General features: G+C 43.4%; 1 protein-coding gene and 1 long non-coding RNA gene across 2 annotated transcripts; one reads left to right on the top strand and one right to left on the bottom strand.

Annotated features, from left to right (window-relative positions):
• Positions 1-29,514: 29,514 nt before the first annotated feature.
• Positions 29,515-134,755, top strand: LOC130297609 (uncharacterized). Its single transcript, XR_008849616.1, has 6 exons — positions 29,515-29,812; positions 32,464-32,525; positions 114,719-114,858; positions 121,573-121,750; positions 129,726-130,309; positions 131,560-134,755. It is a non-coding gene; the product is annotated as an uncharacterized LOC130297609 (long non-coding RNA).
• Positions 69,076-82,810, bottom strand: TRIM16 (tripartite motif containing 16). Its single transcript, XM_056550248.1, has 6 exons — positions 82,022-82,810; positions 78,432-78,527; positions 77,311-77,544; positions 76,762-76,933; positions 75,553-75,648; positions 69,076-71,464 (listed from the first exon to the last, which is right to left on the bottom strand). The coding sequence occupies exons 1-6, from the start codon at positions 82,523-82,525 to the stop codon at positions 70,692-70,694; spliced, it is 1,875 nt and encodes a 624-aa protein (XP_056406223.1). The 5' UTR covers positions 82,526-82,810; the 3' UTR covers positions 69,076-70,691.
• Positions 134,756-144,179: the final 9,424 nt, after the last annotated feature.

Genomic DNA, 144,179 nt, shown 5'->3' with positions numbered 1-144,179 from the left:
GTGGCATCCTGAACAGCTGTAGGACACGAGTAGGGTCCTCCTACTTGCCTCCTGGTGTCCGATCACCGAATGACTGCTCAGTGCCAGAGATCCAGGCATGAGCAGTCAAGTGGCAGAATCATCGATCAATAGTTTCCTATGAGAAACCAGTGATCAATGTAAAAGATCAGTGTGTGCAGTGTTTTAGCCCCTATGGGAGCTATAACGCTGCAAAAAGAAAGGGGAAAAAAAAAGTTAATAAAGATCTTTTAACCCCTTTAGTTAAAATCACCCCCCTTTTCCCATTTAAAAAAAAACTGTGTAAATAAAAATAAAATTAAACATATGTGGTATCGCTGCATGCGGAAATGTCCGAGTGATAAAAATATATAATTAATGTAACTGCACGGTCAATGGCGTACGCGCAAAAAAAATCCAAATTCCAAAATAGCGTATTTTTGGTCACTTTTTATTTCATGAAAAAATGAATAAAAAGCGATCAATAAGTCCGATCAATACAAAAAGGGTACCGCTAAAAACTTTAGATCACGGCGCAAAAAATTAGCCCTCATACCGCCCCATACACAGAAAAATAAAAAAGATATAGAGGTCAGAATATGACAATTTTAAACGTATACATTTTTACCAAAAAATGTACTGTGTAGAAACGGAAGCCCCCAAAAGTTAAAAAATTTCATTTTTTCTTTGACACACAATGATTTTTTTTTTTTTCGTTTCGCCGTATATTTTGGGGTAAAATGACTGATATCATTACAAAGTAGAATTGGTGTCGCAAAAAATAAGCCATCATATGGATTTTTAGGTGCAAAATTGAAAGAGTTAGGTTTTTTTAAAGGTAAGGTGGAAAAAACGAAAGTGCAAAAACGGAAAAACCCTGGATGCTTAAAAACTGATATGAATATCGTCAACATTTTTATTTAAAAATATGTTTGGCATTCTAACTCAATGTATATTCAAGTCAAAACCAATCTGAACATGGACTTCCCCTACAATTTTAAGATATGAAGACCCCCACGTCAAACATGTAACGCAGTGCAACCTAATTGGAAACCAAAGACGTAAAACACAGATGTCAAGGCGCCAATAAAATCCTAGAGATGGCCACTGGCCAGGTACGTTGTTGACCTTCAAGCCACCTTAAGTCTGAAAAGTCATCATAAACCCCATAGTATCATTGTGAGCCTGCGGAACGCTACATATATGTCAAAACTCAGGGACTCTAATTAAGAAATCTGGGTTTTCGCTTTACGGTGCATAGGGGGTACAGAACAAAAAGGAACAGCAGGCGCCCCTTCTTGTTCAAAACCAACTCTCATAAAGCTGTCAAGATGTGGAGAAGAAGAGGGGTTGCCGAGGTGGTGTGAAAAGATCATTCCTTTAAGAAAAGGTCGGCTATGAAAACAAAAAATTCCCTGCTTAGATTTTTTGCAATTCAACAAAGCTCCATCTGTGGATCAGATAGGTATCAAATTTAGTAGCAAATTATCAGGGTTTCCAAAATCCAGACCCTTCTGAGGAGGGGGGAGAGGGAGTTTATCAAAACAGGAACATAATGGTCACATCGGAGACGGAGGTGTGAAATGAAATTTTTAGGAAGAAACAGCAGTTATGTTCTGGTTCCTCTGTGTTAGGCTGGAGTGTTTCGGTGCCCCCCGACACCACAACGGTCCCATGTCTAATTGGCTATTGTATTTCCCAGAGGCCTTTGAGGAATGTGCCGTATAACCCAGGTCTGTTTTCCAGATGTAACTTCCAGCAGATGTGAATGAGTAAATCTCCGCACATACATTTACAGACTCCCCTGAGCCCCCAGTTCTATAAAATGGATACTTCTCTTCATAAAATAAATAGCGTGCTCCTTGTTTTAGTTTTTTTCCCCCCTGAAAATTTCAGCCTTTTTTTTTTAAGAATTAAGATCGTTTATTCCCCCCCCCCCCCCCCCCCCAAAAAAAATGTGTCTCCCATCTTGGTTAACCCCTTAATTATCCCAAAGTGTTAAGAGACATAAGCTGTAGATTGCTCTTGGTTACATTATCTTTAACCCCTTGAGGCCTTTCCACAAAATACTTAGAAACATTCGTGAATGTAGATGCTCATGTTGAGATGCAGTCAAGAAATGTTGTGGCCTCTTGGCTTTAAAAATAAATAAATTAATAAGTCATATCCTTAAAGTGTCTTTTTACATGTGGGAAAGACAGATAGTTATGTTACTTGTAATTGTAAATCAGTGATAGCATTGAGGTAACATTTTGCCTCGAAACTCAAGTTTTTTTGGGGCAATTATAAAACCTTTCATTAATGCCTGACTGACCATTGGCTCCATCTGACTAGTGGAGTTTCTAGATTCATGACTCCTTTGCACATGTTTCTTCTGGCTCCTTTCACTTCTTACCAACCTACAAATGTCAAGTCTCTGAAAGAACTAGGTACTGGGGCCCACTTGTTCCGTTAAGTCTCAGGTTTGGTAGAAAGCCATGTATATCCCTTTAACAGTCTCAGGTTTGGTAGAAAAATTTTATAAACTGGATCACAAAAGTGGTGGGCTCTTTCTTTATAAGCGGTTGGTTTTGGGGTATTCTCAGACATTTTCGGGATAGGGCTTAAATGTCGCAATTTTAACAAATTTAATGTCTTGTCAAAGATCAAGTTGGGCCTGGTGATGTCAAGTTTTGGCACTTAGGACAGAAGGACCCAGTATCTGCTTCTTCTTTGACCTATTTGGACCAATTTCTTACTCCCTTGATGTGCACAAGTTTTCCTCACCTAAAAGCGGGGTATATGACTAACTAGGACTGGATCCCGTCCGATAGGACAGCTGCATGATCTGCCCCATTGGGGCCACACATTACTCTCTTCAATAAACCTTATTTAGAATGTTCAGCACTGTTTGATTCGCTGGCCGCCATCCTTCAGCCAGACATTGTTGGCCAGCTCTTAGCTCCATTCCCATAACCCTCTTCCCCATCCAGTTAACAAGGTGATGAGTGTCAGGCGACGCACGGTAAATTCTCACTAATTGGCCCCTGTTGCGGTTTAGTTAAAATCCGACTTCTAGAAGATTCCTCCGGAGAATCAGCCCAATATTTCTGTGGTTAGAATCTGATCTCTGTATAATGTTTTATAAAACCACAAGTGGAAATGTCCCTGCTCCATCCTGCCCGAGACAGCCGTGAATCGCTGGGAAATCCTGCATCCAACTTCTACGATGCGTGTCTGAAATACAAGGACAAGATGTTATTGTCGGATTGTTAGCTCTGCAGAACAGGTTCTTGTGACACTAAGATCACCATATAGTGCTTTGTTTATGTGTTGGTTGTAAGGAGCCACTGAAGGTCTGAGTGTTTTGCGTAGCAATATAAATGTGCTTATAAACGCAGTGTGAGTGCAGCCTAAGACTCCAGACTGTTTTTTTTAAAGGACGCAGTAGAGCTAGAGCTAGTTCAGTGTAATAAATGGAATAGGAATGCCCTAAAAGATAATCATAATTCGGAACGCTAAATACATTAAAATCCCAGACACCAAAATAAATTCAGACCCCCAACCCCTAAATTAGGTAAAAACCCAACCGGACCCAATATACTGAATTAGTTCAAAACCCCAACGAGACCCCAAATAACTTTGAAGTTATGTTTGGGTCTGGTTTGAGATTCAGACACTAGATGCAAAGTCTTGAACTAGTTCAGGCTCCAGATTAGACCCCACAAATCAATTGATACAAGACAATAGTTTCTTCCAGTATAAATAGTTGCCCCCCTAGAAGGTATATAGCTGTCGTCCAGTGTATAAAGGTGTCCCCTAGGTGGTAGATAGTTGCATCTCCTTAGAGGTACATAGTCGTCCGTCCCCCCCATCCCCCCCCATGTCAATAGATGCCCCCATGAGCAAAAAAAAAATGTAATACTTACCTCACCTCTGCTCTCTCACCAGCAGGGCCTGCTCTACCCCTGCTCTGGACTGAAGGTGTATGCGCAATAAGTAACTTTATCGTGCATGTACTTGAGCTGGAGGAATGGTGCAGACATCTTGTGCTGCTCCCACTCCACTGTAGACTGCAAGACCAAGGCAGCCTTTGGTCTAAAGGTTTAGCCACTTCTTAAGGACGCACTTGCATTTGACAGCAGCCCTCACTAGCCAAGGATTCAGGGTATTTGCCTTAGGTTTCCAGTGATAGTGATCACCGGTAATTGCAGCCCGCCAGGCAGGGTAGGCATTTGCATCCTAGATGGGTGCCCACCTTGAGTACATCATGTCAAGACCCTGGAAATTGTACTCTAACAAGGTAGTGGCCTAGTAGTCGCCAGAATCCTCTGAGGTACCCAGGCTTCATCATAAAAGTGGCCAGCGAAGCCCTAACTCCTAGGCAGGGCATACTGTGGTAGGGAGTAGCTTCCCTTAGACCTACAGTGGTCAGCCAAGAGCTTTCAGCCCTCTTGGATGCAACTTGACTTCTGAAGAATCTGTAGTGTACTGCACTGTCCCCAGCAGGGAAACTGCCCATATTCCTGCAACTATTCTGAAACAGTCAAGCGTCCTATACTTCTTAAAGTAACAGTAACCACTAAGCTTGTTGTGCCTCTGGGTGAGCATAAGAAATATTCTTCTGCACCAAAAAGTGACATTACAGGAGGTGTAGCCCCCCACACACCCCTCTTATAACTTCTACACACAAAACAATGGCATGAGATCTTATGGAAAATCTCATGGTTTTCTGTGACATGTTACTTATATATAGCATGAGATTAGGCATGCGTCTAGACGTGTACCTCACTGCCAGCGGCGCACACAGGGCCCACGTTGTGCAGTCAGCGATTATCCTCCTGTCCTTATCTTTGTGTGACAACATTATATAACCGGGGGATGGAGAGCTTTCTTACATGTGGTAGTGTGGGCACCTTAACCCTCACTTGCTGGGGGAAAGCTCCTTGTGTCTGCATCCATGCATTACTAACATGATAGATGACATTGACTGTAGATGAGGAAGTGGAGTATCACACAGGAAGGGCTTGGATACGAAAGCTTAGTAGACATAATAGGCTTACTGTAGATACTGCAGTTTGGCAGACAGTATGACAAATGACAGGCTTGGATACACAAGCTGAAAAGACAATATTACAAATAATATAGTATGCTTAGATACACAGGCCTAATGGATGTATTATACATAATAAGCTTAGATACATTGGCTAAGCAGAATTAGATACATCAGCTCTTCAGACTGTATCACACAAATAGGTTGAGATATACAGCTAGGCAAGCAGTGTCACACATGACAGAAATAGTTACTGCAGCAGAGCAGACAGTATTACACATGATAGGCTGAGATACACTGGCTCGGCAGATGGAATCACACATGATAAGCTGAAATACACTGGCTCAATATATACACTGCTCAAAAAAATAAAGGGAACACTAAGATAACACATCCTAGATCTGAATCAACCCAAGGAGGTCTGGATATGGAGTCACACTCAAAATCAAAGTGGAAAACCGCACTACAGGCTGATCCAACTTTATGTAATGTCCTTAATACAAGTCCCAATGAGGCTCAGTAGTGTGTGTGGCCTCCATGTGCCCGTATGACCTCTCTACAATGCCTGGGCATGATCCTGATGAGGTGGAGGATGGTTGTCACGGTTCGGCAGGCAGGAGGTGGATCCTCTGTGTCAGAGAGGGATTGGCGTGGACCGTGTCGGTGGACCGGTTCTAAGTTGCTACTGGTTTTCACCAGAGCCCGCCGCAAAGCGGGATGGTCTTGCAGCGGCGGTAGCAACCAGGTCGTATCCACCGGCAACGGCTCAACCTCTCTGACTGCTGAGATAGGCATGGTACAAGGGATAAGGCAAGAGCAAGGTCGGACGTAGCAGAAGGTCAGGGCAGGCAGCAAGGATCGTAGTCAGGGGCAACGGCAGGAGGTCTGGAACACAGGCTAGGAACACACAAGGGAACGCTTTCACTGGCACAATGGCAACAAGATCCGGCAAGGGAGTGCAGGGGAAGTGAGGTATAAGTAGGGAGTGCACAGGTGGAAACTAATCAAGGTGATTGGACCAGGCACCATCATTGGTGCACTGGCCCTTTAAATTGCAGAGACCCGGCGCGCGCGCGCCCTAAGGAGCGGGGCCACGCGCACAGGGACAACACAGACGGGGAACGGGTCAGGTACGGGGGCCGAGATGCGCATCGCGAGCGGGCGCGTCCCGCATCGCGAATCGCATCCCGGCTGGGAGCAATATCGCAGCGCACCCGGTCAGCAGGTCTGACCGGAGCGCTGCGAATAAAAGAACGCTGCGAGCGCTTCGGGGAGGAGCGGAGACCCGGAGCGCTCAGCGTAACAGTACCCCCCCCCCCCCCCCCCCCTTGGGTCTCCCCCTCTTCTTGGAGCCTGAGAACCTGAGGATAAGACTTTTGTCCAGGATGTTGTCCTCAGGTTCCCAAGATCTCTCCTCTGAGCACTCAACTACAAAGGGTCCAAGATAACGTGGTCCCAGATTAAAACTGGGGACACGGAAGCGGATATACTTGGTGGAGAGCCACACAAAAACAGGAGGAGTTCTTCTTTTTTCTTCGGCAAGCTTCTTCACCCGGGATGAGGCTAGTATGAGGGATTTTAGAGTCTTTTTCCAGATGGTGGCGAAGCCCCGGGAAACCACATCAACAGCGGGCACACAAGAAGGCGTGGGGGTGGGGAGGGAGGGAAGAGGGTCAAGCTTGGCACGGGGCAGAGTGTTAACAGGACGGGGGCTGTGAGGAGGAGACACAGCATAGTCCAGATAGGCCTTGGGGAGACCAGGTAAAGGGGGAGGCACAGAGGTTTGACTGACGGGACTGGGAGCAGACGTGAGGCATTTTCTGTGGCAAGAAGCACCCCAGCTCATGATCTCCCCGGTGGTCCAGACAAGGGTAGAGGAGTGGCGTTGGAGCCATGGCAGACCGAGGAGGACTTCAGAGGAGCATTTGGGCAAAACAAAAAGTTCCATGCTCAAGAGCAGGGGTTCTGTGCGGTAACGCACAGTGCAGTATAGAAGTAAATCTTCTTTCTTTCTGCGGCGAGTCCTCTCTTCAGGGGTCAGACGAGACCGATCCACTTGCATAGCCTCCTCGGCGGGAGGCACAGGGGTGGATTGCAAAGGATACTGTGAGAGAGGTGCTCCGAGCGGTGTGGCACATGGCAGGGCCTTCCCAGGCAGGAGACCACGGCAGAGTCTAGAGTCCCCATCAAATTTGTCCGGCAGGGACAAGCAGGGGTTAGGAGCGGCCGGTCGCTGCGGAGGAGTTGCAGGAGCCGGCGGAGGAGATGGTTGTTGCTGTTGCAGCTGCTGTGTCTGTGACTGAAGTTGCTGTATCTGCGGCAGCAGCTGCTGTATCTGTGACTGAAGTTGCTGTGTCACGGTGGTCAAGTATGCCAGCTGGTGATTTCGTTGGGTGATCATTAGGGATTGCTGGGCAATCACCGTGGAAATGTCGGCAAGACTTGACAGCGGCACCTCAGCGGAATCCATGGCCGGATCTACTGTCACGGTTCGGCAGGCAGGAGGTGGATCCTCTGTGTCAGAGAGGGATTGGCGTGGACCGTGTCGGTGGACCGGTTCTAAGTTGCTACTGGTTTTCACCAGAGCCCGCCGCAAAGCGGGATGGTCTTGCAGCGGCGGTAGCAACCCGGTCGTATCCACCGGCAACGGCTCAACCTCTCTGACTGCTGAGATAGGCATGGTACAAGGGATAAGGCAAGAGCAAGGTCGGACGTAGCAGAAGGTCAGGGCAGGCAGCAAGGATCGTAGTCAGGGGCAACGGCAGGAGGTCTGGAACACAGGCTAGGAACACACAAGGGAACGCTTTCACTGGCACAATGGCAACAAGATCCGGCAAGGGAGTGCAGGGGAAGTGAGGTATAAGTAGGGAGTGCACAGGTGGAAACTAATCAAGGTGATTGGACCAGGCACCATCATTGGTGCACTGGCCCTTTAAATTGCAGAGACCCGGCGCGCGCGCGCCCTAAGGAGCGGGGCCACGCGCACAGGGACAACACAGACGGGGAACGGGTCAGGTACGGGGGCCGAGATGCGCATCGCGAGCGGGCGCGTCCCGCATCGCGAATCGCATCCCGGCTGGGAGCAATATCGCAGCGCACCCGGTCAGCAGGTCTGACCGGAGCGCTGCGAATAAAAGAACGCTGCGAGCGCTTCGGGGAGGAGCGGAGACCCGGAGCGCTCAGCGTAACAATGGTCTCCTGAGGGATGTCCTCCCAGACCTGAACTAAAGCATCCGCCAACTCCTGGACAGTCTATGGTGGATGAAGCGAGACATCCCAGATGTGCTCAATCGGATTCATGTCTGGGGAACAGGCGACCAGTCCATAGCATCAATGCCTTCCTCTTGTAGGAACTGCTGACACACTCCAGCCACATGAGGTCTAGCATTGTCTTGCATTAGGAGGAACCCAGGGCCAACCGTACCAGCATATGGCAGAGGTAGCGACCCTGCTGCTGGGTTGTTACCCTCCTACGGCCTCCTCCATGTCTCCTGATGTACTGGCCTATCTCCTGGTAGCACCTCCATGCTGTGGACACTACGCTGACAGACACAGCAAACCTTCTTGTCACAGCTCGCATTGATGTACCATCCTGGATGAGCTGCACTGCCTGAGCCACTTGTGTGGGTTGTAGACTCCATCTCATGCTACCACTAGAGTGAAAGCACTGCCAGCATTCAAAAGTGACCAAAACATCAGCCAGGAAGCATAGGAACTGAGAAGTGGTCTGTAGTCACCACCTGCAGAACCACTCCTGTATTGGGGGTGTCTTGCTAATTGCCTATAATTTCCACCTGTTGTCTGTTACATGTGAAATTGATTTTCAATCAGTGTTCTTCCTGAGTGGACAGTGGGATTTCACACAAGTGTCAGTGACTTGGAGTTACATTGTGTTGTTTAAGAGTTTCCTTTATGTTTTTTGAGCAGTGTAGTATACGTGTATTATATATGATAGGCTGAGATACACTGTCTCAGTATATAGTATATGTGTATTATATTTGAAAGGTTTATAATAACAATTAAAGGATCTAGAAGTTCCTGGAGACATAACCTTGGAGTATGTGCAAAAAATCATTATGAAGAAAAAGAGACTGAAGCCAGAAATGAAATATTAAACTAGATAAAGAAAATAAAACCTAACTCTGAACAATGGTGGAGACTGTGAGAATAATGTATGATATTTGGCATCGGCACCTAGTAGTGACTGTGCTCAATCCCTGACATATTATATGATTTATAATACAGATATAAAAGCAGGAAGGAGGTACATTATATCCTAATACTAATCTGTAGAGAGAGGCTCCTGTACTGATCCTGAATTATATCCTGTATTATACTCCAGAGCTGTACTCACTATTCTGCTGGTGGGGTCACTGTGTACATACATTACATTACTTATCCTGTACTGATCCTAAGTTATATCCTGTATTATACCCCAGAGCTGTACTCACTATTCTGCTGGTGAGGTCACTGTGTACATACATTACATTACTTATCCTGTACTGATCCTGAGTTATATCCTGTATTATACTCCAGAGTTGTACTCACTATTCTGCTGGTGAGGTCACTGTGTACATACATTACATTACTTATCCTGTACTGATCCTGAGTTATATCCTGTATTATACTCCAGAGCTGTACTCACTATTCTGCTGGTGAGGTCACGGTGTACATACATTACATTACTTATCCTGTACTGATCCTAAGTTATATCCTGTAGATCTTTTATTAAAATTTCAAACATAACAATAAAAAAAATTACAAAACATAAACATATCATATCCGACAGAACATATCAATATAACGATCATAAAACCAACACCATAGCATAAAATACAACACCGGTCCACCCCACACTCATTCCTGCACACAAACAAATATATACAATATTTACAAAAGACATATTCCTATAATACCCATACCATACTAATAAACTATATACACTAATACTAAATGTGAATTTCCTGGCCCAGTTGCAATACCAAAAACCCAATACCAGTATTATACCAAAAAGAATAACAACAACAACAATAATAATATATACAAAATAATAAAAACCAACACAAACAAAATAACACCACTTTTTTTTTTTTTTTTTTTTTTTTTTGGCCCTGAGCTGGTCTCGCATCCCATGCCCCCAGTACATGTTACCAGACGTCCATGAACCAGTCCAGGATTTTCTGTATATATAAAAGTCCCATACAAACCCCCTCCCCCCTTTTTAACCCACCACCCAACCTAAACTAAACCCAAACCCCAGGTGGCATCACACAATATATACAATATATACATTACATAAAATATACACAGACTAACAATATATACAATACATAAGTATACAAATAGACTACAACAATAAATACAATAACAAATACATATAACACTATAAGCCAAACAACAAACCCCTAAAGCTCAAGTTCAGCGCCTGCAAGCCCTATATTACCATAAACCAACTGCTCAAAACAAAAAGACTAATGTGCCAGCATCAGCCCACCACCAGGGGGAGACAATAGGCTAAGGCACTTTAAAGGCAGAGCCCCTCCATAGACGAGAGGCCCTGACAGCACCCAGCCTCTCGTACTCCAGAGAACGCACCTTCACCAGGTCACCGAGAATGTTCCTAACCACCACATCCACAGGGAGGATTTTACGCTGCGTCGACACTAAACACCGTGCGTTCCACGTGTAGTACCTAACCACTGAGCTGACTAGGAATAAAGTGCACCGGTCCCAGCCTCCAAGGTTTCTGAATGCCCCATAGGCCCATTCCGCATAGGAGAGACTGGCCAGCCAAGGCCAACATTACATTACTTGTACTGATCCTGAGTTATATCCTGTATTATACTCCAGAGCTGTACTCACTATTCTGCTGGTGAGGTCACTGTGTACATACATTACATTACTTATCCTGTACTGATCCTGAGTTATATCCTGTATTATACTCCAGAGCTGCACTCACTATTCTGCTGGTGAGTTCACTGTGTACATACATTACATTACTTATCCTGTACTGATCCTGAGTTATGTCCGGTATTATACTCCAGAGCTGTACTCACTATTCTGCTGGTGGGGTCACTGTGTACATACATTACATTACTTATCCTGTACTGATTCTGAGTTATATCCTGTATTATACTCCAGAGCTGTACTCACTATTCTGCTGGTGAGGTCACTGTGTACATACATTACATTACTTATCCTGTGCTGATCCTGAGTTATGTCCGGTATTATACTCCAGAGCTGTACTCACTATTCTGCTGGTGAGGTCACTGTGTACATACATTACATTACTTATCCTGTACTGATCCTGAGTTATATCCTGTATTATACTCCAGAGCTGTACTCACTATTCTGCTGGTGAGGTCACTGTGTACATACATTACATTACTTATCCTGTGCTGATCCTGAGTTATATCCTGTATTATACTCCAGAGCTGCACTCACTATTCTGCTGGTGAGTTCACTGTGTACATACATTACATTACTTATCCTGTACTGATCCTGAGTTATGTCCGGTATTATACTCCAGAGCTGTACTCACTATTCTGCTGGTGGGGTCACTGTGTACATACATTACATTACTTATCCTGTACTGATTCTGAGTTATATCCTGTATTATACTCCAGAGCTGTACTCACTATTCTGCTGGTGAGGTCACTGTGTACATACATTACATTACTTATCCTGTGCTGATCCTGAGTTATGTCCGGTATTATACTCCAGAGCTGTACTCACTATTCTGCTGGTGAGGTCACTGTGTACATACATTACATTACTTATCCTGTACTGATCCTGAGTTATATCCTGTATTATACTCCAGAGCTGTACTCACTATTCTGCTGGTGAGGTCACTGTGTACATACATTACATTACTTATCCTGTGCTGATCCTGAGTTATGTCCGGTATTATACTCCAGAGCTGTACTCACTATTCTGCTGGTGAGGTCACTGTGTACATACATTACATTACTTATCCTGTGCTGATCCTGAGTTATGTCCGGTATTATACTCCAGAGCTGCACTCACAGCTCTTATACCCCGGTGTTCCCTTCTTAGGAGCTTACAGCATTTAGTTGGTGCAGATGTTACCACAGACTCTCAGAAGTAACAGATTAGCCATCCCAGGGACTCAGTTAAGTCTGTCAGTAGATTCTTCATTAGCAGAATTATGAAAGCAGCTGTGGAGTATAATATAGGCTATTTTCCTGAATCTTAACATTATATATGGTAACTACTATAGAATTATGTGGCAGAGAGAGGCATTTGGAGGCCCTGATGGGGCTGAACAGTTTAAAAAAAATAGAGCTGCATTCTTACAAATACAGCGCCACGCATATCCACAGGTTGTGTGGGGTACTGCAGGTCAGCCCCATTTACTTCAGTGGTTATATATTTTATTATTCCTCTTTTACAGTAACTAGTTTATGGGGCAGGTTCCCTTTAAGTAGAAGCAGGCTGCACACGTAAAAAGATGATAATAAAATACATAAGGAGATGTAACGGCAAATATCACCTTGGACATTGTAAATTGGCGCATGAAACAGTGAACTGGAAACTCACAACCTGCACCGAGGGGATATAAAAAAGAGAACTATCCTATCGCGCCTTCCCCCCTGCTACATCTGATATTGTGTTAACCCTTCTGTCACTGTCAGGTTCAGAAAGCAGATACCGCCGGAGGTGTGTGATTAAAGAGTCACATGATCGCGCTGGTTTATTGCCTCCTTTATAAGACAGGAACGCATTCTCCTAAGAGGGTCTTTTACTTTTATTTTACCTTTCATTACTCCAATCACTTTAAAGTCTGTTCCACCAGCTCCATCCTCTGAGAGGGTCTGTGTTACCTCTACAGGTCTGATTACCTTAAAGGTGTGAAAGGATACTTAACCCTGTGCTAGCCAGATTGCTGGCCGTAACCCATGCTAGATAGCAGGACTGGACACAGACAGGGATGAATGATATTATCCTTAGTGGTCTGGTGTTACTAATAACTTATCCGATCATTTATGACTAAGAGATTAATAACATCCCTGGTGTGCTAGAGCAGTAAATGTGTTATTGAGAACATGGATGTAGTTTAAGGGCAGTAAGGGGGTAAATAATATCCCTGGTGGTCATGGGCGGTGAAAAGATAATTAATATCCCTGGTGGTCTAGAGCAGCGAAGAGGTAAATAATATCCCTGATGGTCAAGGATAGCGAGCAGGTAAATAATATCCCTGGTGGTCTAAGGTCAACAGTTAAAGGAGTTCTGTGGTGACGTACAACATATCCCCTCTCGAAGGGATAGGGGATAAGTGTCTGATCGCGGAGGGTCGGAGTGCTGGGACCCTTGCGATCTCATGCATTACTTGACTTTCCCCAAGAATGGAGCTCTCCGGCTCTCCCATAGAGATACATGGAAGGGGTGTGTTGACCTTTGCTTCGTGTGGGGGTCAACATGCTATGTTCCTGGGGTAGAGCCAGGGTGCCATACACCCCAGGGATATTGGGAGACATTTATCAAAGCATTTAGTAGGTTTTTTTTGCTTAAAATTGTCGCAACAAAGTCGCGCGGGGGACTACACTCTTTTTTCTGCGACTTTTTGCATGTTCAGTGTCCTAAGCAAAAAATAAAAATCTTACTTACCAAAGCAAAAAGTGATTTTTGACTTGCAGTGGTCAGAGATAAGTGCGAAAGTCGCAAAAAAGTCGCATCACATGAAAAAACCTCCTAAATTTACTCCAGCTCAGACATGGAGCAGAAAAAGCTACTACCAAAGCAAAAAAAGAAAAATTGCTTAAGTGAAAGAAATTTATGAACAGACTGAAAGCAGTTGATAAATAAGTCGCACATAAGCAAAAAAATTGTAAGAAAAAAATAACTAAAAAAAGGAATACATAAGCAAACATTGATAAATGTCCCCCATTATCTCCAAAGGATAGGGGATGTGTCTGATCAAGGGGTTTAACCGTTGGGACACCCCATCCCCCCCGTGATCAGACACCTATACCCTATCCTTTGGATAATACTCCACCACAGTTTTCCTTTAATATCCCGGGGGTGTAGGGTAATGAAAAATTAATATTATTGGTGGTCTAGAGTAGTGAACAGGTAACTTATATTCCTGGTGGTCTAGGGCAATGAAGAGGTAAATAATATCCCTGGTGGTCAAGTGAAGAAGTTAATAATATTGCTGGTGGTATAGGACAGCAGATAATTGAATCATATCTTGGGGGTCCAGGGCAGTGTCCCCATGCCATTTGTGGCATTCATGGAGGTTGTCATCTGCAATGGGAAATCACCTAGGAACCCCATTAGGCTGCCTCTATGGGGCCTACAGATTAAATTTACATATGATGTGTCCGGGTAAGGTAGTGGTGGGAGGGTGTATGTTCCTTTAAGAGTAGAAAAGGGACAAAAAAGAAAAAACAGGCAATGTTTAGTTAACTTAAGACCTGATTCCTTTCTGAAATAATATACGACTTAGAGAAATATGTTTTTATGATCTCTGAAATAGAGCTGGCCTGAATAAATAAATTAGGTATCTGATATCAACCACCGAGGCTTCGCTGCGTCTTAAAGGCTTTTGTTTGGCCATGTTGGTGGAAAATGGGCCCCGTCAAAAAAAGTAGATGAGAATGGTGTGGCGGTCCCTCTCCTCACCGGGCCGGTTATTAATATCCCAGGAGGTCATGAATGATAAAATTATGGAAATTGCTTTGCCATAGACTTGACCTTAAGCATTTTTCTTTTCGTACTTTAAGCTGAATTCCTCGTACACGTGTTTAATATTCCTGACGCATTTTGTGTCTCTTAAGGAATCAACACTTAACCCCTGCACTGCCAAGTGACTGCAATGATATTCTAATCCCACCTGCATAATATGCTATAAAAACAATAAAGAAAATACAGTATAATAAAATAATACGAGGAACATAGTATTCTCAGATACTTTCAAGGACCCATCTAAAAGGACCATAACCTCATTTAAGTTTCTGAGAACTGGAACCACATGATAAGTAAAAGTGCCAGGTTGTGTTGCGCTGCTGGTGCCCTGTAGTGCCAGTCAAGGTTTGTGGTTGCGGCAGGGGTGGCATTTATATTCTTAAAAACCAGATCCTCTCTACCTCTTGACGTTGGCTGGTGGCTGCTGGAAGAACTATGAGGAGAAGATGTTTGGCAACCAGACAGCTCTGGCACCAGCTTATCCCTCCCAGAACAAAAGGGTCGGGCATTGGGAATCCAACACAACCAGACCCTTCTCTCCTCTGTTGGTGGACAGTCAAGAGGCCACCATACACTTTACATAGTTGGCCAAGTTCACCAGAGGTGGCAGTTGGTTTGGCCGACTTTAGTCCATGGTTGGCTGGTGGCTACTACAGTAACTTTGAGAAGAAGCTGTTCGATAGCCAGACAGCCCAGGCGCCAGCTTATCCCTCCCAGAACAAAAGGGTCGGGCGGTGGAAATCCAACACACCCGACCCATCTCCCCCGTCGGTGGATAGGCAAACTGGAGGTGGCAGCTGGTTTGGCCGACTTTAGAGGTGTATAGGGATACTCCCCACGCGCACTACTTCTTCCTAGTTGTGCTGTGATTTTAACAATTGGTTTGCAACTGTGAAGAACCCTCTTGATTCCACCATTGGGTCATCATCGCTTGAAAAGGAGCTATGCCTGGAGAGAACCTAGTGGTGGACTGAAACCTTCTACATTTGCGGACCTGTATATTTTGGTCCAGTATCATCAGGACTGCGTGATTCATCCGGTTCCCCTGAGTAGTTAGGGGTGATAGTGCTGGAATATAGAGTTCAAGAGAACTTTATATCATGGAATTCATAGTTTCCATTCATGGACTTGTTGGGGAAGTCTGTAATGCTTTCTTTCCCCTTTTGGTTGCGCTGCACCATTATCGAACACTTCCCGTGAAGTCCCTCCATTGATCACAGTTGGACGTTCATAGTCTCAGAAGCAGGACTTCTTTATATCAGTGGCCTCCAAATGTGGACCTCCAGATGTTCAGATGTTGCCAAACTACAACTCCTTGTAGGACTCCTTTAGATCAGTGGTCTCCAAATTGTTGACCTTCAGATGTTACCAAGCTAGAACTCTTAGCATGCCCAGACAGCTGTTGGCTGTCCAGGCATGCTAAGAATTGTAGTTTGGCAACATATGGAGATCCGCAGGTTGAAGACCACTGAATTAAAACTCCTCCTGCTTTAGATCAGAATAATTGAGCACTTCTTATGATGTCCCTCCATTGATCATAGCTGGACCTTCATAGTCTTAGAAGCATGACTCCTTTAGATCAGCGATCTCCAAACTGTGGACCTCCAGTTGTTGCCAAACTACAGCTCTCATCAGCTAGATCCACAGTTTGAAGAACACTGCATTGAGACTCCTCCAGCTTTAGATCATCCTATTTATTAAGTGACAACAAGGAATTGAGCAAGGTGGACAACCCCTTTTAAGGTTAAAATAACATTTAGGGATAGAGTCTGAGACATATATTTGTCTTATGTATATAACAAGCAACAAACTGCTACAATGTAGAAACCGTACTGTAACAGCAGATGCAAAAAGAGCACAAAGCCCATACAGTCTCCAGTTTGGGGACCCATAGAAACACCATGACAGGACAATTATTTTCGTTTAGACTAAAATCCCTTTAAGGAACAGGCGCTTGGTCCTCAAAATGATAAAGGGGTCGCTGTTCAGGAGAGGCGAGTGTGAAGAAGTCCATGGAAGGCCGCCCGGTGAATGGGTGATACACCATCAGGTAGAATTTATAGGGTGTCTAGTGAAAAGCTTCCCTGAGATCTTTGGGATTGGGGAACGGGAGAGCTCCTGGCAGGAGGTGATGGAAAACAGTCATTCACCTCAACAAGGACCGAGGCGTACGCTTCCCGGACCCCAGGAGACAAATAACTCAGCGCCAAGGTGAGAAACCAGACAGCAATAAAGTCACACCAGGGCTAAATCCCCTCAGACAGGGCATTTCCTTGCAATTTAATACCTTGCCTGGGTAAATCTCTTCTGCAGACGGGCATCATCTTCTGCAAAAAAATACTTTTAAACGCCACTTATAGGCGTCTTTCATCTGAAGGGTCCTATGGGGGTCTCTGCGTATGTGATATATGAACACACCGGCCCTGAGTGTTCTTCTGTACACCGGCTCAGGTTCCATACACAGGAACTATGGATTGTGAGGAAATGTGGACAGCAAAGCCAAAAATGCAGAGTCTTAAAGTGAAGGTGCTCATGTTATTGTTCTGTATTATAGTAGTTATATTGTTGTATATAGGAGTAATACTATAGTAGTTATATTGTTGTATAAAGGAGCAGTATTATAGTAGTTATGTTCTTGTATATAGGAGCAGTATTATAGTAGTTATATTCTTGTATATAGGAGCAGTATTATAGTAGTTATATTCTTGTGTATAGGAGCAGTATTATAGTAGTTATAAATAACTCAGCAAGAGTGGGTAGTCGGCACCTCTACCCCGAATAGCGCTCCTCCCTTAGTGCTTCAGCAGCAAGCTGTGAGTACCCTGGTTCCTGAGTCTGTCCGCTACAGTTCCATGAAGTGCTGGCAGGCACTGTAAACTGTGTGGTTCCAAGTCCCTTAAAGATGCAGCAATCACAAAAGTATGCACAAAGGAGAAAGAGAGGGACGTCACTCACCAGAATGCGGTGCAATTTTCTTTATTTCTTATAAACGGTGCAGAGACATGGAGCACGGACGCCAGAAGGTAGGACTAGCTCATCAGTGGAAAGCTGGGTGACAGCTGTTGCGCGTGCGTATCACGCTTCTTCAGACCCTACCTGTTCCGTGATGCGTCACCCTTAAGAGCACACCTCCCCGGGTGACGCACCCGGAACAGGTGCGTGCTAACTATTACATTAAAAACAAAAAATAACAACTCGTAATGAAAAAGGATTTGTTACAGGTATAAAAGGTTTCTATCTCAATAGTATAAATGTAGAAAAGTACAAAAATTACAAAAATTACTACAACAATTATTCTCTCTATAAAAATGTATCCATAAAGAGGAAAAATAAGAAAGAAAAAAGGAGGAAAAAGGGAAAAAGGAGGGGGTTGTACATTAACCTGAAACACAGGATTAAAAATTACAAAAAGACACTGTAGTCCACTCTTTCATTGAGTCCTAGGTTACCGGCAGCATTAAGTTTTATTATCCATTTGGCCTCTGTTTGTAACAGAAGTTTTCTTTTATCTGAATTTTCTTTGCTGCGGATAACTTCGAGTCCCTGAAAGAGTAAGTTATCACAGATGCCTTTATGCTCACTGTTCATGTGTTCGATAAAACGGGGTGCACCTTTTTTGGTTTTAACTGAATAAACATGTTCCCTGAATCTAGTATTCAGGGTACGTTTTGTGCTACCAATGTAAAACCTTCCACATGAACAGGTCATTGCATACACAACCCACTGGGTTCTACAGGTGATCAAGGTGTTAACATGTATAATTTCTCCCCCAATAAGGGTGCTTTTTCCTATTTTCATATTGGGGCACCAAATACATGTACCACACTTGTGGTTCCCTGTGGGGCCGGATTTAGTGAGCCAGTCAGAGGTTTTTGGATTCGAACAGAAGTTACTACTAGTGACTGCATCCCTCAGGTTTTTACACCGCTTGAATGTGATTAGAGGTCTATCATGTACAAGTTTTCCAAGGTTGGTGTCACTTTTAATCAAGGACCAACTATTATGTACTGCTCTTCTTATAACTTTTTCGAGTGGGCTAAATTTGAAGGAAAAGGAGAACCTAGGTGCTGGATTGTCAGAGGATTTTACTTTAATATCTTTTTTAGCTTTTTTGTTTTTATTAATTGAAAGTAAATTGTTTCTGTCCTGTACTAGGGCTTTTTTTAATGCTGTATTAATGATAAATACAGGATAGCCACGAGCCAATAACCTCTGCTTCAGTTCTTCGGCTTGAGAAATGAATTTTTCATCGGTGTCATTAATGCGTCTCAAGCGCAAAAATTGTCCGTAAGGTAAAGCGGTTTTTGTGTGTTGAGGATGGTAGCTCGAGAACTGAAGCAGAGAATTAGAGGCTGTGGGCTTCCTGTAACCTGATGTACGAAGTTCCCCTCCTTCAATTTCGATAAGAACATCTAAGAATTCCATTCTTTTCGAATCAACTTTATAAGTGAATCTAAGATTCATATCGTTTTTTTCATTAAGGTATTCTACAAATTCCCTGAAGTTCGCCGCGGTGCCATCCCAGGCGATGAACACGTCATCGACAAATCTGAGATAGCACCGGACGAACTTCAGGAAAGGATTGGAGGTGGTGAACACATGTTTTTCCTCGAATGAGGCGACATACAGATTTGCAAATGTACAGGCCACGGGGGTGCCCATGGCCACACCCCCGATCTGTCTGTACCACACTTCATCAAACAGAAATGCATTATTTTTTAATATGAATGCCAAGGACTCACAAATAAATTGGGTCACTTTATCAGACTTTCCGGAGTGCGATAAGATCTCCCTAATGCATTCCACCCCTTTATCTTGTGGAATGCTAGTATAGAGACTCTCTATATCTATAGAGGCTAGCAGCATATTGTCTGACCATACTAAGTCCTGTAAAAACAAAAGAAATTGGTTGGTGTCCTTTACCAGCGATGGCACTTCCTGCAGAAGGGGTCGCAGTAACCACTCCAGATATTTGGACAATGGTTCTGTGACTGAGCCCCTTCCTGAGACAATAGGTCTCCCGGGAGGGGCTTCCAAGGTCTTATGTACCTTCGGCAGGAAGTACCATCGCGGGCTGGAAGGAAACAAAGGAATCAATTTTTCAGCACGTTTTTTAGAAATAATATTGTTTTCTACTGCCTTTCTAATAGGCCCTGTAGATTCTCTCTAATTTTGGGGACAGGATTCGTATGTAATTTGGTGTAGGTGAGAGAATTGCCCAACTGCCTCAGAGCTTCGTTTTTATAATATTCTGTGGTCATAACGACCACATTACCGCCTTTATCGGCTTTTTTTATAACGATATCATTTCTTTTCTTGAGACAGTCTAGTGCTCTTCTCTCACCCACACTCAAATTGCTAGGGTCCTTTTTATAGATAAGGGACTTAACTTCACGAAGTACATTATTATGGAAGAGATCAATATTGCTCCCCGGTGTCACCTGAGGACAAAAGGAGGATTTAACCCCACCCTTAAAGTCCTCAAATGACAACTCCCCAGTGACTATAGGGTCCTCGGCTGTATCCTGCAAATCAATTAGATGGTCGAGACATTCGAGCTCACTAGTTGTAGCGTCTTTTAGGACGCTAAACCCGAGAGGGCCAACTACTGCTGGGATCTCCCCTTCTAGTGGACTAATAACTGTATTTTTATTAGCAAATATTTTTTTCAGATTTAATTTTCTGATGGACTTAAATAGATCTACTTCAAAGTCCACTATGTTGAAGTCCTCCGTAATACAGTAGTTGAGACCTCTATTTAACAGAGATACAGTGTCCTGGTCGAGTGGCCTGTCCGTAAGATTGATAACTGAACAGACATCTTCTACTTGTTCCAAGACACTTTCTTGTTCCTCTGGATGTTCCTTTTGGGACGACCTAGGTCCTCTTCTCCTTTTCCTTCTGGGTCCCCTTCGTGCTTTCCGCCTAAAGGGCCACTTGTTTTTTTAATGTTAGAGTCCGTTTTTTTGGTGTTTGATGCAGTTTCTTGATCGTTTTTTTCTTGATTTTCTTTTGAGGCTCTTTGTTTTTCACTATCGTCCTTTCTAGACTTTCTATTTTGATCTTCATTCCCACTTGAATCGGACTCAGTGGTCCAATAATCAGTTGTTCTACGTCTCGCTTGTCCGCCTCTGGGTCGTCTCGGGCGTTGTTTTTTTGGACCTCCTGCGGGAAACACTTTTTCAGATTCATAATCTAGACGATCTCTAATAAATTTGTCCTTTTTTTGGTCCTTGATAATAGATTGTAATGCCACTATTTTTCTTTCCATTTTTTTGGAAAAAGTGTGAAATTTCTCTTCATCCAAGCGGGTTCTGAGTTCTGTTTTTGTCTTTAGTAATTCTTCTGTTACTTTAGTATATTCTTGTTCGTTCCTATCTATGACGGCTCTTAACATTTGCATGCAATATTCCTGATGGATGTTTTTCCAGGTGTGGACAAATTCAGGGTCATCATTGAATTGAGAGGGTTCTTTATATGCTCTTAAGCCTCTCGGGACCCTTTCGCAGTCCACGTATGACCGTAGTGAGTTAACAGTCCAAAATAACCGTGTTTCCTTTTCCGCCAAGGCAAGTACTTTAAATTCAAGATTCTTAAGACTTAGGACTTGTAACGTGTCCTTAACATTACACTGATGAAAAAAGTCCCTGGCATCCTTCCGTCCGGCTCCTACTGCACCGTCCGGCACCTCTGGTATACTGTCAGACGAATCTTCGGATTCCATGGTATATGTGTGAGGCTTGCAAGCTGGGAGTTAGGGGTGTGCTCAGACTAGTGGAAAAAAGCAATATCGCAAATAACTCAGCAAGAGTGGGTAGTCGGCACCTCTACCCCGAATAGCGCTCCTCCCTTAGTGCTTCAGCAGCAAGCTGTGAGTACCCTGGTTCCTGAGTCTGTCCGCTACAGTTCCATGAAGTGCTGGCAGGCACTGTAAACTGTGTGGTTCCAAGTCCCTTAAAGATGCAGCAATCACAAAAGTATGCACAAAGGAGAAAGAGAGGGACGTCACTCACCAGAATGCGGTGCAATTTTCTTTATTTCTTATAAACGGTGCAGAGACATGGAGCACGGACGCCAGAAGGTAGGACTAGCTCATCAGTGGAAAGCTGGGTGACAGCTGTTGCGCGTGCGTATCACGCTTCTTCAGACCCTACCTGTTCCGTGATGCGTCACCCTTAAGAGCACACCTCCCCGGGTGACGCACCCGGAACAGGTGCGTGCTAACTATTACATTAAAAACAAAAAATAACAACTCGTAATGAAAAAGGATTTGTTACAGGTATAAAAGGTTTCTATCTCAATAGTATAAATGTAGAAAAGTACAAAAATTACAAAAATTACTACAACAATTATTCTCTCTATAAAAATGTATCCATAAAGAGGAAAAATAAGAAAGAAAAAAGGAGGAAAAAGGGAAAAAGGAGGGGGTTGTACATTAACCTGAAACACAGGATTAAAAATTACAAAAAGACACTGTAGTCCACAGTTTTATTCTTGTACATAGGAGGCAGTATTATAGTAGTTATATTCTTATACATAGAAACAGTGTTTTAGTATTTATATTTTTGTAAATAGGAGCAGTATTATAGCAGTTATGTTCTTGTATAAAGGAGCAGTATTATAATAGTTATATTCTTGTATATAGGGGCAGTAATATAGTAGTTATAGTCTTGTATATAGGAGCAGTATTATAGTAGTTATATTCTTGTATATAGGAGCAGTATTATAGTAGTTATATTCTTGTAAATAGGAGCAGTATTATAGTAGTTATATTCTTGTATATAGGGAGCAGTATTATAGTAGTTATATTCTTGTATATAGGATCAGTATTATAGTAGATATATTCTTGTATATAGGAGCAGTATTGTACTAGTTATATTCTTGTATATAGGAGCAGTATTATAGTAGTTATATTCTTGTATATAGGAGCAGTATTATAGTAGTTATATTCTTGTATATAGGAGCAGTATTATAGTAGTTATATTCTTGTATATAGGAGCAGTATTATAGTAGGTATATTCTTGTATATAGGAGCGGTATTATAGTAGTTATATTCTTGTATATAGGAGCAGTATTATAGTAGTTATATTCTTGTATATAGGAGGCAGTATTATAGTAGTTATATTCTTGTATATAGGAGACAGTATTATAGTAGATATATTCTTGTATATAGGAGCAGTATTATAGTAGTTATATTGTTGTATATAGGAGCAGTATTATAATAGTAATATTCTTGTATATTTGACAGTATTATAGTAGTTATATTCTTGTACATAGGAGGCAGTATTATAGTAGTTATATTCTTGAACATAGGGGGCATTAAATAAGAAGTGATACACTAAGTATACAATCAATACACAAAGAAAGCATAAAATTTGTGTAAATTATGTAACTTCACCAGTGATGTTAGTAGTTTCTGTCTATATTGAGCCTGTATAGGTTATTAATATACAATTATATTTAGTTTTGGTCATCACTGGGCCCAGACTTTGGTGTCTCTGCCACCTTCCGGGTCTGTCTGAGATCTCTGCATTATCTCTGTCTGAGTTCTCTGCATAATGAGACTAGAGATTCGAAAAATAGCACCACTTTCTCCACAGACAAAAAAACAAACTCTTCCGAAAAAGCCTTCCCGACAGTGTTATCTCAGGAAGAACCCTGGGGAAAACCGAGTCCTGAGCAATGAATCATAATTAATGGCTTTTTGTCAGTGTATCAGGGACTGTAGATCTACTCATCTAAAAGAACAAAAATATCCTGGTTAATGGCAACAGGAGAGCTAAAGCATGAAAACAATATTCTAAAAATGGTGGCAGGGAATGTGTGAAGGCTGGGGGGACGAAAATGTCATCAGGAGGAGACTTGCCCCCAAGGCAATGGTGGTTCCAACTCAGTATATCCCCTACATTGCCCATACGTAATGGAGTAAAGTCACTGATGATTGTGTCAGGATTGGTCTCCTGGCTCTTTTCTAATGGTGGATTCCATCATGCCTCATCTATTTGTTCTTGGATGATAAGCCACAATTATGCCCCCAGCTTCTCGTTATTGGGTGATAAGCAACCTTCATGCCCCATCTTTTTGTTCTTGGGTGATAAGCCACCATTATGCCCTATCTTTTTGTTCTTGGGAGATAATTCACCATCATGTCCCATCTTTTTGCTATTGGGTGATAAGCCACCATCATGCCCCATCTTCTTGTTATTGGGTCGTAAGTCACCATTATGCCCCATCTTCTTGTTCTTGGGTGATATGCCACCATCATGCCTCATCTTCTTGTTCTTGGAGGATAAGCCACCATTATGCCTCATCTTCTTGTTTTTGGGTGATAAGCCACCGTCGTGCCCCATTTTGGTCTTGGGTGATAAGCCACCATCATGCCTCATCTTCTTGTTCTTTGGTTGTAAGTCACCATCATGCCTCATCTTCTTGTTGTTGGGTGATAAGCCACCATCATGCCCGATCCTTTTGTTTTTGGACCACCATCATTTGTGCCTAGTTCTGCCAGGGGTCCTCAGCGCTTGTTGAATCCACTGGATCTCCTCTTAAGGGGTCAGCCTCCATTGATTTAGCACTGATGATCTATCTTATGGACGGGCCAACAAAGTGTATTCCTGGGAAAACTCTCTAAATCTTTTAGTTTCCTTGATGGACCTCTTTATTCTTGCTGGTCTCCATACATATAGAGCAAGTCCTTTGTTAGCTTTCAGAGTTTATTTGTGCTCCGATCTTACAGCCAGGCGATGAGACTATGTGTTCTTAAAGGGCAATGTAACAAAAACTAATTTTCTGCATTTGCTTTAGATTATTTTACCAGTAGGACAAATAAACGCCATTAGCGGCACTGAAGAACGAATCTGACCGTCTTGATAATAAGGGTCTATAAACAAATGTCTCCCGTGCCATTTATCATGGAGACAGATAATAAGCTCGTTGACTTCTCATCATTATTTTCTCTTCAGCAATAGAAGAAATATTTACTTCTTTCTCGCTTTCTCTATTTCATGGGGCCTGATCCCCCCCACCCCGACCATGGGTGGAAGTCAGATTGGTGGAGTGAAAATTCGATACTGTTTTATATACAAACACATGGTTCCTATTCAGGCCTGGTGTGACCTCTCTTAGGGTTCATTCCATCAGGCCCCTTGCCAGGTGTCGAATAGGTCCTGTATGGTGTAAACACCCTGGGACTCATGCATCAATCTATGACAGAAAGACTGCAAAACAAGACACTTAAAAGACATTTTTATCACTCAATTGGCCAATTCCCCTGATTTTCTTTCTTCAAGAAAATTAAGATGTGACAGTCACATCCATAAAAGGTCCATTTAACTTTTTCTCCAAAACAGCCCCATACTTGTTCATTGGTTATGTAAGCTCAATTAAGTGAATAGGGCCTGAGCTACAATAATTCAGTCTATAGACAGGTGGTGCTCTGTATTTGGATCCATGGAGCTGATATATTGCATGTTGAATCGAGGGCTGCAACCTAAGTAAGGCCCCCAACCTTGGCCAACAAAGGTGAAGAATCTCCCAGAAGGTTATGCTGATCTACTCATCTGTAAATAATAGAAAGGGAGTAGAAGTGAGGCAAACAAAGTATGCTGCCCTTCTAATGGACTAATGTGTAAGTTTCACAATGGAGTCCACTTAACGCACATCTCAGGGGATTCTTGGAATTAGCTGCTTAAATATTGTTCACAGGAATGAGTGTAACACTGACGTTTCTGAAGACAGAACTCTGGTGTATGTGGATCCGCTGGACCTGTGTGGCAGATGACTCGGATCGTACCAGGGAGCGGAGTCTAAGGTGCCACTGGTTTTCACCAGAGCCCGTCGCAAAGCGGGATGGACTTGCTGCTGCAGGTGGCACCCAGGTGAATACCCCTGGCACGGCTCAACCACACAGGCGGCTGAGGAGATGTGAGGCACAGGAGGGATAAGGCAACTCGTAGTCTGGATAGCAGAAGGTCAGGGCAGGCGGCACAGTAGAGTAGTCAAAGCAAAGCAGGAGTTCAGTAGGCAGGCGGCAGAGGAGCAAGGTGAAGTCACAAGAGCAAGAGATCTGATGCAAGGCAATACAGAGGAACACTTTCTCAAAGGCACAAGGCAACAAAGATCCAGCAGAGAACTGAGGAGGGTGGAGGAATTTATAAATGAGCCACAGTTGGATTACACTAATCCCTTTAAATCTTAAAGCTCCGGTGCGTATGCGCCCTAGGGGACGGGGACATGCACGCCGGAGCAGAGAGGCAGAGGCAGGAGAAACACCCGGAGAGTGCCGGACTGGGGCTCGCATTTGGGTGCATCCCACGATGCGAGTCCCAGCCCCGTTGGCAGCAGAAGGCAAGGGGACCATGCGCTCACGGCCAGTGTGTGTGGACGGAGCGCGTAACGTAAAAATGAGTAGAAATCCTGGTGGAGTCTATAGAGTGAACCCTATATGTATTGTCACATATCAATGCAGATCCTGAGGGAAGTCACACCTGTTTGTATAGTCACATACCAATAGGGTCCCCTAATGATCCTCAGGGGGGGGTAACCCCTTTCTTGCATAGTAACATACCAATACAGGTCCTGGAGGAAAGTATACCTGTTTGTATAGATACATACCAATGGAGAGCATGGGGGATTAATTCAGAGTACCATATCCATCCTCAGGATAGTTACCCTGTTTGTCAAAAGGAATCCTAGTGGGAGTACTTCAGAATCCTCTAGGAATCATGAGGGGGTCATTCCTGTTTGTATAGTCACATACAAATAGAGGGCATGGTGGAGTCACTCAAGGTCGCATAATGCTGTTCAGATTAGACACATTTGTTTAGATTGTCATATACCAATAGGGATCCTGTGGGGTGTCATTTCTGTTTTAATAGTCACATATTAATAGTAATCATGGGTGAAGTATTTGAGGGTCTTGTAGGGATTCTGGGGGGTTCACTTCTGTTTGTATAGCACATATTAATAGGGATCACAAGGGCGTATTTGAGGGTCTTGTGTGGGTCTACCCTATTTGTATAGTGATACAGGTTAAATTCGAAAAATTTGAATATCGTAAGTTCATTGATTTCAGTAATGTAACTTAAAAGGTGAAACTAATATATGAGTGAGACTCAGTACATACAAAGCAAGATAGTTCAAGCCATGATTTGTCATAATTGTGATGATTATGGCTTACAGCTCATGAAAACCCCAAAGCCCCCCAATTACTATGATTTGGGGAGCCATGTCATCTGCTGGTGTTGGTCCACTGTGCTTTATTAAGTCCAGGGTCAACGCATCCGTCTACCAGGAGATTTTGGAGCACTTCATGCTTCCTTTCCTTTTAAGTTGCATTATTGAAGTACAATGGATTTTTTTTGCACGATATTCTAATTTTACCTGTATATTAATAGTGATCATGGGTTGAGTCATTGAGGGTCTTGATGGGATCATAGGGGTGTCTCCCCTATTTGTGTGGTCTCTCTATTAAAGATTCTAGTGACCTATGTTTGTCTTCTTATATCTCAATAGAAACCACTAAATACATTACATATCCCTTTCACTTTTATTTATTTCCAATTCAGTAAATTCCAGCACATACTGGCGTCCCTGGTCTTAAAGGCGATGTCCATAGGAGATGAGTGAGTGATATGGAAATGAGTAATATTGTAATGGTTCCTCTTTGTTCGGGATCTTCAGGTATAAGGAGGAATAATGGAGGATATAAGTCATGATGTAATCTTATTACTGAGGTCACAGGCAGCAGATAAATGATCAGGAAATATGATCGCCTGTCACTTCCCCCAGTAATGCCGACCATTAATCCTCCATATTGGAAAAGTACTTATCATAAATTAAGAGAAACACAAATACTGTTACTTCACCCCGAGACGGAGAAGACATGATAAATTCTATGGAGATGAATCTCATTTGGGTTAAATTGCGGAGAGAGATGGGAGCGGAGAGATAAAGGGATTGGCCGGGATGAGGCAGGAATCAGACAATAACCAGAAGTATCACTGAATATTAGATAAAACATATGACCTGATGTCATGTGACTGAAGACTTAGAGGAGTTCTCCATTATTGTCTCTGTTGACCTCATACTTGGGTAGTGAAATCCTAAATAGTTATTAACGCTGTATAGGTCCATCCCATATAGTATCAGCAGGTTATTTACAGGTGATGTCCATTATCCCAAATGTCTTCATCCTGTACCCCAAGTGCCATTATCCTGTACCTCAAGTGTTATTATCCTGTACCCCGAGTGTTAATCATCCTGTACCCCAAGTGTTATTATCCTGTACCCCAAGTGTTATCATCCTGTACCCCAAGTGTTATCATCCTGTACACCAAGTGTTATCATCCTGTACCCCAAATGTTATCATCCTGTACCCCAAGTGTTATCATCCTGTACCCCAAGTGTCATCATCCTGTACCCCAAGTGTTATTATCCTGTACCTGAAGTGTTATCATCCTGTACCCCAAGTGTCATCATCCTGTACCCCATGTGTTATCATCCTGTACCCCAAGTGTAATCATCCTGTACCCCGAGTGTTATCATCCTGTACACCAAGTGTTATTATCCTGTACCTGAAGTGTTATCATCCTGTACCCCAAGTGTTATTATCCTGTACCTGAAGTGTTATCATCCTGTACCCCAAGTGTCATCATCCTGTACCCCCAGTGTTATTATCCTGTACCTGAAGTGTTATCATCCTGTACCCCAAGTGTCATTATCCTGTAACTGAAGTGTTATCATCCTGTACACCAAGTGTCATCATCCTGTACCCCAAGTGTTATCATCCTGTACCCCGAGTGTTATCATCCTGTACCCCAAGTGTCATTATCCTGTACCCCAAGTGTCATTATCCTGTAACTGAAGTGTTATCATCCTGTACCCCATGTTATTATCCTGTACCCCAAGTGTTATCATCCTGTACCCCGAGTGTTATCATCCTGTACCCCAAGTGTCATTATCCTGTACCCCAAGTGTCATTATCCTGTACCTGAAGTGTCAGTGTATCCTGTTGGGGGGTCAGTTGCACATTACAAGCCATAGCTCTTATACTGTCACATATTTCAGCACAGCCTCCTTCCTCTGGATATAATAAGATACAGATTACCAGATCCTGATCTGTCTTCATGTGTCATTTTGGCCCTATAGGCCTTCCATCAGTAGTGGATCACAGAGGAATATATAAGGTGGACAATGTTATTACTATCAATGTTATATCTATTTCTATTCTATTGTACTTTCTGTTATTTCTTGGCCATAGATCTAGTGAGAATAATCTCTGGTATTTATTCCGCACTTTTTCTGTTCCATGCGGCCCCTGATCATTCTATTCTCCTCTGGCTCAGGCCGGAGACATTAAATGTTTTTGGATCGCCAATCTTCTAACTGGATCAGTGTGGGGAACAGCTGGAAGACTGCGCTGCCCCGGCGATCCCCATCAGTGCCGGAATTTTCATTCATACACAGTATAACTTCCCAGTCCTCTGCACCAGATCTATACACAATATAACTTCTCAGTCCTCTCTACCTGATTATACACAGGAAGAATTGGGGTCACCTAGGAGGAATAAAAGGTGTAGCCTTTGAGCACAACTGATCGTCACCTGTTATTTAAGCATTGTCCACCTGGGTAATACACTAGGATCGCGCTCTTGTACTTTTTATTTGTTTCAGTTATATAAATATCAGATCAGTGAATGATGATGTCATAGAGTGAGTGCAGTAAGGTCACAGCCTATATACGTGTAAATAACAGATGACTGAGTGAGTGCATAGCCTTAACACCTCAGGAATGGTAACATCTCAGGGACCGTATCATCCTAGGAACAGTTACATCTCGGGAACGGTAACATCTCGGAAACTTTATAATCTTAGCGGTGTCACCTCAGGAACAGTATCATCTCGGGAGTGGTGTCACCTCAGGAACAGTATCATCTCGGGAGTGGTGTCACCTCAGCATTAGTATCACCTCAGGAATGATATCAGCTCAAGGACTGTGACATCTCAGAAACTGTACCATCTTAAGGAATGTAACATCTCAGGGATGGCATCATCTCAGCTCAGGACAATCACTGAGTTAAGGATAACTTTTCACCGCCTGTTGCTGTTTTGCTCACATATATTGTTCATATATATGGATGATCTATTTTCTAAAGTTACCAGCTTCATTGCGTTCCTTTTGGGTCTGGTTCTTCCTGTTCCTGTGGTCCCAACTTCACCTGCACAACAGCAAGTGTGCCCCCCTCTATGGTTATGTGGCAGCCACGGGGGTGTTATGAGAAATACCTTATCACTTCGTGACACCAGTGCACCATTATCCTATATCCTATCCTATCCTATGGAGATAGCTTGTTATTTTATGAAATCCTTAGGATGGAGTCAAATTTTAAGCTATTTAGAAACTTATTTTGATGACATATGTACAGTCAAACAGCAGGAAAAAACAAACTGATTTACACAGAAAATAAATGATCAATTTCCCTCTATGAGCTACATACCGGAAGGCGCAAGGTTCACAGCAGCACAGAGTATTTTTTTTTTAGGAGAGGAGTAGGAGTGGAAGAAGCAGGATCTCATAGCAGCACAGAGTATTTTTTTTTTAGGAGAGGAGTAGGAGTGGAAGAAGCAAGATCTCACAGCAGCACAGAGTATTTTTGGAGAGGAGCGGGCTGTTCTTATGGAAGTTAGACAGTTCCACAGTGTAAAGTGAAGGGTCAGCAGCAGCACAAAGTATTTCAGGAGAGGAGTCTTTTATTGGAGGTCACAAGACTGTTATGTATTGTAATAAGCAGGGTTCACACAGCAGTGCAGAGTATTTCAGCAGAGGAGGGTTCTGATCTTAGGGGAAGTTTCCAGAGGGTAACATTTTGCAGAGATGCTCTGTAGGATTGGAGTGTGCTGATTTTATTAGGGAGGTGTAGAAGGTCGAGAGCAAAGTTCACAGCAGCACAGAGTATTTTATGAAGAAAGTGTGATGCTCTTGCTAGAGGTCAAAGACTGAGAGTTACATACAGCCCCCCCATGCTTGGAGTTGTAGTTCTGCAACTGCTGTAGGCACACTGGTTGGGAAACACTGACTGCAAGTAGCACCAGATGTGAGGCTATAACCCCCCATAACCCAGTCAACCTCCCCAACTAAATGCAATGATGGGAACGGGATTCAATTTCACATTAAAAAGCAATTTAAAGCAACTTAGTGACAGTGGCAATCTATAGAGAATCACCGCCTGCGGGAGAGCGAACATCAGAGAACAAATCTCAGAGTGGCATAGAAGAGTCCATAGGAGACGAGGCGCTGCATTGCTTTACTGCTTGTTATTTATTGGGGACACTGTGTGGCTAGTATTAGTTATTGGGGGCACTCTGTTAGAAGAATAGATTAGGGGCACTATGTTGGTAGAATTGGTTATTGGGGCACTCTGTTAGTAGAATTGGTTATTGGGGCACTCTGTTAGTAGAATTGGTTATTGGGGCACTCTGTTAGTAGAATTGGTTATTGGGGCACTCTGTTAGTAGAATTGGTTATTGGGGCACTCTGTTAGTAGAATTGGTTATTGGGGCACTCTGTTAGTAGAATTGGTTATTGTGACACTCTGTTTGTAGAATTGGTTATTGGGGCACTCTTTTAGTAGAATCGGTTTTTGGGGCACTCTGTTGGTAGTATTGTATTGGTTATTGGGGCACTCTAGATGTTATTGGTTATTGGAGCAATATGCTGGTATTGTGTATTAAAGCAATCTGTTGGTGATATTGGTCACACTATTGGTGGTATTGAGGGCACTTTGTTGGTAGTATCTGTTATTGCAGGTATTCTGTTGGTGGTATGTGTTATTGGGTTACACTGTTGGTAGCATTGGTTATTGGGGAAATCTGTTGGTGGCATTAGTTATTGGGGGCACTCTGTTAGTAGAATTGGAAATTGGGGGCACTCTATTGGTGGTACTGGTTTTTGGTGGCACCCTGTTGGTAGTATTGGTTATTGGGTTACTTTAGATGGTATTGATTATTGTTCACACTCGGGGGGGGGGAATTGAGAACACATTGTTGGTAGAATAAATTATTGGATGCATTCTGTTGGTAGTATTTGTTATTGGGTCCCACTGTTGTAAGTATTTGTTATTGCGGTAACACTGTTGGTAGTATTGGTTATTGGGGTCACTACTTGGTAGTACTTATTAGGGGTACTCTGCTGGTAGTATTTGTTATTAGTGCACTCTTTTGGTAGTATTAGTTATTGGGGACACTAGTATTTGTTATTGGGGCACTTTGTTGGTATTATTTGTTGTTAGTATTTTTTATTGGGTGCACTCTCATGGTACTATCTGATATTGGCACTTTGCTGCTGGTATTTGTTATTAGTGCTATTAGGGGCACTCTGTTGGTAGTATTTATTGAATTATAGAATGTGTCCTATTACATAAAACAAGACATGGCATAATCGATGACCTGTGGGGGAGGCATAGAATGACAATGTGGTTCGTTTTTTGTGTGTGTGTGTGTGTGTGTGGGGGGGGGGGGGGGGGGGGGGGTGTTTGTTATTTCATGCCAAAAGTATAAAAACAAAAAACTCTCCAATAATCTATTGAGAGATTTCATTCCCCTTATGATTTTCCCTTGTGTTGCCATGTTGTGTCTGTATTTAAGTAATAATTCATGATTCAGTATCACCCGCTATGTACTCTGTGACCTCCGGGGGGTTAATCACAACGCCTTTCATTTCTCTTTAGGGAACAAGTGGCGGCTCTATAGAGAGACCGAAGTATATTTCTGAAAATATTTCACTAAAAAGGTAAGTGTAATTTTAGAAATTTTCAAAAGAACATTCATTTTTATTAATTTATTTTTTGCATTTATTTATTTACATTACAAAATAGCAGGGATGCCCTAGTCATGGGACAAAAATAGGGGTCCCTACTAGTTCAGGTCCTCCCTCTCTCATGTGAACGAGACTATAAATTTAAAAGGGCACCATGTAATACTCAATGTGTCCTCTGGGGGCCCTGCATGATATTTAAATACTTGCAGCATTGATTTAAAAGGGAACATACTGTAGCTTTTTTTTTTTTTTTTTTTACTTTCCACCTTATGTGAACCAGCTCTCTGGAAGAATTGAACTATGCATTTTAATGGGTACCATGTAATAGTCAGTGTGTCCTCTGGGGGCACTGCACGATATTTGAATACTCGCTGCATTGATTTAAAGGGAACATACTACTTTTTTTTGCTAACAGCCGTGAACCAGAGGGCACAATTACACCCAATAAAGGAAGTTACAAAGTAGAACAGTGTTTCCCAACCAGAGTGCCCCCAGATGTTGCAAAACTACAACTGCCAGTAGCTGCAATTGCTGGAAGCTCCCTTGTTGGAAAAACTATGATACAAGCCATTTCTCTATAAGGCCCTTCAACAAGAGAACATAGAAGGTCCCATGAGACACCTTCATGCCATCCCATCTCCATGTTGCTATACCCATAAGTCACATGACAGAAAGAGACACAAGAGAGGGGTCCCTACCAGGTCCTCTTCCTGTAAACCAGCTTTTTGGAGCACCCAACATGTTAGTTCATTACATAAACAGCCTATTTTAATATGAGCACCATGTTATACCCAGTGTCCCCTCCGGGGGCGCTGCAGGAGATTTGAATGCATGCAGCATTGATTCATTTTGGTGGATTTTTTTGAAGCGGACAATACCTTTTAGATGAATAATTTTAAGTGATGCAATCAATGCAAAATTTCAGGAAATTTGCGCCCATCCCTTTACATCCAGTTACCATGGATATCCAAAGTCCTTTTCTTTTACAGTTTTCATCACAAACAGCTTTTCGTTAATATATAATATTGGATTTCACTTTCATTGAAGAAATCAAAGGGTCTATAAATTGAGGCGGGAGGAGGCCGCCATTATCCATGCTCTGCAGTTGTTGACACAGAAGACCTTGTGTGTCCACGGAAATAAGCAGAAAATTGTGCGACTAACGTTCCCTTATAGATAAACAGCCGCCAAGCTCCTTCTAGAACATCCCAATCATCAGAATTCTTCTTCTGCCTTCTCTTTGAAGAGACTCAACCCGTGAGCAAGCAAATAAATTAATAAGTAAATAGTAAGTAAATGATACATATACAATGCGTTCAGAAAGTATTCATATGTTTAGTTATGTTGCTCCTTGTGTCGTTCTGCCCTCAATACCCCATAATGAGAACGTGAAAACTGAATTTTCTAAATGAAGCATGGTGGGGGCAGTATCATGTCTTGTGGAAACCAGGCACTGCCCATCACCTGCCCAATACCATCCCTACAGTGATCATGGTGGGGGCAGCATCATGTCTGGGGGAAACCAGGCACTGCCCATCACCTGCCCAATACCATCCCTACAGTGGTCATGGTGGGGGCAGCATCATGTCTGGGGAAAACTAGGCACTGCCCATCACCTGCCCAATACCATCTCTACAGTGATCATGGTGGGGGCAGCATCATATCTGGGGGAAACCAGGCACTGCCCATCACCTGCCCAATACCATCCCTACAGTGATCATGGTGGGGGCAGCATCATGTCTGGAGGAAACCAGGCACTGCCCATCACCTGCCCAATACCATCCCTACAGTGATCATGGAGGGGGCAGCATCATGTCTGGAGGAAACCAGGTACTGCTCATCACCTGCCCAATACCATCCCTACATTGAAGCATGGTGGGGCCGCATCATGTCTTGTGGAAACCGGGCTCTGCCCATCACCTGCCCAATACCTTCCCTACAGTGATGCACGGTGGGGTCAGCATTATGTCTGGAGGAAACCAGGCACTGCCCATCACCTGCCCAATACTATCCCAACAGTGTATTATGGTGGGGCAGCATCATGTCTGGGGGAAACCAGGCACTGCCCATCACCTGCCCAATACCATTCCTACAGTGAAGCATGGTGCAGGGCAGCATCATGTCTGGAGGAAAACAGGCACTGCCCATCACCTGCCCAATACCATCCCTACAGTGATCATGGTGGGGGCAGCATCATGTCTGGGGGAAACCAGGCACTGCCCATCACCTACCCAATACCATCCCTACAGTGATCATGGTGGGGGCAGCATCTTGTCTGGGGGAAACTAGGCACTGCCCATCACCTGCCCAATACCATCTCTACAGTGATCATGGTGGGGGCAGCATCATATCTGGGGGAAACCAGGCACTGCCCATCACCTGCCCAATACCATCCCTATAGTGATCATGGTGGGGGCAGCATCATGTCTGGAGGAAACCAGGCACTGCCCATCTCCTGTCCAATACCATCTCTACAGTGATCATGGTGGGGGCAGCATCATGTCTGGAGGAAACCAGGCACTGCCCATCACTTGCCCAATACCATCCCTACAGTGATCATGGAGGGGGCAGCATCATGTCTGGAGGAAACCAGGCACTGCTCATCACCTGCCCAATACCATCCCTACATTGAAGCATGGTGGGGCAGCATCATGTCTTGTGGAAACCGGGCTCTGCCCATCACCTGCCCAATACCTTCCCTACAGTGATGCACGGTGGGGTCAGCATTATGTCTGGAGGAAACCAGGCACTGCCCTTCACCTGCCCAATACTATCCCAACAGTGTATTATGGTGGGGCAGCATCATGTCTGGGGGAAACCAGGAACTGCCCATCACCTGCCCAATACCATTCCTACAGTGAAGCATGGTGCAGGGCAGCATCATGTCTGGAGGAAAACAGACACTGCCCATCACCTGCCCAATACCATCCCTACAGTGATCATGGTGGGGGCAGCATCATGTCTGGGGGAAACCAGGCACTGCCCATCACCTACCCAATACCATCCCTACAGTGATCATGGTGGGGGCAGCATCATGTCTGGAGGAAACCAGGCACTGCCCATCACCTGCCCAATACCATCTCTACAGTGATAATGGTGGGGGCAGCATCATGTCTGGAGGAAATCAGGCACTGACTATCACCTGCCCAATACCATCTCTACAGTGAAGCATGGTGGGGGCAGCATCACTGTCAGCTTCATTAAAAACAATTGCTAGAAGAAAAGCCTAACCCCCCCCCCCAGTATCAGGATATAATATACAGAGCAGTAATGCAGCGTGCAGACCATATCCCTCCTCATCATCTGTCACCCGCTCTCTACTTTATAAAATTTTTCCACTCTTATCTCTTCTTCTGACATCCAGGATTATAAATCCCCTTAAGCGATAAAGCACTGCATCAATGCCTACAGCCTATCACCATTGATAATCAGGACTGCATCCCCCCCACCCATAATATGTATAGAACAGGTTACCCGCTCCATATGCCATCCGTGAACACCCTGTCCCTTGATCACACATTGATGTCATCGTAAACTTAAAAACTAAAGCGAAATATATTGAAAAAAAAAACGCTAAACATCTTAAAGGTTTTGACTAAAGAGACATGACAGCAAAAGGCTGGGAAGGCGCACGAGCTGGGCCTCAAAGGCTATAGAAATATACGGAGGCCTAGATCCGGAGCAATGCTGGAGCCCAGAGATAACAAATTGATATATCACAGTCTGACACTAATCATATTTGGGAGCGTTAAGTCCAGACCCATATGATTTACCCCCCTCCCCGCCGCATACATATTGGGAGTTCAAAGAAACTCTTTCCAATGATGTAAAAATCCTCTTAACTCTGAAACACAAGAAGAAAAAAGGCTAAAAGGGAGGAAATGATAAGAAAGTGTCATTTCTCTAATATTTCTTTTTTAAAGAGCAAATAATATTAATCCGGAGCAGAGAAGATAAGGAAAGATTCCGTTGGTGGAAATATATATGTCATCCCCCCTCCCAGAGTCCTGAAGATTGGCGCTGGCCCATAAGATTGAAATGTCTAATGTACTAGTATATAGGACAACGCATTTGCACCATGATCTGTAGTTTGTATCGGAACCATTTTAGTTAAGCTGGAATGTTTTATATATTTATAATATGTATATATCTATATATATATTTTTTTTTGGGTCCCACAGGGGACTTTTATAAGCAATAATTAGATTGCTTATACTGATCAATGCCATTGCATTGTATTAATCTGTTACATCTGAGCTCTGCTAGGCCAGCTGTAAGAGCAGATTTGTCACAGCAGACACAGAGTCCTTTAGAAAACCTTGGACTGCTATGACAATGGATTGGCTCCCCGCTATTTTTCGCAGGGATCAGATTCGCCCACTATACCTCTGAGGGGCCACTGTTTAAATGCCACTGTTAGCATCGACAGTGGCATTTAAACCAAGCCCTCTCCATACACCCTTAATAGTGCCATTATATATGCGGAATAAGCAACTAGGTATGGAATAAATTACATATAATACTGTTATAGTGTCCAATACCACTAAATCATCCGAGACCCTGGACAGGTCTCCATAGACAAAAATACACAAAATACATTTAGACATGCTACTGGGGTGGCAGAAGTAGGCATGATATAGTGATATTTACCTGACAGGGCAAGTAGACAAGGGTGTTCTGCTCCGGGACACCGCAGACAAGACACTGGCTAGAGAATATTTCACTGGGTCTTTAGGGACTGGAATCACTATTTGACAAATCACTTCATTATGATGCTTAGATTCTTCGTGACTGACTACTGAAAAAGCACCAAGTTAGTACCAAATCTTGAAGGTATTAGTTTTGTGTTCCAAATCTTGAAGGTATTGGTTTTGTGTTCCCTTGACAAACCTCCTTAAGATGAACAAGAAAAAGTATCACAATTGCTGTTTCTGGCTTCCTTCTGGAATCTCTAGCCAAACCAAGATAATGTCTTCCAGAACATCGTTGGGATGAACAGTACTCTTTAAGACGGTTGCGTTTCCAGAATCAGGAGGAATATCATTATATTGTAATCTTTTACTTATGACTAAGTGTTTCCTTACTGGTTTTCATCGTCTTCCTGCTCCTCGCTGCCAATACATAGTAGAGATGCCTACAAAGATTTAGCAGCATTGTGATTTCCTCCTCATCAAAGTGCTTGAATGTTCTCCAGTTGGAGTGGTTTTTGGCACATACTTGCCTCTTGGTTAAGTGTACGTCTTCAATCACGCCTAGTTCTCCTTTCCTTGTCTCCTTGAAAGCCTTGTCTGGTATCTAGAGATCTGACTTTGTGGTTGCAGATGTCACATGAAGCTCACGGAGACAATCCCATCAGTTCCTTCTAATCGGCCAAGGACTTGGCGGCTCTGGTCCCTCTCGAGTTTCTCCTTTCATTCCAGATTCTTGGCTTCTAATCAGGCCCAAATATTTGGACGGCTCTTCTCCTATTGCTTACAATTGACAAGTTTAAATCTTGTTCCGACTCCCAATTTTTTCACAGACCGACTTCCTTTGAAACAAGGCTTCTCCTAATAAATTGGTTACTTTCCAGTGTTTGGCTTGACACATGAGGTAAGAAGCATGTTCAGAAGAGAACTGACTTCTGTGATATAGAATGAATATCGATCGATGGTTCCAGGACTTTGAAGTCTGGATCTAACCTCTGAAATGCATCATTGAGACAACTTTTTTTTGCCTTTTAGGTGTTTTTGTAGAGCTTGACTGTTTTCAATTTTGAAGCATGTAAAAAGTTGAGAAAATGTGTCTTCATCAATCACTAACATGACTATTTCTACTAGCTGGCCATTGAGGAGAAGATTTGCCTGGATCTGACCTGTGTTCTGATATTTCTCCATATTATGATGCTGATCACCAACTCTCAAAAGGTCTGGTTCCAGTCAAACAGCTGATTTTTGCTTAAGGAAGCCAGGAGATGACCAGCTCCAGGACCACTGTGTATACAGGAGACAGAAAGGTGAAACTCCTGGGGCCAAATCACTGAGCAGTGGAGAAACATGGCCTGGTCAGATGGATCCAGATCTCTGTGGAGAAACGTGGCTTGGTCAGATGGATCCAGATCTCTTTGGAGAAACATTACATGGTCAGATTGATCCAGATGTCTGTGAAGAAACATGGCCATATGGATCCAGATCTCTGTGGAGAAACATAGCCTGGTCATATAGATCCAGATCTCTGTGGAGAAACATGGCCTGGTCAGATGGATCCAGATCTCTGTGGAGAAACATGGCCTAATCATATGGATCCAGATCTCTGTGGAGAAACATGACCTGATCAGATTGATCCAGATCATTGTGCAAAAACATGGCCTGATGGAAGAGATGTAATGGGGGTGGTGGTGGGGGGGGGGGGGGGGCAAATGTTTTTGTGGCCCGCCTTGGGTCTTTTGATGCCTGTGGATGGACATTTAAGTAGCAGGACTTATCTAAGCATTGTGCCTGACCAGGTTTATCCCTCCTCCATGGCAGCTGCTTCCCTTTTTAACAGGAGCCTTTCAGCAGGACAATGTCCAATCCCAAGGGTTGTATAGTCATGGATCAGCTCCAGAAACATGACGGTGAATATTCCCCAACCTTCACAGTCCCCAGATCCTAATCCCATTGACATCTCTGGAATATGGTAGAACGGCTGTTCAGAGCTTGTCGGAACCTCCATCTAAGTAGTGGAAACTGTGAGAATCCATCCTGTCCTCATGGACTGAGAACGTGTGGTGACCCACGGTGTATAGCGGGACTACGGGGTGTAGCGGTGCAGGTGGAGGGGCAAGATGGTATTAATCCTCGGGGCAAGGTGTTGTTAACCCCTAATGTTCGTGAGAAGGTCTAATGCACTACTAGATGTAGCCTCTAATAGGGAATATAAACCCCTTAATGGACAATAGGTTAAAATGGGACATGAGGTTCGAACACTGCAGCAGCTGTCCTGGGCCCTGGTGCCTAAGGAGGTCTTCTCAATCCTCTGCCCTATAGACACCAGAGTCACAAATATTGGGTACCAGCACATGGTAGGGGTAGAGGCTTTTGTAAAAAATTTTGAAACAGAGCCCAGGAGCCTCAAGTTACGTCTCTGTTTGGACAACATATATAGTCACAGATTCACTTGAAAATAAAATTTTAGAGCCAAGTTTTCCTTGGCTCTAAAACATCTGCCACCACCTACGCAGAAGGCATTTACTGTGCTTGCCGTGGTCTCAAAACGCGTGAGCCATAGCTGCGCAGTCACCTCCTATGACTTAATTGCTATCTTCAGAACACATTAAGCCCATTCCTAAGTGCAGTCCCTTCAAAATATATCACAGCGATGGGAAGTTAAAACACTTTCAGCATGTACAGCAAAGGGAAAAGCGCTGTCGTCTCTGTGGGACTGAGGAGATGTTAAGAGTAGAGCAAAGTCTCTTCCTCCCGGTCATAAATCTTGGGTGTGCGTCTTCACAGACACTGACACAATAAATTCTAATTACCTCAATTTACTTTTTGTCATTTGTTGCAACCTCAACCGGAAAACGAAGAAGTCATTATAGAGTCACGAGCAAGCGAACCCATTGTTTATTAGGAGACGATACTTGTTCTCTTTATGTCCTGCGAAATGCGTCTGCTTCCATGCAGTAAGATTGTCTGCTGAAGCAATTTTCTCTTCTAGCACTGATAGTCGGCCTAAGTAAGGTCTGTCTTCTCATGTCCTACTTTTTTCTTTTTTGCCTATACACTACAGCATAGGCTATTATTAGAGAATAGTTTCTTGTGAATGCCTTATGCTTACCTGTTTCAGCTGAAGTGGCAGGCATGGAATAGGCTCCATACTGAATGTAAATCCATCACTAAAATTGGTCTGTAATGTTGCCTGCAGTTCCCAGGAATCCTCTGGCTGAGGGTGTGGCATTAGATAACTGAACCTGGTCATCTAATTGGCTGCTGGCGCTGGAGATCACCTAGGTGAACTGGTGTAAACACAGCCTCAGGGGAGATTTATAATTACTATACACACTGATCACATAAAGATAGCAGCAGTAAAAAGATAGAGCCGGGAAGGGAGATGTATAACTTTTATATATTCTTATCACATAAAGATAGCAGCAGCAGTATACAGATAGAGCTGAGAGGGGAGGTGTATTACTATTATATACTGATCACATAGAGATAGCACCAACAGTATAAAGATAGAACTGGAGGCGAGGTGTATAACTGCTTTATATCTTGATCCCATAGAGATAGCAGCAGTATACAGATAGAGCTGGAAGGGGAGGGGTATAACTACTATATATCCTGATCACAAAGAGATAGCAGCTGGGTAGGGAGGATCTGGAGCTGGCAGGAATGATCTGGTAGGTGATGATGTCATTCTCTAGAACACAGAAGGTAAGCTAAGCAATGGCTGTCCACTTCCTCTGGTGCATTTAGCCATGTAACATTGTGTGGGTCAGGGTGGTGATCACATATTATGGTAATAAAACGCGAGGCGGCAGCTGTGGTGGAATGAAAGAGGGCGCCGTATGACTGATGATGAGTGTGCATAATAAGGTAAAAAAAAACAACAGGGAGTTCTTTTAAAGTAAATGTTTTCTGCACACTTTTCCACGTGGAGCTGTGCTATCTACACATTATGGCGCCCTTTTTTACTACGATTATATTACTGAGTTCATTTTTATTCTTGGAGTACTGTACAGCACTACTACATGTTCACCTTGTGTCACTATTATTTTAGCACTGTACAATGTTATTGTTTGTGGGGCACCACATGGCACTATTATTTAGACACTGTCCTTTTAAAAACAGGAAAACAAAAAAAGTTTCCAGCCCATATAAAAGTTTCCAGTACTGCCCCCTATGGCCCATTTTGTCCCGATATGTGCTCCATTGTGGAGCTGTATAATCCACACCTTAATTGATTAATTTCGCCAACCGCCATGTGTTCCCCACCTGGAATGGATGACAAATAAAAGTGCTGGAAAGGAACCAATGTTTGACTTGTTTCCAACGCACCATATATTTTAATTAACCTTGCGGCAGATGAGACCTCCCCCCCTTTGCTCCTCCATATAGCCATATATAACACCGCCATGACAAGCTAATTAAGTCTGTTTTACAGCACCTATCTATCGGAGGTAGGTGAGGACGGCCGGGTCCCGCTGCTGATCACTGATCTGATTAAAAAACAATTACTGCCGGGACTGAGCAAGAAGTTAATTAAAATAATAAAGTGTAACACTAATGAAAATGGTTCGTTCCGTTACATTCTCCTGACTAACACCAAGGATACACTGAGAAGAGATGGAGGGAGGAGCGGTCTATGGGATGATATCTGCGGTATCAATAGATAATAACTACAAGAGAGATTCATCAGCTAAATTGTGTTGACTGCAGTCTACAGGGGAACCATTACATATAGGGATTTAACTAATATAATACTACCACTTTGTACAAGAATAGAACTGGTATAATACTGCCCTCATGTACAAGAATATAACTACTATACTATAATACTGCTCCTATATACAAGAATATACCTACTATAATACTGCTCCTATATACAAGAATATAACTACTATAACACTGCTCCTGTATACAAGAATATAACTACTATAATACTGCTCCTATATACAAGAATATAACTACTATAACACTGCTCCTGTATACAAGAATATAACTACTATAATACTGCCTCCTATATACAAGAATATAACTACTATAATACTGCTCCTATATACAAGAATATAACTACTATAACACTGCTCCTGTATACAAGAATATAACTACTATAATACTGCTCCTATATACAAGAATATAACTACTATAACACTGCTCCTGTATACAAGAATATAACTACTATAATACTGCCTCCTATATACAAGAATATAACTACTATAATACTGCCTCCTATATACAAGAATATAACTACTATAATACTGCTCCCATATACAAGAATATAACTACTATAATACTGCTCCTATATACAAGAATATAACTACTATAATACTCCTCCTATATACAAGAATATAACTACTATAATACTGCTCCTATATACAAGAATATAACTACTATAATACTGCTCCTATATACAAGAATATAACTACTATAATACTGCTCCTATATGCAAGAATATAACTACTATAATACTGCCTCCTATATAGAAGAATATAACTACTATAATACTGCTCCTATATACAAGAATATAACTACTATAATACTGCTCCTATATACAAGAATATAACTACTATAATACTGTTCCTATATACAAGACTATAACTACTATAATACTGCTCCTATATACAAGAATATAACTACTATAATACTGCTCCTATATACAAGAATATAACTACTACAATACTGCTCCTATATACAAGAATATAACTACTATAATACTGCTCCTATATACAAGAATATAACTACTATAATACTGCTCCTATATACAAGAATATAACTACTATAATACTGCTCCTATATACAAGAATATAACTACTATAATACTGCTCCTATATACAAGAATATAACTACTATAATACTGCTCCTATATACAAGAATATAACTACTATAATACTGCTCCTATATACAAGAATATAACTACTATAATACTGCTCCCATATACAAGAATATAACTACTATAATACTGTCTCCTATATACAAGAATATAACTACTATAATACTGCCTCCTATATACAAGAATATAACTACTATAATACTACTCCTATATACAAGAATATAACTACTATAATACTGCTCTTATATACAAGAATATAACTACTATTATACTGATAGAAAAGATCTGACAGAGGTAGCCTATATATACAGTGGTCCCTCAACATACGATGGTAATTCGTTCCAAACGACCCATCGTTTGTCGAATCCATCGTATGTTGAGGGATCCGTGCAATGTAAAGTATAGGAAGTTATACTCACCTGTCCCCGTCGCTCCGGACCAGGTCCTCACCGCTTCCGATGCTGTCCAAGGGGCTCCCGATGCTGTCCCGCTGCTCCGGTGTCTTCTTCGCGATCCTCCGGTGTCTTCCGCATCTTCTGCAGGGTCCGGGCCTCGCTTTCAGGTGACGTTATTACGCTGCTGCGCCGGCGCGGCGTGCGTAGTAACGTAATAACGATGCCGGAAAGCAAGGCCCGGACCCTGGAGAAGATGCGCAAGACACCGGAGGATCGCGAAGTGGACCCCGAGCAGCGGGAATAGGTAAGCGAACCTGCCAGGGATGCTTAAACTGCTATCCGACAGCAGCTTAAGCATTTTGCGCTGTCGGATAGCAGTTAATGCGATGGGCCCGACATATAAAAGCATCGTATGTCGATTTTATCATATGTCGGGGCCATGGTAGGTCGGGGGGGTTACTGTACAGCAGTATTCCTGTGCAGTCGGGGGGTCTCCAGTGCAGATTATTAAGCTCCCTATTAGCGTTATTATGATATTATGAGCTGTATACACTGGGATATGGGTTTTTGACAGTTCAGTAAATAATAATGTGACTTTATCTTCAGGAATCTCCATATTTTTGCTGATTTGTGGATAGTCCTCACAATGTCGTATTATTCGCAGTGAACGCCGTATTCATCCATAATGGCTCCTATCCAGAAAAACATCAAGAAAATTACTTTTTTCTCACTGAGTTGACGCCTTTTTAATGTTTGCTCCCCTATTCTTTACACTTTAGCCCAGACGAGGAGCCGCGAGCGTCCGCGGCCCAAGAGAAAGCCGACTTGTCTCCCTTCACTTTAATGAAAATTCTTTCCTAGGTTATACTTTATTATCTCCAACCGAGAAGAGAAATAGTAAGAAATTCATCAAAACCTGTGTAGAGGAAGAGGGGTGCAGTTTCCCATTGTACCCAATCAGATCGCTTCTTTTATTTTTGCAAAAGGCCTCTGAAAAATGAAAGAAGCGATCTGATTGGTTGCTATGGGCAACTGGTTAACTTTTCTTCTGCAAAGGTTTTGATGAATCTCCTCCACGTAGAGTAAGGCCTCATAGTTTATGTTAATGGTATCACACATCATAGGCTTAGATACATTATACTGGCAAACAATACCACACATCATAGGCTTAGATACATTATACTGGCAAACAATATCACACATCATAGACTTAGATACATTATTTGGCAAACAATATCACACATCATAGGCTTAGATATATTATATTGGCAAACAATATCACACATCATAGGCTTAGATACATTATTTGGCAAACAATATCACACATCATAGGCTTAGATACATTATTTGGCAAACAATATCACACATCATAGGCTTAGATACATTATATTGGAAAACAATATCACACATCATAGGCTTAGATATATTATATTGGCAAACAATATCACACATCATAGGCTTAGATACATTATTTGGCAAACAATATCACACATCATAGGCTTAGATACATTATATTGGAAAACAATATCACACATCATATGCTTAGATACCGTACATTATATTGTCAAACAATACCACACATAGGCTTAGATACATTATACTGGCAAACAATATCTAACATCATAGGCTTAGATACATTATACTGGCAAACAATATCACACATCATAGGCTTAAATACATTATACTGGCAAACAATACCACACATCATAGGCTTAGATACATTATACTGGCAAACAATATCTAACATCATAGGCTTAGATACATTATACTGGCAAACAATATCACACATCATAGGCTTAGATACATTATACTGGCAAACAATATCACACATCATAGGCTTAGATACATTATTTGGCAAACAATATCACACATCATAGGCTTAGATACATTGTATTGGCAAACAATATCACACATCATAGGCTTAGATACATTATATTGGAAAACATTATCACACATCATATGCTTAGATACTGTACATTATATTGTCAAACAATACCACGCATAGGCTTAGATACATTATATTGGCAAACAATATCACACATCACAGGCTTAGATACATTATATTGTCAATCAATACCACACATAGGCTTAGATACACTCGTTTAGCATACAGTATCCAATGTGAATTTCTTATATATAAATCAGCTGAGTAGATAGTATCACACACACAAGGTTTTAGATACTTGGGTTTAGAAAACAGTGTCAAATCAAACATCATAGGATAAAATACAAGGGCTCAGCAAACAGTATTAGCAATTTTAGGCTTCAGCTGACAGTATCACACATCATAGGGTTAGATACACTAGTTCAAAAGACTATCACACATGAAAAGTTTAGACACACAGGCTCAGCAGAGAGTATGGCGCACCATATGGTTAGATACATTAGTTCAACAGACAATATCACACATCAAAGGTTAGATGATTTTTTTCCAGTGTGTCTCCAGCTGTTGCAAAACTACAACTCCCAGCATGCCCAGACAGCCAAAGGCTGTCCGGGCATGCTGGGAGTTGTAGTTTTGTAACAGCTGGAGACACACTGTTTGCAACACACTGTCTTAGATATACAAGCTAAGTGGACAGTATCACATGATGGGCTTAGATACACTGGCTTAGCAGGAGGCATTATCTCATGATCAGATTAGATGCAGTAGCTCAGCAGACAATATCATGGATAACATGGCAGGCTAAGATAGCCCTGCTGAGTATACAGTATCTCATGTGAAAAGCGTAGATACACAAGCTTAGCAGACCATTTAACACAGCACAGTATTACATTTAAGAGCAAAAATACTATGTGAAACTGCCCCTATATCTATGTCCTTGCATTAGAGGCTTAGATACAGCAGCACGCTTTCCTGGAAACTTAAAAAATGTTGCCAAATTTTGTAGAACCAAGAACTCTTCTTGTCCGGTGTGAGGTTATGGCCTCACGGATCATTAGGTAATTTTGAGCTTATTTTTTCCGTTAAAAAAAAAATAAAAAAATTTTCAGGATGGCATTGTAAATTCCAGGAATGACCGCCAATGGCGATTATATAAAGATGGCGTCATCTCACATGCTGGCAGCTGGGACAAACTCCTCTAGAAACTCTATTAATGAAGGCCTGAAGATCTTCTGGACCTCTCTACTTTATAAGAAAGTGTTACCCAACAGGGTGCCTCCAGCTGTTGCAAAACTTTACAGGAAGTGTGTGTGGGGGCGGGACTTAGTTTCTGCAATGTGCTGGAGAAAGAGAGAGCAGTGATTACCAAACAGGGTGCCTCCAGCTGTTGCAAAACTTTACAGGAAGTTGTGGACGGGGCTTAGCTTGTGTAATGTGCTGGAGAGGAAGAGAGAGAAGTGATTTCCAACCAGGGTGCCTCCAGCTGTTGCAAAAATTTACAGGAAGTGTGTGTGGGGGTGGGACTTAGTTTCTGCAATGTGCTGGAGAAAGAGAGAGAGCAGTGATTTCCAAACAGGGTGCCCCCGGCTGTTGCAAAACTTTACAGGAAGTTGTGGATGGGGCTTAGCTTGTGCAATGTTCTGGAGAAAAAGAGAGAGAGAGAGAGAGAGCATGGTTTTCCAAACAGATTGCCTCCAGCTGTTGCAAAACTTTACAGGAAATGGTGGGCTAAGCTTGTGCAATGTGCTAGAGAAAAAGAGAGAGCACAGTGTTTTCCAAACAGGGTGCCTCCAGCTGTTCAAAACGTTATATGAAGTGTGGGGGGGGGGGGGGGACTTAGCTAGTGCAATGTGCTGGAGAAAGAGAGAGCAGTGTTTTCCAAATAGGGTTCCTCCAGCTGTTGCAAAATGTTACAGGAAATGGGGGGGACTTTGCTTGTGCAATGTGCTAGAGAAAAAGAGCAAGAGCATTTTTTTCCAAACAGGGTGCCTCCAGCTGTTGCAAAACTTTACATGAAGTGGGGGGTGGGGCTTACCTTGTCCAGTGTGCTGGAGAAAAAGAGAGAGAGCAGTGTTTTACAGCCGGTGTGTCTCCAGTTGTTGCAAAACTACTACTCCCAGCATGCTTGGACAGCTGCAGGTTGTCCGGGCATGCTGGGAGTTTAAGTTTTGCAACAGCTGGAGGCACCCTGGTTAGGAAACACTGCTAAGTCTTTGGATCATAAACATGTTAAACCCATCAAGGGCTCCACCCTGGAGATGTTCTCCTGTATCCCGGCCACTGTCACCTCCACCATATAGCCGCATTCCACTACGTCAGCCAAATCCATGACCTCAGCGGCGCTCCTCTCACCCCATAAATCAGGCCCTGTTCCCCTGCTCGGGCCCTCAGACTACTAGTGTTTTCCATTCCTAACAAACCTCACACTTTCCAGCAGGTGTTAATGCAATTCATGGTAGAAGACAAAATATAGAAGCGAAAAAGAAACCAAAAAAAAAATTAAAATAAATGTTGCTGCTGTTTTCAAGCGTCGTACTCCAGGGATCTGGTGATTGATGGGCGCGCACCGTCATAATGGCGCACGCCAACGCAGAAACAGGTTCCGGCTTATAATATAAAGCTTCGTCATAATTTTCCCTGTTTCTCCTACATTTCACTCCTCCATGTTCAGCTTCATTTTTGACGTTACAGAAATCGGTTAATAAGTCAGGTTTATTACATTTTCATGCATGTTGTGTCTCCTATACATATGGTGAACACACGCACAATGGACTCTCCTGGATGGGACCTTAATACTTCAACTTCTACTTATAGAGACCCCCACACTCCTCTGTCTTCCTCCTCCAGACTCCTGTGTCCTACTCCTCCAAATTCCTGTGATCTCCTCCTCCAGACTCCTGTGTCTTCCTCCTCCAGACTCCTGTGTCTTCCTCCTCCAGGCTCATCTGTCCTCCTTCTCCAGACTCCTCTGTCCTACTTCTCCAGGCTCCTCTGTCCCCTCTCCTCCAGGCTCCTCTGTCTCCTCTCCTCCAGGCTTCTCTGTCCCCCTCCTTCAGGCTCGTCTGTCTTCCTCCTCCAGACTCCTCCGTCCTCCTCCGTCCTTCACCTCCAGACTCCTCTGTCTCCTCTCCTCCAGACTCCTCTGTCCTCCTCCTCCTCCAGATTCCTCTGTCCTCCTCCTCCAGTCCTTCTCCTACTCTGGGGTCCTCTGTCCCTTCCTCCAGACTCCTCTGTCACCTCCTCCAGACTCCTCTGCCCTCCTCCTCCAGACTCCTCTGTCCTCCTTCTCCTCCTGATTCCTCTGTCCTCCTCCTCCAGATTCCTCTGTCCTTCTCCTACTCTGGGATCCTCTGTCCCTTCCTCCAGACTCCTCTGTCTCCTCCTCCATATTCCTTTATTTCCCTCTAAAGTCTTCTGTTCCCGTCCAGGCTCTTTTGTCCCTTCCTCTAGACAGAAGTATGCAACTTCCTGTCAGGAGAGGAGGAGGAGCCTGTGAGCTGCTTAGACAACATGACATTGACAATGAGAGGACTACACAACTTTCTGTCAGGGGTATTTCAAGCAAATGCATGCTGAAACCAGTACAAAGTGTGATAACAATATATTAGTAAGTTATATTTCTTGGGGTGATAGCTTTATTTAGATATCATTTTCTGATCCCAGAAAACCCCTTTAATACTATATTAGCACTTGTTTACTGAGCCCATGACAAGGCTGAACCATCACGCGGGGAGGGCCGCAAAAGTGCTGGATCGTTCCTTATCTGAATCCATTCCTCAGGGCGATATCGTCTTGTCCAGCCAATAATCACTCTGTCTTAGGGCCCTTAGAGCCAGTGGTACTTATTATACGTGTCCCTACATACCAAGCTTGTACTATGTGAGTGTGAAGCGTCTCGGAATCTGAGGTTAGAGAACATAATTGTCATTTTTCTGGATCTGTTCTCGCCCCGCCGCCCTGTAACATGGAATGTACAGACACTGCCACCCATCATGCTGCCTGGCCATAGGGTCTGTGTAACCGCTTGTGCATTTGCGGACCCTTCAACAACAAGCCACATGAAAGGCTCCCAACAACCAGACTCCTGTCATGTGGCCAAATCAATGACTTCATATGGAATTATGATATAATATCGTTCTTATCTGGATCCTTCTGTCTACTATTCCATAATTGAATCCCTATGTCAGGCGATGTGTGCGGACAGGAAGCCAATTGTTCTAATGTTAGACCTATAATGTAAATGTGAAGCTGGCGCTCAGATATAGCACCTAAGGTCAAGTCAGCGTGATGCTTTATAACTCATTGAAAATCGCAGGGTCCTATGGATAGTCAAGTTTCCTTCAAATAGGTCATGAAGTGGGTTAGGTGGTCCTAAAATCCCTTATCCCATTGCAAGCCTTGGGTCAGGAGGTGCTGTGGCATCCAATATTATAGAGTTCTCGAGGCGTCTTAAAGGGATTATCCAACATAAAGTGACTTTAGTACTTACCTGCCAGACAGTAATGGACATGCTTAGGAAGGATCCATGCTGGTCTTGGGGATAAATGATGGGATTTCACTAAAACACAGCTTTTTTTGTGAAATGGTTATTTTCTGTTGGAGTTCCCTCCAACTACAAGTCCCATGATTCCTTGTTTGTAAGTGTGATGTCACTGTTCTCCCTCCCACACATCAGCCACCCTACCCATTGCAGCACAACTAGGCTCCCTTCCATGCAGTGCTTAAAACTACATTTCATTGCAGCCCTGTGGAGAATGATCTCCCTCCCAGCCAGTGGTTGCTCCACCCATTGAAGCCCAGACAGGCTCGTTTTCAACACGTGATTAGTGATGTATTGTCTGGGGTCGCACTGCAACCTGTGAAATGCCTGAGACAACACTTATATTGTGTGTATATTCTAAAAATGAGCATCAGGGCAAAGATCACATGAGAATGGCAGGACCAGCCATCAAACACAGGTACAAACATTATATTATGGACTACATTAACTTTATAGCCCCTATAGCATAGTCAAATAAAAAAAAATAATCCTGTTAGAAGCTCCGCCTTCTTCTAAGGAACAATCCCTCCCCAGAGGAGTCAGCAGCAGTGCATGGCAAATCTGAGCAAATGTTGGGCAATTGGTCACTGTCATGTGATAGCCTATGTGATTCCTCTCACATTTGTAACTTACTTAATTTACCGAAAATGACCTCTAGCTTAAGAAAAACAGCTCTAAACCATTGACCACTAGGTGTCTCACTTCCCAATCTGCTGTTCATTGCCTGTTGCTGGGGTAAATGCATCTCTAGTAAGAGACACAGCAAGATAGGTTGCAGGAAGTGGGGGCGGGGCTTAGCTTCGGGCATGTTGGAAGTTGTAGGTTTGCAACAGCTGGAGGCACACTGTCTGGGAAAACACTGAGATAAAGAAAGGCTGGGCTGTGTAGCTGCAACCTGAGTCAGTCTGCCTTCTTAAGATGATTTACCATATTCCTAAAAGGTAAATCATGGCTTCCCTCTCATCTCTGGCCACCCATAAAGCAGCTGCCCCTTATATGAATACCAGTGTAACTACTGCTGTTTGTCCACAGTGCTGAAGTGTGATCTCCCCGCCATATTGGTCTAGAGACAATCGTAAGTTGCTATGTGAGGAGAAATGCAAGAAACTGTAGCAGCAATGAAGGGGTCACACTAGGCCCTGAAACTGCAGTTTTTTCTGTTTCTTGCATTTGTTCACCTTTCGAATACAGTACGGTAACCCCCCACGTGCCATACAGTACTGTACTGAGCAAATCATTCCCAAGCACAGTGCCAAACTGTTTAGTCCATATCAGAGAGAAGTATGTGTCATACACTGTGCTGTGATTGGCCAAAGAAGTAAGGGTAAGGTAGTAGCAAAATAGCACTAAATGCACATTTATATTGTTTTAAGATTGTTAAAAAACTTTTCCCCCAATGGGACTTAAAGTGACTGACTTGCTTGCACAATACTGTGCAATACTACTGTTTTGCAGTATATTGCTCTCCGATCTTTGGTAGGGTATATAAGGAGTACAAAGATGGCCGTCCAAGGGGGTCTCCACTAGTCCCCTAAGTGCCACCTTAACCCCTCACCACTCCACGATCGCGGGGGGAACTGATTGAATGAGAGAAGCCTTCACCTACTCACAAACTGCTTAGATACCACTTCCTCTATTGACTATGGCATCTAGGAAGTTAAATGGTCGGGATCTGAGTTTTTAAGGGGGTCCTCAAAACTGCCACCTTAATGTCTTGGCACCCCACGATCACAGGGGAACTGAATGGATGCTAGAAGCCTCCACTTTCCCTCTAACCACTTAGATACCACCATTAGCCACTATTTAAGGGGGTAGGCGCATCTCAGCTTGTTATCCCCTATTTAAAGGATAGAGAATAACAAGCTGATTCATGGGGGACCAGCCACTGGGACCCTCGCCAATCCAGAGAGTGAGAGGAATGAATGGAGCGAACCACCATTCTCTGTTCAGGCTCGGCGCGCTCCACCCCACTTATGTCTACGTTCTCAGGATCAGCGGTAGGACCCCCATCAATCAGTGTGTTAGCCTTTAGATAAGGGATAAGGGGGAATACCCCTTTACGCTTTATTCGAGTACACACATTTAGATTCCCTATTTAATACATAGATTTTACGTTGTTCTTTCTCTCCCAAATGTGGAATTGATTATATTGTAAATTAAGAAATTCTTTTGCCACGTGTTCTTACTTAACTCATTAAACCTGCGCTTCACTTGTTCTGACATAGCGATGACCGTAAAAGCCGCCTCCGTGTTCTTGAATGGCGCTGCTGTTCATCGGGGCCAATTCGGGTGAAGATGATGTCGGAGATAATGTCTTCGTGTGCGGTTCTAATGATGGAATTAGGGCAGAAGGTATTTGTCAGGATGGATGGCGCGTCGTACGGGATGGTGCTCAAAATGCCACAGCGCAGTTTTTTTTTTATATAGGGCTGTAAATAGTGTACGAAAGAAGCAACGAATACAGCTTTGCTATATCAGTTGCCAAAGGCAGCAACAAAGTGAAAAAATAAAATGTCCCTTGTATTATTTTACCCTCCCCGACCCCGAGTGAGACCCCCACGCTGGTGTCAAAGCCACCTAATGCGGTAAAAAAAAAATAGCAATTATGCAAAGTGATTCCCATCGCCCTCCAGCTTCCTCTCAGATGACAGGACTTTATGGCTTCCATAAAGCGGAGTTATATTTCAACCCACAAACTACATCAAACTTACCTCACAATTAGCCTGGGAATATAAAAAGCACAAATGACCATTCTGTGTGCGGCGCCTTTTACTGCTGCCTTAAGCGGATTTTTTTTTTGTTCCCGTGTGTGTTCACTGAACTGCGGAGCTAAAGAATCTTTTAAACAGATTACGCCGCCTTAATTTTACCCATAAATCTGTCAGCTCACCTGTGAAGGGTCAAAATAATAGTGCTTATATATACTTCATAGGCACTTCATAATACCCCCCATTGTTTATTAATGGGAAGAGCAATCCTACAGCAAAACACAGTGGACAATTTATGGTAAAAGAAGCCGATAGAAAAGTTCAGAGTGTGGCAAATCCATTAAAATAATCTGTAAATCCATCAATATGGAGGTTACCCTATGTATAGGTGTGGATCACTGCCTAGATATGTGAGGGTTTCTGTTACAAATTTGTTTCCTAACCAGGCCACACACAGGATCTCTATTATATTGCATACAGTGAAGTCTAAAGGGTTAATATGTGTACATTACTGTATACAGATGAATGATGTCTTGGTCACAGGGAAGTCCCTAGTCCAACCTCCCTCTCCCAGGAGAAGGGGTGGACCCAAACCTGTCAGTGGACTTAAACCTACTCTAGCTGGGTAGACAAGTAAAGTCAGTTTGGGTCTGGCTTTTTGCCAGTGCCACATATAGCTCAGCTTAGCACTTACTATGCATACCTATATCTAGGCCACATGTCTTCTGCCTAGGAACAATCCTAACTACAATCAAATTACTGTTACTGTTTCTGTCGCTGTCCATACTGTGAGAATATTGTGCCCAAGTTCTTCATCTTCAAACAGGAGCTTTCTATGTTTTTTTTTTGTCAGAAAGGAGAAGGCTGGACAAGGGTTTCTCTGCAATACACTAATCTCTTCATTAAACTTGAAGTAAATGCTGCTTGACTGCCACATCATGTAAAGTTTTCCTGCCATGTCCTTCCAGGTATCATGTTGCACATCAGAGTTGTGTAACTAAAGAAAAATCTACATATTGTACCACAGTGAGCCAACCTGTGAAGATCCACATAAGTAGTTTCAGTACCTTTGGACTGAGAAAATATCTAACTGTGAATATTCACATCTGAGTCATCACACTTTCACGTGCTAGCAGCTCAGAGATGGCTGAATTCAGTAAAGCTGTTAAAAGCAACATTTAAAGGGCCAGTGACCAAATAGCCATTAATCCATCTCCAAAGCCGTATCAAGCTATATCAAAGCAACTTTATTACACTGGATTTGCACAAGAAGTTCAGTAAAGCTGTTAATGTTGTTTCATGGACTACTAGTGTCCAGAGGTCTCATTCCTGCACTTTGCACTTCGGGGAAAGCTTCATTGACAGGTTCATTGAAGTGAGTTGGGTTCACAGGGCACATTGGTTTAGCTACACCACTCTGCCACAGGACATCTGCTAAAAGACTACTACTTCCAGCTCTGTAGCGTGTATGGGAGGTAGGAATCCCGGCAAGGGTCTCCTATTCTGCCCGTGGGGGAAAATTGCGGCGCTGCAGCGCTGCACCTGCGGAGTGGAATAAGCAGTCAGAGATAGCGCAGAGGATGATGATCTCTTTTTATTAAGAGTCAGAAAAAGGATCAGTTTTATGTTGGACAATGCGTTTCGGAGGGGCTCCCTCCTTCGTCAGGTCCGCATGCGTATGGGATTCCTACCTCCCATTCACGCTACAGGATTGCACCAACTGTCTCTGATGGGACCGATGGCCAGCTGCTCCCGGCGCACCTACAGAAAAGATACCTGCTCAAGGCTCTTAATCAGCATTGCCCCTGACATCAAAGGTGAGCAGGCTCTTATCTACCTATTTACCTACTATCCGTTATCCACAGATAACCGGCACTATTAGCACCGCATCTGCCTGTTTTTTCTCCCCTACATATTACTACTTCCAGCTGACCTTAGTAGCATGTGTCCTCATGTACTACATATGAGCAACTTGAGGGAAGGTAATAGTATCCCAGATTGTTTAAAATAACTTTGGAGATTTAGCCTGAGTGGTCTGTGAGAATGAAGGAGTTAATAGTAAAACCCTGGTTGTCTAGGGAAGTGCAGTAGTTGATGTAAGCATCCCTGGTGGTCAAGAGTGACTTAGATGTTTTATCCCAGGAGTGAAGATGGTAATAGTATAAGCCCTGTTAGTCTTGGGGAGCAAAGTGGTCAATGCAAACAACCCTGGTGGTCTAGATACTGTCTGTAAGGTCTGGTGACTATCTGTAAGAAACCTTATGCTGCCTTCTTCAGTAAGGTCCCAGTTGCATCAAAACCTGCTTTGGACTATCATTTACTATATACCATTTCTGGGTTGGTTGTCGGCGGGGGCCCTACACCATTAAACCACATCCTGGCGTCACGGACACTAGGGGTTAACAACATCTTTCCCCAGGGGTTAATACTATCTGGCCCCACCACCTACACCGCTACACCCTGTGGTCCCGCCATACACTGTGGGTCACCACAAATAGAACAGGGAAAAATTAAAATCCTGGTCTGTTGGTGGCCTTGAGGACTGGGTTGGCGACCTCTGCACTAGAGGTAAGGAAGTGGGTCCCCAACCTAGTCCTCATTGATATACCTTAGTTATTGGTGGATAAGACCAATAAGGATGGATTGCCTTGGGGTGTTTTCTTCTGGGTCCACCATCGGAGGCCCAGTCCAACTCTGGTAGACTAGATACACCATCTCTGACCAATGTGGTTCCAACACTGGTAGACTAGATACACCATAAATATCTAATGTCCTGGTTCCATCCACTTGTTCCCTCGCTGGTTCAGAGTACAGTCATTTCCGGACTCACAGTAAGATGCCTCCGTTCTCCATTCCTCCTTTGTCTCCAATGATGTGTCATACATTTGAGGATTATCTCTATATTACAAACCCCTTCTGGTGGGATCCTATGAGGGTTAGATGATGCACAGCCCATAAACACCTCCATACCAAACACCTAATACTCATCAGGGAGACCTGGCTGAGGATATAAAAGAATTCCAAGCATGAGCGCGTTTCAGGTGACACAGGAATGAAGAGAGTAAAATGTAAGAAATAACAGGTTGGTTATGGAAGTTCTCTGTGGTCCTGTGTACAGTGAAGACATTGGGGGGAGGGGATGATGGAGTCCCTTTCCTCTGAGGCATCTGTCCATCATCCAGGAAATCCCATTACAGTAACTTCATTATTCAGTGGGGCTTATCGCTGCGGATCAGTCACCTGTCGGTAGTGTGTGACAGTATACAGCAGGACCCTCGTAGCATTTCTGTTCCGGAGTAATTGAATTGTACTTTAATGTGTGAGCAGAACTACGAGATGTCTAACATAACACCTCCAGAAGACAACATGTCCCCCGCTGGTGCACCCCCTCACCAACCTGTCCACACAATGATGGGCGGCACCAATGGCAGTACGGAGAGAAAGCCCTGATACAGTGGTCTCCAACCTGGGGATCTCCAGCGTTTAAACTTCAACTCTCAGCATGCCCTGACCGCCTGTGTACAGTCCCTAATAACAATCCTTTTCTTGTTTATTAAGGTGTCAGCTCTGCATTTACCTTATATCATCCGAGGAAAATATATAAAGGGGATAACATGTAGTAGGAGGGCACCTGTAGTAGCTATACTGAATGGCACCTGTGGTAGGTATACTGAAGGGCACCTGTGGTAGGTATACTGAAGGGCACCTGTGGTAAGGATACTGAAGGGCACCTGTGGTAGGTATACTGAAGGGCACCTGTGGTAGGTATACTGAAGGGCACCTGTGGTAGGTATACTGAAGGGCACCTGTGGTAGCTATACTGAAGGGCACCTGTGGTAAGTATACTGAAGGGCACCTGTGGTAGGTATACTGAAGGGCACCTGTGGTAGGTATACTTTGCAGGTATTCTCGGGGAACCTGAGTCAGGTATTCTAGGAGTAGCTAAGGTAGGTATCCTAGGGGCACCTGTGGTAGGTTACTCAGGGCCCCTGTGGTAGGTATCCTAGGGGCCCCTGTGGTAGGTATTCTGGGGGCACCTTTTGGCAGATATTCTGGTGTCACCAGTGGAAGGTATTCTTGAGGGCATCTGTGGTCGGTATTCTGGATGGCACCAGTGGCAAGCAACCTGGGAGTATGGGCACTTGTGATAGGTATACTGGGGGATCTTTGGCATTATAGAGAGAACTCTGAAAGTCATCCTTTTTTGGTACTCTGAGGGCATCTGTGGCAGGTATTTAGTGGGGGCATCTGTTGTAGTTATTTGGTTGGGGGCATCTGTGGCAGGTATTTGGTGGGGGCATCTGTGGCAGGTATTTGGTGGGGGGCATCTGTGGCAGGTATTTGGTGGGGGCATCTGTGGCAGGTATTTGGTGGGGGCATCTGTGGCAGGTATTTGGTGCAGGCATCTGTGGGAGGTATTTGGTGGGGGGCATCTGTGGCAGGTATTTGGTGGGGGGCATCTGTGGCAGGTATTTGGTGGGGGGGCATCTGTGGAAGGTATTTGGTGGGGGGCATCTGTGGCAGGTATTTGGTGGGGGGGCATCTGTGGCAGGTATTTGGTGGGGGCATCTGTGGCAGGTATTTGGTGCAGGCATCTGTGGCAGGTATTTGGTGCAGGCATCTGTGGGAGGTATTTGGTGGGGGGCATCTGTGGCAGGTATTTGGTGGGGGGGCATCTGTGGCAGGTATTTGGTGGGGGCATCTGTGGCAGGTATTTGGTGGGGGCATCTGTGGCAGGTATTTGGTGCAGGCATCTGTGGGAGGTATTTGGTGGGGGCATCTGTGGCAGGTATTTGGTGCAGGCATCTGTGGCAGGTATTTGGTGGGGGGCATCTGTGGCAGGTATTTGGTGGGGGCATCTGTGGCAGGTATTTGGTGGGGGGGCATCTGTGGCAGGTATTTGGTGGGGGCATCTGTGGCAGGTATTTGGTGGGGGCATCTGTGGCAGGTATTTGGTGCAGGCATCTGTGGGAGGTATTTGGTGGGGGGCATCTGTGGCAGGTATTTGGTGCGGGCATCTGTGGCAGGTATTTGGTGGGGGCATCTGTGGCAGGTATTTGGTGGGGGCATCTGTGGCAGGTATTTGGTGCAGGCATCTGTTTGAGGTATTTGGTGGGGGCATCTGGCAGGTATTTGGTGGGGGGCATCTGTGGCAGGTATTTGGTGCGGGCATCTGTGGCAGGTATTTGGTGGGGGCATCTGTGGCAGGTATTTGGTGGGGGGCATCTGTGGCAGGTATTTGGTGGGGGGCATCTGTGGCAGGTATTTGCTGGGGGCATCTGTGGCAGGTATTTGGTGGGGGCATCTGTGGCAGGTATTTGGTGCGGGCATCTGTGGGAGGTATTTGGTGGGGGGCATCTGTGGCAGGTAATTGGTGGGGGGCATCTGTGCCAGGTATTTAGTGGGGGGCATCTGTGGCAAGTATTTGGTGGGGGGCATCTGTGGCAGGTATTTAGTGGGGGGGGGGCATCTGTGGCAGATATTTGGTGCAGGCATCTGTGGCAGGTATTTAGTGGGGGGCACCTGTGGCAGGTATTTGGTGCAGGCATCTGTGGCAGGTATTTGGTGGGGGCATCTGTGGCAGATATTTGGTGGGGGGCATCTGTGGCAGGTATTTGGTGGGGGACATCTGTGGCAGGTATTTGGTGGGGGGCATCTGTGGCAGGTATTTGGTGGGGGCATCTGTGGCAGGTATTTGGTGCAGGCATCTGTGGGAGGTATTTGGTGGGGGCATCTGTGGCAGGTATTTGGTGGGGGGCATCTGTGGCAGGTATTTGGTGGGGGGCATCTGTGACAGGTATTTGGTGCGGGCATCTGTGGCAGGTATTTGGTGGGGGCATCTGTGGCAGATATTTGGTGGGGGCATCTGTGGCAGATATTTGGTGCAGGCATCTGTGGGAGGTATTTGGTGGGGGGCATCTGTGGCAGGTATTTGGTGGGGGGCATCTGTGGCAGGTATTTGGTGGGGGCATCTGTGGCAGGTATTTGGTGGGGGCATCTGTGGCAGGTATTTGGTGCAGGCATCTGTGGGAGGTATTTGGTGGGGGGCATCTGTGGCAGGTATTTGGTGGGGGGCATCTGTGCCAGGTATTTAGTGGGGGGCATCTGTGGCAAGTATTTGGTGGGGGGCATCTGTGGCAGGTATTTAGTGGGGGGGCATCTGTGGCAGATATTTGGTGCAGGCATCTGTGGCAGGTATTTAGTGGGGGGCACCTGTGGCAGGTATTTGGTGCAGGCATCTGTGGCAGGTATTTGGTGGGGGCATCTGTGGCAGATATTTGGTGGGGGGCATCTGTGGCAGATATTTGGTGGGGGGCATCTGTGGCAGGTATTTAGTGGGGGACATCTGTGGCAGGTATTTGGTGGGGGGCATCTGTGGCAGGTATTTGGTGGGGGACATCTGTGGCAGGTATTTGGTGGGGGGCATCTGTGGCAGGTATTTGGTGAAGGCATCTGTGGCAGATATTTGGTGGGGGGCATCTGTGGCAGGTATTTAGTGGGGGACATCTGTGGCAGGTATTTGGTGGGGGGCATCTGTGGCAGGTATTTGGTGGGGGACATCTGTGGCAGGTATTTGGTGGGGGGCATCTGTGGCAGGTATTTGGTGCAGGCATCTGTGGGAGATATTTGGTGGGGGCATCTGTGGCAGGTATTTGGTGCAGGCATCTGTGGCAGGTATTTGGTGGGGGGCATCTGTGGCAGGTATTTGGTGGGGGCATCTGTGGCAGGTATTTGGTGGGGGGGCATCTGTGGCAGGTATTTGGTGGGGGCATCTGTGGCAGGTATTTGGTGGGGGCATCTGTGGCAGGTATTTGGTGCAGGCATCTGTGGGAGGTATTTGGTGGGGGGCATCTGTGGCAGGTATTTGGTGGGGGGCATCTGTGACAGGTATTTGGTGCGGGCATCTGTGGCAGGTATTTGGTGGGGGCATCTGTGGCAGATATTTGGTGGGGGCATCTGTGGCAGATATTTGGTGCAGGCATCTGTGGGAGGTATTTGGTGGGGGGCATCTGTGGCAGGTATTTGGTGGGGGGCATCTGTGGCAGGTATTTGGTGGGGGCATCTGTGGCAGGTATTTGGTGGGGGCATCTGTGGCAGGTATTTGGTGCAGGCATCTGTGGGAGGTATTTGGTGGGGGGCATCTGTGGCAGGTATTTGGTGGGGGGCATCTGTGCCAGGTATTTAGTGGGGGGCATCTGTGGCAAGTATTTGGTGGGGGGCATCTGTGGCAGGTATTTAGTGGGGGGGCATCTGTGGCAGATATTTGGTGCAGGCATCTGTGGCAGGTATTTAGTGGGGGGGCACCTGTGGCAGGTATTTGGTGGGGGGCACCTGTGGCAGGTATTTGGTGGGGGCATCTGTGGCAGATATTTGGTGGGGGGCATCTGTGGCAGATATTTGGTGGGGGGCATCTGTGGCAGGTATTTAGTGGGGGACATCTGTGGCAGGTATTTGGTGGGGGGCATCTGTGGCAGGTATTTGGTGGGGGACATCTGTGGCAGGTATTTGGTGGGGGGCATCTGTGGCAGGTATTTGGTGCAGGCATCTGTGGCAGATATTTGGTGGGGGGCATCTGTGGCAGGTATTTAGTGGGGGACATCTGTGGCAGGTATTTGGTGGGGGGCATCTGTGGCAGGTATTTTGTGGGGGACATCTGTGGCAGGTATTTGGTGGGGGGCATCTGTGGCAGTTATTTGGTGCTGGCATTTGTGGCGTATTTAGTGGGAACATTGTGGCACTGACAAGCAGTGATGAAGCTTTGCCAGGGTCTAGAGGGGCACAAACAAGCCTTGGGTCAGTTCTGTAGGTGCAGGGCCAGAATCTTTGCCCCGGATACATGTCTAGTGCAGAACATACAGCAGCTGGGATCAGATGCAGACAGTCCTGTGCCCTGCAGTGAATCCACCATCGGTTCTCTGTTTGTGGGATCGATGGTGAATGAAGCTGCGGGGATCTATCTGGTGATGGTGATGATGTACACGCGGCTCATTCTTCACCAGGATAACACCCGCCGCACTTGTTTATGGGGAGACCTACAGATCTACATTGATTACCAGGACCCAAACTGGCTGGAGCTCTGCTGCCACCAAGTGGCCAAGTCCTGGCATTACACATTATACGTCTCGCATAACATAAATGTGTACAACACTTCGCCTGCTCTGCCTGCATATCTACATCAGTGTTCGCCAAACAGTGTGCCTCCAGCTGTTGCAAAACTAAAACTCCCAGCATGCAACAGTTGGAGGCACTCTGTTCAGAAAACACTGATCTACATAAAGACTTAGTATGTGGGCCTTTTCCTACATGTCCACATATGGTTTGTGCATCATACCTGGTATATACATCTGGGGCCTTATACCTGGTGCATTATACTCGGTGAAATATACCTAGTGTATTATATTTGAAGCATTATGCCATTTTTTATTGTATTTTTTACTGATATAGTGCAGCATAGACTATTGTTAGAAAAAAAATTTAGAAGTTCTTGTGTATGCCTTGTGCTTACCTGTTTTAGCTTATGTGGCAGGTGGGGGCTTTTCAGCCATTCTGATTGCAGTTCCACCACTGAAATGATTTCCTAATGCTGCCTACATTTCCCATGAATCCTCTGTCTTTTCAGACAAAGGGGGTGGACTCTCATGTCTGCAACAATATTTCCATAAGGTTAAACGGATTTTCCCTATAATTAAAATTGGGGTGTTTTATGAGGAGTTGAAGTCTTTAGGCCATGTTCACAGCTTCAGGGGAGGTATAAATCTGCTATATATCATGAGCCAAGAGATAGCAGCAGTATACAGATAGAGCTGGAAAGAAGATGTATAACTACTACAGTAAAATCTCCTTTAGCCGACACCTCCCAATAGGGGACACCTCACAATAGCGGACAATTTTTAATTCCCTGGCAGAATCCCATAAGACTTAATGTATTTGCACCCTCCGAATAAGGGACATTCCCAAAAGTAGACGCGAACACACCCAATAGGGGACAAAACAATCCCATTAGGGGACATAACACACCCAATAGGGGACAAAATACTCCCAATAGGGGACAACCAGGCTTATGTGCTGGCCATACCATGTACCATGTACACAGGGCCGCCTTCAGGGAGTTCAGCCAATACCCCAGTAAAGGGCCCAGGCCCCCCGTTGCACCCCCCTGCAGAAGTCGCAGAGTAGAAGACTGATGTTTAAACAGTGGTCTCCTGCTTCTGTACGTCCACCGACTACATTATTCACCCCCCTCCTTCCTTCAACCCCCCCCCTTGCCACTTTATTCACCTGTGCCAAATCACCTCCCCCCCTTTATTACCCCCTGTGCCACATCCTTTCTTCTTGACCCCCCCCCCCCCCCCGCCCTGTGCTATTTAGTTCCCCCTTTATTGCCCTGTGCCCCCTCGTAAAGAGGGGGAAGGGGGGGGGGGGGTGATGAATTTACACAGAGGGTAATGAAGGGGGAATGAAATGGCAGGGGGGATCAAGGGGAAATGATGTAGCACAGGGGGTAAGAGGGGATAATTTGGCACAATGCATGGGGGAATAAGATAGCACAGGGTATAAGAGGGGGGATGAAATGATACAGGGGAGGGATAGGGGTGATTAACCGACACTGGGAGATTCTACTGTAATGTTGCTTTTTATTGTGTTTCATTGGTAATTACATTCTGGAGTGAGTACAGTACAGTATTCCATCATCTAGGAAGAATTTTGAGTCTTTTTCCCAATAAGGGACATCTCTCAATAGAGGACACTTTTTTATTTCCTGTTAGTGTCCACTATTGGGAGATTCTACTGTATATATTCTGATCCCATAGATATAGCAGCAGTATACAAGCAGAGCTGGAGGGGAAGTGTATTTGTCTTATCTTGTATAATAGAAGTTTAACACCCGGATTGTAGTTACATCCATGCTGTTTGCCTCAGCCATTATAATTCTACAGTGACCCATATATAACAGCTTACTTGTATGTTTGTGCCCTCCTCCACTTTTTTTTTCCTTGATTTTTTGGGTCGTTTTAATTACTATATATCCTGATCCCATAGAGATAGCAGCAGCAGTATACAGATAGAGCTGGAGGGGAAGTGTTCAACTACTATATCCTGATCCCATAGAGATAGCAGCTGTATACAGATAGAGCTGGAGGGGAGGGTTCTGTGAGTTGCAAGGAGAGAGCTGGTAAGTAATGTCATCCTGTAGGTCACAGGAAGTCAGCTGACCTAGGATTTGTGTGGGATGAATCTTTGATGCCGTATGGCTGTGTACCACGCTGGTCTCCAATAATCCACTGCTTCTGATGTTTGTGTGGTAATTCATGATCTACGGAGGATGGTATACAGACGGTATACAGGCTAATGCGCGTAGTGTCGATCTCTCTAAGGTCGACCGTATGCCCCCTCCCCATATATTTCTATGGGAGAGGTGGGGAGGCACGAACGCTGCCTCCCCGCCTCTCCATTAGAGATACATGGAGGAGGCGTGTCGGCCGTAGCTCTCCCATGCAGGAGATCGCAGGTGCAGGTGACCCAGGTTTATATCGCGGGAGCCGGCCAAGGGCGTAAATATACGTCCTTGGTTGTTAAGGGGTTAATGCAGGCCACGATGACTTGACAGTTGCTGACAGGGACTGACTTGACTGATGACTGACAATACTGAGACTGTGGTTACTTGTAGCTGTTTGTGGCTGCAGACTGAACTTGAGGCCTCCTATGACTCTGGACATTCTCTAGGACTCGACTTGACCTCAGCAAAGACTTGTAAGGAAAAGAGAGAGAGAAGCTCCACCCAGGGCTTATATGGGGGAGACAAGCAGGGAGTCCATAGGTCACCCCTGGGATCACCTGGTCACTGGTACCTCCTGGGTAACAATCACATGACAGATCACATGGTAAAAATGGTCTTGAAGTGGCAACGCTTTCTGAACACATTACATGATATAATACATTAGAAACATATTTACATGGGGGGACAGATGCAAGGGGGCCCAGGGGACATTGTAGGGAGGCTGCCTGACAGGGCAGCAAGGGTGCGGGGTAACACCTCTCGTACTGGCCCCCACAGAAAGATAGATAGAAATGAGATAGATAGAAAATAGATACACTATATATATGGGAGAGAGAGAATCCAAAAGAACAGCACAGCCACTGAGGATGGAATAAAATCACCACAGTTTTTTTCACTAAGTTTGTGTGCTGTGGTCTTGTCTATTTAGATAGATTGATTGATTGATTGATTGATAGATAGATAGATAGATAGATACGAGATAGCTAGATATGAGATTGAAGTGTTGATCTCTGGGGCAGGGTGCAGTGTGACTTTCCCCGGAGCCCTGTGCACATTTACCCTCCTGTAGCTGTGACTGGTGCGGAGAACGTCGCTCAGTAATGGCCTTTGGCTGTGTGACTGGAGGTGTAAGGAGCCGAATGCCAGGTGGGAGGATGGAAAGTCAGGGTAATGTTTTGGGACTGATGTCACATCATTTGGAATTGATGCCGGGGATGTGAGGTGCTGAGATGTTCAGTCCCAGGCTCAAAGCCTTCAGGCAATCATGAAAACCAAGACATTGTCCCTTTGAGTTCCTAAGTAGAGTCATGGGGACACCTTGTGGAATTGTTTGGTCACTGCATATGAGAGAAGAACATTTATCTGAGAGCAGCACTGCACCACATGTCCAGGGCCTTTCATCCTAAGGGCCCAGGACATTGCTCTTCTGCCAACCATGTGAGATATTCTCCTACCTCACGACCCTCCATCGGCTCATGTCTTATCCAACTATGTGAGATGTTCTCGAACTTCACAATCCTCCATCAGCTCGTCTTATCCAACCATGTGAGATGTTTTCCTACCTCACGACCCTCAATCGGCTCTTGTCTTATACAATCATATGAGATTTTCTCCTACCTTACGACCTTCCATGAGGTCTTGGCTTATCCAACCATGTGAGATGTTCTCCTACCTCACAACCCTCCATTGGCTCTTGGCTTATCCAACCATGTGAGATGTTCTCCTACCTCACAACCCTCAATCATTTCTTGTTTTATCCAACCATGTAAGATGTTCTCCTACCTCGTGACCCTCCATTGGCTTTTGTCTTATCCAACAATATGAGATATTCTTCAACCACATGACCCTCCAACAGCTCTTTTCTTATTCAACCATATGAGAAGTTCTCCTACCTCCCAACCCTCCATCGGCTCTTGTCTCTGAGAAGCATGAGATCAAATTTCTCCAGAATTCCATGTCTTTGATTCCATTTATCCATTTATCACATCATCATTGGATATCCCCCTTATGGTCCTCTCTGCCCCTACTAGGGACAAACTTCTCATACTTGTCAAACCACAAAAGTGATATCACCTGCCTGCTGAGCTATTGGACTATTCCATGTCACCGACTCCAGACTCATTTATCTCCAGTCACCTGTAAGACGTAGCGTTTGATGTTCTCCCCTGTGTCCACCATTCTTCACCGCCGGTTGGTTAAGAACTTCCAGGCGCCTGTAATGACGTGAAACAGAAAAGAATCAATACCTATATTCCTGAATCTGAAAGTCTCCCCTCCTTTTGGGTATTGCCCAACTCATCGTCCTGCCATTCCCATGTCAAAAATAAATAAATAGCGCAGCTCTAGTGTGTGAATCTGCGCATCTGAACTCAATCTATATATCAGCAATGGACTACAGGAAAGTGACAACAGCCCTTGACATGATATCCCGGAGGCTGAGATTTAGGAGCTGAAGTTTGTCCTGTTACAGCTGCGCTCCTCTCACTGATGGAAGACAGAGACCGGCCGGGAAAGGTCATCCCAAACTGAGTGTTATACCAGATCTGGGTTTTCTCCCCATAATTCACATGTCATAAGGCTGTCATGGGGGAAAATCAAGAATATTTTTTTCTTTCAGAAAATTTATGTAACTGCAGAACTGTACAAATCAAAAAAAATAATCCTGAAAGATTGGAGATAAGAGGTGATGGTGCTAGTAGTAGTATTATAGTCATATTGATAATGGAAAATCTAGGTGATTAAACCACAATAATACTGCTCCTATGTACAAAAGTATAACTACTATAATACTGCTCCTATTTACAAAAATATAACTACTATAATACTGCTCCTATATACAAGAATATAACTACTATAATACTGCTCCTATATACAAGACTATAACTACTATATTACTGCCCCTATATACAAGAATATAACTATTATAATACTGCTCCTTTATACAAGAACATAACTGCTATAATACTGCTCCTATTTACAAAAATATAAATACTAAAACACTGTTTCTATGTATAAGAATATAACTACTATAATACTGCCTCCTATGTACAAGAATAAAACTACAGTACTATAATACTGCTCCTATATACAAGAATATAACTACTAATACTTATCCTATATATAAGAATGTAATTACTATAATACTGCTCCTATATACAAGAATATAACTACTATAATACTGCTCATATATACAAGAATATAACTACTATAATACTGCTCCTATATATAAGAATATAACTACTATAATACTGCTCCTATATACAAGAATATAACTACTATAATACTGCTCCCTAAATATAAGAATGTAATTACTATAATACTGCTCCTATATACAAGAATATAACTACTATAATACTGCTCCTATATACAAGAATATAACTACTATAATACTGCTCCCTATATATAAGAATGTAATTACTATAATACTGCTCCTATATACAAGAATAAAACTACTATAATACTGCTCCTATATACAAGAATGTAACTACTATAATACTGCCCCTATATGCAAGAATATAACTACTATAATACTGCTCCTATATACAAGAATATAACTACTATAATACTGCATCCTATATACAAGAATATAACTACTATAATACTGCTCCTATATACAAGAATATAACTACTATAATACTGCTCCTATATACAAGAATAAACTACTATAATACTGCTCCTATATACAAGAATATAACTACTATAATACTGCCCCTATATGCAAGAATATAACTACTATAATACTGCTCCTATATACAAGAATATAACTACTATAATACTGCATCCTATATACAAGAATATAACTACTATAATACTGCTTCTATATACAAGAATATAACTACTATAATACTGCTCCTATATACAAGAATAAACTACTATAATACTGCCTCCTACAGAGAAGAATACGTGCCTGAATTGGTAGAATAATACTATTTTTTTTCTATGGGAATTAACCTTTAGTATAATCCCCGGTGCACACTGCTCATCAGTTTTATATTAGTGGTGGTGTTATCTCGGCCAGTGACAAGCTAAGTGTACCATTATTACATTGTAACAAATTTACCAAACGGCGATAATTTCCACCATTTGGGCAAACAGCGCCTGTATCCCATTATTAGCAGAACGGCTTAATTCCTCAGGCGCGGCCTTCTATGGGCTCACAAGTCGCTGTGTCGGCACATAACAATTACCGGGTAATGAAGAAGAGACGATAGGAGAGGAACCGGGAGGACTCAGCGGAACACTTGGCATTTCAGAGGAGAAATGTCACAGATCTTCCAGGGAGATCGGGTATAAATTCTGCTTTTGTGTCAGGAAATGAGCAGACAGAAGTGTTCACATTAAACGCTAGCAATAAAAAGTATCGCCACCCGGAGACTGTGGATGGAAACGATTTATGAGCCGAAATCCGCAACCACACAGACGTGACATTGAGATGAGGAGCCTGGTCTTCTGAATATAAACTTTCTGCAGGATTGTGACATTGTTCTGTACATGTACAGTCTATGGTACTGATTCTCATCCAAAGATCCAACAGCATAAGGGTATAGGCAATGTCCTCTAGGTGGTGTTAGAGAAAACAGTTTTTTTCTAAGAGAGACTATTTTCTTCCTAGGTGGCACTAAAGAGACATTTTTCAACCTAGATGGTGCTAGAGGGACAGTTTTAATTCTTGATGGCACTAAAAAGACAGGTTCCTTCCTAGGTGTATCTACTGAGGTAATTTTCTTCCTATGTGGCACTAGAGAGGCAATTTTCTTCCTAGGTGGTGCTAGAGATACAGGTTCTTCCTAGGTGGAGTTAGAGAGACAGAATTTTCTTAGGTGGTACTAGGGAGACAGGTTCTTCCTATGTGGTGCTAAAGAGACAGTTTTCTTCCTAGGTTGTGCTAGAGAGGCAGTTTTTTTCCTAGGTGGTGCTAGAGAGACAGATTTCTTCTAATGTTGTCTTCACAGGAGACACCAATCTATATTGTTGTATCTATGCATTAAATAGGCAGTTTGGTAAAGAGATAACTAAAATAGATGGATATGACATAGATAGCTATGAGAGATAGATATGCGTGCATTATTATTGCATAAGGTACTAGGAGGGGCATTCTGTGTTGTGCCTAAAGGGGGCACTACTACTGTGTTGGGCTACCAAGGGGGGCATTAATGCCATCTGGACACTCCTACCACCTGGGACACTATGGATGAGGACAGGGGTGTAGCTAAAGACTCACGGATCGGATCCTGTAGAAAAAGTCTATCTTGAAGGGGGGGCGCTTCCCCAAAACAAGTTTTCATCACCTGGTTTGGCCTAATCACTGGCCACAGTGATGTCCTATCTGAGCCGGCATGTCCTGCTCTGAGCACTCATCTTGGAAGCAAATAGAAGACCAGGGGACTGGACAGAACCGATTGGGAGTGACAAGGGACCAGGGATAGGTACAGTAAGTACAGAGTTTTTTCGATTTTTTTCACAGCCTCAGCAGGATATAAATTTATGCAAAATGTCAGATGGGATATGTTAGGCCGTAAGTGCCCGGTCAGTTCTTGTAGTTTAAAGCAGGAAGAATGGGCAAGTGTGATGATTGACTGTGACAAGGGCCAAACTGTACATGTGTAGACGACATGGTCAGAGCATCTCCAGGATGGCCGGTCTTGTGGGATGTTCCCAGTAAGTATGTAGTGGTTAGTACCTACCAAAACTGCTCCATTGAAGGACAACCAGTGACAGGGCCATGGGTATTCAAGGCTCATTGATGTTTGGGGGTTGAAGGCAAGCCAATATGGTTTGATCCTCAGATTAGATGCCAAAGAGCAAATTTCCCCAAAAAAAGTTTCAGAGTCAGATCATAATAAACATTGCTTGCTGTGTATGAGACCCTGTAGACTGGTCTGAGCACCCATGGTGACCCCTGTCCACCCCCAAAATATAATATATAATATGGAGTGCCCACAAGGAGGATGTTTGGAGTAGTCCATGTTAGCTGTGGGCAGTAGTTCTTCTGGGAATGTTTACAGTAGTGTCACAAATGGCTAGGTGGTTTTGCTAACCTGGTGGGTCCCCTGTGAGCCTTTGCAACTACTGTAATGGTGGAGGTCCACAGTTTAGTCCTTTGACCCCAGGGTACACCTTATATGGTGTCTGAGGGGGGGGGGGGTGTACATGTGATTGTGTATGTACAGTAAAAATACTTCAGACACAACTTGAACTTGAAACTTTACTGAAGTCCTTTTATAGCATAGGGAAGCAAAAGCTGATAGGAACAGTCTAATAAGGTACTTTTCTACTGTAAAGGGCCTACACAGGTTGGATTACTGTACTGTAGAGACTTGAGTAGACTTTGCTAATATGTATCTCCATCTAAAACCCACAAAAAGTGTTTGCAGAAGAGTCCTTGCCCAGCTATTTCTCACTTCTGACTAGATTTCTATTACCTTTGGAAAAGGAAACAGGATTTTGGAGAGGATTGCCCTCTCAGTGTGGTCTTGGGTAAACCCCCCACCCCCGAATGCCATATGGTGCTGTGATCACCCTAATTTGACCTAGACTTGACCCGGGTTATATTCTAGCAAATGTAACTGGACTTACTTGACCAGGTTTCTAATTAGAAAAAACAATATTCAGATTGGACACCAAATTCAAAGATTACAACCAGGGAAAACAAGTAATATAATGATACCCAGACTGGCACATACAGTACCCCAAGTGTATACACACATGTGCAATGACCCCAATGTCCATACAACTAATATATAACACTTCTTTGCTATCATCTTAGTGCCTCCTGTACTCCCATGGTGTCTTCCACTCCCTTAGCTGCCACCTCATTATCTTCTGTACCCCCATGGTGTGGTCCCATTCCCAGCACTAAAACCTCAGTGCCTCCTTCACCTCCATGTTATGTCCCTTATTCCCTATGCTGTAACCTCAGTGCCTTCTGTACCTCCATGGTCTATTCCCACTCCTGTGTAATGTGACCTCATTGCCTCCTGTACCCCATGTTGTGTCTACATTCCCTGTGCTGTGACCTAGGTGCCTATTGTACCCCCATGGTGTCTCCCTCATTCCTTGTTCTGAGATCTAAGTGCAACTGGATCCTTACACTTTATATGTCCCTCTTTAAGCCTCCTCTGTAGTTGCCAGTCTAGGCACTTATCGGCATATTGCGCCCCCTTTTTTTTTTTTAACCATTCACTGATCATGTGGGCTTTACTATAGCTGTCTATGATCAGTAATTAATTCCACTCACAAATCTTCTGCCTACATTTCCAGCTTCCTGACACAGCAAACACCAAGCTCATCTTTTCTTTGTAGGCTACCACCAATGTGTAAGTGCACTGCGCTCATCTCTTCAGGTAAGCCATTTTGCTGTAGCACCGCCGCAGGGGTAATGCAGATATGGAGGTATGAAATATATCATCACTGTCCTTCAGTTTAGCATTTCTATTGGAGTAAGAGTTTGTGGACACTCATTATTAGTGGAGTTATTTATTCTAAGTGTGAAAATAACAAACTTTACACGTCTGTAGCGTCAAACTTGTGTGAAGAAAACGTATCATGAAGAATTATTCTGGGAACTCTCTAATGCATTTTGTATGGGCAGCGAAGGAGCACGGGGTAGAGGAGTGGCTACTCTGTGCACATAATTGGTTGTCCCATTTCAGGATGATTTACCAATAGTAGGAGCAATGTAATACTAAAATAGTGGGGTGCATAGACTGTAGACTTAATGATCTCCAATCCTAATCTCAATAAAATACAACCCAAATCTATATTAAAAAGTTCTTCACCAGAACAATGTTTGAGACCAAGCAAAGGACCAAAACACAATGTTAAACCATGGTGACTTTAGCGATGGTAGGGCTTCCTCCTGATTCCGGTGTTCCATTAGTCTCTACAACAGAAGACAGTGTTGACATGACAGACTCGGTGGTCTCTTGACTCCCGTTTGCCTCCACCTTGATGGTCTGAATGGTGGTATTGACCACAACTTCTGTCTTAGTAGTTGTCAACATGATTGGGTCCTTGGAAATGGCTGGCAAAGCCTTGGGTTCTACAGTTTGGACCATGTCATCTGGACTGATTATGGTCACCGAACTTTCCTTTTTGGGAAGCCAAAGAGCGGCATAAAGGGGTTCGGTAAAAGTTGCTTCAAACCTGTGTAGGAGCATCATGGTGTCCTTAACACCATAGAACTGCACCGTGCCTCTCTGGTAGTTTATATAGACTCCAATCCTTGTAAACTTCTCCATCTTTAGTGGGGTCTCCACATCGCTGTGCCATGCTGAAAATTCTTTACCATTCCACTTAAGGGTCCATGAGAAATCATTCCCAGTTATGGTGCTGTTGCTTTCCTTCCCCTTTCTGTCGATACACTTGTAGGTTGCACCGATGTAGACAACTTCCCCTTTGAACTCGACCTCAAAGTAGTGGCGGCCCATATAAAAGCTTTCTTCACTGAGGACCTGACACCAGTGCTCAAACCTCTCCGGGTCTTCAGGGTAAGACTGTTGCCATGGGGCAGCATTGTTCACTTTACGGTTGTTCTGCAACAACCTCAGGAAGCGGTGAGCTGTCGCCGGGTCCAGGGTAATGTTGGTCTTATCTACAATTACATAAAACATAAAAGATGAAGACAAAGGGGACATTTATCAAAACCTGTCCAGAGGAGAAGTTGCTGAGTTGCCCATAGCAACCAGATTGCTTCTTTCATTTTTCAGAGGCCTTTTTGAAAAAGAAAATGAAAGAAGCGATCTGATTGGTTGCTATGGGCAACTCAGCAACTTTTCCTCTGGTCAACATTTTTTTAGAAATCAAAACAAATCAAGTCATTTTTGGGGTCGCTTGCATAATGTTTGTTCACTGGAAACAGTCAATATGCAGGTTATTTGTTGCTTACAGATCATGGAAAGAATAGCTCAGATTATTACACCAATATCTCATGATCACTTAAGGCTGCTCTACTTGGACTGGTTATCAGCCTGGCCCGGACTTTTATGGCCCTTACACTTTATCTGCGTATGTTTGGGTATTAGCTTAAGTTGATTCTCTTCTTGGGCTGTTTTTGCCAGTTTTGTCCCCTGATTAACTCTGCACTATACAGGTAAAACACGTAGGGATGTTTTGCAGATGCTTTCGTTTTTTTAACCTGTGCTTTGCACTGGGCAATATTAATACTGGTTATTCCTCTATTCAGAGCCTAGATATTACTACCATTTATCTATTATGGTCCTTACTCTTTGTTTTCTGCATATCTTGAGCCATTCTCTTAAAGGGGTGTTCCAGTATTTTTTATTTTTTTATTTGACTATGTATGATACAGGGCTGTAAAGTTAGTGTAGTTCATAATTTAGTGTCTGTACCATTGTTTCATGGTGGTCTCTCAATTCTTATGTGATTTTCCCCCCAAGGTTTATTTTTAACAGCATACAAAATGAGTGTTGTCTCAGGTTTTCCAAGATTTAGACATTACATCCCTAGTCAGGTGTTCAGAGGGAGCCTGTCTGCTATAATGGGTGGAGCAACCACTGGGTAGGTGGGAGATCATTCTTCAAGGAATTGTAGTTTTACAACAGCTGGAGGCACCCTGGTTAGAAAAATACTGGTCTATTCCATGGAAGGCAGCTAAGGTGTGTTTCAATGGGTGGGGTGGCTGATGTGTGGGAGGGAGAAAAGTGACCTCACACTTACAAACAAGGAATCATGGGACTTGCAGTTGGAGGGAGGGAACTCCAACAGGAAATAGCCATTTCCAATAGCCACAGCTTATGGTAATCTCACAACAAAGCCATTTAGCCCCAAGACAAGTGTGGATCCTCCTAAGCATGTCCATTACTGTCTGGCAGGTAAGTACTAAAAATAACCTTTAGGTGGATAACCCCATTAAGTTGATTCTCTTCCTGGGCTGTTGTTCCCAGTTTTGCCCCCAATTAACCCAGCTCCATCCAGGTGAAATATGTAGGGATGTTCCTGTTTTGTACATGGCTTTTGTTTATTTTACCTCTACCTTTCCGTTGGTGATATTGATACTGATTATACCTAGCCATGCATTTAGGTATAGGATTCATTGGCAATGTATATGCCTTTTTAAATTTACTGTACCTATATAGTAGTTCTGTATACTGGTGCTACTATCTCTATTGGATCAGTATATATAATATTACACACACACACACACACACTTCACAGGAGAGCAGCACAACCACTGTACTTTTCCGGGTGAAAGGCCATCCAGTATACAAAGAACCAAAAAATCAGCAGCACTCCGTTCCTTCAGATGAATCAGTGCATGACTTTATTCACCTTGTTTTATTCATCTTCCTTATTTTGTCCCCTAATGAACCCAGCACAGACCAGGTGAAATACGTAGGGATGTTTCTGTCTTGTGCATTACATTTGTTTATTTTACCTGTACTTTTCACTGAGTGATATTGATAGTGATAATACCTTTTGATGTACTTTTGTCTGGATTTACATCCGCATGCATATTCTTGGACTGTTTCCAGTTTTGTCCCCTGATGAAGCCAGCACCATCCAGGTGAAACACGTAGGGACGTTTCTGTTTTATATATGCTTTTGTTTATTTTACCTGTATTTTTGCACTGGTTGATATTGATACTGATCATACCTTTTAAAATATTTTTTTGGGGAGGATTCTCTTTTGGATCAGCATGCATTTTAATGTGTTTTAATAAGTTACAATTTTAGTACAACGCAAGTTCTTTCTTTGCCGATCTTCCAAACTGTGGACCGCCGGTTGTTGCAAAATGACAACTCCCAGCAGTTGTAGTTTTGCAACATCTGCAGATCCACAGTTTGGAGATGACTAAATCGGGTGGAGACTGTGGAAGCTCCAGGTCCAGTGATGGCTCACCTATTGGCGGTGAGACTACTAAATGAAGTGTTTATTATGTTTATATTCACAGAAATTGCTACAGCGTGGGTTTATGAGGCTGTAAAAACTGACGGTAGAGCAGAGCTGAGTAAGTGCATTAAAGAACAATTAGTACTATCTCAGTGAACTTTATGTACTGATAGTGATAAGAGGAGAGTGTGACCTACATAGAGCTGGGAGTGTAAAGTTACACAGTGGTATAACCAGTCCCTGCTTAAGGAAAACAGGAAATTTCCACTGCAGATGGTATAGTCTACACAAACAGTAAAATGTGTATCCCCCCTCTCTCCCAATTTGTATTGGTTTCTTCCTACACAATATCCTGTTATTTTCTTATTTTTCTTCCCGGTTTCTAATGTTTGCGAGAAATATTGTACACAATATTGTTGAGATCTATTGATATACGCTAATATGGCTCAGACTTGCTACCTTTTAGGAGACCTCAGTCCCATCCTTATGTTATATCTACCATTTTTCAACTGCGTTTTGTATTTGTAAACTGCTATTTTTTAAAAGCTAATAAAAATCTATATTATAAAAAAAAAACAACATTATATTTATAATGTAATATACATTGGTTAAAAAAATATGTATATTTTTGTCCCTACAGCAGGGCTCTGCACACTGAGGACAAGCGGGGCTCTGTACACTGAGGACAAGCGGGGCTCTGTACACTGAGGACAAGCGGGGCTCTGTACACTGAGGACAAGCGGGGCTCTGTACACTGAGGACAAGCGGGGCTCTGTACACTGAGGACAAGCGGGGCTCTGTACACTGAGGACAAGCGGGGCTCTGTACACTGAGGACAAGCGGGGCTGTGTACACTGAGGACAAGCGGGGCTGTGTACACTGAGGACAAGCGGGGCTGTGTACACTGAGGACAAGCGGGGCTGTGTACACTGAGGACAAGCGGGGCTGTGTACACTGAGGACAAGCGGGGCTCTGTACACTGAGGACAAGCGGGGCTCTGTACACTGAGGACAAGCGGGGCTCTGTACACTGAGGACAAGCGGGGCTCTGTACACTGAGGACAAGCGGGGCTCTGTACACTGAGGACAAGCGGGGCTCTGTACACTGAGGACAAGCGGGGCTCTGTACACTGAGGACAAGCGGGGCTCTGTACACTGAGGTCGACAGGGGTGGCGTCCGGAACACGCAAGCTTGGAGCTTCCGTGTTTGTGATGTCACGCCACGCCCCCTCTATCCATGTCTATGGGATGGGGCGTGATGGCTAGTATGTAGCCGTCCCAGGTCCTCCCATAGACAAGAATGGAGGAGGCGTGGTGGCTGTAGTCGCCAGTCATCCAGCACGGAGTGTAGTTTGCTCCGTGGACAGGATGACTGGGGTGCCACAGAGGAGATCATGGGGGTCCCCTGCGGCGGGACCCCCGTGATTAGACATCAATATTTCTCGGCAGAGTACCCCTTTAAAAATTGTGACTGTGTTCACATATTGCATTTCTTTTATTTTTTATTTTTTTCTTCTTTTTTAATTTGCCATGAGTTTCCTTAAATCTCTGCACACATTTTTCTTTTTTTTACCACAACTGTGCAAATAAGAACAGCAGAAAACCCCATGCCTGCCACATCAACTTAAACATGTAAGCACATATACACAAGAACCTCCATATTATTCTCTAATAATAGCCTATGCTGCACTATATAAGCAAAAAACGTAAAAAAAAAAAATTTTGTTTTTTCCATTACTGTGCAACATTGTGAAACATTCTTCAGATGCAAAATCAGAGCCTTGGTTGTCCTGAGGCTATAACATGACAGCGTTCTACAAGTACACTTACATTTCAGGAAGTCTTCTCTAGTCGAGGGGTCGGGGGCAGTTATCTTGTGGCTCTTTGGAACAATTGCAGATACCATGGTCTTGATGCCGACATCCTCTGCAAAATAAATTACAGAAAGAGAGATTAATTACCGAAGTCCTCTGAATAACCTGGTTAACAATATTATGGAGAGTCCTGATTGAGCCCAAGGGGGCGAAGCATGACATGGCAATTCTGTCTGGTGGTCTCTGAACCCCCCACAGGCCAGTCGGTAGGTATAACACTATACCATCCAATTTTGGCAGGACAGTCCCTTAAATAAAAATAAAAAACAACTAGGTGCAGTACCCGCAATAATCAACAGGTGGCTCGTCAAATATTTTGTCTGCAATTATTATTTAAAAAAATCTTATACTTGTCATTCATAGTTGGGCTGTGAAGGATGTCTCCTTGGGTAACAATGCGGTAAAAATGAAAGATCCACGATCAGATGGGATCTGTTGCTTGGTCTGGTCTTCCAATGATGAGATGCAGATTTGTCTTCCCTGGTCAGTTTCTGCTGTAACCTGTGGCCTGGTCTTCTATTGATTGGATGCAGAGCTGTCAATCATGTTTGGTCTCTGCCATTATCTGTGGCCTGGTCCTCCATTCATGGGATATAGATGTGTCAATCGTGGTTGGTCTCGGCCATGATCTGTGGTCTGGTCTTCCATTGATGAGATGTAGATGTGTCAATTGTGGTTGGTCTCTGCCACTTGTGGTCTTCCATTGATAGGATGCAGATCTGTCAATCATGGTTGGTCTCTGTCATGATCTGTGGCCTGGTCTTTCATTTTTGGAATACAGATCTGTAACTCCGGGCAAACAAAAAAATCCTGCACAGCAGAAGAACTTCTTATGTCACAAAAAGCCACCACTGGCAGAAAATGATCTAAATCAGCTTTTCGGTTGTCTAATGTACACCTGTCCTTGGTGTTGTCCTCTTGTTATTTTTGAGGTCATAAAATAAATGTATTTGGCTCCAGATTAAATATTTACTCACATGAACTATTCGCTTGCACCGCGTGTCCTGAGCTCAAGATAAAAGTTTCATGCAGCTTTATACCACTTGTGGATTTGAAGGGTCCTTTCTCCTAACCAAATATGGCTCTGAGCGGGTAATTCTCTCTCAAATCTGTTGCCATACTTATCTACTGTCCTGGAACATCCGGGACACACACACACACACACCTTCCTTAGCGAACTCCTGAAGCTTATCATTGTAGGACGTCTGCAGGTCCTGAATGACTTTCCTGGTTGAGTCCTTCACCACCTTCCTAATCCCCGACAGCTTGTCCACGAGTCCGATGTAAACACTGGGGAGGGGGTCATCTCCTGCCGCCTTCTTAAATTCACAATATTCCTGCAGAAATTACATATAGGACAGGTGACATATGAAAGAATTTCAAGAGTATAGAAAAATGTGGTTGAAAAGTCACCCAACCGAGAAAAAACATGTAAATGACAAATATGCAGTACCCCTTTTGACTAACAGGGGAAACAAAAAAATATATTACAATATAATTTGTAGGCTATGCTGGTTAGGAATCAAGTGTGTATAAAGTGAAAGAAATATCCCCGATGAATATGGGCTCTAAACCTGTGGTCTTCTCTCTGTTTATTCATTTTTTAGTTCTTTCTGTTTTTGGGACATTAAGTGATGCCCAAATAGAGTGTAGCCTTGGGTTCTTGAAGCACCACATGGACAATTTCATGAAAGTCTATGAATGTTCCTTATACCTGAAGGAAACAGAACTCGCTGGTGTGATTGGCGATCCCCTCCACCTTGGTTTTCATCTTGCGGAGTTCGTTGCATTGCTGCTCTAGATGTGTCTTTATCCCTATGGACTGATTAATGGCCGCTCTCTCCCGTTGCTCCAGGAACTCCAGCACTTTGGCATGCGCGTTCTTGACAGCATCATGAAGTTCTTGGAATTGAAGATCTGTGGCTCGCTTCACTTCCACAACTGATATCTGCAGTTACAGAAAAGGAAAAAAAAAGTCTTCTACAAAATTCACCAACCTTCACCTCATACCTTCATCTTCTGAACCCAATGAGATAAAGCACCCATAGATGTTTGTTGAATTACTAGTATCCACCCCTTCTTCTACACCATGCTGAAGGCTGTCAGTGAATGATGGGATATGTAGTCAGCCATCATGGGTGCGGTGACCAATAGAGTGTGGTGGGGGACAATTAAACAGAAGAGCAGGTGCAAGTAATGGTGAGTATTGTAGTTGGGGACTCTATTGGAGCTCCCAACCTCCCACAATGGAGCCCTATTACATGCCATATAACAGGAGAAACTTGTTTTAAATATAAAACTGAGAATATGCCCATTAAACAACAATTTCACTGCCGCACAGTGCTAAAACCTCCTGACTCCTCATCATTACTACATGATTATGTAACTGAATGGGCTGATCAGAGGTGATGACATCACTAAAGGGTGGGGCTATAGGTCAGAGACAATATCCAGCCATGCCTCCTGAGACACCAGAGGATGATGCGTTGTCTCAAGAGAGAGGGATGAGTTGGGGAGATGCTAAGACAACACCACACTGAAAATGAGAAGACAACACAACTTCCTGTCAGAAGAAAGGGTAGACTCTGGGATTCACTAAGACAACGCCACACTGACAAAAGTAGGACTTAACAACTTTTTGTCAGGAGAGAGGGAGGAGTCATGGAGCTGCTGGGACAACACAACACTGACAATGAGAGAACCACACAACTTCCTGTCAGAGGTAATTCAAGCAAACACATAAAGCCAGTACAATTTGTGATAACACTATATGAGTAAGTTATATATCTTGGGGTGTCATATCATTTTAAGTCTCAGCGATGACTGTTCCTCTACCTGTATAGATGACGTGTTCGCCTCCAGCTTGACAATCGCATTCTCGGCACATTTCAGCTTCCACCCGTATTCAGTGACTAGCTCTTTAACTTCTGCCTGAAGGTGTGACAGAGTTTATATATTATAAATGTAAGAGGACAACTTATAGTAGTCACAGCCACGCCCATATTTAAAGAGGAAATTCACATAGGACATATTCAAAGGTTATTATCCTAGGAAAGATCATGGTCATCACAAAGAACAAGCCCATCTGGTTCATACCTGAGTATTATCAACAGGAAAAAGACTGACCGATTATTGTCTACAGCGTCCAGGTCCCTCCCAAACATTAACCCTCCCCCAGCATCAGGACTAAGAGGTGCAGATTATCCACCAGGAATAATTGTAGACTAAGGCCAAACTAGAGATAGGTGTGACTGCTGGGTGTCACCTCCCACAGGATCAGGTGAAAAGAACCCTCAGGATATGACAAAAAAACAAAACAAAACACCTGTATTTTTAGTGTAAATTCTATATAATCTACTATCAAAGTAGTTATATTCTTGTATATAGGAGCAGTATTATAGTAGTTATATTCTTGTATATAGGAGCAATATTATAGTAGTTATTCTTGTATATAGGAGCAGTATTATAGTAGTTATATTTGTGGTGGCGGATGAGAGGATACTGTCTTGTGGGAGTGTAGGGTGTCGTTGTGCAGGATAGTTAAGGGCGCTGTTAATCCTTGTCACTCGTGACGCCAGGGTGAGGGGTTAAATGCTGTGTTCTTGTTAGGCCTATTGCCACCCTTCCCAAGAGCAATAGGTGATGCAGAAATAAAGGATTGTCCACAACCGCTTTGCAGGAACTTTTACTGAGGTGTTTCTGTGCATGTAGTAACAGTAACAGTCCAGATATCAAAGTCTCTTTACATAAAACTTGAGCAGCGATTGACAGTCGGTTGGGATCAGGTAAGCCCAATATAGCTTCTGAAGGATTGTATAGCAGAGATCCGATGGATTTAGGGGAGTAATTAGGTCCAGTGATCTTGCGATGAGTAGCGGGGAATTGCTTAGTCTATCCGCTAGGTTATAGGCAGAGGCCGCAAGGCTTTGGCCTAATAAATTGTCTTGTAAGCTGCGGAGGTCCTACCTCTTCCAGAGTCAGCAACCCAAGAGAGGGATCAAGATGGCGTAGGTCCCTTATATGGGCAGGGGCCGGCCGTTTTGGATTGGTCCGTAACGACTGTCACTCACGTTACAGTGCATTGTGGGTGAACATGTCACGGGAACCTCCAAAGGTCCTGCTACGCTCCAAACAGGTAGATAACTAAATATATACATATGTATCCTTATACTTATATTAATATTGAATAGAACGACTATATAGTTATAGACTAAATGTGAGGTGACAAGAAGAGATCTACAACAGAGGGACCCCGACGTCCTAGGGACTCTGGCTATGGGCCCTCTATACAATATATATACACACACACACACACACACACACACACCACATACCACATAATATAGAAGGCAGTATTATAGTAGTTATATTCTTGTATATAGGAGCAGTATTATAGTAGTTATATTCTTGTATATAGGGGCAGTATTATAGTAGTTATATTCTTATATATAGGGGCAGTATTATAGTAGATATATTCTTGTATATAGGAGCAGTATTATATTCTTGTATATAGGAGGCAGTATTATAGTAGTTATATTATTGTATATAGGAGTAGAATTATAGTAGTTATATTCTTGTATATAAGAGGCAGTATTATAGTAGTTATATTCTTGTATATAGTAGCAGTATTATAACTACTATAATACTGCCTCTTATATACAAGACTATAACTACTGTAATTCTGCTCCTATATACAAGAATATAACTACTATAATTCTGCTCCTATATACAAGAATATTACTATTATAATACTGCCTCCTATATACAAGAATATAACTACTATAATACTGCTCCTATATACAAGAATATAACTACTAAAATACTGCTCCCTATATACAAGAATATAACTACTATATTACTGCTCCTATATACAAGAATATAACTACTATATTCTTGTATATTGGAGCAGTATTAAAGTAGTTATATTCGTGTATATAGGAGTAACATTATAGTAGTTATATTCTTGTATATAGGAGACAGTATTATAGTAGTTATATTCTTGTATATAGGAGGCAATAGAATAGTAATATATATATATATATATATATATATATATATAGCAGTATTACAGTAGTTATATTCTTGTATATAGGAGGCAGTATTATAGTAGTTATATTTTTGTATATAGGAGCAGTATTATAGTAGTCATATTCTTGTATATAGGAGCAGTATTATAGTAGTCATATTCTTGTATATAGGAGCAGTATTATAGTAGTCATATTCTTGTATATAGGAGCAGTATTATAGTCGTCATATTCTTGTATATAGGAGCAGTATTATAGTAGTCATATTCTTGTATATAGGAGCAGTATTATAGTAGTCATATTCTTGTATATAGGAGTAGTATTATAGTAGATACATTCTTGTATATAGGAGCAGTATTATAGTGGTTATATTCTTGGACATAGGAGCAGTATTATAGTAGCTATATTCTTGTATATAGGAGTATTATAGTAGTTATATTCTTGTATATAGGAACAGTATTATAGTAGTTCTATTCTTGTATATAGGGGGCAGTATTATAGTAGTTATATTCTTGTATATAGGGGGCAGTATTATAGTAGTTATATTCTTGTATTTAGGAGCAGTATTAAAGTAGTTATATTCGTGTATATAGGAGCAGTATTATAGTAGTTATATTCCTGTATATAGGAGCAGTATTATACTAGTTATATTCTTGGACATAGGAGCAGTATTATAGTAGTTATATTTTTGTACCTAAGTTTGCATAGATGTTAGCAGTGATTTTCTGTTTGGACAAGTACCATCATGTCAGGTGTAGTCCCCTTTGAACATCCTGTACACACTTGCTCAGGCATCCATAAATTTCTAAACATTTTGAGCATGTACATTAGTAATAAAATGCAAGTTTGTGAAAAATCTAAATAAACACCCAAAATATTGAATATATTTAAGATACCGATTTATTTGTGACATTCTACCTATAATATATAAAAGTAGAATGAAATGTTTCTATACAATGAGTATTCACACAGAGATTGGCGGCCGGTGGTTCCTCGCTTACTTGTCAGACATCTATGGCTATATCATGGGACCCCCTTCGATCTTCAGAATGGAACCTCGGCTGTCAGTGAAGGAGCGCATGTCGTCTACCGGTAGCCAGCATGTACTCCATTCATTTTTATGGGTGCGCCGGTGATGCTTGAGTTCATAGAAATGAATGGAGCAAGTGCAGTCTACCGGTAGACGACACGTATTCCTCACTGACAGCCTGGCCCTGTTCCGGAGATCGCTGGGGGTCCCAGCGGTCGGGCCCATGACCCGCGATCAGCTACTTATCCCCTATCATGTGGATAAAGGGATAAGATAGTTTTGGCTGGAGTTCTCCTTTAAGAGAACTGCATTCAGATTCTTCAATATACGGAAGATTGAACAATGAGAAGTCCTTTAAGCTTAGGTCTTACCTCCACCTGCTTCCTCGCTTTCGTACAAAGGATTGGGTTGTGGTCTTTGTGGTCCCCTGTTGCACATTCTTCACAGATACACATCAAGTGTTCTTTACAGAACCACTCCAGAGGTTTATTATGGAGGTTACAGGACCTTAAGGCAGCATCGTTCACGGGGGGCACCAGCTGATGGGTGTGCAGTTTAGGGTTATCCATGTGGGGTCTTAGGTGGGCAGTGCAGTAATTCACCATGCAAGTAAGACAGGTCTTTACAGCCTTCACCCTCGTCTCCAAGCAGAAGTCACACCAAACCTCGTCGCCTTCGGGTTCCTCAATTTTCTCCATGGTAGAATCTTTAACTCCACCTAACTCAGAACCAGCGATGGTCAGTGGTCCCAGCTCGGCTATGGAGTGGCTTTTAGACGTCTTGCCCACAATGTCCTCCTCGTGGTGGACCATGGAGATTTCTCCACAGCTTTGACATTTGGAGATCGGCTTGGAGTTGCTCTCCGTGTCGTCCATGTTGAAGAAGCTAGCAAGCTGGAGTCACACACCTAATCTGCTTTCTCTCTTGCAGAAGATCAGGTTTACGGAGGGCCACACCTGACTGAGTAACCCGGCCAAGAGCATTTAACCGGTTGTGTGCCAGGAAAGAGTCTGCTGAAGATCACACAGGGCGCTGCTTCCTTCTTTCACGTCAGGCATTTCTTTGGCAAACAAGCTGCAATTTTTTGCACAAGGAAGGACGTGGACAGTGCTGACATCATCTGCTCTGCCCTCCGAAAATGTTCCAGTTTCTTCTCACAGTTTGCAGAACACTTTCTAGCCTTGAGGGAAATGCACCCTGGGTAGATATAAGGTGGAACATTCCTAAAATTAAAGGGGACTCGCCACAATTTTCAAGACCTCCTACAACAATGGTCTCCAAACTGTGGACCTCCAGATGTTGCAAAACTACAACTTTGTCTGGACATGGTGGGAGTTGTAGTTTTGCAACATCTGGAGGTCCGCAGTTTGGAGACCACTGTTCTACACTGCCCTGAAGTAAGGTGGAGGGAGCCCAGGAAATTGGAAGCCTTGGCTTCTGGTCAGACCTGATGTCGAGCTATTAAAATATAGTACAAATAATATATTATGGGGGTATTCTGGCAGCATTATTTATGAGACAAAAAATAGAGAAAAAGAAACACAGCCGCACATCCACAATTTGTATTTTGATCTACTTGCTTCTCAGCATAAATTCAAACACTATTAGTATACATTTTGATCAAAAAGAACAAGCCCACTCGCCACGTCAAGGCCACTTATTTAGAGTGGGTCCCCAACTCAACTTTGGCGTAGCACCGGTCACCACTACCGCAACACCATGCCCACAGGGGGAGCGACCCAGTGGCCAGGCAGCCCCACTGCTGCCCAATCAAGCCCCTGGCTCCGGACCACACCACCCCACAGACAAAGCATCACAGTAACAATGACTGCCGCAGTGCAACCACACCAATGTGAATACCTACCAAGTGCTCCCTGCCAGAGGGCTGGGAGAATGCTATGAGGAAACCCTTAGGGTACGTTCACACAAGCGGATCCCCAGCGAGTATTACGCTGCGGATCCGCTGCTGAAGGACAGCTGTATGCTGCCTTTACAGGTGCCTGCTTGGAGTGGCAATACACCACTACAAGCAGACACACTGAAGGGATGTGCGAGTCGCTACGCAAGCATCGTGTACTCGCACACATCCGCGCCGCTCCCCCTGCTCTATGAGCTAGGTCGAGAGCTGCAGAGATGTGTGAGTATACTGCGCATGCGCACGGCAACTCACAAATCGCAGTGTGTCTGCTCGTAGCGACGGATTACCGCTCCGAGCAGGCACCTGTAAAGGAAGCATACTGCGGTCCTTCAGCGGCGGACCTTCCCCAGAAATCTTCGACCATGTGCTCCCTGCCAGAGCTCTGGCAGGGAGCACATGGTCGAAGATTTCTAGGGAAGGTCTTTGATCCAGGGATTTGTTCTGATACCGCCCGAAGGACGGAACCGATGTCGGCAGCACCCCAGCTTCAGTGAGCCACGAATTGGGTTGGCTATATGCACGGAGTGGTGTTGTACCCAGAGTACAACACAACAAGGTGAGCATACCCCACTACAGCACACTACTTACTCCACACCTATAAGGATTAACCGCACATAGCTGCGCTTTTTTCTGTCCCATTTTTTCCTATTCATGTATCCATTGTTTATGAAGAAGCATTCTAGAGTCATTATTTATGAGGGTGCTCTTCAATGCCATTATTTATACAGTGGCATTCTGGCGGCACTATTTGTAGGGTGTTTTATTGCAGCATTATTTATAAGAAGGCACTCTGCTGGCATTTTTATAAGGGGCACTCTGGCAGTGTTATGTATGAGGGAGCACTCTGGTGGTTTTTACAAACGACAGGTACACTTTAATTAGATTTACCATAATTTCTACTGACTTCTAGGGACTTGTTAGGGTTACACAACCCCATAAAAGTGCATACACGTTCCAGTGAACTGTCGTCTGCCATGGTGGCACACAATACAGTTAGCTGGCGGCTGCCTAGTTTTTCTGTGACCATATTTACGGTGTGAACGCGGCCTAGATCTCAACTGCTGTTGGTCTCTGTCCTGAGGATCCTATCGCTCTAATATAAAGTGTTATTGACTAGATTTTTGCTTCTCATGTAACACAATGCCGGTCCATGCTCCGGTTGCCGCCTGTTCTGGTTCTGATCCAAGTTTCCTGTCCACAACAATCTGACAGATTCCAGGACATCCTGTTCGGACGCTTTGTCTTGGCCCAACCTTCTGCATTTCTTCTCAATTATGTTTTATGCGAACAATAATATGAGTTATACAGTAGGATAATGCCCAGTTATGTTATAAGGCAGTGTTTCCCAACCAGGGTATGTCCAGTTGTTGCCTAACTGCAACTCCCAGCATGCCCGGACAGCCTTTGGCTGTCAAGGCATGCTGGGAGTTGTTGTTTTGCAGCAGCTGAAGGCACCCTGTTTAGGAATCACTACCCTAAGGCCTTGAAGTAAAAAGGAAGGATCATGATCTCAGGGTAACCCATAAAGCCTTGCAGTAAGAAGTAAGCATCAAGTGAACTCAGGGTAACCCATAATGTCTTGCAAAAAGAAGGAAAGGTCACATGACCTCAGGGTATCCCATAGATCCCACACCCTCCCCAATCACAAACTGTGATGTATTGTTGTTCACCTTTGTTTCTTCTATAACAAGTGATGGAGCGGAATGTTAATGTAGCATGTGGTACAGTGTATAGCTTGGGGAACCTGTACGGTATATTGGACTGTCGTGCTTTGTATGATTGTCATTTATTGCATGACTTGTAATGACGACTAAATGATCAATAAAGCTCTTTCAGTACCTTGCAATAAGGATCACGTGACCTCAGGGTAGCCCATAAGGCCTTGCAAAAACAAGAAAAGGTCACATGACCTCAGGTTAGCCCCCTAAGGCATTGTTTCCCAATCAGGGTATATCCAGCTGTTGCAAAACTACAACTCCCAGAATGCCCTGACATCCTTGCAATAATGAGGAAGGATCACATGATTTTAGTGTAGCCCATAAGGCCTTGCAGTAAGACTGAAGGATCAGGTGATCTCTGGGTATCCCATAATGCCTTGCAATAAGGAGGAAGGATCAAGTGATCACAAAGTAGCCCATAATGCCCTGAAAAAGAAGGAAAGGCACATGACCTCAGGGTAGCCCATAATGCCTTGCAATAAGGAGGTAGGATCACATGACCACAGAGTAGCCCATAGTACCTTGTAAACAGTTATCCAGCCAATCAGGATGCTGTATTGTGGTGATGTCATAGACACTATAAAAGCCTATGCACATAGCTGCAGCAGCCATTATAGGGATAGCTGATGTAAGGAGAAGATCTCTGTGAGGGACAATGATCTGTACAGGCAGGAACAGCACCACACAAACACAATAATAGTTACAGCAGCACTGCAAAGAGTGTCCTACATCTGTTCTTATGTGTGGTACACCAATTGTTGCAAAAAACAGTGCATCAAGGGTTTTGTGTCCGTTTTCAAAATTTTAAGTGAAAATATTTGGTAAACAAAAGGATGGTGTACAAGGAACCACACCCTTGCTGAGTCCTGAAGACCCCAGTCATTGGTCGGTTACTACTGCTCCTGCTGTTAACTTACTAGTACTACAACCAGTACACCAGCTTTTCTGTAAGCTTCTAATACCACCAGTCCCACAGCCCTACTGTCAACTTGCTAGAACTACCACCAGTCCGCCACCCCTGCTGTCGAGATGCTAGTACCATAACCCCCTACTATTACTACTACTAATGATGATTTGCTATTACTACCACCAGTCCACCACCTTTACTGTCGACTCGATAATACTACCACCACCCTTGCTGTTGACTTGCTAGAACTAATATTACCCCTGCTCCTGACTTATACTACCACGTCTGCTGCTGTTGACTCACTACTTATACCACCAGTCCACTGCCCCTTACAGGTACTACCACCACCCCTGCTGCCTGCTTCTACCAGATCTCCTGTCCTGCCCATTGTTTACACTGTACTGCTCATTCCATCAGGCCTACTAAACCACAGATCAACCAGATTCAAAACCTGTTACGACTCCGTATAAGGAAACGTTTTTGGGACACCATTGGTTCTTCCGATACCTCCATGTGCATATTACCACCAGCGGCCCAATGCAACCAAAAAGGGGAAACATTTTTATCTTTTTTTCTTATAATTTTAAAATGCATAAAAAATCCAAGTGTGGTATTTTTTAAACAGGCCATTAGTTACCAATGCAGTACAACACATAACCTGTGGACAAGTGTGGTGCTGCTTTTGAAAGGCAGCAATGTAGGCAGTGTTATGGGGGTCTGTGCAGGCTGTTTAATGAGGGTCTGAGGCTGTGTTATGGGGGTCTGAGTGTGTTATGTGAGTCTGTGTAGGCTGTATTATGGGGGTCTGTGTAGGCTGTGTTATGGGGGTCTGTGCAGGCTGTGTAATGAGGGTCTGAGGCTGTGTTATGTGGGTCTGTGTAGGCAGTGTTATGGGGGTCTGTGCAGGCTGTGTAATGAGGGTCTGAGGCTGTGTTATGGGTGTCTGAGCGTGTTATGTGGGTCTGTGTAGGCTGTTATGAGGGTATGTGTAGGCTGTTTTATGGGGGGTGTAAGCTGTGTTATGGGGGGGTCTATGTTTGTGTTATAGGGGTCTGAGTGTGTTATGGGGGTATGTGCAGGCTGTGTTATGGGGGTCTATGTTTGTGTTATGGGGGTCTGTGCAGGCTGTGTTATGAGGGTATGTGTAGGCTGTATTATGGGGTCTGTGTTTGTGTTATGGGGGTATGCGTAGGCTGTGTTATGGGGGTATGTGCAGGCTGTTATGGGGGTCTGTGCAGGCTGTGTTATGGGGGGTCTATGTTTGTGTTATAGGGGTCTGAGTGTGTTATGATGGTCTATGCAGGCTGTGTTATGGGGGTCTGGGTTTGTGTTATGGGGGTATGTGCAGGCTGTGTTATGGGGGTCTGGATTTGTGTTATGGGGGTATGTGCAGGTTTTGTTATGGGGGTCTATGTTTGTGTTATGGGGGTCTGTGTAGGCTGTGTTATGGGGGTCTATGTTTGTGTTATGGGGGTCTGTGTAGGCTGTGTTATGGGGGTATGTATGGGCTGTGTTATGGAGGTATGTGTGGGCTGTGGTCTGTTTGTGTTATGGGGGTATGCGTAGGTTGTGTTATGGGGGTCTATGTTTGTGTTATGGGGGTATGTGTAGGCTGTGTTATGAGGTGTCTATGTTTGTGTTATGGGGGTATGTGTAGGTTGTGTTATGGGGGTCTATGTTTGTGTTATGGGGGTATGTGTAGACTGTGTTATGGGGGTCTGAGTTTGTGTTATGGGGGTCTATGTTTGTGTTATGGGTGTCTGTGCAGGCTGTGATATGAGGGTATGTGTAGGCTGTGTTATGAGGGTATGTGTAGGCTGTATTATGGGGGTCTATGTTTGTGTTATGGGGGTATGTGTAGGCTGTGTTATGGGGGTATGTGCAGGCTTTTATGGGGGTCTGTGCATGCTGTGTTATGGGGGGTCTATGTTTGTGTTATAGGTATCTGAGTGTGTTATGATGGTCTATGCAGGCTGTGTTATGGGGGCCTGGGTTTGTGTTATGGGGGTATGTGCAGGCTGTGTTATGGGGGTCTGGATTTGTGTTATGGGGGTATGTGCAGGCTGTGTTATGGGGGTTTATGTTTGTGTTATTGGGGTCTGTGTAGGCTGTGTTATGGGGGTATGTGTAGGCTGTGTTATGGGGGTCTATGTTTGTGTTATAGGTATCTGAGTGTGTTATGATGGTCTATGCAGGCTGTGTTATGGGGGCCTGGGTTTGTGTTATGGGGGTATGTGCAGGCTGTGTTATGGGGGTCTGGATTTGTGTTATGGGGGTATGTGCAGGCTGTGTTATGGGGGTTTATGTTTGTGTTATTGGGGTCTGTGTAGGCTGTGTTATGGGGGTCTGTGTAGGCTATGTTATGGGGGTATGTATGGGCTGTGTTATGGGGGTATGTGTAGGCTGTGTTATGGGGTGTCTATGTTTGTGTTATGGGGGTATGTGTAGGCTGTGTTATGGGGGTCTATGTTTGTGTTATGGGGGTATGTGTAGGCTGTGTTTCTGAGTCTGTGTCATGGAATCTGTGCACATTGTGTTATCGGGGTCTGTGCAGGCTGATATATTATTATATGTGGGGGAACAGGATAGGGGGCATTATTATCATGTGCAGGGTACACAACAGAGTCATTATTATATTTTATATGTGTGAACGCAGGACAGGGGGCAATATTATATTTTATATGTGGGGGCACAGGGAAGAGTGTTTTTTGTATGGTTTGTATTATAAGGAGTTTCTGGGGGGTACGGTTTTGTGGTCCACAATATGTTGCGGTATTGTATTCAGAGGGTGCACTATATGACACGGTTATATACAGAGGGCACAGTGTGTGGCAGTATTATATTCAGAGGGCACAGTGTGTGGCAGTATTATATTTAGAGGGTACAGTGTGTGCTAGTATTATATTCAGAGAGTACAGTATGGGGCAGTATTATACTCAGACGGCGCTGTGTGTGGTAGTATTATATTCAAAGGGTTCAGTATGTGGTAGTGTTATTTTCAGAGGGTACAGTGTGTGGTAGTATTATATTTAGAGAGTACAGTGTGCAGCAGTATTATATTCATGGTTACAGTGTGTGTCAGTGTGATATTCAGAGGGTACAGTGTGTGATAGTATTATATTCAGAGGGTACAGTGTGTGATAGTATTATATTCAGAGGATGCAGAGTGTGGCAGTATTATATACAGTGTGTGGCATTGTGCCATCGGGGCATCAAGTTTTGCAGATAGAAGATTTAGCTTGAAGAAGTCCTGACAGTATGTACCATCTGAATTAGACAAGGAAAGACTATAGAGAAGAGGTCACCTTTACAGTGTCCATTTTAGGACAGCATCCCGCCTCGGACCAATCGCCATCAGTCATCAGCCGCAACTCCGTCCTCCGTCAGGCGAAACAGTGTCCTGTCTCCTCCCTCACAACAATCGCCATCATCCTTCAGCCACAACTCCCTCCCACCTCATCCAAAACTCCCTCATCCAAAACTCTGTCATCCCTCAGACGATTCTCCTTCAGACACAACTTCCTGCCGAATAGCAGAGCCGACGCTGCACAGCATGTATGTCAGGATCCGGACTGGTGTACTGGAAGGACACGGGAGTGGATCCTCTGTGTCAGTGAGGCGATGGCGTGGGCCGTACCAGGGGAACGGAATCTAAGGGGTTACTGGTTTTCACCAGAGCCTGCCGCAAAGCGGGATGGACTTGCTGCGGCAGGTAACCCCCAGGTCGTTCCACCCGATAGTGACTCAACCTCAGTGACGGCTGAGACAGGCACGGTACACAAGGACAAGGCAAGCGAGGTCAGACGTAGCAGAAGGTCAAGGCAGGCGGCAATGTTCGTAGTCAGGGGCAACGGCAAGGGGTCTGGAAACACAGGCTTGGGAACACACAGAAATGCTTTCTCAGGGCACTAGGCAACAAGATCCAGCAAGGACAGGAAGGGGTTTTTTATAGTGTGGGAAGTGATTGGAACTGATTGGGCCTGGCACCAATTAATGGTGCACTGGCCCTTTAAATCTGAGAGACCCGGCGCGCGCCGGGACTGAGCAGGAGAACGGGGCAGGTGAGAGGAACGGGATACGACCCGTGGGCAGGCACGTCCCCCCGCGCGGATCGCATCCCCGCGGGGGGACACAGAGCAGCACTCCCGGTCAGCGAGTCTGACCGGGATGCTGCAAGCCAGAACAGTACGCCGCGAGTGCTCCGGGGGAGGAGCGGGACCCGTAGCGCTCGGCGTTACAATGTATAGCAAAGTCGAAACTGTGAAACATGCATGTGTACTACAGACACTACATGTGCTACAGAGTCTGTGTAGCAGAGCCGACATTGAATAGCATGTACAGCAGAACCTGTATAGCAGAGAGCCGACACTGACTCGACTCTGCTACACGGCAGGAAGGTTTTTCTTCTGAGGGATGACAGGGTTTTGAATGTGGATGTTTAGGATGACTGAAGAGGGAGGAAGGAGTTTTGGCTGACGCCTGATGGAGATTTACCCAAGGGAGGAGGCGGGACGCTTTTTCGCCTGACGTATGACAGAGTTACCGCTGACGACTGACGATGTCCTAAAATGGACACCGTACACCTGTAGTCACTGATATCATTGTGTATTCTACTCACTTTGTCTCATCAGAGCTGGAGTTACTTGATTATTATGTGATGTCCCAATACGGGATATAGTCCCGTACAGTACTTAGGCCCTATCAGGTTGAGTCCCTCTGTGTCCAAGGAGCCCTCCTGCAGTGTCTACCCCATAGTAGTTTATCTAATGTGTAATGTTATGTGTGTTATGTATTAAGGACCTTTAAACACCTTAGTGTTAGTCACATGATAATATTGTGGTAGCCCTTGGGGGGTGTAAGGTAGTTGGGGTGTTGTTTCGGTAGATAAGGGGTTAATGTTAACCCTATAGTTCGTGACGCCAGGCTGAGGGCTAGTATGCTGAGGTAATTCTCCGGCCTATCGCCGCCCTTCCCAGTAACGATAGGTGCATGTATAAAATGACTGAAGGTCCACAAGGTACTTGAACTTGAACTTGGATAAACTTTACTGAAAGGCTTGCGGTACATCCAATGCACAATAACAGTCTCATGCAAACAGTCTTTATATAGCTCAGTGACTGACAGTTGTTGTGGACCTTGAATTGTAATACAAGTCTCTGAATTTAGGGTAATTTGCGAAGATCCGTCCGGATTTAGAGGATAGATAAGGTCTCGTGATCTTGCAGTGTGCTTGGGATTGATACACTCACGATTCTGAATAGAACAGCCGTTGCCGCAAGGCTCGGGCCTAATTCACTGCGGAAGATAGCTGCGCAGATCCTGCTCGTTTGACAGCCCGGGAACAAGAGAGAGAATAATGGCCGCCGCTCCATTATATGGGTAGGGGCGGGGTTGTTCTGATTGGTCCGAATATCTGTCATTCACCGTTACACAGAATGATGGGTGCAATACGTCACAGGGACCTCCAAAGGTCCTTAAGAAAAAACCATAGAGCTTACCTGATCACGTGACCCGCAGGTCCTGCTACGCTCCTGACAGGTAATTAACTAGTTATATACATTAGTACTATTATATTTACATAAATCCTGGATAAACTATTATCTCAATGACTATCTAGATGAGAGGTGACAAGGGGCAGACTAGACAAAAAGGACCCCGACGTCCTAGGGACTCTGGCTATGGGGACCTATATACAGGTACCGGATAGGATGCGGTACCGGGACACCACAATATGTTCACATGATGTGTTTGTTACCCAGAGAGCACCAGCTAACCAGGTGACCTGCAGCTTGACCTATGGGCTTCTGGCTAAGACCCCCTTTGTAAGAGGGGCAGTCATTACAATCTCTCTCTTATCACTCCTGCTGAGGAAAAGTAAAGACCAGACATCTCAGAGCCAGTGTCCAGCACATCTGGAGGCCTCAAGCCTAAATTACAGCCACATGCCAGTAAGTCAAGTCATCTATGTCTGCTGTCACTACCTACAGTCAAGTCTATTATAGTCAGCGTGGCTGTCCTAAAGTCTGTGAAAGTCCCCACAAGTCCCAGCAAGCTGTGAGGTCCCTCTGGGGCCCTGGCCTAGCTGTAAAGACTATTTCCATCTGTCTACCTAGGTTAAGCTACCGTTAACCTTAACCTGGTCTTGGGCTATTATTGCCCTGCCTAACCTTGGGATAGCGGTACTATTGTTCGGGTGGTTACCGGGAAAACCACACCTTGGCATCACGAACATTTGGGGTTAATAACACCTTGCCTCTGGGCTACAACATCTGCCCCATACACCTCACCTTCACACCCTGAGACACCACAAAACTTTGGTGTCACAAACAGGATACGGGTGTGTGCTTTAGCCATACAGCCGCAAGTTCTCCCCCAGTCTGAACTGTGTCCAAAGTAAATTGCATGCAGTTGAGAAAGAGATTGTATGGGACTTTGTCATTGTTATGACAAAGCCACAAAAGCACGATGAGAGATTCTCCGGCTCAACTGCCACTGCAGGTGTAACGATTCTCACTGACACACGGCGCAAGTTGATCTGCTCATACATACAAACATTGGGCTGACAACTGTACCGGCCTGTGTGGAACACATATTCATGTGAAAGGCTAGCCTGAGTCTAATAATTGTTGCTCTATTGTTGTACCCATGAGCAAATATTCAAATAGGTTCCCCTGAGGACGTCCCCGTACATCCTAAATGGCATAGGGACAGAAACGTGTTGGGAACGCTTACTATGTATATGATGTTATTTTAAGGGAACACATGTTCCATTAGATATTGGAATTTATGGTACACAGTGATTCTGTGGGAGTGCATTGCATTATGCACCCTTGACTATACTTTGCTCTGCTTGATGGTACTAACACATTCCTGCATATCAATTAGGAATGTGTTGATTGCTACGGCTGTAGGGGTGACTGATTTGTGAATTACCATATACCTCCTATCTCCCTGTTGCTGGCTGGCAGCATTACTGTATTCCTACACACCATTTTTGTAATGCACTTTTTTCCTAACTGGTGACTTTTCTTTTTTGTTAATAAAAAAGTATATAATAAATAGTATGTTTTAGCAACACCTCTATTATTTCTGAATTTATACCAACAAGTCATCCTCCAGTGGCGCAAGCTGCTTAGGTGCAAGTAGTAGTCACTGTCAGTCCGACTATCACTGACTCCCGTTTGTCCCATGTTTCATGGAACACTCATGTTGACCCCATGCGGGGTGCCCAGTCTCGCAACCCTAGATTCATATCCCAACCTAGGGCCCAATCCGACAGGCGGGGCTAGGAAAGAAAGTTGTGAAAGTAGCTTGTGAACAGTAAATTCACTAGACTTGGTTGTATGACTAATTGACTTGTATGTGCAAGCACAAACTTTTGTTGTTTCAGGTTCTACAGTAACGTTCAAGCATCGTGCATGACGGAATCATCAAGAAAAGTTTTTGCAGTAACCAATCTCGTAAGTGTTGTGCCAGGCTTCGGCCGAGAGATTCCTTAGGTACAGGAGAATTGACCTGAGCTCTTAGCTAATGAACTCTATAGTGTATGTGGACTGCTGAGCAATACATGGACAGTCGTGTAAATATTCCAAAGTTAGCATTTTTGTTGCTAATGTGTACAAGAAAAAAAAACAAAGGGTTACGGTCTTGCACTGAAATGTTTACGGTCCTGCCTTATAACTGTTATGGCCTAATAAAATGTATATAAGTTGTTGTACACAAAAAGTCATATTGTACAGTATTTTCTTTGATGTCTGGTAGTTTTCTTACAGGGGTTATCCTGAGCCAATCTGGAGAAGCAACATTTCACCCCATCACCAGCATCATGTACAGTAAACGGTAAAGTCGTGTACTACACATAGTCATCAGAACACATAAAAGTCATGTACAGTGGGACTGTAACACTCAAAATCACACAGTCCTCACAAATGTCATGTCACTAATGTCAATTCTGATTTTTCTTGTGTCCTTGTGCTGAGGATACTTAACTGGCCAGAAGGTATTCACGATACTTACAAAAGCACGTAATAAAAGTCAAAGGTAACAGAATGTCAAGTGTTATCTACAAAAATGTCTAGCATAAGAAAAATGTCTAGCATTAAATATAACTAGTGTTCTGGGGAGAAGTGTGTAATGCCAAGGGACCCCAGTAGGCTAGTTATTGGGCAGAGAGCCTCCGGCAACCCAATCCCCCAATGTCCTGTCTTGTCTTGTATAAAGTATTGTTATGCATAGTCAAATGTCATAGTATATATAGTCATAGTCCATAAGTCATGTTATAACATAGTCATAGGTATATTGTTATTCTCCGTTAAATGCAGTCTACCAGAGCATGTATGGACAATTATACAATGACTCTATTGCATTGTCAGTTTTCGTTAAACAACAGCCTGGTACATGGAAGTTGGGTTACAATGCCCCAGGACTGCATTCGGCCCCAAGGCCGTTTCGCTCCTCAAGCCTTACAGGACCATTCGTCGAGGGCGACTTGTTAAGTAGGGGGGGGGGGGAGTTTGTGATGTCCCAATATGGAATATAGTCCCGTACAGTTGAGTCCCTCTGTGTACTAGGGGCCCTCCTGCAGTGTCGCCCCCATAGTAGTATATGTAATGTGTAGTGTTATGTGTGTTATATATTAAGGACCTTTAAAGACCTTTGTGTTAGTCACATGATAATATGTGCGCATGATGTGTTTGTTACCCAGAGAGCACCAACTAACCAGGTGACCTGCAGCTTGACATATGGGCTTCTGGCTCAGCCCCCCTATATAAGAGGGGCAGCAATTACAATCTCTCTCATCACTCCTGCTGAGGAACAGTAAAGACCAGACGTCTCAGAGCTAGTGTCCATCACATCTGGAGGCCTCAAGCCTACCTACAGCCACGTCAGTAAGTCAAGTCATCTATGTCTGCTGTCACTACCTACAGTAAAATCTATTATAGTCAGTGTGGCTGTCCTAAAGTCTGTCATAGTCCCTACAAGTCCCAGCAATCTGCGAGGTCCTTCTGTGTTACTGGCCACCTCTCAGGGATCTTGGCCTAGCTGTAAAGACTATTTCCATCTGTCTACCTTATTATGGATTAATAACACCTTGCCCTGGGCTACAACATCTACCCCATACACCTCACCTTCACACCCTGAGACACCACAATTATACTGGAAATAATTTTCCCCAACATGCTACACCACTGGCAGCCATCACAAAAGGCTAAAAAGTTACTTGGGGGTACATCAGGTGAGTTGCGGTCAGCAGGGCCTGGTCTATCACTATAGGAGGAGGAAACAGGGAGAAGCAGACTGTACATCAGCAAAGAGAAATACCTTATGTTTCCACTAGAGGTCACTAAAAGATCACGAATCCCAGAGATCACACTACAGTATATAATGTCAGTATTGTACATTAAGGCTGCTGTCAGGTCCTATAGTGATACGTCAGCTATCCGAGCCTCTAGGTCAGGAGGTCACCGGATATCTGCATAGTGACAAGTAGAAACATCTGACAGGGACTAAAACTAAAAAAGGAGAAAGAACAACCCATGTACAGTGATGTGTAAGAGCAATGTGTGTGCAGGACTGAGTTACACCACATGACTGGGATACAGCATGAAGCTGAGATACACCGCAGCCGACACCACTACATGAAGCTGAGATACACCACAGCATGAAGATGAGATACACCACAACCGACACCAGCGCATGAAGCTGAGATACACCACAGCCGACACCACTCCATGAAGCTGGCATACACCACAGTCAACACCAGCTCACGAAGATGAGATATACCAAAGTCAACATCAGCGCACGAAGATGAGATACACCACAACCGACACCAGCGCATGAAGCTGAGATACACCACAACCGACACCTACGCATGAAGCTGAGATACACCACAGCCGACACCACCACATGAAGCTGAGATACACCACAGCCAACACCACTGCGTGAAGATGAGATACTCCACAGCCGACACCACCGAATAAAGCTAAGATACACCACAGCCAACACCACCACATGAAGCAGAGATACACCCCAGCTGACACCACCTCATGAAGGTGAGATACACCACAGCCAACACCACTGCATGAAGATGAGATACACCACAGCCAACACTAGCGCATGAAGATGAGATACAGCACAGCCAACACTAGCGCATGAAGATGAGATACACCACAGCCAACACCACTGCATGAAGATGAGATACACCACAGCCAACACCACTGCATGAAGATGAGATACACCACAGCCAACACCACTGCATGAAGATGAGATACACCACAGCCAACACCACTGCATGAAGAGGAGATACACCACAGCTGACACCACCACATGAAGATGAGATACACCACAGGATCCTCTTAATAAATGTCAGCAATCATTTCTCATGGATCAATGACGTCCTGGAATGGGGGCTGGAAAAACACGAGGCAACATGAGGAAAACGGATAACATGGAGGAGATGGTGGAAAATCTGATATAGAGAGAAATAATACTAAATAGCGAGAGTTATTTCTATCTCATATCTAAATCTATCTTAAATCTATCTACCTCATATCTATATCTATTTATTTATCTATCTATCTCATATCTATCTGTGGTGTTTCGGGGTGTGAAGGTGAGGTGTATGGGGCAGATTTTGTAGCCCAGGGACAAGGTGTTATTAACCCCTAAATGTTCGTGACGCGGGCGTGGTTTTCATGGTAACCACTCGAACGGTAGTACCGCTATCCCAAGGTTAGGTAGGGCAATAATAGTCCAAGACCAGGTAAGGGTTAACAGTAGCTTTACTGAGGTAGACAGATGGAAATAGTCTTTACAGCTAGGCCAGTATTCCAGAGAGGTGGCCAGTAACACAGAAGGACCTCGCAGCTTGCTGGGACTTGTAGTGACTTTGGCAGACTTTAGGACAGCCACACTGACTATAATAGACTTGACGTAGGTAGTGACAGCAGATATAGAAGACTTGAAGACTTGACTCACTGGCATGTGGCTGTAGGTAAGCTTGAGGCCTCCAGATGTGCTGGACAATAGCTCTCACTAGTCTGGTCTTTACTGTATCTCAGCAGGAGTGATGGTAGAAGAGAGACTTTGTAATGGCTGCCCCTATTATAAAGGTAGGCTGAGCCAGAAGCCCATAGGTCAAGCTCTAGGTCACCTGGTTAGCTTATGCTCTCTGGGTAACAAACACATCATGTTAAAACACATTATCATGTGACTAACTCAAAGGTCCTTAAATGTCCTTTATACATAATACACTTAGATATATTACTATGGGGTAGAAACTGCAGGAGGCTTGAAAATGGCTGGGTGAGCCAGCCGAAATGTCACCTGACGTTTTTTGATTAAATCACATTTTTTAAATCTATTGGAGTGCCGCTGTCTTTTGGATGTTGTATCTTTTTATTTATTTATTTATCTATCTGTCTGTCTATCTAAACTTGCCTGAGCAGTTTTGCAGTACAGCTATGGGGACCAAAATAGACCCCAACTATCCACAGAGCCCCTCCACCAGTGACCGGCATTTTAATATTCTGTAAGTTTATTTATTCTCCATTGAACACTTTTCGCATTCAGCAGAAAGACCTGGCCATCAATGCAAACTAAATAGTCTGTGCTTGAGGGTCCCATGGCGGTCCCACTCAACAGCTGAATAAAGCCCATAAAGTGTAATAACAGGAATTTACTGACGTCTAAACTATAAACCTGATTTGTGATCCAGACTCATAATGTCGGGAGTTTTAGTTTTTCTTGCTCATATAGACTTTATATATTAGACAGATACAGATAACAGTTCATGTCTGCACCTCTGCAATATATATATATATATATATATATATATATATATATATATATAGTCTACAATCAAAGCATATTATAATCAATAATATTATTGTACATAATCTGATCCTTTTCCTGCAAATTGTGTGATAAATAATGCTAACAATGATTCACAATATAGTGATACTTTTGCATCACAAAGTTTGGGTCTTAATTTTCCTGGTCTGTGTGTCTCTTCAGAATTGCAAAATATGAGACAGGTGGGGCCATCGACGGCTTTTGAGTCTGATTTTAAAACTTGGAATGCTGCCTTTTACCCCATGATGTCCCACACCCCCTCATTGGATTTATTTCAAGAGTCTGTTGAGCGAGAATTGATTAAACTTTCAAGACAATCTAATGTTCATTATAATCTTAAAAAATCACAGAGAATTGCATTGTCTGAATTTAGAGATATGGAGGATCTCATTGTACGACAGGCAGACAAAGGGGGTGCGGTTGTGTTGCTGGACAAGGGAATTTATTATCAGTTGAATTTGTTATTACTTTCTGACACATCTACATACAGGCCTTAGTCCTACAACCCAACCGCATCCTTCCGCAATATCTTATGTGAACTGATATGAAGCGGAGTCAACCGGGGTATTCTTACACAGAAAGAGGCTGATTTTATCATTGTTCCCCACCCAGTGATGGCAATTTTTCATTCTTTGCCGAAGATACATAAAAATGTATTTCCACCCCCGATGCGACCTATTGTCGCAGGCATTGGGTCATTGAATGAAAACTTGCCTTCCTGGGTTGATAGCCTCTTACAGCCCCTTATACCCACTATACCTGAATTCATCCAGGATACTAAGCATTTACTGTATACCATGGACAAAGTCACCTGGTCAGAGCCCTACCGGTGGATCACGGCAGATGTCTGCTCTTTATATTCTGTGATCACTCATGATAGGGCTCTGATTGCCTTGCAGTGGTTCTTGTGTACATACTCGCCATACCCCCATGGTCTGCAGGAGTACATTATTCAGGTCATTGACTATTTACTTTCTCATAATTTCTTTATGTTTGATCGTACTTTTTACCTGCAGACCACGGGGGCTGCAATGGGGGCTAAATTCTCACCCTCATTGGCGAATGTGTATATGAGTTGGTGGGAGATGAAATACCTTTTTACGGACAATAATCCTTTTAAGGAATCCATCTCCCACTATGGTCGTTATGTTGATGACTGTATTTTTATTTGGACATCAGATGAACAACATATACAATCATTTATTTCTTATTTAAATTCTAATGTACACAATTTGTCCTTTACAGTCACTCTATTCAATAGAGAGGTGTCCTTTTTGGATCTCACCTTAATAGGTGACCCTGTGCAATCCAAAATCATTTCTAGGAAATTTCGCAAGGCTACCTCTGTTAATTCCACCTTACATGCGTCGTCATGTCACCCATTCCATGCCATTAAGAATCTACCCATAGGAGAGGCTATACGTGCCCGCAGGAATTGTACCCATATGGAGGATTTTGACAGAGAAAGGAGTGACATGACGACCAGGCTGAAAAACAGAGGTTTTCCTGATTGGACTTTAAAACGGGCCACTAATATAGTATACCACAAAGACAGATCTCAACTTATTCAACCTAGAGAATCTAACTCAGTACGCAGAAATCAGTCGTTCTCTCATTCCCATAACAAGCCGGTCATGTTCTGTACTCAATATAGTAATGACTTTCGTGACGTCGGCGGGATCATACATAGATTCATGCCTATTATTCTTTCTGATCCCGCATTCGCCATGTCTATGACAGGGGGCTATAAATGCATATCTCGTCGTGCCCCCACTCTGGGACAATTACTGTCCCCCTGTCTTTTTTTGAGTACCCCCAAAGCCACCACCACATGGCTTCGCCATCCAGGGTCATACAGATGCGGACATTCTGTCTGCACCTGTTGTACCAGGATGAAAGTCGGAGACATGTTCACCTCCTACGCAACTGGGTCTGACTACAAGATTAAGCAATATATTAACTGCAATACGACTTTTGTCGTTTATCTTATTTCATGCAGAGAATGTAAAACCCAGTACGTGGGGTGCACGTCGACACCTCTTAAAGTGAGAATTAGGAAACATTTATCTGATGTTTTGCATTTTAACTCACGCCACATTTCTGCTGTTTCCTCTCACTGTGCCCAGAAACATGCAGGTGAATCGTCTACACTGCATGTACAGGGCATTGAGCGTGTCACTGCCCCTTTACGAGGAGGTGATCACAGAAAGAAACTTCTGTCCCGGGAGGTCTTCTGGATCATGATCTTAGATTCCAGTTGGCCTAAAGGTTTGAACAAGAGACAGGACATTCTTTTACATTATTAATATGTCTCTTGTCCTTCCCTTGAGTTATATGGTTTTATTCTATTTTATTGGATAGTAACCATTTCTCTTTAGGCTATCTTGTTCTTATTCATCTCCCATATTTCTATCTTATTTTTTATATGTATATTTTTTGGTATGAATACATTACACTACATACATTGATGTTCCTTTTATGTAGGATATCTATAGCTGTATTTGTACTCAATTTTATATTATGTCATATGTGGGGATTGTTACATCTTTATGCTTTGATTATGATAAAAAAAAAGGTTTTTAATTTACAGTTGGTAAATTTCCTTCCCACTTGTATCTATGTAGGGGTTAAAGTTTTGTGGGATGGGGAGTCCCTCCCTTTCCTACATCACTTCCCCTATATAAATTGGGCATTTTTTATCTTGCTTTGTATGACTAAGGGCGTTCTGTTACACGCCTGAAACGCGTAATCCGTTTACCGTTCCTGTTTTTATCCACTCAATAAACCTGGGATCCGCAATACCTCGCTGGCATCTTCTTTTCTTGTTCCTGTATTCGGTGCTGCCATACACCTGCCGTGCGTTGGTTTTGGGAGGATGGTCCCGTGCTAGCTGATCAGTCCGTATTCTGTCCATAATCTGATCTATAATATATTAAGTGATTTATATGATCTGTTACACCAATAACCAAGGTAAAGGCAGATATAATCCCAATATTTGGTGAACCATTGCCCCCATGTGGCCAACTACTATATTACTATACCACTGCTCCCATGTACAAGAATATAACTACTATAAAGTATATATAATGTCACTGCTGGGAGTAGTAGAAAAGGGAGCAGGGGTGCACGATATTAGAGCAAACAAAGTTAATCATGAGAATAATTGTAGAAAATGTATATTGACACTCACCTGTTAAAATATAACTTTTATTTCATTATTATCATAAAAACAGCTGGCCACTGGTAGATCATGATGGCCATCTGCTATAGTGCTCCTATATACAAGAATATACCTACTATAATACTGCTCCTATGTACAAGAATATAACTACTATAATACTGCTCCTATATACAAGAATATAACTACTATAATACTGCTCCTATATACAAGAATATAACTACTATAATACTGCCCCCTATATACAAGAATATGACTACTATAATACTGCTCCCTGTATACAAGAATATAACTACTATAATACTGCTCCTATATACAAGAGTATAACTACTATAATAATGTCTCCTATATACAAGAATATAACTACTATAATATTGCCCCTATATACAAGAATATAACTACTATAATACTGCTCCTATATACAAGAATATACCAACTATAATACTGCTCCTATATACAAGAATATAACTACTATAATACTGCTCCTTTATACAAGAATATAACTACTATAATACTGCTCCTATATACAAGAATATAACTACTATAAAACTGCTCCTATATACAGGAATATAACTATTATAATACTGCTCCTATATACAAGAATATAACTACTATAATACTGCTCCTATACACAAGAATATAACTACTATAATACTGCTCTTATATATACAAGAATATAACTACTATAATACTGTTCCTATATACAAGAATATAACTACTATAATACTGCTCCTATATACAAGAAGATAACTACTATAATACTGCTCCTATAGAGAAAGCCCAGTCAGAGAAAGCGCCGGCTGGCGCGAAACTAGTCCGTTTGGCTTCTTTTTTCCCCTCCATGTCCTCCACCAGATGGAATTGTTTTTTGCATTCTGAATAAATCCACAATCCACCAGCGAGTACAGTGGGTGAGTGCGGTCTTTTCACTTTCTTCTTCTCCATTTTGATATAACTACTATAATACTGCTCCAATATACAAGAATATAACTACTATAATACTGTTCCTATATACAAGAATATAACTACTATAATACTGCTCCTATATACAAGAATATAACTACTATAATACTGCTCCTATATACAGGAATATAACTACTATAATACTGCTCCTATATACAAGAATATAACTACTATAATACTGCTCCTATACACAAGAATATAACTACTATAATACTGCTCCTATATATACAAGAATATAACTACTATAATACTGTTCCTATATACAAGAATATAACTACTATAATACTGCTCCTATATACAAGAATATAACTACTATAATACTGCTCCTATAGAGAAAGCCCAGTCAGAGAAAGCGCCGGCTGGCACGTAACTAGTCCGTTTGGCTTCTTTTTTCCCCTCCATGTCCTCCACCAGATGGAATTGTTTTTTGCATTCTGAATAAATCCACAATCCACCAGCGAGTACAGTGGGTGAGTGCGGTCTTTTAACTTTCTTCTTCTCCATTTTGATATAACTACTATAATACTGCTCCTATATACAAGAATATAACTACTATAATACTGTTCCTATATACAAGAATATAACTACTATAATACTGCTCCTATATACAAAAATATAACTACTATAATACTGCTCCTATATACAAGAATATAACTACTATAATACTGCTCCTATATACAAGAATATAACTACTATAATACTGCTCCTATATACAAGAATATAACTACTATAATACTGCTCATATATACAAGAATATAACTACTATAATACTGCCTCCTATATTCAAGAATATAACTACTATAATACTGCTCCTATATACAAGAATATAACTACTACAATACTGCTCCTATATACAAGAATATAACTACTACAATACTGCTCCTATATACAAGAATATAACTACTACAATACTGCTCCTATATACAAGAATATAACTGCTATAATACTGCTCCTATATACAAGAATATAACTACTATAATCCTGCTCCTATATACAAGAATATAACTACTATAATACTGCCTTCTATATACAAGAATATAACTACTATAATACTGCCCCCTATATACCAGAATATAACTACTATAATACTGTCTCCTATATACAAGAATATAACTACTATAATACTGCTCCTATATACAAGAATATAACTACTATAATCCTGCTCCTATATACAATAATATAACTACTATAATCCTGCTCCTATATACAAGAATATAACTACTATAATACTGCCTCCTATATACAAGAATATAACTACTATAATACTGCCTTCTATATACAAGAATATAACTACTATAATACTGCCTTCTATATACAAGAATATAACTGCTATAATACTGCTCCTATATACAAGAATATAACTACTATAATACTGCTCCTATATACAAGAATATATCTACTATAATACTGCTCCTATATACTATAATATAACTACTATAATACTGCCTTCTATATACAAGAATATAACTACTATAATACTGCCTTCTATATACAAGAATATAACTATTATAATACTGCTCCCTAATGAAAAGTCATCATTATGTAATACATGTATGTATGGTTGAGGTAGAGGACACACGGGGCATTTATCACTCTGGTAACGGGTGACATGTCTGGCAGGTGTCATGACGATTAGTCAGTGTATGTCAGAACTCTTTGATAAGATGAAGCTCAAAGAGATCCATGGAGCAGGAGGAGAGATTTGTACAGATGCTCTTTAAAGCGGAGCAGTCATCTGAGATCTTATAATCCTGCTCTGGAGGGAAAACTGCTGACAACATCCAGAATATCAACAGCCTTAGAAGTGAATCCTTTCAGATCATGTGGGTATAGGGGGATATAACGGTGACATTTATGTGCATGGTTGATGTATTGTTTCCTTCTGTGTCCTAATTGTTAGTACAGGATAAGTAATAAAATGTATGTACACAGTGAGCTCACCAGCAGAATAGTGAGTACAGCTCTGGAGTATAATACAGGATATAACGCAGGATCAGTACAGGATAAGTAGTGTAATGTATGTACACAGTGATCTCACCAGCAGAATAGTGAGTACAACTCTGGTGTATAATACAGGATATAACTCAGGATCAGTACAGGACAAGTAATGTAATGTATGTACACAGTGACCTCACCAGCAGAATAGTGAGTACAGCTCTGGAGTATAATACAGGATATAACTCAGGATCAGTACAGGATAAGTAATGTAATGTATGTACACAGTGACCCCACCAGCAGAATAGTGAGTACAGCTCTGGAGTATAATATAGGATAAATAATGTAATGTATGAGGGCGGTATGACCAAAAATGTGTCTCACGGCCAGCTTCATACATGACAGTGCGCTCAGCCTATCACTGACCGAGGCAGGACATTGCTGCGGCCGGTGAAAGGTTGACGGCTCTGTGACGTTACCAGCCGGAGGCCGTTACCGGAGCAACGGGGGAACGTAGGAAGGTAAGTTAAAGTTTATTTATTTTTTATTTTTGCAGCCCGGGCACAGGAATATGTAGTACAATACAGATTTCCAGTGCTGGCGGCCCGCAACTCACAGGAGGACGAGGTGACATATGATTAGTTCCCCTATGTGGGGGACAGCGCAGTGCTCGGCTGATAATTCATGCGGGGGGGGGGGGGAGAGAAGCAGAATAGCGCCCGCAGGTCACATATGTTTAGTTCCCCGATGTGGGGACAGCGCGCTGCGGCTGATAATTCATTCATTCGAGGGGAGGGGCCCAACTGGTATTGTGGTATGGGGGAAAATTCATATCGTGCAGGGAAAAAAAATTGATATTCGGTATGAACCGGTGTACCGCCCAGCACTAATCACAGTTTTTTATATCAGTGAATCAGAAGAGTGAAATATGTAGCATATTCATCTACTAAGGAGTTAAATGACCTGGGATGTCTGGCAGCGCCTGTGCCCTGTATATAAGCCCCTGCCCCTGCTGTCTCTATATTCGGGCGCGGTGCTGTTTGTCCATCTCAGCACAGTTGCCTAATAAGAGTCTCATGATGACCCCTGTAATTCCCGGGGCCCTTCAGGGTAAGCCTGGAGATCTTTACACTTGTGGGTTTGTCTTGAAGCCAAAGGGTGGAACCAGATTAGAACTTTGCAGACAGAAGTGGAACGACATTGTTATTTTTGGCCGCCGCAGACAAAATGAGAAGGGATAGAATAAAACAACACAGCAAAAAAATGTGCTGGTCCCAGAGAAATGATATTACAGCCTATAAAAGTCAGGAATAATGTGCAGGTCAGCTGCATGATCGGCCCAGGAAGGAGGAAAACAACAGGTGCAGTGTACGTGTCAGTAACCAGAACATAGTATACCTAACCTCTACCGATCGAGCGTTACATTACATCCACAATTCTGCATAAGCTCCTATATCACTTGCACTGGAGAAGATTTGCACCACTATAGGAAATGCTGTGTACAGACGGTGGACCACTAGAATCATTGAGGTTCTGCAGCCTGGGAGTTAATAGGAAAGCAGCACCCAGTTTTTTGGACTACTGTAGGGCGCCTTCTCAGACAGCCGTGGCACCTAGAGCCTGCACCCCTGATCCATTGTCATGCCCAAAACTAGGGAAAGGCAGCTGACAATGAACCTTTAAGTAGTGATGAACGGCATTGGCCATATTCGACTTTGCGATATTTTGCGAATATATAGAAGAATATTCGTCCTATATTCGTGAATTTCGCGTGTTCGTTATATTGGCATATTCTCGTATTCAAGGAAGAAAACAGTGAGGGGGTGGGCAACTTTACTATTGGTTGCTAGGGATGTTGTTGATAACCTCTGACAAGTGTATTTGCATCATTCTAATTGGCCCACAAGTGAAAAGAAGGAATATGCGAATATTCACATATGCGAATATCGCATATGGAGTGCTTCTTAAAGGTAGTGTTGGGCGCGAATATTCGCATTTCAAATTTTTATTACGAATATACTCACTATATATTCAAAATTCACAATTTTGAATATATAGCGAGTATATTCGCAATATTCGCTAATTCGCGAATTTGCCATATTCGCGATAAAAATTCAAAATGTGAATATTCGCGCCCAACACTACCTTTAAGAAGCACTCCAGGAAAAAATTTCTTGCATAAATAGTGCTGCATAGACGATTCGAGAATAATGTAGAGGTTCTTGGGTATGCTTTCTGCTTAGGCTACGTTCACATTGCCAGCTGTCTCCAATAGTGTGAAGCCCATTATTTTAGGATCAAGAAAAGCCGGAGAAAAAATAGTGCTTGCACCGTCTTTTTCTCTGGCTTTTCTCTCCAAAAAAAACGGCGGCTATTGAATATAAGGGTTTTTCACCCATATTAGTTGCAATTCCATCACTGAAATAATTTCCTAATGTTGACTGACTACATTGTACATGAATCCTTTGATTTTGCAGATAGAATGGGCGAAGTCTGATTACTGCAACTCGCCTAACAAAACCAACCTAATCACCTGGTGTATACCTACTATATATCCTGATACCTTAAAAATAAGAGCAGCAGTATACAGCTATAGCTGGAGAGGAGGTGAAACACTTCTATAAATCCTGATCCCATAGAGATAGCAGCAGCAGTATACAGATATAGCTGGAGGGGAGGTGTATAACTACTATGTATCCTGATCCCATAGAGGTAGCAGCAGTATACAGATAGAGCTGGAGGGGAGGTGTATAACTACTATGTATCCCGATCCCTTCGAGATAGCAGCAGCAGTATACAGATAGAGCTGGAGGGGAGGTGTAGAACTACTATATATCCTGATCCCATAGGGATAGCAGCAGTATACAGATAGAGCTGGAGGGAGGTGAACTACTATATATCCTGATCCCATAGAGATAGCAGCAGTATACAGATAGAGCTGGAGGAGAGGGATCTGATAGGTGATCCTGTAGTTCACGGGAAGTCAGCTGACCCAGAACAGACCATTTCCTCTGACACATTAAGCACTGTAATTTTCAGTTGGTCATACACTGGTGATCACACGACAATAATGAAACGCATGAATGTAGCTGTGTTGGATTGCACTGTAACAAGCCATGCACTTGTGTCAATTGAGCATGGCCAAAAGAGTGCAAATTTTTTACAACAGTGACAAAAAATTGACACCCTTTTTGTGCCATTTTTGTGCCAGGTGGCCTTCTACAATTTAGGCCAGGCCTGGTGATGTTCAGCTGAAGTGGTGTAAACCACCTCCCATGTAAACAACAGCCCAATAAACTGGAGCTTTGTAAAGAAATGAGACTTTTACATGTAATTCCTGACTCCAAACACCAGGAGGCACTGCACATCCACCTAATTATTATTATTATAATTTTTTTTACTTGTAAAAGTATCCGGGTGTTACTGCAGCAGCCAGAGTCATTCTCTGTTACATAAGAAGCCGGCGAGCAGAATCCTATAATCCGCATAAAACCAAAGCGTCTACAGAAGCGTTCTTCTGAGGAAAGGTCATACGAGGAGATAAATCGCTCACAGATTTTTATGGTTTTTGGAAAAAATGTGAAATCTGTCATTTTTGTTGGACACAAAATGTTCTCAATCTGCAGATGAAGGATTTGGCATCAGGTGTCAATGAGGAGAGCAGGTGGAGCCGACCTATGTGCCCCAGCAGAGGTGACCGGCCCAGGCCCTGCTGTGTGGAGATGGACCTAGTATTATAAGATTACTATATGTATGTTCTATTAGGTCAGCATTGTATGGCGGGATTTATTAAGGGGCACTGCTACTCAGTTACTGTACAGTATATTATTTTTGCAGTGTATAGTGGTTGCGACACAATACAGTGAAGGGTGTAGAAACATTATTTAGTATTATGATTTGGGTACAGTTTGGCAGTTACATTTAGGCATTGTATTGTATGGATATTTGTATGACTGCTGAAAGCCCCCTACACCATAAGGGACTGCAAAGAACTGTAAAGAACCTGTCTATATCAGACCCAAAAGTATTACACATTCCATTCAGACCCCAGAGTAGACCCAAAAGTATTACACATCCCATTCAGACCCCAGACTAGACCCAAAAGTATTACACATCCCATTCAGACCCCGGACTAGACCCAAAAGTATTACACATCCCATTCAGACCCCAGACTAGACCCAAAAGTATTACACATCCCATTCAGACCCCAGACTAGACCCAAAAGTATTACACATCCCATTCAGACCCCAGACAAAACCCCAGTGTTCAGATCTCGAACCGTACCCTAGACAAGTCTACAATATCCAAACCAGACCTAAAAGTATTCCAGATCCCAATCAGACCCCAATGTTCAGATCTCAGACCGCACCCTAGACTAAACCTTAATTTCCAGACCCCAGAATTCGTACCTCAGACCAAACCCCAATAGTCAAGATTTCAGCCTACACCCCAAATAGACCAAAGTCATCAGATCTCAGACTGGACTCCAAAATCCACACCCCATAATTTGGACCCCAGACCAGACTCCAATACTCAGATCCCAACTGTACCCAACACCATACTCCTGTGGTGAGGGTGTGATGAGGGCATATGTTATTACCCTAGGGGCAGATGGCATTAACCCCTTGTGTTTGTGACACCAGGGTGTGGTTTAACCTCTACACCACCCGAAGGTATGGCCACTGGATCCTGGGCTAAGCACGGGACAAACAATGACTCCGATGCCAAGTTACGCAACAACAGCAGCTTTACTGAGGTAGACAGATGAAATAGTCTTGACAGCTCAGTTAGGCCCAAGGATGCGGCCCGTGACTTCAGAGACTCTAGAGCTCACTGGGACTTATAGTGAATTTGGACAATTTTCTGCAGGCCCACGCTAACTTGGTACAGACTGATCTTGACTAGACTGACTTCACCCAGTATGTAGCTTACCAGCTTTTGACGTTAACCTGTGGGGCACTGGATTAGTGGAGGCGTTGCTGCGTGGTAGGCCTTGGGCCTCCTCAGGACACCAGACACTCTCTCAGGACTTGACTTCACTGACCTCAGAACTGAATGAGCTCCTCCCAGGGTTTATATAGGGGAGACTATGGAGGGGTCCCATAGGTCACCCTATTAGTCACGTGATCCCTGATACCTTCCTTGGTTACAACACTTGGTAACAGTATTTAAAGGCACATAACAATATAAAGACATTATAGTAGATACATTATAGTACATTATAGTAGATAACACAAGATTAACCATTTACATTATATAAATTAAAGAGGGACTCAGGGGATACTGCAATAGAGTCCGCCTGACTGGACAGCGAGGGTACAGGGGTGCAACTCCTGTACTGGGCCACCACACTCCAATATCCAGACACCATAATTCAGACATTAGAATGCAGACCCCAAATTAGATATCAATGTTCACACCCCAAACCCATCATACAGTCCTCAATATTCAGAATAGAAATTTGCATACATGATTTTGTACAATATTTGTAATTTTTTAATGTTTGACACTTGACAAAGGGGTGTGACCTCTGTAAAAAGAGGTGTGGCCTATATGCGTAAAGTACACCAAGTAGAAGGGGCTGTTTTTGGCGATTTTTGGGTGATTTTGTGGCGTTCGTAGGCCACATATGGCAGCATGCTCTGGCATTGGCATTTTATTTATGGTGCTTTTCTTTTCTATAGACATGGAAAAACTGCCATGCCCGCATGTATGTTGGCGTTTTTTTCTGCGCCACCCAATTCTCAAGTTGTGTGTGGTATTGCAGCTTAGTTCTATTGAAGTGAATGGAGACAAGATGTAATACCGCACACAACCTGAGAACAGGGGCGGTGCTGTTTTTGGAAGAAATCAGCTCTGTATTTTCTAATTCTGATTAACTTCTTTAAATTGGACCCAATGGGAGATTCAATCTGGTACACGCAAAAATATAAATAAGCACACCCTCTGGTGATCCATGGTATCTCTTTCATCCAAAGGGGGCACGAACTTCTGGCTTTTTCCTCATGATTGTGGAAAGAGGAACCCCGTGCAGCAGATAGGAGAGGAGAAATTATAGAGACCCCCTCATCTCTTGGACCCCCAAAGCAGCTGTATAGTTCTGCACACATTCCTATTAACATATCATAGGTCAGGTCTAATAATAGTAAAAGGGCCCCCTTTAAGTAGTCTTGTGCACCTGAAAGGTTCCGTTAATATCCCAACTCTCTATAGTTCTCACAAAGGGGTTAAATCATTTTCTACAGTCCGAAATCAGTCAGAATCCAAGTGGTGGGAAAACAGAGTGAAGAATCCCTCTAATCCCGCTCCCCCATTCAGCCGGTTATTGATTTTTCTATCCTGTTAGAGAACTGATGAAAAGAGACCTTGTCTGAGTGCTGGGTCAGGAGAAGAGGGGGAAGACTTTAATCTGCACACACAGCAGGCTCTTGTGATGGGGGCCAGGAAAATACCTCTGCACAATAGGTGGAATTCCTGTATGTGAGGGGAAAAGGGTCCTGCAGTCAGGAGGAGCGCACCTCTGGGGGGACATCTCCACTCCGTGATCAAAGGGTCAGGATCCTCCTCTGTCCCCCATCCTGTCTGACCCATCATACACAACTTTTCAAGAACTTCTCTATTTTGAAAAAGATGCCCCAGGGGGCAATGGTGAAATAAGTCCAGCAATTATATCTAAGAAAAGAAGGGGCATAAGTACAATATCTACAAGGGGAAAAAGTAGAAGAAAAAAACAGGGATATGCGCCCCTAGTGAAGGATGTTTATAGGTGAGATGAAAACAAGTTAAGTTGTAACACTCACCTATTTTCGTTGTGCTGAGAGCACAACATCTGTGATAGCCTTAGGTGATGTCTCAGGTCTGCAGCCACGGTCCTCTGGAGCAAAGGTGATGTCCCAGCAGTGTAAGTAACAAGAAAAAAGCAAAGTTGGGCCGTTGGTGGCGCTGGTCCTGATGGAAAGAAAGCTCTGTAGACCCTTCTCAGTGTCTAAATGTGGTTTTATTAGAACAGAAAGCAACGCGTTTCTGATGGAAATATCTACAAGGGGGGCCTAATCCTAGATTCCGTTGTTTGTACAGCTTTTTCTTCCCATATAAAGTGGTCAGAAAGAAGATATCGTAAAAAAAATTTCGTAGGCCGCTTTCATGGGCATCTTAGAAGAGCATAGAACTGCAGTTCAGGAGGACACAAACCCTATTTCTCATGGATCCATCAAGGTTTGTCAAGGCAGTGAGATCTAAGTGCCCCAAAGGCAGAGGTACCATAGCGTTGGCCATTGTTGACATTATGGGTACTTTAGGGGGAAAGTGGGTTCAACCTTTGGTTGATCCCATCCCACAGATTATAGAGAAGATCACATCAAAGCATTTAAGGCAGTGATATTTGAGAGTGACAGGGGCCTGGATAGCAGGAATATGGGTATGGGTTCCCATTGATGACAAGTGGCACAATTCCTCATGGATGTAGGAATTCCATAAGATGGGAGTCATAAGGAACACGCCAATAATCAAGTCGAGCTAGAGTATGGTCAATCACTTTAGAGTTTGCCTTGCACCATCAATGACTGAAAGACCGCTGTTTGCATTGGACTCATTGTCTGTGCAGCACCACAGTATATGGCAGCCCTCGAGATGCAAAGTGAAGAGCATTATTTTTCCTGTATAAAGCAGAAGATTAAAGGTTTCCTGTATATGTAGGTTCTGTATGCTCAGAATGTGTGGGTTATAAAAGTGTTATGAAGGATGTGACACTGGGACTGCCCTGCCACCATACTGTGTAAGATGACAACCACAGCTGGAGCGGGTGCAGAGGCAGAGGACCCTTCACTTCACACCCGGCTGTAACTGTGATAATGACTCATCTGAATATATGTTATAAAATTTATAAAGAAATGTTCTGAACAGATATGCAGGCCGCTGATCACAAGGACAAGGATAATCACTTAGTACTCAAGTTCGCAAGTCTTCATCAGCCCAAGACATATAACTTACTAATATAGTTTTATCAGGCATTGTACTGATATTAGCATGTTTTTGCTTAAAGTACCCAACAGGAAGTTGTGTAGTCTTCTCATTGTCAGAGTGTTGTCTCATCAGCTCTCCAGCTCCTCCCTTTCTCCTGACAGACAGGAAGTTGTATAGTCCTCTCATTGTCAGTGTGGTGTTGTCTCAGTAGCTCCCCAGTTCCTCCTGCTCTTTGAAGATGACAGATCATCCTCTGCTGTTTTAGGAGGCATGTCAGGATCTTGCCTCTGAGGTCAAACCCCACCCCCTAAGTGATGTCACCACCTCTGACCAGCCCCAACAGCCTACATTACCATTACCCTGTCAAATATACATCTACACTGCTCAAAAAAATAAAGGGAACACTGAGATAACACATTCTTGATCTGAATGAATGAACTAATCGTATGAAATACGTTCCAGAAATACGTTCCAGATGTGCTCAATCGGATTCAGGTCAGGAACGGGCGGGCCAGTCCATAGCATCAATGCCTTCCTCTTGTAGGAACTGCTGCCACACTCCAGCCACATGAGGTTTAGCATTGTCTTGTATTAGGAAGGAACGCAAGGCCAACCGCACCAGCATATGGTCTCACAAGGGGTCTGAGGATCTCATCTCGGTACCTAATGGCAGTCAGGCTACCTCTGGCAAGCACATGGAGGGCTGTGTGGCCCCCAAAGAAATGCCACCCCACACCATTACTGACCCACCGCCAAACCGGTCATGCTGGAGGATGTTACAGGTAGCAGAATGTTCTCCATGGCGTCTCCAGACTCTATCACGTCTGTCACATGTTCTCATCTGCTTTCATCTGTGAAGAGCACAGGGTGCCAGTGGCGAATTTGCTAATCTTGGTGTTCTCTGGCAAATGCCAAATGTGCTGCACGGTGATGGGCTGAGTGGACACATGCACATTTGTGGCCTGCTGGAGGTCATTTTGCAGGGCTCTGGCAGTGCTCCTGCTCCTCCTTGCACAAAGGCGGAGGTAGCAGTCCTGCTGCTGGGTTGTTGCCCTCCTCCATGTCTCCTCCATGTCTCCTGATGTACTGGCATGTCTCCTGGTAGCGCCTCCATGCTCTGGACAACACGCTGACAGACACAGCAAACCTTCTTGCCACACTTTGCATTGTTGTGCCATCCTGGATGAGCTGCACTACCTGAGCCACTTGTGTGGGTTGTAGACTCCGTCTCATGCTACCACTAGAGTGAAAGCACCGCCAGCATTCAAAAGTGACCAAAAGATCAACCAGGAAACATAGGAACTGAGAAGTGGTCTGTGGTTACCACCTGCAGAACCACTGCTGTATTGGCGGTGTCTTGCTAATTGCCTATAATTTCCACCTGTTGTCTGTTCCATTTGCACAACAGCATGTGAAATTGATTGTCAATCAGTGTTCTTCCTGAGTGGACAGTGTGATTTTACAGAAGTGTCATTGACTTGGAGTTACATTGTGTTGTTTAAGTGTTCACTTTATTTTTTTGAGCAGTGTATATAGGTGGTGGAGACTGAGGTGTAAATTTGGGGGGGGGGGGGGGGTAATAGGGATCAATAGAAGAAATAGTAAGAAGCCCATAAGCACATGGCTAAAAACAGCAAAGGAATAGAGAGGGCGCTACCTAGCACATTACCACTAAAAACCAGGATGAACAGAGGTAATTAGAATGCTCACCCAGATTGTTACACTCGCCAAGTGTAACAATGGAAAAAAACTTGTGTGTAAGTATGCCGGCAGCCGGTCCACCTTCAGATAGATGCACAAAGAACACAAGGAGCCTCCAAGGAGGTGGCGGACATCAGGAGGCGCTGGACACACTCGGAGGGTAGAAACAACTTTAATCACCCATCATGCAACGCGTTTCACAGATTATCTGCTTCATCAGGCACCATGCCTGATGAAGCAGATAATCTGTGAAACGCGTTGCATGATGGGTGATTAAAGTTGTTTCTACCCTCCGAGTGTGTCCAGCGCCTCCTGATGTCCGCCACCTCCTTGGAGGCTCCTTGTGTTCTTTGTGCATAAGCACATGGGGCATCCCTCAGTCTTTTTTTTTTTTTTTTTTTTTTGAGCAGTGTATATCTTTTTTGGGTCATTTAGAAAGAATAGGGTGTGGATACAGAATGCTGCCTTGTGTTGAACAATGCCACTGGCAGAGGAGCAGACAGGGAATAAGAACAGCAGGTGCTGCAACCTCACTGTGTGATAGTTTGCTGTAAAATTAAATTTCTGCTGAAGTTTTGGGTGGGGGCTTGACAGGAGTGCTGTGTGAGGGGAGTAGACAGGGCGGGAGGACTGTCAAGAACTAAAGGAAAGCAGTGCATTTTGTAAATTGTAGTACTGATTTCTTGGGAGTTTCAGTTCCCTGTAACTAATAAAGATAGCCAAAAGCCTACAACTTTTTAAAAGCAAGTTTAGGAGAAGAGTAATATAAAGAAGCAACTGGAAAAAAATGCACACCCCTATATGAATGCATCCCACAATGTAAGGGGAGGTGTGCCAAATTTACTGTTCTAAATTTACCATATCATCATCTTTCATTGCAAATCACTGAAAAAGAAATTCTATTATTATTATTATTACTTCTTTCCACGGCAGGTAAAATCCAGAGCCGTAAAAGCCGACACTTATCATTACGGCAGAAGGAGTTACCACGAGCTGACAGCCATGTCTAGGGCTCGGTGAGCATTACATGGATTGTATCTGTCTTCTCCTGGATCGCGTCCAGCAGATAATGAGTGAGTGACACCTGCACAACCTGTCCTACCTGTTTGTGATTCACTAGAAGAGTTTCGGCTTTTCTTTTTTTTTTTTTTTTACTAGGATAACCTGAAACTTTATAAATTCCATGATGTCTTGGATATGAAAATCCGGTTTTGCTACAAGGATTAGCTCCCGGACTAAATACACCTCATTGTGCGAGACACCTGTAGATCATCACAGAAGACTGTGCGTCGTGTCTTCTAAGTGCAGACACATGGACCTCCTCATGTCTAGGCAGAAACTCAAGGATCCCGGGCCGGGTGCCAGGCACCTCCTATATGAAATACTTAAGATTTACTCATTCAAATCAAATATCTGAAGACCGGGCCGACACACCTCCATTATTATTCATGGATGTTACGAGGAGTCCAAATTGCAATGTGTCCTACATCTTCTAAAAATGCAAATAATACAACAAGGTGGCCTGTCTGCTCCAGAACCTTGTTACCTGTAATAATTGTTATGGGAGTCCCCAGATCCTCCCCGACAAATAACCCGGAGGCACCGAGCATCATAAGCATCACCTCCTCCCCCAAACCAAACAGACAGTCCTACCCAGTCTGAAAGCCTAATTTTTACTTACCCAAATGCTAAATTTATACGGACATTTTTATTGCATGAGTATAAATAGATCCTGGGCGGAAAGTAGAATTTTATTGTGTTTTTAAGAGCTTGGGTTCCCAGTTGTGAACAACAGTGATTTCTGCAAGCATAGCAATAGGTAATATCTAGGAAGTGCCCTGCCTTGACCTTACCCCGAAATAGCCAACACGTCTCACTCTAGGGGGTGTGACCTTTCTTGTACAGTACAGTTAGTCCCACCCAATAGAAAGAAAAAGGGGCAACAACAATATTTCACTTGTAAGGAGGGTGAAACAGAACCTAAGAACTGGGCAAGAACCCTTAGAAATGGGGAACCTAAGAACTGAGCAAGAAACCATAGAAACAGGGAATCTAAGAACTGGACAAGAACCCTTAGAACCAAAGAACCTGTGAACTGGACAAGAACCCTTAGAAGCAGGGAACCTAAGAACTGGGCAAGAAACCCTAAAAACAGGGAATCTAAGAACTGGACAAGAACCCTTAGAACCAAAGAACCTGTGAACTGGACAAGAACCCTTAGAAACAGGGAACCTAAGAATTGTGCAAGAACTGTTAGAAACTAGGAACATGAGAACTGGGCAAGAACCTTTTAAAGGGGGTACTCCACTGGAAAACATTTTCTTTTAAATCAATTGGTGCCAGAAAGTTAAACAGATTTGTAAATGACTTCTATTCAGATTTGCTGAAATATTCGGATTGAACAAGAAAAGAGACTCTTAGCCTTTTGATGCTGACCGGCAAGGCATAGGGTGCCTTGGGAAACAAAGCACCCAACAACCACATCCCCAGAAAATTCTGGCTTTGGGCACCGTATAGAGCTGGGAATAAAGGTGGGCCACTTTCAGGACATTTCTTGCAATACTCTGACTTGGGTTACATTAAATGGGTACTCCGGTGGAAAACATTATTTATTGATTTTTTTTTTAAATGAACTGGTGCCAGAAAGTTAAACAGATTTGTAAATGACTTCTATTAAAAAATGTTTACCCTTCCAGTACTTTTTAGCAGCTGTATGCTACAGAGGAAATTCTATACTTTTTGAATTTCTTTTATGTCTTGTCCACAGTGCTTTCTACTGGCACCTGCGGCCTGTTTGATGAACTGTCCAGAGCAGCATAGGTTTGCAATGGGGATTTTCTCCTGCTCTGGACAGTTCCTGATACGGGCAGCAGGTGTCAGTAGAGAGCACTGTGGACAAGGCAAAATATTAATTCAAAAAGTATAGAATTTCTTCTGTAGCATACAGCTGCTAAAAAGTACTGGAAGGGTAAAGATTTTTTAATAGAAGTCATTTACAAATCTAAAAATAGAAAAAAAACAGAGAGCACAGTCTAAAATAGCAACTAGATTCGATAAGCATATAAATCACAGTCCCATAAGTGTTCAGTGACCGAAGCTGCCTAAAAGATGCTACTAACGGGGTGCCAAGTTCCAAAGAAAGTGAAGAAAAGTTCTTAATACATCAAAAGTAGAAAAGGGTGAACTTGCACTCACCGTTCACGTAGTTCATTCATTCACGGGACCTCCGTGTAGCAGGGAGACATTTGTTTGTACCCCATAATTGTAAGCGCTGCGGAATCTGTATATATCTGTATATAATCTGTATATCTGTATATAAATAAATAAATTAAATAAATAAAAATAAATATAGATGAGAGCGCTCAGAGCGCTCTCATCTATATGTCTCCCTGCTACATGGAGGTCCCTTGAATGAATGAACTACGTGAAAGGTGAGTGCAAGTTCACCCTTTTCTACTTTTCATTTATAAATTTGTTTAACTTTCTGGCACCAGTTGATTAAAAAAAAAAGTTTTCCACTGGAGTACCCCTTTAACCCTAGTTTCACCCGGCCGCTCTTCCCCTCGCTCCTCGCTCTAGTCTGAAAACAGGACATGTAAACAGACCAGGTGATGGCCGAATGATTACGTCCTGCGGTGAAGGCCCAGTGATGCCATCTTCATCGGCTCATTGAATGATCCAGAAATATTCCCCTCACAGATTATTAGTGAAATCTGCTTCACAACCTTGTAACCTTTCTCCAAGGCCTGGAACGTGGCAACTGATGCTGTCAGGGGGAGGTTAGGCCATAGCTGCTGTTTTGCGTTTCCCTCTGAATTATCCCCTCACTAATACCTTGGCTCCCTTATGGGTCGGTCCCTGTTATCAGGCCAGAGACAGGAGCGAGTGCTGATTTATTGGGTGATCTGGATGACGTTCAACCTTCTCCTTGATATATATATATATATATATATATATATATATATATATATATATGTAGCTGGCTAATGAGTTCTTAACCAACTTCAAAGAGTCCATGTTTCCAAGGAGTAGAGTGTCTGGATCTGCTTTTAAGGTTTGTTTAGGTCAAGCAGTGTTGAGATGACCGGTGGGGGGACTAATTTACAGCGGAGGGGCAGGGTGAAGGAAAGCAGGGTCTTTTCTGGATCTTCTGCTCTCTGTTTTATGTCCAATTTGTAAAGATACAGAGAAGTCAGCATTGTAAATTCCGGAGAGGAGTGGGATGGTCAGTTGAATTTGGTCTACACCAGTTTTATTCATTGTTCTAAAATGAAAAATGAAGCAAAATGAACCAGAGCCAGACTACACAAAGTTTGAATGAAGTCTGTAACCATGGAGACACATAGGTCTGCATAGGTGCTGTAGACAGATAATTTGCAAAGTAATTTAAGTTTCTCCTTGGTCCTCTAGCTAGCCCCAAAAAGTCTTGCTACCTTTCCAAGGGAACACGGAGTGGCGCACCTAAGACAGTTGTTGGGTGGTTGGTCACGCTGCTCTAGGGTAGAGGCTGGATGGGTGGACAATGGAGTATGGTGTCCTCACTCTCTAGTGCTGGGGATGGGCTATTCCAAATAGTCATGCTTAAATGTTATTAAGTTATAGGACACTTTAGGAAAATGATTTGATTGCATTAAATCTATTATTAAATATTTTTTTTTAATTTGCCAAATTTTTGTGAAATTATAAGCACGTAGGGTAAGTATCACAAGACGCTTAGACTGTTTATCATGTTATAGATGCAGAGGGCACAGACTATACCAAGCCCAATCCTGTCCTAGCTTGACCCTACAACACCCCACAACCGGCCCTGTACCAGCACAGGCCGTCATGTCCGTATTGAGGAACTGTGTGATGTCATCATGTCCATATGGAGAAACTGTGTGATGTCATCATGTCCATATGGAGAAACTGTGTGATGTCATCATGTCCATATGGAGGAACTGTGTGATGTCATCATGTCCATATGGAGGAACTGTGTGATGTCATCATGTCCATATGGAGGAACTGTGTGATGTCATCATGTCTATATGGAGGAACTGTGATGTCACCATGTCCATATGGAGCAACTGTGTGATGTCATCATGTCCATATGGAGGAAATGTGTGATGTCATCATGTCTATATGGAGGAACTGTGTGATGTCATCATTTCCATATGAAGGAACTGTGTGATGTCATCATGTCTATATGGAGGAACTGTGTGATGTCATCATGTCTATATGGAGGAACTGTGTGATGTCATCATGTCCATATGGAGGAACTGTGTGATGTCATCATGTCCATATGGAGGAACTGTGTGATGTCATCATGTCCATATGGAGGAACTATTTGATGTCATCATGTCTATATGGAGGAACTGTGTGATGTCATCATGTCCATATGGAGGATTTGTGTGATGTCATCATATCCATATGGAGGAACTGTGTGATGTCATCATGTCTATATGGAGGAACTGTGTGATGGCATTATGTCCATATGGAAGAACTGTGTGATGTCATCATATCCATAAGAAGGAACTGTGTGATGTCATCATATCCATAAGAAGGAACTGTGTGATGTCATCATGTCCATATGGAGGAACTGTGTGATGTCATCATGCCCATATGGAGGAACTGTGTGATGTCATCATGTCCATATGGAGGAACTGTGTGATGTCATCATGTCCATATGGGCCAAAATCGCTGAGGAACGTTTCCAGCACCTTGTAGGAAGTAGAATAAGGGTCTGGACTGGGACTAGCAAGGTGCTCCTAATAACGTGGCCATGAAGTGTATAGCAATAGTGTGGAATTAGACTATATGAGAAAGTATGGTGCCCCATTAGAGTACATTGAGTTAAAAGTAGGATGTCCTTCAAGAGTAGATCAGCTACAAAGCGTGTTTCTTTATCTGGGGAATGGGCACGCCTGCACACGATGGTGACAGTCAATTTGATTTTAATAAACATGCTGTAATACTTCCTTTCTCCTGCGGGGCTGCTGTTGGACAATTGAACACTTTGTGCCAGTTGATTGCTAGGGATTTCAGAGGTTCACTTCAATCTGTAGAGCACTGTTTCCCAACCAGGGTGTCTCCAGCTGTTGCAAAACTACAATTCCCAGCTTGCCAAGACAGCTGGAGGCATTCTGGTTGGGAAACACTGTTATATAAGATAAAAATTAGAAAAAGACTTTCAATAACCAGGTATATTGCAGGTAACCGTGGACCTGGACACCAGTAATGGATCATGGTTGGATAATGTGGGGGAGGTGGAATGTGATGGATGTTGTATACAAGACATTCCAGAACAATCTGATAAGAGACAGGAGCAATAAAGCCTGACACAGTACAAACAGCCGGTCTACTCCACACCGCACATGTCTAGATAACAACTTCATGAGTCTACAAAACCCAGGATAATAACACTTGGGGTACAGGATGATAACACTCGGGGTACAGGATGATAACACTCGGGGTACAGGATGATAACACTTGGGGTACAGGATGATAACACTCGGGGTACAGGATGATAACACTCGGGGTACAGGATGATGACACTCGGGGTACAGGGTGATGACACTTGGGGTACAGGATGATAACACTGAGGGTACAGGATGATAACACTTGGGGTACAGGATGATAACACTTGGGGTACAGGATGATAACACTCGGGGTACAGGATGATAACACTTGGGGTACAGGATGATAACACTTGGGGTACAGGATGATAACACTTGGAGTACAGGATGATAACACTTGGGGTACAGGATGATAACGCTTGGAGTACAGGATGATAACCCTTGGGGTACAGGATGATAACACTTGGGGTACAGGATGATAACACTTGGGGTACAAGAAAATAACACTCGGGGTACAGGATAATGACACTCGGGGTACAGGATGATAACACTCGCGGTACAGGATGATAACACTCGGGGTACAGGAGGATAACACTCAGGGTACAGGATAATAACACTTGGGGTACAGGATGATAACACTTGGGGTACAGGATGATAACACTTGGGGTACAGGATGATAACACTCGGGGTACAGGATGATAACACTCGGGGTACAGGATGATAACACTCGGGGTGCAGGATAATAACACTCGGGGTACAGGATGATAACACTCGGGTACAGGATAATAACACTTGGGGTACAGGATGATGACACTTGGGGTACAGGATGATAGCACTTGGGGTACAGGATGATAGCACTTGGGGTACAGGATGATAACACTTGGGGTACAGGATGATGACACTCGGGGTACAGGATGATAACACTTGGGGTACAGGATAATAACACTCGGGGTACAGGAGGATAACACTCGGGGTACAGGAGGATAACACTTGGGGTACAGGATAATAACACTTGGGGTACAGGATGATAACACTTGGGGTACAGGATGATAACACTCGGGGTACAGGATGATAACACTCGGGGTACAGGATGATAACACTCGGGGTACAGGATGATAACACTCGGGGTGCAGGATAATAACACTCGGGGTACAGGATGATAACACTCGGGTACAGGATAATAACACTTGGGGTACAGGATGATGACACTTGGGGTACAGGATGATAACACTTGGGGTACAGGATGATAGCACTCGGGGTACAGGATGATGACACTCGGGGTACAGGATGATAACACTTGGGGTACAGGATGATAACACTTGGGGTACAGGATAATGACTGTAGAACTTGCTGAAGGGACTCTTTATATTGTTTCCACTATAATGTCTCGAACAATCCTTACGATTCTTTGTCACTGATAGAATATTTTATGATTTTATTTCCTTTTTCCAGTGAACGCAGTTTGTTTCATTTTACGACGTGAATTTCATCTGAAGAGACTTCATGTGAATCCACAACATATCAACTGGATGGACTATAACAACCAGGAAGAGGGACTATTGTCTCCTGATAGGGATCTACTAGGTCAACAGGTTCTCCTTTGTAGGCACTGTATGGCAGTATTATGTAGGTACTGTATAGTTCTCCTTTGTAGGCACTGTATGGCAGTATTATGTAGGTACTGTATGGTTATCCTTTGTAGGCACTGTATGGCAGTATTATGTAGGTACTGTATAGTTCTCCTTTGTAGGCACTGTATGGCAGTATTATGTGGGTACTGTATAGTTCTCCTTTGTAGGCACTGTATGGCAGTATTATGTGGGTACTGTATGGTTATCCTTTGTAGGCACTGTATGGCAGTATTATGTAGGTACTGTATAGTTCTCCTTTGTAGGCACTGTATGGCAGTATTATGTAGGTACTGTATAGTTCTCCTTTGTAGGCACTGTATGGCAGTATTATGTGGGTACTGTATAGTTCTCCTTTGTAGGCACTGTATGGCAGTATTATGTGGGTACTGTAGAGTTCTCCTTTGTAGGCACTGTATGGCAGTATTATGTAGGTATTGTATGGTTCTGCTTTGTAGGCACTGTATGGCAGTATTATGTAGGTACTGTATAGTTCTCCTTTGTAGGCACTGTATGGCAGTATTATGTAGGTACTGTATAGTTCTCCTTTGTAGGCACTGTATGGCAGTATTATGTGGGTACTGTATGGTTATCCTTTGTAGGCACTGTATGGCAGTATTATGTAGGTACTGTATAGTTCTCCTTTGTAGGCACTGTATGGCAGTATTATGTGGGTACTGTATAGTTCTCCTTTGTAGGCACTGTATGGCAGTATTATGTAGGTACTGTATGGTTCTGCTTTGTAGGCACTGTATGGCAGTATTATGTGGGTACTGTATGGTTTTCCTTTGTAGGCACTGTATGGCAGTATTATGTAGGTACTGTATGGTTCTCCTTTGTAGGCCACTGTATGGCAGTATTACGTGGGTTCTGTATAGTTCTCCTTTGTAGGCGCTGTATGGCAGTATTATGTAGGTACTGTATAGTTCTCCTTTGCAGGCGCTGTATGGCAGTATTATGTGGGTACTGTATGGTTATCCTTTGTAGGCACTGTATGGCAGTATTATGTGGGTACTGTATGGTTCTCCTTTGTAGGCACTGTATGGCAGTATTATGTGGGTATTGTATAGTTCTCCTTTGTAGGCACTGTATGGCAGTATTATGTAGGTACTGTATAGTTCTCCTTTGCAGGCGCTGTATGGCAGTATTATGTGGGTACTGTATGGTTATCCTTTGTAGGCACTGTATGGCAGTATTATGTGGGTACTGTATGGTTCTCCTTTGTAGGCACTGTATGGCAGTATTATGTGGGTATTGTATAGTTCTCCTTTGTAGGCACTGTATGGCAGTATTATGTTGGTATTGTATAGTTCTCCTTTGTAGGCACTGTATGGCAGTATTATGTGGGTATTGTATAGTTCTCCTTTGTAGGCACTGTATGGCAGTATTATGTTGGTATTGTATAGTTCTCCTTTGTAGGCACTGTATGGCAGTATTATGTGGGTACTGTATGGTTCTCCTTTGTAGGCGCTGTATGGCAGTATTATGTAGGTACTGTATGGTTCTCCTTTGTAGGCACTGTACGGCAGTATTATGTGGGTACTGTATAGTTCTCCTTTGTAGGCACTGTATGGCAGTATTATGTGGGTACTGTATGGCTCTCTTTTGTAGGCACTGTATGGCAGTATTATGTGGGTACTGTATGGTTCTCCTTTGTAGGCACTGTATGGCAGTATTATGTGGGTACTGTATAGTTCTCCTTTGTAGGCACTGTATGGCAGTATTATGTAGGTACTGTATGGCTCTCTTTTGTAGGCACTGTATGGCAGTATTATGTGGGTACTGTGTGGTTCTCCTTTGTAGGCACTGTATGGCAGTATTATGTAGGTACTGTATAGTTCTCCTTTGTAGGCACTGTATGGCAGTATTATGTGGGTACTGTATGGTTATCCTTTGTAGGCACTGTATGGCAGTATTATGTAGGTACTGTATAGTTCTCCTTTGTAGGCACTGTATGGCAGTATTATGTGGGTACTGTATAGTTCTCCTTTGTAGGCACTGTATGGCAGTATTATGTGGGTACTGTATAGTTCTCCTTTGTAGGCACTGTATGGCAGTATTATGTAGGTACTGTATGGTTCTGCTTTGTAGGCACTGTATGGCAGTATTATGTGGGTACTGTATGGTTCTCCTTTGTAGGCGCTGTATGGCAGTATTATGTAGGTACTGTATGGTTCTCCTTTGTAGGCACTCTACGGCAGTATTATGTGGGTACTGTATAGTTCTCCTTTGTAGGCACTGTATGGCAGTATTATGTGGGTACTGTATGGCTCTCTTTTGTAGGCACTGTATGGCAGTATTATGTGGGTACTGTATGGTTCTCCTTTGTAGGCACTGTATGGCAGTATTATGTAGGTACTGTATGGCTCTCTTTTGTAGGCACTGTATGGCAGTATTATGTGGGTACTGTGTGGTTCTCCTTTGTAGGCACTGTATGGCAGTATTATGTAGGTACTGTATGGTTCTCCTTTGTAGGCGCTGTATGGCAGTATTATGTTGGTATTGTATAGTTCTCCTTTGTAGGCACTGTATGGCAGTATTATGTGGGTACTGTATAGTTCCACTTTGTAGGCACTGTATGGCAGTATTATGTAGGTACTGTGTGGTTCTCCTTTGTAGGCACTGTATGGCAGTATTATGTGGGTACTGTATGGTTCTCCTTTGTAGGCACTGTATGGCAGTATTATGTGGGTACTGTATAGTTCTCCTTTGTAGGCGCTCTATGGCAGTATTATGTAGGTAATATATGGCCCTCCTATATGGGCATTAGTTTGCGCGCTATATAGTACTCCTTTTGTAAGCACCATGTGGCAGTATTATGTGGGCACTGTAGGGTTCTCCTTTTTATGGCAGTATAATATAAACATCGTATGACACTTTGCAGGCCTGGCTTCCATTGATGGGATGCAGATATGGCTCCCAAAAATTATTTTTCAACAACAGCACCCAACAAAAAACAAAACTCTTGGTTAGGTGGCACATATCAGACTTGCTGGTGCCATTGGTCATTACCTCTTTGGCCATCCAAAATCTCTATAGTATGACCAGTTTGTGAGAGAAGATGGAGGACGCTCAGTAAGTATTGGCCGATGATCCGAGGGGGTCTGTAATAAAAAGGTGTATAGGGTAGGATCTGGTTGTGGGGTCTCCTATATGACCCACTGTCTATGTGGTTATTTGATTTATACAATGGACAGCTCAGTGGGCTTTTGACTCAGTTGTCCCACTTTAGGAATCAGAATTTAAATCCTTATTGTGGCAAAGCCAGAACCCAAGATGGGGCTTAATACACAACAGGGAAAGGAGCAAAACCTCCTAAGGGACCATGCACCAGGGTGGTGCACACAATGGGTCAACTGTGACCCTATAGCTCATTGGCGCAGTCTTTAACCATTGTGAGTACATCTATCTCTGGTGCCTCCCAGCTGTAGACATTTCCCAGTCAGGCCACCACTGTGTGAGAGTCTTGACCTCCATCTTCTCGTGGGACAGATGTCCCAGAGTTTACTCCTTGATCCCTATTTACTAGCAGCAGTGGGAAAGTTTTCGTCACTTGTAGCACAGCTAAGCTCCATGCTGAGGCTCTCAAACAAAACCTAGTCGATTATTTGACTGTTCCTTTTAGAAGTACTTTGTATGTAAATAAGCACACCTTCGATAGACAACACAGGTCATACTCAGCAGATCCTGTGGTCTCACAGCCCTATGCACAGAGGCCCACCCTCTCCAAACAAACACTATGAGCAACCACAAGGCCCGGCCCAGCATCCCTGAGAACTAACACCAGGCAAGGTACCATTACTCCGGACTCTCATCTGCCAAGGACTATGGAGTATATGTAAGACCCTGCTCCCTCTGGAGCCCTGGCGTTGGGCCAGATCCAACAAGTCCCAATAGACCCTTAAAATTCACAATATGTTTCTCTTATGGCTTCTGTAATTTTGATGACTAAGATGGTGCTGGTGACAATAACACTGGTACCTAAGATAGTACCAGAAGAGAAATAAACTTCCAGTGACTGCAGATCCTCATGATCTTTTCTCGTCTCTCTGAGTGTAATATATAGTAAAAGTATTCAATATTATTTAATACAGTCTCATAGTAAGGAGCCGACTGTGTTACGACTTTATTATTGTGCACCGCGTCTAGACAAACTGGCGAGCATACTGTTTTATCTGGCTGAATAATTCACAGCTCCAGAGTGAGACACGAGGTGAGTGAACGGCTCACCAGGGTATTAAACATTGTACGGAATACACAGAGTGTGTGTTATATCTCTGTTTTATAGTAAGGCACTATTGGAGGGGAACTGTGGTAGGCACTCTTATAGGGGAACTGTGGTAGGTGATATTATAGTAGTACTGTGGTAGGCTCTATTATAGTAGTACTCTGGTAGGATCTATTAGATTAGTACTGTGGTAGGCTCTATTATAGTAGTACTCTGGTAGGATCTATTAGATTAGTACTGTGGTAGGCTCTATTAGATTAGTACTGTGGTAGGCTCTATTATAGTAGTACTGTGGTAGGCTCTATTATAGTAGTACTGTGGTAGGATCTATTAGATTAGTACTGTGGTAGGCTCTATTATAGTAGTACTCTGGTAGGATCTATTAGATTAGTACTGTGGTAGGCTCTATTATAGTAGTACTGTGGTAGGATCTATTAGATTAGTACTGTGGTAGGCTCTATTATAGTAGTACTGTGGTAAGCTCTATTAGATTAGTACTGTGGTAGGCTCTATTATAGTAGTACTGTGGTAGGCTCTATTATAGTAGTACTCTGGTAGGATCTATTAGATTAGTACTGTGGTAGGCTCTATTAGATTAGTACTGTGGTAGGCTCTATTATAGTAGTACTGTGGTAGGCTCTATTATAGTAGTACTGTGGTAGGATCTATTAGATTAGTACTGTGGTAGGCTCTATTATAGTAGTACTCTGGTAGGATCTATTAGATTAGTACTGTGGTAGGCTCTATTATAGTAGTACTGTGGTAGGATCTATTAGATTAGTACTGTGGTAGGCTCTATTATAGTAGTACTCTGTTAGGATCTATTAGATTAGTACTGTGGTAGGCTCTATTATAGTAGTACTGTGGTAGGATCTATTAGATTAGTACTGTGGTAGGCTCTATTATAGTAGTACTGTGGTAGGCTCTATTATAGTAGTACTGTGGTAGGCTCTATTATAGTAGTACTGTGGTAGGCTCTATTATAGTAGTACTGTGGTAAGCTCTATTAGATTAGTACTGTGGTAGGCTCTATTATAGTAGTACTGTGGTAGGCTCTATTATAGTAGTACTCTGGTAGGATCTATTAGATTAGTACTGTGGTAGGCTCTATTAGATTAGTACTGTGGTAGGCTCTATTATAGTAGTACTGTGGTAGGCTCTATTATAGTAGTACTGTGGTAGGATCTATTAGATTAGTACTGTGGTAGGCTCTATTATAGTAGTACTCTGGTAGGATCTATTAGATTAGTACTGTGGTAGGCTCTATTATAGTAGTACTGTGGTAGGATCTATTAGATTAGTACTGTGGTAGGCTCTATTATAGTAGTACTCTGTTAGGATCTATTAGATTAGTACTGTGGTAGGCTCTATTATAGTAGTACTGTGGTAGGATCTATTAGATTAGTACTGTGGTAGGCTCTATTATAGTAGTACTGTGGTAGGCTCTATTATAGTAGTACTGTGGTAGGCTCTATTATAGTAGTACTGTGGTAGGCTCTATTATGGTAGTACTGTGGTAGGCTCTATTATAGTAGAACTGTGGTAGGATCGATTAGATTAGTACAGTGGTAGGCTCTATTATAGTAGTACTCTGGTAGGATCTATTAGATTAGTACTGTGGTAGGCTCTATTATAGTAGTACTGTGGTAGGCTCTATTATAGTAGTACTGTGGTAGGCTCTATTATAGTAGTACTGTGGTAGGCTCTATTATAGCAGTACTGTGGTAGGCTCTATTATAGTAGTACTGTGGTAGGCTCTATTATGGTAGTACTCTGGTAGGATCTATTAGATTAGTACTGTGGTAGGTTCTATTATAGTAGTACTGTGGTAGGCTCTATTATAGTAGTACTCTGGTAGGATCTATTATTGTAGTACTGTGGTAGGCTCTATTATAGTAGTACTGTGGTAGGATCTATTATTGTAGTACTGTGGTAGGCTCTATTATAGTAGTACTGTGGTAGGATCTATAAGATTAGTACTGTGGTAAGCTTTATTAGATTAGTACTGGGGTAGGCTCTATTAAATTAGTACTGTGGTAGGCTCTATTATAGTAGTACTGTGGTAGGCTCTATTATAGTAGTACTGTGGTAGGCTCTATTATAATAGTACTGTGGTAGGCTCTATTATAGTAGTACTGTGGTAGGCTCTATTAGATTAGTACTGTGGTAGGCTTTATTAGATTAGTACTGTGGTAGGCTCTATTATAGTAGTACTCTGGTAGGATCTATTAGATTAGTACTGTGGTAGGCTCTATTATAGTAGTACTGTGGTAGGATCTATTAGATTAGTACTGTGGTAGGCTCTATTATAGTAGTACTGTGGTAAGCTCTATTAGATTAGTACTGTGGTAGGCTCTATTATAGTAGTACTGTGGTAGGCTCTATTATAGTAGTACTCTGGTAGGATCTATTAGATTAGTACTGTGGTAGGCTCTATTAGATTAGTACTGTGGTAGGCTCTATTATAGTAGTACTGTGGTAGGATCTATTAGATTAGTACTGTGGTAGGCTCTATTATAGTAGTACTCTGGTAGGATCTATTAGATTAGTACTGTGGTAGGCTCTATTATAGTAGTACTGTGGTAGGATCTATTAGATTAGTACTGTGGTAGGCTCTATTATAGTAGTACTGTGGTAGGCTCTATTATAGTAGTACTGTGGTAGGCTCTATTATAGTAGTACTGTGGTAGGCTCTATTATGGTAGTACTGTGGTAGGCTCTATTATAGTAGAACTGTGGGAGGATCGATTAGATTAGTACAGTGGTAGGCTCTATTATAGTAGTACTCTGGTAGGATCTATTAGATTAGTACTGTGGTAGGCTCTATTATAGTAGTACTGTGGTAGGCTCTATTATAGTAGTACTGTGGTAGGCTCTATTATAGTAGTACTGTGGTAGGCTCTATTATAGCAGTACTGTGGTAGGCTCTATTATAGTAGTACTGTGGTAGGCTCTATTATGGTAGTACTCTGGTAGGATCTATTAGATTAGTACTGTGGTAGGTTCTATTATAGTAGTACTGTGGTAGGCTCTATTATAGTAGTACTCTGGTAGGATCTATTATTGCAGTACTGTGGTAGGCTCTATTATAGTAGTACTGTGGTAGGATCTATTATTGTAGTACTGTGGTAGGCTCTATTATAGTAGTACTGTGGTAGGATCTATAAGATTAGTACTGTGGTAAGCTTTATTAGATTAGTACTGGGGTAGGCTCTATTAAATTAGTACTGTGGTAGGCTCTATTATAGTAGTACTGTGGTAGGCTCTATTATAGTAGTACTGTGGTAGGCTCTATTATAGTAGTACTGTGGTAGGCTCTATTATAGTAGTACTGTGGTAGGCTCTATTATAGTAGTACTGTGGTAGGCTCTATTAGATTAGTACTGTGGTAGGCTTTATTAGATTAGTACTGTGGTAGGCTCTATTATAGTAGTACTGTGGTAGGATCTATTAGGTTAGTACTGTTGTAGGCTCTATTATAGTAGTATTTGTTACCATTGGTTCAGTAGTGTAGTGTAGTATAATATGACGGGCGTCTTCTGTGTTGGGTTGCATTATTTAGGCAAGTTATTTAGGCAGTGTTGGAGACATTATACGTGTCCACATGAGAACCTCTCAGGGGTGAGGGCCATATATCACCCCTCGGGGCCCCTAACTATAGCCTGAAGTTTAGATCCAGTAGTTATTGGAGCCACATTCTCCTCCATTCGCCTTCTGTATCATTTAATTCACAATAATTATTTCTCTAGAAACCGATCCATCAGTGACGTCTCCACCAGAGGCCGGAAACACCACGGAGTCAGCAGAGAATTGTGGATTTCTGTGGGAACCTCAGAACAGGCCGGGCGCTCATTTCCTGCTCCCCTTGGTGAATCTTTTTTTGCTGTGGATTTGTGGTTGACCCCATGAATTTCATGTTACAGTCTCTTCAAACCCTGATGTATCCTGGAACTGGATGGAGAGGAAGATTAACCCTTGAATAACACGAGGCTATATTAGCACAGTTGTGCAAAATGCAGTAAAAAAAAGTGTGAAAAATACTGTAAAAATTCACAATGTGCAAACTTTGCACTTTGTATAAAAAAAAAGCATCAAAACTGCACATAATGTGAACTGACCTCAACCCAGTTACGAGTCTAATCAGTTTACCTGGGTGATCTCCAGCACCAGCAGCCTAATAAGATGACCAGTTGCAGTGATCAGACTCCACACACCCTCTCTGCAAAGCCAGAGGATTCATGGGAAAATGTAGGCAGCATTAGGAAATCATTTCAGTTATGGAATAGAATCAGTATGGCTGGAAACCTCATGCCTGCCACATCTGCTAAAACAGGTAAGCACAAGGCAAGCACAAGAACAATGACATTATTCTCTAATAATAGTATATGCTGTGCTATATAAGTAAAATAAATCTGGAGTGCTTCTTTAAATGGGCACTGTCAGATCCAAAAACTTTTGATATGTTGTAAAGCATGTATAACCAATAGGTTTTGCAATTGCTTTCATTAGAAAATTTTCAGTATTTCATACTAAGAAAGCCAGTCAAACAACTGCCCCCCCCCCCTTCCTGCTTGGACACATACTACTCCTGCTGTGTCCATGTATCATCACCTATGTCATGGACACACTTCCTTGATTGACAGCTGTGAGCACAGGGCTCAGTGCTGGAGGAAAAATCCTCCCATTGTCGCCTTGTGTCCGGCTACTGTCAGTGAGGACATGCTGGGAGTTGTAGTTTTGCTAATGCTAGGGGAGATGTTAGCAGACAGCATACTGAGGGAGGGGGCGGAGACCTGCACAGTGAGGCCACACCCCCTCCCTTTGAGAGGAATTCAGACTAGTGAGCTAAATTACAAGTGTAATAAAAAATAAATAAAGGTGCTAGACACATAAAAATTATATGTACATGGTCAGGATTAGGTACTGAGTGATATAGTTAAAAAAAAAAAATTTGTTGTATCTGATGGGTACACTTTAATGGTAGTGTCACACGTGGCGTATACACAGCATTTTTCATGCTGTGCAAAATCTGCTGCATATTCTCCAGTCAGCAGACACACAGGGCTTCTCTTTGGCAGCCCTGTGTGCGCAGTGAGGTGTGGAGGCGGGGCCAGTGCTTGCAGTATACGCTACATGTGAACCTGCCCTAAAAACATATAACAATTTGGCAGATCCTGGAGTAGTAGTCTCCATTCTGCGAGTATTAAACTACTACTCCCAGCCAAGGTACGAAATGCAGCCATTACTCTCTGTAAATCACCTACATTCCGAGTTATTATTCCGGAATTATTGAACGACCCCAGAGGGTTAAAAAAATCTCATTTTAAATTGATCCTTGAGATTATGGATCCTGTAATCTCAATTGATCCCTAGGAATCGATTCCATCCGCAGAGCCTGCAGATACCTGGGAGTTCAGGCGCGGTGTATCGGCAGTGAGTGGCTTTGGCGCGGACTACTGTAATAATTGAGTCTATGCCAGGGGATAGGTGAGAGGGAGAAGCCTCAGTGTTCACGGCTGCCTTGGACGCCCTCCAGTTGTCTCGCCCCGTACCTCTCCTCTAATCCTCCCTTTAATCCCTCAGGGGGGCCAGGCCCAGCATTGCGCACTTAGCAGAGGAAGCCGGTGGGAAATATTTCTGCAACAACCGAACTAATGGCTGCAAAGCCCGAGCCAAAGAAAATATTGGAAGGGCCCGGCTCATCTCCTGTGACAATGACAGCGAATCTGAAAGAAGACAAAATCCACAGAATTTGCATGAAGGCGAGTGAGGAAATGTACTTAGAGCATTGTCCAGGGCTGAACTCTAGGAGAGCAAACTCTGCAACAGGGAAGACGTTCTACAATGGAGACTGGGTGGTGGGAAAGGCTGGTCGATTCCACCTCGGCCATGGTCACATGACTGCATTCTGGTTATCGTGCGAACATGAATGGGATACGAATAAGTCATAAGGTCATTTACACGGAGAGCGTATGACATCACAGTAAATACATGTTATGACCCCCATATTACCACGACTATGACCGGAAATTATACAGTCAGCAGCTGTAGCATTTATGAGGATGGTAAAGTTGCTCAATTCTATAGCAGTGTTTCCTAACCAGGGTGCCTCCAGCTGTTGTAAAACTACAACTCCCAGCATGCCCGGACAGCTTCCCCTGGATGGGAAACACTGTTCTAGAGCAATATTCCCCATCCTGGGCAGCCAAAGACTAGGAGGTTCTTTAGGAATCAAATTGAACTAAACTAATTCTCTGTTGGTCCCCATGTTAGCCCCTGCCACCTTCGGACCCCATGTTATCCCCTGCCACCTCTAGTCCCCATGTTATCCCCTGCCACCTCTAGTCCCCATGTTAGCCCCTGAAATCTTCAGCCCCCATGTTAGCCCCTTAAACCTCCGGCCCTCATGTTAGCCCCTGCCACCTCTGGTATCCATGTTAGCCCCTGTCACCTCTGGTCCCCATGTTAGCCCATGCTACCTTTGGCTTCTATGTTAGCCGCTGCCATATTTGGTCCCTATGTTAGCCCCCGCCACATTCAGTCCCCTTGTTAGCCCCAACCACCTTCAGTCCCCATGGTAGCCCCTGCCACCTTCAGTCGCCTTGTTGGTTCCTACAACCTCCTTACAGCAGCCTGGTGCACAAGTATGGAATTCCCCATCACCATGTTGTTTAACTACACAGTAACTGCAGCCATTTCACACAGTGTAAATGCAAAGCACATGCACAAAACACAAGTCCTATTCAGCCATATTAAAACTTTTATCTGTATCTAGGAAAGCTGAGTGACATATAGCATTAGGGTGCATTGTCCTGCCTTTACAGTCTGGTATAGATGCACCCGTAGGGATTGGTATTCAGCTTTCCCAGGGTCGTTGTTAAGCAGCGACATTCGGCAGTGACCCCCGTCTGACTTCCTTTATTTTATTTTAGTTTCTTGCAGTCTGTGTTATTTCTGTCGGCCAGAACCTGTATAATAATAATCATGAAAAAAAACAACAGTCATTACTCCAGAGTCAGGACAAATAATTTCGCGTATTTCCCTGCTGCGTCCAGAACGCGACCACTTCCTGCCAGGTTGTACGTACCAGACAGAACCTAAAAAAAACATCATCCCAGGACACCATCATTTATTTTCTCTTTGTTTTTCTATTTTGTTGTTGATCAGCTGACTAATATCCTTCTAAAAGCAGTCAGATGTTCAAGCCTCTTCAGTGCCCCTCCCTTCTCTGGTCCTCATGTTTGCCCCTACTACCTCCGGTCCACATGTAAGCCGTTGCCACCTCTGACCCCCACACTAGTTCCTGCCACTTCTGGTCCCCATGTTAGCCCCTGCCACTTCTGGTAAGCCCTTGCCATCTTCTGGTCCCCATGTTAGCCCTTGCCATCTTCTGGTCCCCATGTTAGCCCCCGCAACCTCCAGTCCCCTTATTAGCCCTTACTATTTCCAGTCCCCATATTAGCCCCTACCACCTCCAGTCCTCCTGCTACCTCCTTACAGCAGCATGGTGCACAAGTCTGGAATTCCCCACTGCCATGTTGTTTAACTACACAGTAATTTCACACAATGTAAATACAGTGTAAGTGCACAAAATACAGTTTGGCACAGGAAATCACATTTTAACACAGGGCAACAGAAAATAAAGCGTGTAGGGAAATATCCATGGCGTGACCATGGGGTGTAGCGGTGTAGGTGGTGGGGCCAGATGGTATTAACCCCTGGAGCAAGATGTTTTTAACCCTTAGTGTTCGTGACGCCAGGATGTGGTTGTCTGGTGTAGGGCACCACCAACAATCAAGCCAGAAACGGCATATAGTAAATGATAGTCCAAAGCAGGTTTTGATGCAACTGGAACCTTACTGAAGAAGGCAGCATAACGTTTCTTACAGAGGTGACCGGGACACAGGGAACCTCTCAGGCTTGGACTTGTAGTGGTAATGATGATGAGGCAGCCCTTCACTTCTGTTATGACTTTGGTAGGGACAGTAGAGACTTGACTTGTAGACATAGAGTAACAGATTAGATGTGGCTGCAGACTTGTAGGCTTTGGCCTAGCTGTACTGGATGGAACTTGCACAGGACTTTACTGTCCAGGAACTAAAAGACCTAGTGTGGAGACTACAGCCCTTTATATATCAGGGGCTCGACTAAAGCCCATTGGTAGCTGTTGCCTGTGGTTGCATGTGCATCTGGAACTCTGGGTATCAGGTGATCGCATCACATGACCATGTCACATGACCTTAGGAAGGTCCTATGCAGTGTAAACATCCTAATAACCTTTCCACATAGTTTATTGTCACTGTACAATACCGATAATAAACATACAGAATTAATGTATGTCAGGCCCAAGGCCTGATTATTAAAATCCTATATGTGTATTATAAATTATAACTGTGTGTGATGTATTATCCAAGACATGGGTGAGAGGTCATTCAGACGGTGTATCCTTTTGTGTATTGCATTTTATTGGGGGTCTGGCTGTTTGTTTGTATCTCCTTTGAAGTCAGAGGCCCTTTGAAGCAGCAGGATGTAAGGGGCACTCTGGTCCCATCATATAATCAACCAGATAAGGGCCAGGAACAGAGATGCCCCCCTGGTGGGATCAGAGGGGAGGGGGAAATGGAGTCTCCCTCCAAAAAGGCAGATATATAATATTTAACAATGCTAGACTCAGGGTGTTAAATTCTGTGCCAAAAGCTGACAAGAGCTTTACTCTCACTGACAAGGACTGCTATATCATCATGCTGTAAGGACTTCATTTTTGCTTTCTGAACTTGTCTTGCCAAACACTTTTATATATTTTTGTACCTGTATGTCATTTGTTTCTGTATTTTTATATACATATATATATATATATATATATATATATATATAGCACTGTGATACCTTTTATCAGATTAAATGTTTAAATAATCAGCTCTGGTCTTTGATCTCTAAATATATGAGCTCACCTTTCTGAAGGCAGCTCTGGTGGAAACCCGTTTATCTAAGGGTTAATTTGGTGACTTGCTGGGACTAGTAGTGTATACCCAGAGGTCTGGTGGCCTTAACCCTTGCACCATCACACTCTCTCTAGCGTCTTAGCTGGACCGATAGGGTGTGATCGTGACAATGTACAATAGAAATCATAATAATGACCTAGGACTTGAGGGACTCTACCTGAGGGGACTTTAGGACTGCACAGAACCATGTTACGATACGACATACAGTACCCTCATCCAGGAAGGCATGATGCCCAGGCTAAGATAAGAAGCAGGGGGTGCACTATTGCTCTCCTATCACCCAGACATAAAGACTGTTTCAGTAATAATTACACTCACTGGTTAGAACATTTAACTATATTTAGACACTCTATTTCAATAACCCATCATTTCCTTGTTTCTACATAGGTTTTCTATAAAACACCAGCCTTACCAAAACCACAAGACCAGGCTTTCATCATCCGGGGCCGGCGTCTCCTGTATGAAAGGAGGCTTTCATTTTTAGTTTTTTTGGTCTTTTCTATTTTATTACTTGTGGCATTTCTGGTTGAAAGTATAGTGATACCCTGCGCTGTAGGATCTTTGAGTCTCAAATGGTGGCCTGTCCCTATTCGTAAATACGGGTGTAGAGCTCTAAGTGTTTTCCAAAAAATATATATGGTCTGTAATATAGATTTTTTACTGTTTCCAGACTAGTAGAACTAAAATTCGCTTTGTAACTGTGAGGGGAACGGGAGGTAGTGACACCCCCCCCCCCCCCCCAATCCTTCACCAATGTCTTCTACAGGACAAGGACAAGCCAGGATAGGGTAGATTTGACCATATTCTGCTGCTTGTATGGTTTTTCCAATCTATGTGGCACCAGGTGAGGGATCTGGTTCCACCTGAGGATCTGGAGATCAGTGTATAGCTGCCAGTATACATTACACCATTGTTGGCCTTACCCCTGATTTTGCTGACCATGAAATATCTATGAGGGTCCACAGATTCCAATACACCTCAAATGTGTGGTCCAAACACCAAGGTCTATTTACATGGCAGAATTTCTGCATGCGGATTCCGCCTTAAATTAAAGCCCAATAGACTTCTATGGGATTCCGCACTCCCATTCACACTTCTGAATCTCCGTATCAATTCCACACAAGCCAGAAACCACCCAAATGACTATGGAAGTGGAATTGGGGAGGATGTGCAGAAATTCTGCCGTGTGAATAGACCCTTAGACAACTGCTCTTCCCCTAACACGTTCACACTCACTACTGATGGTGGCTTATCTCCCATGACAATCTATCTTCTTTTCCATAAAATTTGCTATCAGGAAAAGTCAGGATGTACCCATACACATAAAAAAAAAGGCTGGTACCACAAAGAGATCAACATTCATACCAGTTAAGCATTGGCCAAACCTTTCCATTTTGGCTGATCATCGACTGTGTATGGTGGCTCCTGAATATCTCTTGGCAAGGGCATAGCTATAGAGGTAGCAAAGAAAGCAGTCACACCAGGGCCCTGGTGCCTAAGGGGCCCCAAAACATATCTTCCATAAAAAGAAACCAGTATTATATTTGGCATATGGGGCACTGTTGCAGATCTTGCATCGGGGGTCCAAAAGCTACAAGCTACGCCTCTGCCCTTGGAGGAGATAAGGATATAAGTGTTGGATTTCATATCTAGAAGATAAGACAACATTGAAGGAAAGCATGCAGGTTAATATGTTTCCTTGGAAAGACTGCAACAATGCCTTTGGAAAAAATATGCAATGTGACTTTGGAAAAAATTTGCAAATTAGCTCTACAGCAGGAAGAAAGTGTGCTCTCTAGTGCCACCTATCATCGAGCAATGAAACATCTGTAGCTGTTTTGGGGGTTTGCTTCTCATTATTGCAGAGCAAGGTGCTGGCTGGTTGGATAAAGGAGCCTTCGGTGTTGGTCTGAGGAGGTATCCTTATTCTTATTTGCCAGGCAATGCTCCCTGGGGGTAAAAAAAATAGCATGCAATGTTTGAAGGAAGAAAGATAGCCGACTTTCTAGTGCCACCTACTGGAGGTAGCTGAATTGTAAGTCACTGGGGGAGAACAGAACCCCCCCCCCCCACCCCACAAAAGCACCATACTGATTCACGTGGCCATAATTCAGAGCCATGGGGCCTCCATACAGGCTCCGTGCTAGTGGCTTTACTATATGAATTTCTGTATGACAGTTTCCATATTTTCTAAATGTAAAGAACCTTGAAGACCTTGAAGTTGCTGTCAAAATTGTTTAAATCACATACATGCTGTTAAATCCCCATCAGCCTTCAAGATATGGACATCACATCCCACCTCATTTGTGATAAGAACTTGTAAGAGTCAGATAAGGAGTCATAAGGAACAGGGCAAGTATTGTACATCAGGAGGGAAGAACAGCTGAGACCTCTCCAGAGTCACCTCCGCAGCCCAGGGAGAAGACGCTTTTATCTATTCGGATGCGATTCATCCCAAAATTTACTGAGCCTGGTATGTTTAGTTATATTCCTTGTCTCCTTTAAGAAAGTCCTACCAAGGGATCCACCATCAAGTCAATGGTGCCATCAGTGGATATAATGATCTGGATGACTAGATTACAAAGCCATCCAATCCTATTGATCCTGTAGATAAATATTATGAATATTTCTCATTGGTCTTTCAGGATATGGGAGTCAATGAGGGCTGTAGACATTAGGTGCAAGTTGACCAATCCTGTATATTTTTACATCCCAGCAAGTGAATCCTCTAAACGACAATCTGATTGTCACTGTCCAGACCAGGGTTCTCACTCTTCAACCTCCATAATTAATATGTGGACTTTGCTGCATAGATTCCCCACGTTGTAGTCTCGAAATCATGGTGAGAGCGTAGCAGGAGAGAAAGTGTGTCAGAAGAAGGACACGTTTGTCAGTGAAGAGACAAACAATTGCACAAACAAAGAATAAGACAACAGCAAAATCAGCAACAAGGCCAAGGTGAGGAACCAGGGAAAGACTACAAGCACCAAAGTATCCAAGAAGATATATAGGAGCAGGGTCAGGAAGAAGACCGAAGTCCGGAACCAGTGAAATACTACAAGTACCAGGGGAAGTATCCAAAAAGGTACACATGAGCTAGTTCTGGAACAACACTATGGTCAGTAACGCACTACAAGCACCAGACGAAGAGGGTATACAAATTGAGGAACTAGGTTGCGGTCAGGAACCCTGGAAATACAAGTACCAGACAAAGTATCCAAGAAGGTATAAAGGAGCAAGGAAAAGAACCAGAGAAGTACTACAAATACCAGACAAAGTATCCAATAAGGTATAAAGGAGCAAGGTAAAGAACCGGAGAAGTACTACAAATACAAGACAAAGTGTCCAATAAGGTATACAGAAGCAAGGTCAGGAACCAGAAAAGTACTACCGGAGTGAGGTCAGGACCAGGAATAGGGTGGATAACACAGCAGTAATTGCACAACTGCAGCAAGGAAGGAATAACCTTGATATCTCACCTGGTCTAAAGTTGTCTTGTAACCCAGTAACCTAATGCTGCAGTGAGAGACAAACAGTGGAGCCATGGTGGATGGCTAAGAGACAAGAAGAGGAGGAAAAAGTTTCTGGTTGCCTCCAATTGACCATGACAGCTCACCAAGGCTCTGTTCTGGAACCAGGCCAGGTGACTAAAGCCATCAAATGTGTCAACTCACAGCCATCTCTCACATCCCCCTTAAACATGCACACTCAGATCGGAAGGATTTAAAAAGCCATACCCATCTCACTGATCCCCGCTGTGCCAAGTTCCTGCTCATCTCCACATCCTGGTCCAACCCTGGCTGAGGCAGGTCACCTCGGTGGACAGTGATTGGCTGAGTGGGCATTTCCTGTGTGACAGAGAAGTTGACTAGGAAATAGAGATAAGTAGTGGCAGTGGTGGGGGATTGGTGAGGTAAGTACTTCTTTTTTTTTTTTTTTATAAAACTCCCACCAGACAACCCCTTTAAGACTGAAGCTACCAGTACAGCTAGTTGACCTTCAGTTTTGCAGTATTTATTCTTGCGTATGGTTCTCATCCCATATATACAGAACTCCTCCCCCATTGCCATCTCTATGTAGCTTCGTTAGTGTATGGTCACTTTTTCGAAGTGTTGCAGAAACAGATGGAGAAAAGTTGAAGTGTCATTGACTCCCAGTGGCATCAAATCCTCCGGTTTCTTTAAGATTCCTCCCTTTGAATGGAGACTTAATACTCCACGAGTGCTCCCACTAAGCTGTGTCCTCTGCAACTTTTGTTAAAGGGGCCACGTAAAGAACAAGGGACTTGTCTGTTTGGTGCTAGCGCCGTGTTACAAGCAGCAGATTACGTACAACAAAGGCACTTGTGTCGTGTTCATGTTTCCTATTCACTTGTAGCAAATGTTGGTTTAAGTTTCCAATGTGTGATTTCAACGTAAAGTAAAGGTCCTATTGTCCGGCGCAGTCAGAACTGGTAAGGTGCCGTGATGGAGGAGAGAAGATCTGAAGTTAGACCTCTATAGGCAACAAGGGATGGAAGAGTTTTCTTTCTGGTTGGAAAATAGCAGCTTGAGTATTTCTTCATGTGCATGTCAAATGGATTCATGCATTGACTGAAATGAAGGACCTTATTGTAGTGTCCCAGCATCAAAGGCTGTCCTGTGGCTGCAGACTACTCCGGGCAGACCTGTAATACAGGTGTTGGGCCCACTGTGGGACTTATTGCTATATTAATTATGTTTCTGCACTTTGCCAAGAATTAATATATTTTATAATTATTTTGTTGTTATTCTTATGTATGCTATTTATGTGATATTATGCCTTTAAGCAGAGGAGCAGTGTACCCCCATGTGACCCTGCCTGCCAATGGGAACCCCTAAATTCCAGCCCATAGATTGTAGTGGGGGGAGGAGTTGTCCAAGTCCAGGGTGTGTTGCATGCTCTAAGGGAAGGCCCAGATCAAATCTACTTTATCTGGTCATTCTGCAAGGATCACCCACACGGTGGAAGTTCATGCCCTGGCGGAGAAAGTTACAAAACCTTGACAGAACCCTAGCTACCTGGATCAATCTTCAAGTCAGTATCAATTTGTTGGGTGAAAGCACCACAAGTCCCAGCAAGGCAACAGGGCTCCCAAGGGGTTATGCTGCATCCTCTCACTCTGCACCATACTGTCTGTGTAATACCATCTGCACCCTGCTCAGAAAAGGCAGTTATCCATAACCTGACGTCGGTGTGTTCCTTTACTCCCCGTGTCTGGCCCAGGAGAAGCTGTCTCCAACCTCGGACCGTGTATATACTAACAGTGCCCTGGCATCACGAAGTAATAAGGTATTTCCCTTCACCACCCGTGGTACCACATTATCACTTCAAGAGTTTTTTCCTCAGAACTAGTTATGCCCTGGAGGAAAGCTGCCTGACTGCATTGGTCTCCCATGAAGTGGTGGGGCAGATCTATCCTAAGTCGTTTTTCCAGACTGCTATTTACTGCCGGACATCTGTTGAGGTCTATCATAGATAACGTGATTTGGATATCCAACTGGTAAAGTTTATGCCTCATTGTGGGGAAAAAGTATGAAGAACAGAGGAGGCCTCAGGTCCTTCACCTAAACAGTCTATTGGAAATGTTCTCCACCTCGCTTCTTCTACCCTGAAATCCAACTTAGTCACTTGCCAATATACATCTCAGCAAGAATGTCTAGAAGACCTGCCACCCGCCATACCTGCTGCCAGCTGGATGGGTACGGTCCTCCAGGTACACTCTTAGACATAGATCCTGTAGGGAGCATAACACATACACACTGTACACCAGGAGAAGGCACAGTCACCATGAAGCCAATGTTATGTTTTACAGAGAATGAAAGGCACGATTGAGTTATAACACAGATTATTTTACCAGCTCAGCCAGAAGAATAAAAGGAGTCTGCCAAGGGTGGGAACCTGGAGGCACCGTGGTCGCTCAGTTACAAAAATTCAGCTAAACTAACATCCACCTGACCCAACTATCGGAAGTGCACGGCGAAACTGGAGCCCGGTCTTGGATGACTGCAACACAGGACTCTCCGCACTATCCAGAATGAGAATCACTGAAGTGTATGACCCACATACATTACATGGAGGAAACAATTCCTCAGCTTAGGACTGTAGTTTGTATCCAGGAAACCTGCAAAATAAAATAAAAAATCATATTAAAATATGGACCATTCCCTGTATTCCACTGTAATGTTCCATTATCTGATGATAATAACTATCTTTTATCAGTACTTACTGATGCTATGTATATACCTTGATCAGGGGTAAGAATAAAAGTTCCTGCCTTGTATTGTGTAGCTTTACTGAGGGTAGACAGTTGTTACAGTCTATGCAGTACAGCCAGGGCCCAAGGAGGTGACATATACAACATATCTACAAATGGGGAATCAACTACAGGGGGTCCTGGGACACTGAGGAACACTGCCTGACAGGGTAGGAAAGGTAGGGGGCAACACCATCCAGTACTGGGCCACTGCAATAGCATGACAGTACAATATACAGCACAGGTTCCCTAAGCTACACACTATACCACATGCTACACTAACATTCCACTCAATTATATAAGAAACAATGTCAAACAACAATACAATACAGTCTGTGATCAGGGAGGGGTGTGGGATCTATGATGGTAGGGAGGGGTGGATCACAGGGCCAGACTACTCAGCAAACATATGGGGAGGTAGGGTAAGTAGAGGTCTAGGAAATCTGGAGGCAGAGTCATCATCTTGATCTCTTTGTCATGTCTGCAGTGTGGCCACAGGGGCATTATCCTGCTGATAGAGACCACGGCCATTCTCTGTCATGAAGAGGGGACATTGTCTGTACAATAATTAGGAAGGTGGTACTTGTCACATATAATGCCAGGACCCCAGGTCTCCAGCAGAACATTGTCCATCACACTCCCACCGTAGGCTTGTTTTCTTCCCATAGTGCTCCCTGGTGCCATCTCTTCACCAGGTAAGTGATGCACCTATGCTCCACATGATGGAAAACATCATCCATCAGACCAGGTTCCTCCTTCTTTTTCTTCATGCCTCAGTTTAGATGCTCAATTGGCCATTGTAAGCATTTTTGGTGGTGGACAGGGTTCAGCATGGGCGCTCTGACGGTCTGCAGGGCCCTATATAAAGTAAGCTGCAATATCCTATGTCGTCTGACGTCTTTCTATCATACACAGCAAGAACCTTTGCAGTAGTTTTCTCTACAGCAGATCCTCTTCTGTGGGATCGGACCAGATGGGCTAGTCTCCCATCAGAGTGTCTTGGACACTACTAACTAACCACTACATATCGGGAACACCTCACACGACTGATCATTTTGGAGATGCTCTGATCCTGTCGTATACCCATCACAAAAAGCCTTGGACACCCATGTCCTGTGTCAACGGTTGCCCTTCCTTGGAGCACTTTTGTTAGCTACTATCCACCACATACCAGGAATACCCCACTAGATCGGCCGTTCTTGAGATGCTCTTACCCAGTTGTCTAGACATCACAATGTTGGCCTTGTCATCGTCGCTCAGATCCCTACACTTACTTTTTTTCCTGCATCCAGCATCGAGAACTGACCGGTCAATTGCTCCTAATGTATTCCACCCCTGACTGGCGCCATTGTCACCAGAAAATCCAAGTAATACTTTCCACCTGTCAGTGGTGTTCATGTTATGGCGGAGGTGTGTGAATGCTGTCTATATTCAAACAGGTTTACCCAGCATGGAGGCACCTAAGACTAATGAAGCCATGATCAAATATTTCTACACAAGAAACCAAGGTCAAACTGAGAAAACCTCAGGTCTCCAAACTAAGACTAGTGATGTCCTGTCACCTTCAAGTGAGAGACCATCATTGGGCACCACCAGGGGCATGAGGCCAAATGATAGTCTACTCCATGTGTCACTGAAAGCAACCAGATTGTGCTAAGTCTTTGTGCAAATATTTCTCTATTCCCTCAAGGTATTTTGAAAACCTTGAAGGTAGCATTTGCAGGGTCAACTGAGTTGGTTGAGAATAGTGGGTTATAAATAAAGCAGATATAGAAGGGTTAACCTAAGATTTGCGAGTAGCCATCTCGAGCGCTCAACCCACAGTGTAAATAGAAGACGTGTTGGGTTTCTTGTATCCGCAATGGTCCCGCCCTGATCTAATTATTCCCCCGTGTAGGATCCATTCTAATCCTGTGTCACACAGAAGTATTCACACCAGTGGCACATGCAATATGGATTCATTTACACAATTTTCTGCTCCGTGCCCACTCCATACGCCCATTTCCCCTGATAAGGAATAAGCTCCAAAAAAAAGGACCTGTTGTCCATATCTTCTGGACGTTCTCCTCTAATTCCTATTCGGTCATGCCAAATTTGCAGATTCCTGGGGGGTCTGGGGGAATAACCACCTGCCAAAACAATTACAAGTACGGACAGCTTTAGAAAAGCTTCTGTGAGAAATCGAGTTTGGAATGAGACATCTACAGTAAGTGATGGTGGTGAGGGTGGTGGTGGGGGGAGATTTCCGGAGCTTTGGGTCAGCTCTAGAGAAGATCTCCAGATCTTCATCTTTCTACCGTGTCATTGAGCTCCTTATGTTTGGGGCGGTTGCCATACAAAATATTTTACATTTGCCTGAAATGAAGTGATTTTCTATGTTTCTTGGCCCAAAGTCCGAATATGTCATAAAATACACAACCTCAACCCTACAGAGAGACGATGGAATTGGAGAACTTAGGCCAGAGACCTTACAGATTAGATCCAACAAGTCCCCTGTCATTGATTCAACATGCTGGGAACAGCATGCTGGGAGTTGAGGTTTTGCAACATCTGGAGGGTCACAGTTTGAGACCACTGCTGTAGAAACTTCAGTGAACAGTTTGGAGTCTTCACATACTTTGGTTTCTTTACATACTTCTGTTCGTTTTCTCATGATGGAGAATACATTTGGAATATTTTAACCTCGTCAGGACAAGGGTGAGACAATCGGATGTATGAGATGTCATTTTTTTCTCCTACGTCCAGTCGTTTTCTCTGGAAAATGTGTTTTGTTTTTTTCTCCAATCCGGCATTCCTCCTCCATTGCCGATAGTTACCTCACGTCGACTCCATCTGCTGCTCCCAGACATCAATTTGTCGCCTTTGTGTCCAGCAGTCGCCAACGGTTACTGTATATTCTTGACGTGGAAAATAAACTTACAGATATC

This window comes from Hyla sarda, chromosome 13, assembly GCF_029499605.1.
Source record: "Hyla sarda isolate aHylSar1 chromosome 13, aHylSar1.hap1, whole genome shotgun sequence".
Classification (NCBI taxonomy): domain Eukaryota; kingdom Metazoa; phylum Chordata; class Amphibia; order Anura; family Hylidae; genus Hyla; species Hyla sarda.
Note: the sequence above shows the minus strand (reverse complement) of the source record. Positions and strands in the feature narration are given on the sequence as shown.

Bases quoted from the DNA above. Each gene is read 5' to 3' on its own strand.
- TRIM16 (XM_056550248.1), bottom strand. From the start codon at position 82,525: ATGGACGACACGGAGAGCAACTCCAAGCCGATCTCCAAATGTCAAAGC. The intron at 77,545-78,431 runs GTAGAGGAACAG...CTGTAACTGCAG, and splicing joins CGAACACGTCATCTATACAG to ATATCAGTTGTGGAAGTGAA. The intron at 71,465-75,552 runs GTAAGTGTACTT...ATGTAATTGTAG, and splicing joins TAGAGAAGACTTCCTGAAAT to ATAAGACCAACATTACCCTG.